This window comes from Bufo bufo, chromosome 1 (genome assembly GCF_905171765.1).
Source record: "Bufo bufo chromosome 1, aBufBuf1.1, whole genome shotgun sequence".
Classification (NCBI taxonomy): Eukaryota; Metazoa; Chordata; class Amphibia; order Anura; family Bufonidae; genus Bufo; species Bufo bufo.
This window is the reverse complement of record NC_053389.1, coordinates 39,727,523-39,871,701: the sequence shown is the minus strand read 5'-3', so window position 1 is coordinate 39,871,701 and position 144,179 is coordinate 39,727,523. Positions and strand designations below refer to the sequence as shown.

General features: G+C 42.3%; 1 protein-coding gene across 1 annotated transcript; it reads left to right on the top strand.

Annotated features, from left to right (window-relative positions):
- Window positions 1-60,650: 60,650 nt before the first annotated feature.
- Window positions 60,651-131,074, top strand: LOC120985646 (IgGFc-binding protein-like). The gene is made up of 39 exons (XM_040413740.1): window positions 60,651-60,756; window positions 61,659-62,255; window positions 72,535-72,588; window positions 83,934-85,157; window positions 87,214-87,551; window positions 88,165-88,434; window positions 89,788-90,085; window positions 90,172-90,770; window positions 91,102-91,669; window positions 92,555-93,159; window positions 93,900-94,470; window positions 95,977-96,176; window positions 96,865-97,006; window positions 98,161-98,489; window positions 98,967-99,537; window positions 101,294-101,886; window positions 102,699-103,263; window positions 104,444-105,024; window positions 105,379-105,949; window positions 108,044-108,243; window positions 109,990-110,131; window positions 112,000-112,328; window positions 112,798-113,368; window positions 113,840-114,435; window positions 115,166-115,730; window positions 115,893-116,473; window positions 116,591-117,161; window positions 118,642-118,841; window positions 118,971-119,112; window positions 119,300-119,628; window positions 121,023-121,593; window positions 122,949-123,547; window positions 123,660-124,233; window positions 124,337-124,917; window positions 125,034-125,604; window positions 126,187-126,386; window positions 128,214-128,585; window positions 129,616-129,905; window positions 130,804-131,074. The coding sequence occupies exons 1-39, from the start codon at window positions 60,651-60,653 to the stop codon at window positions 130,811-130,813; spliced, it is 16,776 nt and encodes a 5,591-aa protein (XP_040269674.1). The 3' UTR covers window positions 130,814-131,074.
- The last annotated feature ends 13,105 nt before the right edge of the window (window positions 131,075-144,179 follow it).

Genomic DNA, 144,179 nt, shown 5'->3' with positions numbered 1-144,179 from the left:
TTACCTTCCGTTCCTGTGAGCGCGCGCGCCTGTGTGCGCGCGTTCACAGGAAATCTCGCGTCTCGCGAGATGACGCGCCGGCGCGTCCAGGAGGAATAAATCAACCACCTCCAGGACGCGTCTGTGCGTACAGCGGTCCGGAGGTGGTTAATATCATTATCGTGGGAATATTTTTTATATCGCCCAACCCTAGTAGCAGTCAGTCAGTGCGGAGTGTTCTGGTAAAATCTCCTACTCGGCGGTGTGGCAGCTTTTTGTTAAGCCGCCGGGGGAGGTGAACATGGCCATTTTTCGAATCTGTGGTCAGAAGGTGAAGCATGGCCAGGGTGCCAATGTTGGCACCACGTTCCTGCGTCAACATATGCAGAGTCACCATAACGTAGCCTCGTAGAACCGTGGCTCCAATGTGGTGGTCAAGCATGCCGCAGCAACCGCTCCATTACGCAACTGATTTCAGGCAGTAAATGCTCGACCACCTCACCTGAAGGAAGGTGTCTGTCCTTCTCATTATCTGCTGGTCCTGATGCTCCTGCTCCACCTCCTCCTAGTCAGTCATTCCATCAGCAATCGATGGAGAGTCCCAAGCTGTCATTTCTTTGCCAAAAAGGCAGTACCAGCCCTGCACACCTATGTAGAACAAAAGGTGGGCCAGTCCTTTAGCCTGTCGGTGTCTGCCAAAGTGCACGGCATGGCCGACATGTGGAGCTTTAACCACCTCAGCCCCCAGTGCTTAAACACCCTGAAAGACCAGGCCACTTTTTACACTTCTGACCTACACTACTTTCACCGTTTATTGCTCGGTCATGCAACTTACCACCCAAATGAATTTTACCTCCTTTTCTTCTCACTAATAGAGCTTTCATTTGGTGGTATTTCATTGCTGCTGACATTTTTACTTTTTTTGTTATTATTCGAAATTTAACGATTTTTTTGCAAAAAAAAGACATTTTTCACTTTCAGTTGTAAAATTTTGCAAAAAAAACGAGATCCATATAGAAATTTTGCTCTAAATTTATAGTTCTACATGTCTTTGATAGAAAAAAATGTTTGGGTAAAAAAAAAATGGTTTGGGTAAAAGTTATAGCGTTTACAAACTATGGTACAAAAATGTGAATTTCCGCTTTTTGAAGCAGCTCTGACTTTCTGAGCACCTGTCATGTTTCCTGAGGTTCTACAATGGCCAGACAGTACAAACACCCCACAAATGACCCCATTTCGGAAAGTACACACCCTAAGGTATTCGCTGATGGGCATAGTGAGTTCATAGAACTTTTTATTTTTTGTCACAAGTTAGCGGAAAATGATGATTTATTTTTTTTTTTTTTTTTTTCTTACAAAGTCTCATATTCCACTAACTTGTGACAAAAAATAAAAACTTCTATGAACTCACTATGCCCATCACGAAATACCTTGGGGTCTCTTCTTTCCAAAATGGGGTCACTTGTGGGGTAGTTATACTGCCCTGGCATTCTAGGGGCCCAAATGTGTGGTAAGGAGTTTGAAATCAAATTCAGTAAAAAATGACCTGTGAAATCCGAAAGGTGCTCTTTGGAATATGGGCCCCTTTGCCCACCTAGGCTGCAAAAAAGTGTCACACATCTGGTATCTCTGTATTCAGGAGAAGTTGAGGAATGTGTTTTGGGGTGTCTTTTTACATATACCCATGCTGGGTGAGATAAATATCTTGGTCAAATGCCAACTTTGTATAAAAAAATTGGAAAAGTTGTCTTTTGCCAAGATATTTCTCTCACCCAGCATGGGTATATGTAAAAAGACACCCCAAAACACATTCCCCACCTTCTCCTGAGTACGGCAATACCAGATGTGTGACACTTTTTTGCAGCCTAGGTGGGCAAAGGGGCCCATATTCCAAAGAGTACCTTTCGGATTTCACTCGTCATTTTTTACAGAATTTGATTTCAAACTCCTTACCACACATTTGGGCCCCTAGAATGCCAGGGCAGTATAACTACCCCACAAGTGACCCCATTTTGGAAAGAAGACACCCCAAGGTATTTCGTGAGGGGCATGGCAAGTTCCTAGAATTTTTTATTTTTTGTCACAAGTTAGTGGAAAATGATGATTTTTTTTTTTTTTTTTTTTTTTTCATACAAAGTCTCATATTCCACTAACTTGTGACAAAAAATAAAACTTCCATGAACTCACTATGCCCATCAGCGAATACCTTGGGGTCTCTTATTTCCAAAATGGGGTCACTTGTGGGGTAGTTATACTGCCCTGGCATTCTAGGGGCCCAAATGTGTGGTAAGGAGTTTGAAATCAAATTCTGTAAAAAATGACGAGTGAAATCCGAAAGGTGCTCTTTGGAATATGGGCCCCTTTGCCCACCTAGGCTGCAAAAAAGTGTCACACATCTGGTATCTCCGTATTCAGTAGAAGTTGGGGAATGTGTTTTGGGGTGTCTTTTTACATATACCCATGCTGGGTGAGAGAAATATCTTGGTCAAATGCCAACTTTGTATAAAAAAATGGGAAAAGTTGTCTTTTGCCAAGATATTTCTCTCACCCAGCAGGGGTATATGTAAAATTACACCCCAAAACACATTCCCCACCTTCTCCTGAGTACGGAGATACCAGATGTGTGACACTTTTTTGCAGCCTAGGTGGGCAAAGGGGCCCATATTCCAAAGAGCACCTTTCGGATTTCACAGGTCATTTATTACAGAATTTGATTTCAAACTCCTTACCACACATTTGGGCCACTAGAATGCCAGGGCAGTATAACTACCCCACAAGTGACCCCATTTTGGAAAGAAGACACCCCAAGGTATTCGCTGATGGGCATAGTGAGTTCATGGAAGTTTTTATTTTTTGTCACAAGTTAGTGGAATATGAGACTTTGTATAAAAAAAAAAAAAAAAAAATCATCATTTTCCACTAACTTGTGACAAAAAATAAAAAATTCTAGGAACTTGCCATGCCCCTCACGGAATACCTTGGGGTGTCTTCTTTCCAAAATGGGGTCACTTGTGGGGTAGTTATACTGCCCTGGCATTTTCCAGGGGCCCTAATGTGTGGTAAGTAGGTAAATGACCTGTGAAATCCTAAAGGTGCTCTTTGGAATATGGGCCCCTTTGCCCACCTAGGCTGCAAAAAAGTGACACACATGTGGTATCGCCGTATTCAGGAGAAGTTGGGGAATGTGTTTTGGGGTGTCATTTTACATATACCCTTGCTGGGTGAGAGAAATATCTTGGCAAAAGACAACTTTTCCCATTTTTTTATACAAAGTTGGCATTTGACCAAGATATTTCTCTCACCCAGCATGGGTATATGTAAAATGACACCCCAAAACACATTCCCCAACTTCTCCTGAGTACGGCGATACCAGATGTGTGACACTTTTTTGCAGCCTAGATGCGCAAAGGTGCCCAAATTCCTTTTAGGAGGGCATTTTTAGACATTTGGATACCAGACTTCTTCTCACGCTTTGGGGCCCCTAGAATGCCAGGGCAGTATAAATACCCCACATGTGACCCCATTTTGGAAAGAAGACACCCCAAGGTATTCAATGAGGGGCATGGCGAGTTCATAGAAAAAAAAAATTTTTGGCACAAGTTAGCGGAAATTGATATTTTTAATTTTTTTCTCACAAAGTCTCCCGTTCCGCTAACTTGGGACAAAAATTTCAATCTTTCATGGACTCAATATGCCCCTCACGGAATACCTGGGGGTGTCTTCTTTCCGAAATGGGGTCACATGTGGGGTATTTATACTGCCCTGGCATTCTAGGGGCCCTAAAGCGTGAGAAGAAGTCTGGAATATAAATGTCTAAAAAATTTTACGCATTTGGATTCCGTGAGGGGTATGGTGAGTTCATGTGAGATTTTATTTTTTGACACAAGTTAGTGGAATATGAGACTTTGTAAGAAAAAAAAAAAAAAAATCCGCTAACTTGGGCCAAAAAAATGTCTGAATGGAGCCTGACAGGGGGGGTGATCAATGACAGGGGGAGTGATCAATGACAGGGGGGTGATCAATGACAGGGGGGGTGATCAATGACAGGGGGGGTGATCAATGACAGGGGGAGTGATCAATGACAGGGGGAGTGATCAATGACAGGGGGGGTGATCAATGACAGGGGGGTGATCAATGACAGGGGGGTGATCAGAGAGTCTATATGGGGTGATAACCACAGTCATTGATCACGCCCGTGTAAGGCTTCATTCAGACGTCCGTATGTGTTTTGCGGATCCGATCCATCTATCAGTGCATCCGTAAAAATCATGCGGACATCTGAATGGAGCTTTACAGGGGGTTGATCAATGACAGGGGGGTGATCAGGGAGTCTATATGGGGTGATCACCACAGTCATTGATCATGCCCCTGTAAGGCTTCATTCAGACGTCCGGATGCGTTTTGCGGATCCGATCCATCTATCAGTGGATCCGTAAAAATCATGCGGACGTCTGAATGGAGCTTTACAGGGGGGTAATTAATGACAGGGGGGTAATCAATGACAGGGGGGTGATCAGGGAGTCTATATGGGGTGATAACCACAGTCATTGATCACGCCCCTGTAAGGCTTCATTCAGACGTCCGGATGCGTTTTGCGGATCCGATCCATCTATCAGTGCATCCGTAAAAATCATGCGGACATCTGAATGGAGCGTTACAGGGGGTTGATCAATGACAGGGGTGTAATCAATGACAGGGGGGTGATCAGGGAGTCTATATGGGGTGATAACCACAGTCATTGATCATGCCCCTGTAAGGCTTCATTCAGACGTCCGTATGCGTTTTGCGGATCCGATCCATCTATCAGTGCATCCGTAAAAATCATGCGGACATCTGAATGGAGCTTTACAAGGGGGTGATCAGGGAGTCTATATGGGGTGATCACCACAGTCATTGATCATGCCCCTGTAAGGCTTCATTCAGACGTCCGGATGCGTTTTGCGGATCGGATCCATCTATCAGTGCATCCGTAAAAATCATGCGGACATCTGAATGGAGCTTTACAGGGGGGTGATCAGGGAGTCTATATGGGGTGATCACCACAGTCATTGATCATGCCCCTGTAAGGCTTCATTCAGACGTCCGGATGCGTTTTGCGGATCGGATCCATCTATCAGTGCATCCGTAAAAATCATGCGGACATCTGAATGGAGCTTTACAGGGGGGTGATCAGGGAGTCTATATGGGGTGATCACCACAGTCATTGATCATGCCCCTGTAAGGCTTCATTCAGACGTCCGGATGCGTTTTGCGGATCCGATCCATCTATCAGTGCATCCGTAAAAATCATGCGGACGTCTGAATGGAGCTTTACAGGGGGGTAATCAATGACAGGGGTGTAATCAATGACAGGGGGGTGATCAGGGAGTCTATATGGGGTGATAACCACAGTCATTGATCACCCCCCTGTAAGGCTTTATTCAGACGTCCGGATGCGTTTTGCGGATCCGATCCATCTATCAGTGGATCCGTAAAAATCATGCGGACGTCTGAATGGAGCTTTACAGGGGGTTGATCAATGACAGGGGGGTAATCAATGACAGGGGGGTGATCAGGGAGTCTATATGGGGTGATCAGGGGTGATCAGGGGCTAATAAGGGGTTAATAAGTGACGGGGGGGGGGTGTAGTGTAGTGTAGTGGTGCTTGGTGGGACTTTACTGAGCTACCTGTGTCCTCTGGTGGTCGATCCAAACAAAGGGGACCACCAGAGGACCAGGTAGCAGGTATATTAGACGCTGTTATCAAAACAGCGTCTAATATACCTGTTAGGGGTTAAAAAAAACACATCTCCAGCCTGCCAGCGAACGATCGCCGCTGGCAGGCTGGAGATCAACTCTCTTACCTTCCGTTCCTGTGAGCGCGCGCGCCTGTGTGCGCGCGTTCACAGGAAATCTCGGCTCGCGCGAGATGACGCATATATGCGTGACTCTGCGCAGGGCTGCCACCTCCGGAACGCGATCCTGCGTTAGGCGGTCCGGAGGTGGTTAACTATGGTCAAGGACAATATATGTCCTTTACGGCCCACTGGGTAAATGTGGTTCCTGCCCAGCCAAACCAACAACTTGGCCAGGTGACGCCGCTTCCGCCTCCACGTTCTCACGCTGTTGGTCCTGCGACAATGTCCGCCTCTGCCTCCTCATCCTCCACCTTGTCCTCAGCCTCTACTGCAGGGACAATTCACAGTGCCCCACCAGCATACCACATGTGCAGGGCACAGCGGTGTCACTCTGTTCTGCACCTCGTTTGCCTAGACGAACGGAGTTACACAGGGGAGGAACTGCTCCGCATCCATCATCAAGAAATCGAATCCTGGCTTTCTCTGAGACAACTCAGAGACACACAACAGATCCTGTTTGTGTAGCAGCTGTAAGGCCTGTATGGTTCCATCAGAATTCGCTTATGATTTGGTACCCAAAAGCAGGAGTGTGTACAAAACACAGAAGACATGCAAATATTCCATTCACATGTCATCTCTGTTTTGGATCCACTCCTGTTTTTATTGGCATTAGCAATACTGGATGGATAACTGACCAAATACTGACCGAGTGAAAGCGGATGTTTAACAGACAGGATCCGTTTTTTGGGGGTTATTGTTTTGACGGATCAGAGGAAGAGCAAAATAATCAGTCACGTCAACACAAACCTACTGCTGACACCCTCTCCACTCTGTCAGGTGGGCTCTACTTGTATAAGCGTTTAATTGAACAGGTTCTGTAGACATCTATGTGGAATCAGCTGACGACTGTGTAAAAGAAGTGCACTCTTTCAAACTATAGTAGGATCTTGGGCCTCTACACGTTTTTTTATACCGGACGCTAACATCGACCTGTAAGGCTGAGTTCACCCTTGAGTTATTTGGTCAGTTTTGGCCTCGTAACTGCCCAAAGAAGTGAAGCGTGCAGTAATTCTAAGAGCGACGCCTATCATTTGTCATACTGACTCACAGTATTGTTTCACTACCACAACAGACTCACTATGTGTGTTGCTACAAGGCACAGTGTTCTACACCACTATACCGGCTCTCTGCATCCAGGAAATAGCTGTTTTTTAATGCGCTTCTGCAATGAGCAGGACACTGGGTCAATGGGCATGCTATGCAGTGGGTCAGTATATGTGTATAAGAGTTTGTGACGCCAGTTGCAGCTTGCGCAGGTACTGTAGCAGGGCCCTTTAAGATGGTATGAGCACACGTACTAGGTGAGGAATGCCAGAGGGGGAGATTGTCTCTGTATTGTGTCAACGGTGTCTCCTACCTATAGTACGGCTGGACTCCTGTATCCTGGCTCACATGCAACAAAATTGAGTGTTGTCAATAGGAGTAACTGAGGAATGATGGAATTCCACAGAGAAAATAGGGTCCAACTTGTCTTTACTTGATGGTATTATATGCAGCTTTAGATCCATACAATTTACAACAATAGTCTAGGATCCCAGCAGGTATTGGCAATATGTGGCAGGAATTATATATATATTCTGCATCTGGTACATACGCCTTTAAGAATCTGGCAGGTATCTATCTTCTGCTCTGTCTATGGTCTGCTTGATTTGGGCCTGACTAGCTGTGGAGGTACTTATCTTCTCCTTGTTCTGGAATCTGTACTTACAGGACTGCTCGCAGGGAATGGTGGTTTCTTCCTGGAGATCTGATAGTTCTGAAGACGGCTGCTTCCTTGTCCACCAGCTGAGGTAAGGAACTCAGGCTGGGAAGGCTGATCTTGGGCCTCAGCAGAGGCTTGGATCCTTAGTATGGTTCCCTGTTTTTGGGAGCTCCTATTCACACAGCCTACCCCAACAGGGGGTGGCTGGTACACTGCCTAGAACTTTCTGTCCTCCTCCTGAAGTAGGATGTGGGAACATTCCACTCCTCCTCAGATAAGGGGAAGCTAGCCTGGAATGGTATATTCCAGTCTAGGTATACTAACTAACTAACTGTAGACTGCCTACATATTGCTGCCACCTGCTGGTGTACATAGAGAATTACAGCAAATATATAAAATACAGGCATAGAAATGGCAATGCACAGTTATATTACACAGGTTGACAATACATTAACACTTGACATTATTGTAGCAGGGTGAAAGAGTTTTAGTGACATACTTCAGGATGTTACACTTTGCCAAGAATTAATTCGGATCGAATCAAATCTTTTTGGAAAATTCGGCAAACTTATCCTCTGGATAAGTCATCAGCATCTGATCAACTGGTTTCTGGCACCCGGGAACCCTGTCGATCAGCTATTTAAGAAGGCCATGGTGCTCCAGAGCCTTCTCACAGCTAACCCTAGGCCAGTGATATCTCGTTCATCGGTCACATGGTCTAGACACAGCTCAGTCGCATTCAAGTGAATGGGGCTGAGGTGCGATACCATGCACAGCCACTATACGATGTACAGTACTGTGCTTGGTAAGCTGTGAGGAGGCACTGGCACTCACAGGAACGTCACGGTCTCCTCAAACAGCTGATTGGGGGGGATCCCGGGTGTTGGAACCCCACCAGTCAGATACTGATGACTTATCCTGATGATAGGTCATCAGTACAAAAATAGTCAGACAACCCTTTTAAGCCAGTTGTGCTGTCAGGAACACAACCTGCCAGTGCTCAGTTAGAGCGCAACTCCTGTCAAGGGACTATATTGGATATCGCAGCTGAGCCCCTTCACATGAGATGAGCTACAATACTCAATGCAGACTCAGCCAGTGGACAATGGTGGAACTGTTTCTGGTTCTATTCTTGAAAACCCATCCCCAAACCTAATTTCCCTTATGCTTTGGAATGTGGTCTTCATAAAGTTAAATATACACTCACCAGTTTCCCGCTGCTCTGTAGCACCAATGGTTTGCCAACCCTCCTTCTGCTTTACTGCATGTGAGGGCTGCAGTAAATGATTAATTTAGTAATCGAGTATTCTATCAATTATTTTTTACTATTAATCGAGTAATCTAATAAGAAAAAATGAATTAAAAGACTGTTTTCCTTTATAAAAACTCATAAGACCCCCTGACATTAGTCCCCAATACCCTTCGTTCCCCACTGTGCGATCAGCCTAAGTGCATCAGTTCCTCCCAGTGCCATCAGCTCTGTTCCCCCCAGTGCCATCAGCTCTGTTACCCCCAGTGCCATCAGCTCCACTATCCCCCAGTGCCATCAGCTTTCCCCTATGCCATCAGGTCCGTTCCCCCAGTGCCATCAGCTCTCCCCCACCCCAGTGCCATTAGCTCTTCCCCACCCCAGTGCCATCAGCTTCACTCCCCCAGTGCCATCAGCTCTCTCCCACCAAGTGCCATCAGCTCTCCCCCACCCCAGTGCCTTTAGCTCTCCCCACCCAGTGCCTTTAGTTCTCCCAACCCAGTGCCATCAGCTCTCCCCCAGCCCAGAGCCATCAGCTCTCCCCCACCCCAGTTCCATCAGCTCCACTCCCCCATTGCCATCAGCTCTCCCCAACCAGTGCCATAAGCTCTCCCTCAACCAATAGCCATCAGCTCTACTCCCACAGTGCCATCATCTCTGCTGCCCTGCTCCTCCTGACACCCGGAGTGCACAGCGTCATTGGTTGCTATGACACTGTGCACTCCGGGCACCCGGCCTTATTCGCACCCCCACCCCCTCGGTTTCACCAACTTACCTTTCCAGCAGGGGCGCTGCCGACACTCTATCGTTCCGCGATGCTCTGCGCCTGACATCACACAGCGTGTCAGGTCACGGCGTGCGTACATCAGGAGGTCAGTGCAGCGCGGAACCATAAACGTGCTGTGAAGTGTCCGGAGGCCCCCTGCTTGAAAGGTGAGCATTCCAAGCACAGCGGGAGACCACGGAGCGGGAGTATTAGCAATCGCTTCACTGCAGCTCCGTGGTCACATGACACAAGTGAATCTTCGATGCAAAAAATTTGCATCAAGGATTTTTTTGTGTCGAATTACTCGATTTAATCGAGTAATCGTTTCAGCCCTACTGCTTGTATACTTCTGGAATGGATGAAATGTGCTTTCACTGTGGCACATTGCTGCTGCATCACCTCAAACTTGGGGACACAAACGCTGAGGTCAGTGAATGGCTGCAGCGACCCCACCTAGAAGTTTACACACTGGGGGACTGGAGGGAGTGTGGAACAGACCCTCAGTGATGGAACGGAGTGGCAGAGAACAGATCAGTATATTTTTAATGTAGACAATATTCCAAGGGACAATGAAAATTGAGTTTTAGTTTGTAAAACTCCTTAAAGATATTTGGTCATCATAGAGTATAGTCTGCTACTCCAGCAGAGTGGAAGCTGCTGCAAAAAGCATAAATAATACATTTAATGAAGGGGGGGGGGTCTTCCAAAAGAATTGAGGTCTTCAATAGCACCGGAAAAGACCTTCATCTCTCTTTAAAGGGGTTCTCCAGGAATTAAGAAAATGAAAATACTTAAATATTACTTTATTATAAATATATTCTCAAATACCTTCCATTACTTATAATGGCTTGTTTTGTCTGGGGAGCAATCATTAAGAGAAATAAAATGGCCGCTGTCCTATTAGCACACACAAAGCCTTACTAATCACACAGGAAGACAAGTTACTTCAGAGCACTGAGCAATAGAGCTGCCTCACCCTCCTCTGTGCTTTGCTTGTCAGGGATGATAATCCTGAATACAGCTGATCTTTACCTAAATCTCTGTAGGAATGGAGTTCATGAGGAGACATAGAGGATGGACAGGACAGACTGTGGTAATGGAGGCTGCAATTGTGTGCTGCTGCTCATTACGCCCACCCTACTCTCTGTACTGTAAGTCTCCTCGTGAACTCCATTGCTACAGAGATTCATTTTATCAGCTGTATTTAGGATCATAATCCCTGACAAGCAGAGCACAGAGGAGGATTAGGCAGCTCTTTAGCTCAGTGCTCTGAAGTAATTTGTGCTCCTGTGTGATTAGTACAGGTTTTGTTTGTATTATTAGGACGGCAGCCATTTTATTTCTCCTAACGATTGCTCCCCAGACCAAACGAGCCATTATAACTAATGAAAGATATTTGGGAATATATTTATAATAAAGTAACATTTAAGTATTTTCATTTTCTTAATTCCCGGAGAACCCCTTTAATTTCATACAGACATCTTTATGTTACCCAAAACACCCAGACACTTGCACCATTAAGCAACAGAACGAGGAAGCCTTAAGCAACATTCTATTTATTTGGTTAGTAAGTAACCTTGCCATTGTGTATTATTGCATAACTTTTTTCATTTAAATTACTCAACTTTGATATCTGATGTTAATTATTATGAGAACTAGGTTTGAAGCTACACCAGTGAATGAAATCATGTGCTTTGCATTGTGGATGTGCTTACTTTGCCCGATTACACGGAGCAACAATGATTTTGCTACTGAGAGAAAAACATGTGATTTATACTAAAATGAGCACACTGATTCCAAATTTGAACTCAGAATTTGCCTGACAGGTCCAGATTTTAAGTACATGCAAAGCCTATTTAGTTATAATATTAATGCATTATATTGGAGATTCCAATGGACATGTCAAGACTTGTTCGGATGCACTCAGGCTGATGTTAGCAGTAAGTATATAAGGCAAGCTGGACAGATTTTGATAAAGTGATCTGTTATAGTGTTATCAGTTTTGAAACTTAAGATGGATGAACGCAAAAATGTTAATAGTCCAGACAATTTCTGCTACATACTGTATGTAGCAAATACACTACTTATGATCAGCGCAAGAATGTGACAAAGCAAGTGCGTCTTGCAGCTAGGGATGCATTTGTGTAGATAGTGCAAAACTTCCTTCGGAACAGACGAGCTGCAAACTATGCTGAATTAGTAGACAACATGCTTACAGCATATGAACAACTTGGCTGCCGAATGTTATTGAAAGTGCATTTCTTACATTCCCATCTTGACTTTTTCCCACCCAATTTGGGACACGAAGTGACAAACATGGAGAGCGGTTCCATAAAGATATTTCTACAATGGAGAACAGGCATCAAGGCCGCTGGAATCCCAACATGATGGGGGACTACTGCTGGTTTTTGCAAAATATGACCGTTCACAAACGCAAAAACAGATGCCTGAAGCACTTTGAACAGTACTGGGCCTAGTAAGACTTTTAAACGGAAAAACAAGACTTTTTGAAATTTTGTTATTCCATTCCATTTTCATACACTGTTTACTACGCAAACTTTGATGTAGATCAGGTAATTGTTGGAGTAAAACTCGTTCTGTTCAAAATTATTCAAGGCTTTCCAAGTGCTTAATTCATTTAGGCATATTTATGCATAGCAAAATTTCATGACGTTTTACAACAATTCTGACTTCGGATTTGTAATCCGCACACTCAATTTCGTATAGGACAAATGGTTTTTGCCCAGTAGCAGACAAAAAGTTATTTTTTGTTGCGTGGTGTTATATTTTAGCCCATTTATACATCTGAACATGCATTTTATTGCCATCTGGCTTCTAGGAAACATAACAATTTATGTTTTATTTAGGTCTATCATGTGATACCACCGTGTACAAAGTAAAGGTGCCAAAGTCCATAAGACAGTGTGCATAATCAATCCCACATCAATGTATAAAAAAAATGCCCTGTGAATAACAGTAGTAGAAAATCTCCTACTTTTTTTTTTTTACAAATGTCTTTCCATCTTCTGGACCACACAAACTGATTCTTCTTGAGTTTCTTCACCACCAGTCTCTACTTTTCTTCAAGAATGGCCGGAGCGTAGCACAGCAATCTGCATACTGTGTTTTACCAGATGGGTGTTCGGCATATTCTATCCTGTCATGATGGTGGACCAATCACAAGTGATCACAAACCAACCCACTCATTCCAAACAAGCTCAAATGGTGGGAGAGCAGAAGACGTTTGAAGACTACCAAACTATAATACTTGCGTAGTGGTCAAGTTGATTAAACCAATCTAAGATGGCATCATAGTCAGTGTTTAAACTTCTTGCCTGCAAGGTCTGTGCCAGAGCCACCAACCATTAAACTATATTTAATAGTATTGGTTCCCTCCTAAGGAACATTTTGGTCTCCCTTAAGTGCCATGTCTGACTGCAACCTGATCATACTAATCCTTGAGAACAAATTGTGAGGATAAAAATATGAACCTGACTTTGATGGTTGAATGTGTCATATCGGTGTAATCTGGAACCTGACAACAAACGAATGCTAGATTGCCACTGCAATTGTTAAAGTACTACATCTCTCCCATGAATGGCTGCTCTTTGGAGACAAGATGTTGATCATTACTGGTCACAGGTCTACCCATACTGATACACCATCTTTCATGCAGGTTTTCACTTGTGACATCAGTAATATGACATGCAAGACCTAGGTTATTTAGGTTATCTACATTTTAGCATTGTGTTGCTCTGTCTGGTCAGAGGAGCAGAGGTATCGCTGTGGGAATTGCTGTATTCTGTATGGCCGGACACCACTGGAGCCCACTGGCTCCTTATTCACTATAATGGGATCCTTCAGGTTTCCAACAAGAAAACTGGCTTTCTGCCAGAAATAAACAATGCATGCATTCTTGCCAACAATCTTGTTGGAAACCATATGGATCCCATTATAGTAAATTAACATTTGGTGTGCCCCATCAGCTATGCCGGTTACAGAAATTCTGGTACTCTGCTCCTCTGATGGGACAGAGTACCAGAATAAAAAAATATTGATGTGGACGTAGCCTTAGGGCTGTTTCACACCAGCGAGTCCATTGCGGGAATCACGCTCCGTGTGTGAGTGTGATCCTCTGCTCTGGACTTGCAGGAGCGCACGACATTATCATGATTTATAATGCTATGTGTCTCTGCATGGCCTTTTTTCCACAGAATTATAGTGACATAAAGCTGTCAGTATGATTCTGTAGAAATAAGGTCAAGCAGAGGCACATAGCATTATAAATCATGATAATGTCGTGCGCTCCTGCAAGTCCAGAGCAGAGGATCACACTAACACACGGAACGTGATTCCCACAATGGACTCGCTCGTGTGAAACAGCCCTTAGAGTTTTTGAGTGGATAATGAGCCTCTCATCTATCACCTAGAATTACACTGTAGAACCCCTTGGACAATTCTCGGTATGCAGGCACTAAATGGTCCAAGGGCAACATTCAAAGTTTGAGGCTATAAATATAACCATAAATGGTTAATATTAAAGGGGTTCTCAGGAATTAGGAAAATTAAAATACTTAAATATTACTTTATTATGAACATATTTTCAAATACCTTTAATTAGTTATAATGGATAGTTTTGTCTGGGAAACAATCATTAGGAGAAACAAAATGGCCGCCGTCCTATAAGTACAAACATAACCTGTCCTAATCACACAGGAGGACTTACACAAGTTACTTCACAACACTGACGTAAAGAGCTGCCTCATCCTCCTCTCCTGCTTGTCAGGGATTACGATCCTGATTACAGATGATAAGAACGTCAGCTGAATCTTTGTAGCAATGGAGGAGACATGAAGTATGGAGAGGACGGAAAGGACAGACTGTGGTAATGGAGATGCATACCAGTAGTGCTGCTCATTATCCATATCCCCACCATCCTCTCTGTACTTCATGTCAACCTATGAACCTAATTCCCACAGAGATTCAGATGAAGATCTTATCATCTGTATTCAGGATCATAATCCCTGACAAGCAGAGCACAGAGGAGGACGAGGCAGCTCTTTATCTCAGTGTTCTGAAGTAACTTGTCCTCCTGTGTGATTAGGACAGGTTCTATGTGTACTAATAGGACAGTTGCCATTTTGTTTCTCCTAAAGATTGCTCCCCAGGCAAAACGAGCCATTATAACTAACAAAAGGTATTTGGGAACATATTTATAATAAAGTAATATTTAAGTATTTTCATTTTCTTAATTCCCAGAGGATGCCTTTAAGTTTTGTTATACAGTACATTAGACCTATTGTTGGGCCATCAATGATGTATGGGGCCAGATAATTTGGTTATTCTAGTGAATTGGTTTATAGTTGGTTAGACTGATGTCACTGACCTGTAATCAACCATCTTGCTGCCAATCCTCTGTTTATATTTCTCATGGCAGAAAAGGTTTTGCAATCAGAGATTTTTAATTTTGCAACAAATAAAACAAGGTAAAGTGAATAATGGCTTGGAGCCACAAGTTAAGATATACAAGGAAAAACAGACTCAAGGTGGAGAACCATATAAGAGCTTTGTCAAAAAGTGGGTGTGGACCCACTGTGTCACTAAACAGATTTGGCTTGGAACTACTTCTAAGAGCATTATCTAACTAGCTCCCGCTGGTCTTTACCCTTTAACCCATCTACAGGGATTTGGACTCAGCTCAGGGGAACCACCAGGCTGCTAGCTCTTGAAGTAGTCAGTGACAGCTGACCTATGGGTGTCAAGAAACACAAGTGCCTGGAACCAAAAGGACAGGCTGTAGCACAGTCAATGGACAGGCCGAGGTGAGGGCAGGCAGAGTTTGTTCAATCTGGTATACAGGCAATAAGTCAGGTCAGGTAGCACAGGGTCAACACCGTTAACCAGGCAGTGGTTAAGTAGGGGAAATCAGAATGGATTCGTAGGACTAGATAAGCTAAGACCTATTGCTCAGGAACCCTCATATAGGGCAAGGAGCCTACAAAAACCCAGGGTATGCAGTCATTGGCTGGAGACAGATTTGGCCATGTGTATGCCTTAAGGAAACAGGAACTAACAGGCAGGAGGCAGCAGGGGACCAAAATGGACACATGCTGATGGTAAGCTCTGACAGCATTGAAGAGGCAAGTTAGGTGGTTAGGCCACCGAGAGAAGGGGAAGCCGACAGCTATGGACCGGCATTACAAGCTTCCAAATTATCCCTAGCTGAAGGTGGTAATACTTCAGTCATGGAGGCAGCCCATGGCAGTGTTATGATATTATGATAGTGTAGTTACCAAATTGTATCTAATGTCTGGCTTATTCTGTTTCTATTGTCTCTAGACATAACTCATCTTAAAAAAATCTATTCCCCATTCACTCTGCAGGAGGCAAATCTAATAGCTATATCTACAACTGTAGGTCTTTCATTACTCACATTCAACCATCACCAAATAAGCCTTCCTAGATCTATTTCCTCCATTTCTGAGATACACAGGACTCTACTCTCCATGTAGGCAACACCAGAGCAGAAGATCCTCCACAGACCCTAAGCAGACCCATGAAAGATAACAAGATTGAGACATTTGTTAACTCTTCCATCCAATAACCTCTGTGACACAGTGAGGCTGCTGGGCTAATTAACATCCAGGTGAGGTCAAATACCGGACTGGATTTTAAGTGCCAGTCCGGGTTTTGGCAGCACCTGGCTATCCTAAAATAGGTCACAGGGCAGCTGGGCTCAGAAGCCAAGTCTCTGTGTTGGGATCTGGGAGCCTTGTGTCTGGATAAAGGCTTGCTACCTGTTTGGTGTGAAAACAGGTTGGTGCTGCTATGGTCAAGGACTCTTTGAGGCAGAATTGCCGCATGGTGTGAATTACCACCAACACCGCAAGGTGACTTTTTGCTTGATTATGACTGCTTGTTTTGTCATTTGCCTAAAGTGTGAATAAAGCACTGAACTGTTTGATCCAAAGAACTTGTTGTTGCCTCTATACTGCGTCCGCTAATCCTGTCTACCAGAGCGAAACCCCACATTTGGTGGAGGATGCAGGCAAGAGCAGTGAGGCTGGCGTGAACGCAGATATTTTTGGTTACAGAATTTTTCAGGCACGGGTGTATGTCGTACATTAAACCAGCTGTATTACAACCAGTTCCCCACAACAAAATGGAGGATGTTGTGAAGGCCCTCATGGAGGCTATAAAGAAATAAATATATCACCAGTCCGCAATAATGCTATGCAGCAGGTCCGAAAAGTGATGTGGGTTCAATCACGTTATAAACAGGTACAATATATGGGGTTCGGACCGCGCTTCTGGTCCAGGTCAGTGTGCAAGTTCTTAGTCCTTCTTACTTCCTCGTTTGCAAAGAGAGCCTGAGGGCTGCAAATATCCCTCAAGTAGATATCCTGCAACCAATGGAATTATAATAGTGTGAGTCCGTATGTAACAGTAACCTGCATTGCACTGATTATACTCACACAATGCGTATCACACAAGGCGTAAATGTAATCCCTCCGTGGTAAGTTGTTCTTGTTCTATCGGAACAGCCACGTTTCCATACAATCTGGTTAGATCCCCACACGGACTCAAATGATGTATACCTCAGACAATTCTATATTTCTTTTCTTCAGATTCCTGAAAATTTTCTGTGGACAAGAATGGCTTCTGCAATAGTGAAGCTCCGTATTACTTGTTAAAAACTTTTTATTTGTCCATACTTACAAGACAACTTTCTTAAAACAACTTTTTAAAACACATAAAATTCCCAGCGTCTGCTGCTTCTGCCCGGGTGTATTTTGACTTGCCGGATGTTCAAGCGGCCGACTACCAGAAAGTCAAGGGTGAGATTCTGGCAAGACTGGTGAATGTGTTGGTTCGGGCCGAGCGGATGCATCAGTGGGGGTTCAACCCGGCTGAGCCTGCAAGACCGCAGTATTATAACTTACTTCACCTCTTGCAAAAATGGCTACAACCTGACGTGCTGAGTCCCACTGCTATGCTGGATCGTCTGTTAGCCGATATGTTCTGGAGGGCTTTGCCATACCCTCTTCAGCACTGGATCGGTCAGGTGTCTCCTGGCAATGCCCTTGAGATGGTGGACCTGGTGGAACACTATTAAGCTAACAGGAATCTAAAGGAGGGTTCTGTCGGGAGGGGGGTCGGCAAACCCCGGAAATCTCAACCCCAGGCCCGAAGATTTGAGCCAATAAAACCCACCCGGCATGTACCCACGGCAGACCGGGCTCCGATAGTCTGCTGGCGGTGTCAGGACCCTGGCCATGTAAGGGCTGACGGTCCCCATCGGGTTGAGCTCATGGACACTAACTATGGCTACCGTCAGTCGCTATATGCCAGGAGGATGTGTGCAACAGGTACCCCAGAGTCTCTAGATCACTTGTGCCAGGTGGAAGTGGTAGACACTCTGGCGGAGGCTCTTCTGGACTCAGGGAGTCTGGTGACCCTAGTAAGGGCTACCCTGGTGTGGTCCACTGAGTATACTGGCCGGAAAGTCGGGGTGATGTGCATCCACAGAGACTTAAAAGACTACCCCACTGCGCTGGTGTCTCTAACTACAGTGGCCGGTAGATGGTCTCACGAGGTGGCTGTCGCCACAAATCTACATTATGAACTCATAATTGTCACGGCCTTTGGTTTGCGCTGTGACACTGTTGCCACACTTGCGGTTGCCCATGGCAACGTCTTGCTGTGAGAGCATGCGGTGGCAGTGTCTCGGCCTTCTGGGTGATTGCCGTGACATGGTTGCCACGCATGCTGTTGCTGGTGGTAACGTGTGGTTTAGTATGCTTGTGTGTGCACTTCCCCTTTAAGTTATAGCCTCCCTCTGTCTGGTGCTGTAAGGGTTAACTCCCTGACTGGGTGTGGTCACTTGGCTTTTATGTTCTGTGGTTTCCTGGCTGGAGTCAGTTGTACTTTAGCTGTCGTTGGTGCTGGAGCTCTGCTCCAGTCCAGGGTGTTCCATCTGTCCAGTGAGGGCCACCCTTGTGGTCATCAATGTCATCCCGGTGTCTCCTTCCCTTCCTGTCCCTATTTGTATGGAGTGGGTTATGTTCAGGGTGTTTGTATGTCTAGTTTGGTGTTACATGTCTAGTGGTGTTTGGTGTCCAGCATGTTTGCTAGACATTCCCCTGTCTCATGTTTATTGCAGCTATGGATCTCCTGGGTTCCTGTGTGGTTTGTGGTGTGTGCTGTGTCCTTTAATGTTGGTGTGGTCAGCAGCACTAGTGCACGGGTTCCAGTCAGTGTGTCTGTGGCAGGTAAGTGTGTTATTGGTTTCGCTTACCTGCCATCTCCTTATGCTGTATGCCATCCCCTCTCCTTGCAGCTTGGCCTCAGATTGAGACTCCTGTTCGTCCATCACTGGGATGAACAGGTCGTCTCTTCCCTGCTCCTTGGTGAGGGATTACCAGGGCGACTTAGGGTCTCTAGGAATCCTGAGTCATCCTACCATTGGGGTCTGCTCATACGGTGAGGAGTCAGGGAGCGGATTAGGGACGCTGTAGGAGGTGACCTGCTCCCTTATTACTCCTTTTGGCCAGGCTGATCCCCTTTTACCCTTTGACACCGCACGGTGACAATAATAGAGAGAGACTTCCCGGAACTGTGGCCTGCTATGAGAGTGACTAATACCCATGAGACAGTGGTAACCCTAGCAGAGTGGCCCGGCTCAGGGGGGAGACTAGAACCCTGGGAACCTGAGACCAAAGGGCCAGTGGTAGGGGTGATCGCCGCTTCAGTGGAAGAGGGGGAGACAACCCCGCTAAGTGTGATGGCGGGAGACGTGAAGGACTTGCCGCCGGGTCCTGAATTGGCAGACTTCAATGTCTCCGGGGATAATTTTGGTACCGCCCAATGTCGGGACCCAACCCTATCCCGCGCCTGGGAAAATGTGTTAATAGATGGTCAGTGTTTCCCCGTTTTGTGGTTCATCGAACAGTTGGTGGTCCCCAAGGCTTATCACAAGCTTGTGTTAGATTTAGCCCACCAACACGTTCTCGGGGGTCACCTGGGGCTGCTTGAAACTCAGGATCGTATTCTACAGCGGTTTTAGTGGCCCAACATATTCAAAGAAGTGGAAGAGTTTTGTCAGTCTTGCCTGACCTGTCAGATAACTAGCCCCCAGCCACATTTCCGTAGTCCCCTAGAATTATCAAAGTACCGTTTGACCGAATAGCTATGGACCTCATAGGCCCAGTACCGAAGTCCGCCAGAGGGCTTCAACACATCTTAGATTCATCTTAGTCATTCTAGACTACGCCACTCGGTACCCCGGAGGCAGTGCCACTGCGACATACCTCGGCCAACCTCATAGCTAAGAAGTTAATGGAGATGTTTTCCCAAGTAGGACTACCTAATAAGGTTCTGACCGACCAAGGGACCCCTTTTATGTCCAAGGTGATGAGGGAACTCTGTAAGTTGCTGCACATAAAACAGCTACGGACTTCCGTTTACCATCCGCAAACGGACGGTCTGGTAGAAAGGTTTAACCAAACATTAAAAAATATGTTGAAAAGGGTGGTGGCTAAAGATGGGAAGGACTGGGACCTCCTTCTGCCCTATCTCATGTTCGCAGAGCGAGAGGTCCCCCAGGCCTCTACTGGATTCTTGCCCTTCGAACTGCTATATGGCAGACACCCTCTCGGTCTCCTGGACTTGGCCAAAGAGGCGTGGGAACAACAAACCACTCCACATAAAAGTGTCATTGAGCCCAGATGCAAGATCGGATAGAGACAGTGTTGCCTCTTGTTAGGGAGCATATGGAGGCAGCTCAGCGAGCCCAGAGTCGTGTCTATAATCGGCAGGCTCGGGTCCGGATCTTTAACCCCTGTGATCGGGTTTTGGTTCTGGTGCAGACCGTGGACAGTAAGTTCCTGGCTAGGTAGCAGAGGCCCTACGAGGTACTCGAGAAAATTGGAGATGTAAACTGCAAGGTACACCATCCAGGGCGGTGAAAGCCGGAGCAGGTTTACCATGGGAATTTACTCAAACCGTGAAAAGATATGAAAACCTGTACAGAAGACAGCCCGCAGCCAGGTTTTCTAGGAGAAGAGGTACCGGCCCCTCTGTCTGATGCAAAAATTGCTGACAGACTCTCCTCTAAACAGACTCAGGAGGCCAGGGAGTTCATTAGTCAGAACACGGATGTGTTCTCGGACCTCCCTGGACGCACTTCCCTAATCCAGCATGACATTGTCACTGAGCCTCAGGCAAAAGTCCAATTAAAACCATACCGGGTACCCGAGGCTGGGCAACAAGCCATATAGGAGGAGGTGCAGCTAATGTTACAGCTAGACGTCATTGAGGAGTCAAAAAGTGAGTGGGCCAGTCCTATAGTACCCAAGCCGGACGGGACATTGCGGTTTTGTTACGACCTTCGAAAACTTAACGAGGTTTCCAAATTCGATGTGTATACCATGCGAATCCCGTATTTTTCTATTTTGGACCTGACGAAAGGTCGCTGCCAAAGAGAAAACTGCCTTCATCACGCCTGAGGGGCTGTATCAATATAAGGTCTTACCCTTTGGTCTGCATGGCACCCCCGCCACTTTTCAGCGACTAATGGACATTGTGCTTCGTCCACATTGTCGGTATGCTTCGACTTACCTGGATGATATTGTCATCCACAGTACCGACTGGGAAAGTCACCTACCCAAAGTGCAGGCTGTAGTGGACTCCCTTCAGAAAGCTGGCCTAACTGCTAACCCAAAAAAATGTGCGATAGGGTTAGAAAAGACTAAGTACCTGGGGTATGTCATTGGGTGCGGAGTCATCAAACGCCAAGTGAACAAAATAGAGGCGATACGGAATTGGCCCCGACCTGTCACTACTAGGCAAATAAAGTCATTCCTGGGAATGGTGGGCTATTACATGAGGTTTGTTCCCCACTTTGCTACTTGACAGGACTCTTGAAGGGACTCAAGTCATTGATGGTTCGCTGGGATGATCGGGCGGAATAGGCTTTCTCCGCTTTGAAGTCAGCCCTGTGCGGGTCCCCGGTTTTGGTGACGCCCGACTTCAAAAGGGAGTTTATAGTACTGACCGATGCTTCCGAAGTAGGCCTCGGTGCTGTACTGTCTCAGGAAGTCAACGAGGAGGAGCATGCCGTTGTCTTCCTCAGCTGTAAACTAACCCCAGCTGAGACCCGGTATAGTGTAGTGGAGAGAGAGAGTGCCTGGCTATCAAGTGGGCACTAGAATCTCTCTGCTATTATTTATTGGGGAGAAAATTCTACCTGGTGACTGACCACTCCCCTCTCAAGTGGATGAGCCAGGCCGAGGACAGAAATGCCCGGGTCACCCGATGGTTTCTCTCCCTACAAAACTTTAAGTTTTCTGTCGAACACAGAGCAGGCCGGTTACAGGGAAACACGGATGCCCTGTCCCGGGTACACTATCTGGCGTGTGTTTACCCCCTCAGGGTTGAACAAAGGGGGAGGGGGGGTATGTGACACAGTGAGAGGTTTGGTCTGGAAAAACAGGTATTTTCCTCCCAGCATGTGCTGCTGGGCTGGTTTACAGCCAGGTGAGGTCAAATACCGGACTGGATTTTAAGTGCCAGTCCGGGTTTTGGGAGCACCTGGCTCTCCCTAAATAGGCAGCTGGGCTCAGAAGCCAGGTCTCTGTGTTGGGATCTGGGAGCCTTGTGTCTTGAAAAAGGCTTGCTACCTGTTTGGCGTGAAAACAGGTTGGTGCTGCTATGGTCAAGGACTCTTTGAGGCAGAATTGCTGCATGGTGTGAATTACCACCAATACCGCAAGGTGACTTTTTGCTTGATTATGACTGCTTGTTTTGTCACTTGCCTAAAGTGTGAATAAAACACCGAACTGTTTGATCCAAAGAACTTGTTGTTGCCTCTATACTGCGTCCGATAATCCTGTCTACCAGAAACCCCACACCTCCCATGACAATACTAAAGAAACTACATATGACTCTCTTTGTTCTTCCAACCATTGTGATCCTTCTACGAATACAAAGTGAAAGGAGAAGAATAATTTATTGATCTCTCCATGCTGGCGCCAAGATGTTTGATACAGGGAAATCCCAGATCGGAGAATGAGGAAATCATTCAGACAAAGACAAACAAATAGTCTACATTCTGGAGGAAGGCCAGTAATTGACCATATCAATTGCCTACAAAATACAATAAACCATTTTGACAATAATACATATTGTGCAAGTAAATCGTATGAGCAGCCAATGAGGTTTAATGAAACAGAAATAAATGTATTATTCATCTACACTGCTCAAAAAAATAAAGGGAACACAAAAATAACACATCCTAGATCTGAATTAATTAAATATTCTTCTGAAATACTTTGTTCTTTACATAGTTGAATGTGCTGACAACAAAATCACACAAAAATTAAAAATGGAAATCAAATTTTTCAACCCATGGAGGTCTGGATTTGGACTCAAAATTAAAGTGGAAAAACACACTACAGGCTGATCCAAGTTTGATGTAATGTCCTTAAAACAAGTCAAAATGAGGCTCAGTAGTGTGTGTGGCCTCCACGTGCCTGTATGACCTCCCTACAACGCCTGTGCATGCTCCTGATAAGGTGGCGGACGGCCTCCTGAGGAAACTCCTCCCAGACCTGGACTAAAGCATCTGCCAACTCCTGGACAGTCTGTGGTGCAACGTGACGTTGGTGGATAGAGCGAGACATGATGTCCCAGATGTGCTCAATTGGATTCAAGTCTGGGGAACGGGCGGGCCAGTCCATAGCATCAATGCCTTCGTCTTGCAGGAACTGCTGACACACTTCAGCCACATTAGGTCTAGCATTGTCTTGCATTAGGAGGAACCCAGGGCCAACCGCACCAGCATATGGTCTCACAAGGGGTCTGAGGATCTCATCTCAGTACCTAATGGCAGTCAGGCTACCTCTGGCGAGCACATGGAGGGCTGTGCGGCCCTCCAAAGAAATGCCACCCCACACCATTACTGACCCAATGCCAAACCGGTCATGCTGGAGGATGTTTCAGGCAGCAGAACGTTCTCCACGGCGTCTCCAGACTCTGTCACGTCTGTCACATGTGCTCAGTGTGAACCTGCTTTCATCTGTGAAGAGCACAGGGCGCCAGTAGCGAATTTGCCAATCTTGGTGTTCTCTGTCAAATGCCAAACGTCTTGCACGGTGTTGGGCTGTAAGCACAACCCCCACCTGTGGACGTCGGGCCCTCATATTACCCTTATGGAGTCTGTTTCTGACCGTTTGAGCAGACACATGCACATTTGTGGCCTGCTGGAGGTCATTTTGCAGGGCTCTGGCAGTGCTCCTCCTGTTTCTCCTTGCACAAAGGCGGAGGTAGTGGTCCTGCTGCTGGGTTGTTGCCCTCCTACGGCCTCCTCCACGTCTTCTGATGTACTGGCCTGTCTCCTGGTAGCGCCTTCATGCTCTGGACACTACGCTGACAGACACAGCAAACCTTCTTGCCACAGCTCGCATTGATGTGCCATCCTGGATAAGCTGCACTATCTGAGCCACTTGTGTGGGTTGTAGACTCCGTCTCATGCTACCACTAGAGTGAAAGCACCGCCAGCATTCAAAAGTGACCAAAACATCAGCCAGGAAGCATAGGAACTGAGAAGTGTTCTGTGGTCACCACCTACAGAACCACTCCTTTATTGGGGGTGTCTTGCTAATTGCCTATAATTTCCACCTGTTGTCTATCCCATTTGCACAACAGCATGTGAAATTGATTGTCACTCAGTGTTGCTTCCTAAGTGGACAGTTTGATTTCACAGAAGTGTGATTGACTTGGAGTTACATTGTGTTGTTTAAGTGTTCCCTTTATTTTTTTGAGCAGTGTATTATCTATAAATCCCCCAGTAGTAATAAGGCCAATCTATAAGGCACTTCAAGAGAGCCCACAGTTATAATAAAGCCCCCTACGGTGGCCCCAGTATTTATAATGCTCCCAGTAGTAGTCCCAGTACTTATAAAGCCCTGCTGCAGTGTCCCAAGTAGTTATAATGACCCCATCGAGTGCCATTACATATTATAATGTATAATATGCCTCTCCCCCCCCCCCCCCCACTGCAATGCCTATTAGTATAATGTCCAGGCCTGCTCTGTCCTTTACTGTATTGTCCCCTGTAGTTCTCTGGCCAGTATTAAAATGGACTCGGCGAGTAGTGCTAGTACGTATAATGTTCTCACCCCCCACCCCAACTCTGATGTTAATGACCCCCAATCAGACCTCAGAAAAGAGCCCCAATATAAATAAAACCCGCCATTCAGACCTCAGATCAGACCCCAATGCCTCAGATCAGACCCTTATGTCTCAGATCAAACCCCCATGTCTAAGATCAGACCCAGAGGCGTAGCTAAAGGCTCATCGGCCCTGGTGCAAGAGTTCAGCTTGGGCCCCCCTTCCAAGAGAGCTTTGTGGCCAGGGGCAGGGAAGCACATAGCCTTTGTGCTGCCTGAGGCAAAAATGGAAATAGCACCACCCCCTATGCCAAATTCTCAACCTTACACCTTCCCTCCAGCCAGAGGTGTAACTGGACCAGCATGCACTCTCTATAATACTGGTGTCTTTTTAATCACCACAAGGGTCTTTGGCCCCCCTCAGGCTCCTGGGCGTGGTTGCGACTGCTACCTCTGAACCCCCTTTAGCTATGCCCATGATCAGACCCCCATGCCACATATCATCCCCCATGCCTCAGATCAGACCCCCATGCCTCAGATCAGACCCTCCATGCCTCAGATCAGACCTCCATGCCTCAGATCATCCCTCCATGCCACAGATCATCCCCCATGCCTCAGATCATCCCACCATGCCACAGATCATCCCCCCATGCCTCAGATCAGACTCCTATGCCTCAGATCAGACCTCCATGCCTCAGATCAGACCTCCATGCCTCAGATCAGACCTCCATGCCACAGATCATCCCCCCATGCCTCAGATCATCCCTCCATGCCACAGATCATCCCCCCATGCCTCAGATCAGACTCCTATGCCTCAGATGAGACCCCCTTGCCACAGATCAAACCCCGATGCCTCAGATCAGACTTTCATGCCTCAGATTATCCCACCATGCCTCAGATCAGACCCCCATGTCTCAGATCAAACCCCCATGTCTAAGATCAGACCCAGAGGCGTAGCTAAAGGCTCATCAGCCCTGGTGCAAGAGTTCAGCTTGGGCCCCCCTTCCGTCAGAGATTTGTGGCCAGGGGCAGGGAAGCCCATAGCCTTTGTGCTGCCTGAGGCAAAAATGGAAATAGCACCCCCCCCCATGCCAAATTCTCAACTTAACACCTTCCCTCCAGCCAGAGGTGTAACTGGACCAGCATGCACTTCCTATAATACTGGTATCTTTCTATGCACCACAAGGGTCTTTGGCCCCCCCTCAGGCTCCTGGGCGTGGTTGCGACTGCTACCTCTGCACCCCCTATAACTATGCCCATGATCAGACCCCCATGCCACAGATCATCCCCCATGCCTCAGATCAGACCCCCATGCCTCAGATCAGACCCTCCATGCCTCAGATCAGACCCTCCATGAATCAGATCAGACCCTCCATGCCTCAGATCAGACCCTCCATGCCTCAGATCAGACCCTCCATGCCTCAGATCAGACCCCCATGCCTCAGATCAGACCTCCATGCCTCAGATCAGACCTCCATGCCACAGATCATCCCCCCATGCCTCAGATCATCCCCCATGCCACAGATCATCCCCCATGCCTCAGATCAGACTCCTATGCCTCAGATGAGACCCCCCTGCCACAGATCAAACCCCAATGCCTCAGATCAGACTCTCATGCCTCAGATCATCCCACCATGCCTCAGATCAGACCCCCATGTCTCAGATCAGACCCCCATGCCTCAGATTAGACCCCCGCTTGCCTCAGATCAGACCTCCATGCCTCAGATCAAACCCCCATGCCACAGATCATCCCCCCATGACTCAGATCAGACCCCCATGCCTCAGACCAGACCCCCATGCCTCAGATCAGATCCCCATGCCTCAGATCAGACCCCCATGCCACAGATCAGACCTCCATGCCACAGGTCAGCCCTTCATGCCACAGATCAGACCCCCATACCACAGTCACAGCAGAGCCAACAGCAGAGGACCAAGAAGCGGTGAGTACAGAGCCCAGAGAGCGCTGCATTCCAAAGTGGAATCCATCTGGTTTTGTCTTGCAAAACGGAAACCGGGTGGATCCGTTATGCTGCCCATTGACTTCTATTATGACAGAATGCCTCTTAAAGGTTTCTATGGTACAGTCCATCATAGCATTCCGTTTTATTCCGTGATAACAGAATATTCCTACAGAACTCGAACACTGAACCCGAACTTGAAAAATGCAAGTTCGCTCATCCCTTTTGATGACATATCCTCAGAATGTGAACACCATACTTATATTACACCTGCTCACCACTCCTCAAACAGCTCATTGGCGGGAGTGACGGGAGTCGACCCCCTCTGATCTGATATTAAGGACCTATCCTGAGAATGGGAGAGGGGGCGCCATTTCAGTTTTCGCCTAAGGCGCCACCCGGACGGTATTTTGTTCTAAATGCCGGGGCGGTATTTTTTTTTTTACTGACAATTATAATTGGCGGTATATTTTGTGGCATCCCCTGTCTCACACAGTACATGCGCTTCACACACAGGACACTACTGACCTCAATCACTACCTCATTGCTGCGCTCTGCAGTCTGTGTACAAGTCCGGCAGCATCTTCAGAACTAAAGGACCTGTGATGATGTCACCGTCATGTGACCCATGCAGGGGGCGGAGCTAAGCAGGACACAGAAGTCCTGCTGAAGCCCTGTCATGGCAGTCTGTGGAGAAAAGGGAAGACACATGGATTCAATGTAAGAGCAAGGGAAATGCTGGGAGTTGTAGTTATCTCCCCTTATGCCTCCTCCCTGTAATGTGCTCAGATATTGAATAATAATGGTCTAGACATGCTGGGAGTTGTAGTCCTCTTCTCTTATACCTCTTTCTGTAACGTGCTCTGATATTAAATAATAATGGCAAAGACATGCTGGGAGTTGTAGTCCTTTCCTTTTATACCTCATCCTGTAATGTGCTCTGATATGAAATAATAATGGCTAAGGGTACTGATCAGTTTTATCCTAATTCTAAATGGAGAGCATTCCGTTCAGGATGCATCAGTTCAGTCCCTCTTATGTTTTATTGGCCTTAGAAAATACCGCAGCATGCTGCATTTTTCTCTCCGGCCCAAAATCCTAAACACTTGCCGGAAAGCCGGATCCGGCATTAATTTCCATTGAAATGTATTAGTGCGCATGCGCAGACCTTTAAATCTGTGAAAAAAATAAATACCGGACTCGTTTTTCCGGATGACACCGGAGAGACAGATCCGGTATTTCAATGCATTTGTCAGACGGATCCACATCCTATTGCTATTACTGGGGGCACCAATGGGTGCATTAATATTACTAGGGGCACCAATTGGGACACTATTAATTCTAGGGGGCGCTAATTGGGGCATTAATATTATTGAGGGGCACTAATGGGGGAACTATTATTCTGGGGGTGCTAATGAGGTCATTACTATTTCTGGGCAGTCACTAATGGGGACACTATTAATTCTGGGGGCACTAATGGGGGCATTATTAATTCTGGGGGGCACTAATGGGGGCATTATTAATTCTGGGGGGGGCACTAATGGGGGCATTATTAATTCTGGGGGGGCACTAAAGGGGGCACTATTAATTCTGGGGGGCGCTAATGTGGACATTAATTACTGGGGGCACTAATAGAGGCAGTATTAATTCTGGATGTCGCTAATGGAGGCATTACTATTTCTGGGGGTATTATGAATATTTGGTGGCACTAATGGAGGCATTAATATTGCTGGGGGGCACCAATGGGGGCATTATTAATACTGGGAGCCACATTATGACATGGCGACTAAACACCCTGTGTTAAGTCACGCCCCCACAATCACACCCCCTGCCCCTTTGATATGTAGCTTAACTTGGCCAGTATTTTATGTTGGTAAAGGTGACAACCCTTGGGGGGGGGGCAGTCTGCCCCGGGTGCCAGCTGTCTTGGGGGGTGCCAGATTACTAGAGTGCAGGGGAGCTGGCAGTCCTTTTACTTACTGACCTCTCAGCTCTCCTCGCTCCTTCCCTCCTCCAGGCCAGCTACTTCACCATTTAGCACTGCCGACACAGATCACGCTATTTTATTAACACTGGGGGGCACAGAAAGGGCATTACTACTGTGAAGGGGGCACAGAGAGGGCATTTTTACTGTGATTGGGTGCAGTATAGGCCATAACTACTGTGAGGGGCACAATGTGGCCATAACTATTTTGAGGGGGGGGGAATTAAGGCATAACAACTGTGAAGGGCACAATGTTTTAAAGTATGGAGGGGGAGGGGGTTGTTAGAGAAAAGACCCGCCCTGGGTGCCAAACACTTTAGGCATGCCACTACTTCTTTCATTCAAATTTGACAGGTATCAAAGAATGCCCTCCCTGACCTGGCAATACAAAGACAAATAGTTTTTTTTGTAAAGGTTTTATTTTAAGTAAGGGGGGTAAAAAAATTGCTGTGGGGCCCAGTCAGCTCTAGCTACACCCCTGGTTGTCAGGTTGCAGCAGTGGCATGATGGCGACGGTGGCACGATGGAGGCGGCGGCAGCAGCCTTACAGGACATGATGGTTGGTAAGTGGCATGATGCAGGCCGCAGCAGCAGTGGTACAGAACTGGATGGTAGGCAGACAGACAATAACAGTGGCAAGATGGGGCCCCGCCAGCATGGCAAGGTCTATTCATGGGAATCAGCCTGAGGAGTGAGAAAATGTCTGTATTGATGCAGTAATCACGTAAATATGCTGCTTAATTAAATTGAACCCCGTCAAAAAAAAACATTTAAATTGCAACCGTGTGGAAACTGTATATACGTAAATGGGCGATTGAGGCTTGACGCTAAATTTCACCTCAATACACATAGATCATTTGCTGCCACACCTTGGGTATTGCTGCAGTAATCACGTATATATGCTGCTTAATTAAAATGAACCCCACAAAAAAAAATGAATTTATTTGCTTGCAGCATTTGAGGCTGCTTTTGAGGTCTGCAGTGCAGCACCCGCACTTCTCATAGCAGGCACAGCCAGCCACAGCTCCTGTCTTCTCTTTCCCTGTTTGCTATCTGCCCTGCTTGTCCCTTTTCTACACAACACACATAATTCTTCTTTAAAATCTTAGCCTTTCCTTTCATTCTTCCCTGCAATAAGCTTGATTGGTTTCTGACTGTCCCTGATTGATTTCTGACTCTCCCTGACTCTCTAAGATCATTTTCCCTGCAGAAACTGTAACACCCAACCACCCTCATTCACAGCCCAGCACAGAATGGCATTGTAATCGTTCTGCTAGGGCACCTCCCTGCCTGCAGCAGCATTGATTGGCTCATCCAGGCTGTCTGTCAACCTGGGAGCCAATGAGGGCGAGCCCTCCCCCCCACTTCCTCTCAGGATCATGTGAGAACCCTTCTTCTTCCTCCCTAGTGCTTTTTTCCCACCGACATGTGGACAAAAAGGCACTACGCGCCGTTTTAGTGGATTCGTCTGAAACGTCTGAAAATATTTGGGTTAGTCTACCTCCTGAAAAATACCAAAGTTTGGACCGAACGTGGTTCAGTTTGAACTGGTTTGCTCATTCTTAGGCCCATTGCAGACGAACGTGTCCGGATTAGGTCCGGATGCAATGCGTCTGCAATCAGGGAAAATCGTGCGAGTGCGTACGCAATTTCAGTCATTTTTTACTGTGATTTCGTTCCGATGTTCAGTTTTTATCACGCTGGTGCAATGCGCTTTGTACGCGCGTGATAAAAAACTGACTGTGGTACCCAGACCCGAACCCGGACTTCTTCACTGAAGTTCGGGTTTGGGTTAGGTGTTCCGTATATTTTATTATTTTCCCTTATAACATGGTTATAAGGGAAAATAATAGCATTCTTAATATAGAATGCTTAGTAAAATGTACTAATGTACCTGTTCCAATTGATCGCGCAACCGGCATTCTCTTCTTGCTTCTTCTTTCAGGACCTGCAAAAGGACCTTTGGTGACATAATCGCGCTCACCACATGGTGAGAGTGGTGACGCCAGCGCAGGTCCTACTGAATGAAGATAGCTGGATAACATCTGCTAGTAAACCACTGAGTTTCACAGTATCTACCAGCAATCTCCTGAGCTGGATAAAATCTGCCAGCAATTCCCAGAGCTGGATAACATCTACCAGCAATTTCCTGAGTTGGATAACATCTGCTGAGATAAAAAAAACTATTGCCGGCGATCTACTGACCTGGAAAAAATCTGCCAGTAATCTACCCAGCTGCAAAACATCGGCCAGCAATCTGCTGATCTTAAAAACATCTGCCAGTGATATGACATGAGAGACAGAGAAGAATAAATTGTGGACTGGATGGCTCACTTCGCCATTCAATTAAAGCAGGATGAGGTGGAGGTGACTTCTAAGTCGGACACCATGCCTTGGAGACAGGGGTCACAGAGTTCTTCCTGCTCCTCCTTGTTGCAGCCCCAATGAAGGCTTTCAGCGGTGTCTTGTCTGTCTTCACTGGCCCCACCTAGTGGGACACCTTCTTTTTTCCTCAGAAGAGGCAACAAAACCCACACTTGCACTATGGCAGATAATCAAAAGAGTCTCCCTGTTGGTAACTTGTGTGAGAGCAGTCAGTGTTTGGACTGCCATGAGGAGGTGGTTAAGGAGAAGTAGGGTGTCCTCATATATAGCTGTGTTTGTTGTGTTGGTGGTAGTGTTGATGGCACTTGTGGCCACAGTTGTGGTGGTAGGGGCAGTGATAGATAAAGTACTCGGGGAAAATAAAGAGCAGGGAATCGAGACGGGGGCCAAGGAACCCACCATGAAATACCACCGTCTGATAAAAGTGGCGGGAAGGGATAGGACTATGATGATTGTTGTACTTAGAACCTGGATTGGGGTGCTCAATAGGGGGTAATATCAGAGGAGGGTGGTGGCTGCAGCAGAATTAAAGAGCAGAGGCAACACACAGCCAGAAGCTCACAAAATAACTGCCAGATCTGCTTCTATTATGGTCAGCTTGGAAAATAGGGATGCCACTGATACTTTGGGTGTAGTCTGAATTGTGCCACAACTAAGCCAACCTTGGCTGCCACTAGCTCTGTATAAGTATCTCAAGTCTATCAGTTTTTTAGCACAGAGCTGGAAAACTAAAGCATTGCTGTGCAAAAGATCTGCAGGATTAAAATAAGCCATGGGCGTTCAAACACAAACATGGGCACCACAGCTCTATTGAACCACAACCGGCAGCATAACCAGTTACTGTGGGAAAATAGAAGTGGCCGCCAGCTAGCATAAAAAGAGTATCCTCTGACTTTCGTGGCAGCCAGGTTGCATTCACAGTACAGTGTCATTATTATCATGATCATTTATTGCTTCTTCTGCTCAGACTACTAATTCTATGAATGTGTAGCCAAGAAACATCTCTATATGTCCATTAATCCGCATATGTGCACATGTTTAACTCCCAGTGGGCCAATTGCTGGCATTGCAGTCACTGCCGTACTACTTGGTGGATTCTGATGTCTTTAGGGAGCTGCTGGAGTGCGCTCAGCCTCTCTGGAAGATACCTAGTCACAATTAGTTCCCTAAAAAACAATCTCTGCCTGTGATAGAGAATGTAGGCTGCTCCTTGCAATTCTTGCTATGCAGCAAGGTGCATACCACAGGATAGCCATGCTTTTAGACCCTCAATATCAAATCAAAATAGGCAAATGTTTTTCTGTTGCCGAAAGGGAGGCCAAATTACTTAATTGCCAGCTTGCCGCAGCTGTCTGAGGCCCATCTTTGCTTCCCGCAGAGTCACCAACCTCCCGTTGTCTCCACTACTGTAAGCAGGAGAAGCAGCAGCCGCCAGCTCAGTATAATCAATATGATGACACATTTCTTTCATCATATTCTTTCTTGCGCCAGGCGAAGGAAATGGAGACATTCCGCCTCAATACCCAGGTTCAGTCCTATACATAACAAACAAGTGTGAAACAACTGAAAATATGTCATATTCTAGGTTCTTCAAAGTAGCCACCTTTTGCTTTGATTACTGCTTTGCACACTCTTGGCATTCTCTTGATGAGCTTCAAGAGGTAGTCCCCTGAAATGGTTTTCACTTCACAGGTGTGCCCTGTCAGGTTTAATAAGTGGGATTTTTTGCCTTATAAATGGGGTTGGGACCATCAGTTGCGTTGAGGAGAAGTCAGGTGGATACACAGCTGATAGTCCTACTGAATAGACTGTTAGAATTGGTATTATGGCAAGAAAAAAGCAGCTAAGTAAAGAAAAACGAGTGGCCATCATTACTTTAAGAAATGAAGGTCAGTCAGCCGAAAAATTGGGAATACTTTGAAAGTAAGGGCTATTTGACCATGAAGAAGAGTGATGGGGTGCTGCGCCAGATGACCTGGCCTCCACAGTCACCGGACCTGAACCCAATCGAGATGGTTTGGGGTGACCTGGACCGCAGAGTGAAGGCAAAAGGGCCAACAAGTGCTAAGCATCTCTGGGAACTCCTTCAAGACTGTTGGAAGACCATTTCAGGGGACTACCTCTTGAAGCTCAACAAGAGAATGCCAAGAGTGTGCAAAGCAGTAATCAAAGCAAAAGGTGGCTACTTTGAAGAACCTAGAATATGACATATTTTCAGTTGTTTCACACTTGTTTGTTATGTATATAATTCCACATGTGTTAATTCATAGTTTTGATGCCTTCATAGTCATGAAAATAAAGAAAACTCTTTGAATGAGTAGGTGTGTCCAAACTTTTGGTCTGTACTGTAGCTTCAGATCCAGAGCCAGGGAATGAACTAAATAATCAGCAGCGAGTGAAGGAAAAGACCAGGATTGAATATCCCTCCACAGATGACCCCACACTGCTGAGGTCACACCCAATCTCCAACCTCAGACCAGTGAGGCACAGGTGAGGACTGAGAGTGTGAAGAGGAGGGAACCATCCACCACATATCTAAGTCAGGAGACATGACAACAGAAGTTCCCTGGCAACAGCTGACGCTAGGGGTTCCGGCATCCCGGGACCCCTGACCAGCGTCAGTACTGGGAATGACACCTGATAAAATGAGAGACACGTTTTTACGTGGTGACATGCTTCAGGTGAGACTGTGTTTGTCTCCCTGGCTGCCTGACACAACTACACCGGGACTATCCTAGGAGGTATCTGTATCTATCCTGTGATTTATGGCATTTCACTTTGGTTTAATTCATGACTTTTTACTACATTGCTTACATATATCACTAGAATTAACTTAATACTATGAAAAAAAGTTCTAAATTTCATTTTTCCTTTCCCACATGTTGCAGGAGAGCCATAACTGAAAGTTGACCCTATGCCCATACTCAGTAAACCAATTTTTTAACTGGGATAATCAACTTTGTCAGACTGCTTCTGTAGTTGAAGTAAAAGTAACTAAAGCTTTTTTCAGGCATTTTAGTCCATTTTGGGTTATAGAGAGGTCTTCCATCAAATCTAATGTTAGCGGTTGAAGAACTTTCTGTTATGTCTATCTATCTATCTATCTATCTATCTATCTATCTATCTATCTATCTATCCATTTTCAAGTTATTTTCAAGCAGTGAGGAGCTGATTTTGAGACACAGCTTTTCATAGACACCCCTTCTTTACAAGAGCACCCTCAAATTTGTCTATTCTGTTGGTAGAGTAAATGTTAGTCAGTAAATACACGTAAAACATGGTAGCTGCTTGGTAATTGTGGTGTATGTCCCACATGGACATCACAGTAAGAGATACCCCCTTCAGGTGAGCGGCATAGGCAATATTAGAATTTGCAATATTTTGTGAATTTTTGGCCGAATATTCGCCATAAATTAGCAAATTCGAGAATTCGTGATCTTCAGTCATTATTTTCTTGATTGCGAAAATCGGCAATGTAATATATTCGCGATAAAAATTTGTGATTAGAATATTCGCAATCAACACTATCCACGAATACGAATATAAAGCACTATATTCTAAATATTCGCGGATTCTCGAAGTGGCGATATAAGCGATAAAAATTTGCGATTCAAATATTTGCGCTTAACACTACTGTTGAGCAAGGACAAAGAGCTTAGTGACTCAGACCATCCATATATCATCTGGCCCTGATCTGATATCCATTAACTATAATGTACCAAGAGATGTCCCTACCTCTGTGTTTGGGAGTCTAGTGATTGCATTGACTTGAAGAACATTTAATAGATAAGGATATAATCAGACATAGACAAAGATGCAATGTGACTACACCTTAAATGTCTGTGGTGAGGTTGTCGCTCCCAGTGTGTTTACTGGGTCAGCAATATCAAGTGAGTGAGTCATTTTATAAACATCTCAAGAACTCCGACCTAAGCAAGACAGCTAGGATTTCTAGCACTACTACTCCTAGCATTAACATTTGAAAGACTTTCAAGCACAGATTTATTTTGGGTGAACTTTTGATTAAAGACTATAGTATAGTTTTATTAGCAATGCTCCTCATATACTCCTTTACCCATATCACACCCTAATGATTGAGGATGTTTCAAGCCATAGGTGAAGTCAACTTTGGGGAGATAGGTTTCCCCGCAGCTTCTTTGCCTGGCTCCATCAGCAGAGTACAGTAGGTCCGAGTGTTAGACTGGGACACTTTGGTTCAACCTTTGCTTTTTTACCTTATCAGCAATGCCCCTCATCTATTCCTGTTACCCATATCACGTCCTAATGTTTGAGCATGATTCAAGCCATAGGTATCCCTGCAGCTGCTCTTCCTGGATTCATCAGCAGACTATAGAAGAGGGTGAAGGCATAGTGTTGGACCAGGATAACTTTATATGGGATTGTCTTGAGCTGGAAATGATCACCCTATTGTGCCTATGATCCATTATTTTGTCAGAACCTGTACCCATCAGAGGATCCTGTGGTTCTCCAACCTTGGTCTAAATATGAAGGGCAGAGGGGCTTCGGTAAACCCCATAAGAACATAAATGATGATCATAGGACAGTTGAGACCACCTTCATTTTGACCAATTACTGTATGACCCCAAGATGCAAATCTTCTTAAACCCTCCCTCATATCCCATTAGCTGATGAAGTCCCATGAAAAACTTGACTCTTGGAAGGTAGGTTCAGCAGATAATTCAGGAAGAGCTGCTGCAGAAAATCCACTTTGCCCCTCATCTGACCAAGTAAAGGTGTATGGTAAACGTTAATTGGCTTTATATATTTTTTATTTTTTTACATTTATGTTGTAATTTTAATAGTTGAAGCCCCTCGTGCTACCATCTACATTATGATTTATGGGACCATCATTGGAGGTTAGGGTCCAGCTCGCTTTTCCTAGAGAACTAGTCTCCTCCAGGTACAAACCCCGAAATGTAATATAATTCTCCTTCATCTTAGGTATGTAGATAAGGATGCATCCACATACTTTTACATGGGGTGTGAATATTTTTGAAAACCCAGGGACACATAATCCTCTAGAGATGCTGCAGAAATATGAATTATCATAAGATGTTTTCCCTGTCACTTGCTATAAATCTTAATGTTGGTCCTCTGCCAGTCTTCTCATGCCGAGTTGAATGCTTCTTGCACAATTGTGATGGGCGGTTCACTGGACGTGACTATTTTTTTAAGATATGCAAATTGGCTTCAGTAGTGAGTGGCGATGATCCAGTAACCTATATAAACCCTGACCCGTGCCAAGGTAGTCACAATCCAGGGCACCAGAGGAGCAGGTAAGCATTTCAAGTATCCATAAAGTGGTAGAGCAGTTGTAAAACACTTATGGTACTAGACAGATAGGGATTTTACTTGGGAATTTAAAAAATAATATCTACAAAATTTTATTTTTTTTCTAAAAGAGGAAGTGAAAAAGATAACAAAAATAATGCATACTAACAAAAATTGCAAATTTGAAATTCCTATAGGTTAAAATAATCAAAGATGTCTAGGAAGGTAGTGCTGAAATTGTCACCTAACCTCCAAAACACTGTGTTTAAAGAGGGTGTCTGGTTTTGAAAACAAAGTTTCAGACTGGGTATTCCGAGACCCCCTCATCTATTGTGAGTGGCTAAGGAGCCCTGCTTTCTTTGGAGGATCCAACATATCCATGCATTACATGGATAGTCCTTTGATTTCCATGTTAACCTTGCAATCCCTCATTTCTCCTGTGGTGGCACTGCAGGGAAACTGAACATTTTCTGCTGGGTTCCTGCCTAAATACGGTGGTATAATGTATCTTTAGATACTTGTATCTGACTTAAAAAAACAAAAAACATTGCTGCGGATTATTAAAATCTTGGAACAAATGGAGTTGTAATGCCCTCTTTGTGCCCCTTCACAGTTAATAATCCCCATTGTGCCCCTTTCACAGTAATAATCCCCATTGTGCCCCCTTTATAGTAATAATCCTCATTGTGTCACCTTTATAGTAATAATGCCCACTGTGCCCCCTTCATAGTAATAATGCCCACTGAGCCCCCTTCATAATAATAATGCCCATTGTGCCTCATTCACAGTAATAATGCCCATTGTGCCCCCTTAATAGTGGTAATACCCACTGTGCTAGTAATGCCCTCTGTGCCCCCTCCATAGTAGAAATCCCCATTGTGCCCCTTCACAGTAATAATGCCCTCTGTGCCCCCTCCATTGTAGTAATGACCTCTGTCTCTGTGCCCCTTTCGTAGTAGAAATGCCCATTGTGCCCCCTTCACATTAGTAAGGCCCTCTGTGCCCCCTCCATAGTAGTAATACCCTCTGTGCCCCCTCCATAGTAATAAAGTCCTCTGTGCCACCTCCATAGTAATAAAGTCCTCTGTGCCTCCTCCATAGTAATAAAGTCCTCTTAGTCCCCTTCACAGTAATAAAGACCTCTGTGCCTTCTCCATAGTAATAAAGTCCTCTGTGCCACCTCCAAAGTAATAAAGTCCTCTGTGCCCCCTTCATAGTAATAAAGACCTCTGTGTCCCCTCCATAGTAATTAATTCCTCTGTGCCCCCTCCATAGTAATAAAGTCCTCTGTGCCCCCTCCATAGTAATAAAGTCCTCTGTGCCCCCTCCATAGTAATAAAGTCCTCTGTATTAAAAAAGAAAAACACAGTAACTACTCACCTTGTCCCGTTCCTTAAGCTCACATACTCCTCTTCCCTGCAGGCACAGATCACTCCGCAGCACTGTATGGGCAGAGCTTATGCAGATTTACGGGCTGCAGGCTCCACCCACACAGGCTGGCAGCGCGATCTGTGTCTGCAGGCTGAATGGTGGAGCTGGGAGAAGTCTTCCTGCTTCGCCATTCTGTGCGTTGCCGGCCTGAGGGAAGGGAGGAGCGCGGGGAGCTGAGCTGTGAGTGACAGGACCGCAGCTCCGGGGACTCCAGCAATAAGCGCTTCCATCTGCATTGATGGAAGCCCTCATTGCTTCTGGCACATCCCTGAGAGCCGACACCTGGGGTGGACCGCCCCCTGCGCCCCTTCCCCCCTTAGTATGCCACTGCTTCTACCTGCTCCTATCAAGAGTGGGCCCCAAGATGTATGAAGGGAAAATCTCTGTTCACTGCTATAGGACTTTCAAAAATAGCAGAGCATGCTCGGCTTGCTTTATGTTCACATTAGGGCCCCAAGTTACAGTAGAAGTGGGTCTCAGTGGAAGACCCACACCTTTAGGACATTTATGGTATATCCTAAATACATGCTTTGAAACTCGAGATCGGACAATACGTTCAAGCACTTTCCTACTTCTGTCATATTTAGTGTTCAATTTCAGGATAAATTAGATTCGCTGTAAAGCTGAATTTCCTTGTGCTTCGTGGTTGCCAATCGATTTAACCTGAAATAGCATAAAAAACTAAAGAAAAGCATACTTATCTTTCCATTTGCTCGCAACGGGCCGGCCACCGCTAACTTACTTGAAGATCTCGGCCGAAATCCCGTGCGGGGTGACGTATGATGTCACCACACTGGCCGGCGTTATGGCTACGTGAGATTTCGCGCCAGATCTTCAAGCAAGATGGCGATGATTTTTTTAATGTTACACTCTGTTTTTAATATCAGATGCCGTGATCATGTATGAATGCAGTATCTGTGGGGTACAATGAAGAGGAGCGGCATAATTACCGCTGCTTACAAAGAAATGCGCTTCGTGACAAAGTAATTTGTCACTAAGCAAATATTTTTTTAAATTTGGCGAAGCAGCTGAATTGAACTTTTCAATAACTCGCTCGTCATTAGTAATATTTTGCAGTTTGCAGAACCTTTGCAGTAATGCAGGTTTCACCAGAGATCAATGGAGAACTCTCTGCTTCCTTCATGTCAGCACAAGGATGGATAAAGACCCAGCAAACAGCAGCAGAAATCTCAGCTTCTTGCACCTTGCAGTTGTGATTTGAGGAAGGGGTGAGTTAAAGGGGTATTCCAGTTATAACAAGCTATCCCCTATCTACAGAATAGGGGCTAACTATCAAATTGGTGTCGGCTATCTCCGCACTCCTATAGAATTGAATGGAGCAGTGGCACGCTTTTCTGACCAGCCACTTTTTCTATTTCAGCGGAGCTCTACAGGGTATGGGATCGGTGTGGGTCCAAACAGTAGGACCCACTCCAATCTGATAGTTATCCTCTATCCACACTTATTATAACCGGTATACCTCTTTAAGCTTAACTGCACAGAAATCTTTTTGTTAAAGAGAGTTATCGCTCTCCTGTCATGTTTGTTTTAGTAACTACTTGCATTCCCCATGTAATAACAATTCTAGAGCATCTATTCTTAGGACTCTATGTTCTGTTTTTTTCCTCTATTATTCCTACTAAAAATTTATGAATAAATGCATAGATGGCACATGTAACAGAGGGTTACCAGTAGGGTATGTGTTCCTGCACAATCTGACACCAAATGTTGCAGAATAGTAGTTTTATGTAGAAAATAGAGTTGAGCGAACCCGAACTGTAAAGTTCGGGTTCGTACCGAACTTTAGGGTTTTAGGCACCCGGACCCGAACCCGAACATTTACGTAAAAGTTCAAGTTCGGGTTCGGTGTTCGGCGATTTTTATGGCGCTTTTTGAAAGGCTGCAAAGCAGCCAATCAACAAGCGTCATACTACTTGCTCCAAAAGGCCATCACAGCCATGCCTACTATTGGTATGGCTGTGATTGGCCAACTGCCTCATGTGACCCAGCCTCTATTTAAGCTGGAGTCAGTTAGCGCCGCCCGTCACTCTGCTCGGATTAGTGTAGGGAGAGACTGCAGCTGCTGTGAGGGAGAGATCAGGGAGAAATCAAGAACTGGTTTATGTACTCAGCGATCTACAGAATAAGTGTTTTGTGGGTGCAGTGCACAATTTTTTTAAGCCTGCCCTGAGCCAACTACTGCTAAAAATGAACTTTTTTTACTTCAGTTAGTCAATATCAATACATAATTGGCAGCCATTTTATGCAACAATAGTGCACTAGCATAGGCTATCTGCAAGTCCAAAAATACAGCTTTGGCATACAGGGGTTAAAAAACCCTCTAATATACTGCACATCTGGGATTAGACAAGCATAAGTGACTGTCACATTTAGGACAGAAATACAGCTTTTTGGTTAGGGTGAAAAAACCCTCTAATATACTGCACATCTGGGATTACACGTGCAGAAGTCACTGTCACATTTAGGACAGAAATACAGCTTTTTGGTTAGGGTGAAAAAAAAACTCTAATATACTGCACATCTGTGATTACACATGCATAAGTCACTGTCACATTTAGGACAGAAATACAGCATTTTGGTTACTGGGGTGAAAAAACCCTCTAATATACTGCACATCTGTGATTATACGTGCATAAGTCACTGTCACATTTAGGACAGAAATACAGCTTTTTGGTTACTGGGGTGGAAAAACCCTCTAATATACTGCATATCTGTGATTACACGTGTATAAGTCACTGTCACATTTAGGACAGGAATACAGCTTTATGGTTAGGGTGAAAAAACCCTGTAATATACTGCACATCTGTGATTTCACGTGCATAAGTCACTGTCACATTTAGGCCATAAATACAGCTTTTTGGTTACTGGGGTGAAAAAAACCTCTAATATACTGCCCATCTGTGATTACACGTGCATAAGTCACTGTCACATTTAGGACAGAAATACAGCTTTTTGGTTACTGGGGTGAAAAAACCCTCTAATATACTGCACATCTGGGATTACACGTGCAGAAGTCACTGTCACATTTTGGACAGAAATACAGCTTTTTGGTTAGGGTGAAAAACCCCTCTAATATAATGCACATCTGTGATTACACGTGCATAAGTCACTGTCACATTTAGGACAGAAATACAGCTTTTTGGTTACTGGGGTGGAAAAACCCTCTAATATACTGCATATCTGTGATTACACGTGTATAAGTCACTGTCACATTTAGGACAGGATTTCAGCTTTATGGTTAGGGTGAAAAAACCCTGTAATATACTGCACATCTGTGATTTCACGTGCATAAGTCACTGTCACATTTAGGCCGTAAATACAGCTTTTTGGTTACTGGGGTGAAAAAAACCTCTAATATACTGCACATCTGGGATTACACGTGCAGAAGTCACTGTCACATTTTGGACAGAAATACAGCTTTTTGGTTAGGGTGAAAAACCCCTCTAATATACTGCACATCTGGGATAAGACGTGCATAAGTGAGTGTCACATTTAGGCCACAAATACCTCTGTCATATAGAGTTTTAAAAAAATATATAGAGTGCAATACCCTACATCAGGGTTTATATTGGCGGTTAATTATTTTTAACATACTTAACCACTTTTTACTTTGCTTTGTGAACGCTAATTATGAGGCAAACATATAATAAGGGATGCGGTCATGGTGGAGTTGGTGGAGCCTCTGGTGCAGGGAGAGGACGTGCCTGTTCTGGCACAGCTACACGTCCTACTGAACCTGCTACCTCAGGTCCCAGTAGCCGCCAGAATCTACAGCGATATTTGGTCGGGCCTAATGCTGTTCTAAGGATGGTAAGGCCTGAGCAAGTACAGGCGCTAGTCAATTGGGTGGCCGACAGTGGATCCAGCACGTTCACATTATCTCCCACCCAGTCTTCTGCAGAAAGGGCACAGGTGGCGCCTGAAACCCATGCCCATCAGTCTGTCACATCACCCCCGTGCATATCGGGGAACCTGTCTGAGCCTCAAGTCATGCAGCAGTCTCTTATACTGTTTGAAGACTCTGCTGGCAGGGTTTCCCAAGGGCATCCACCTAGCCCTTCCCCAGGGGTGGAAGACAAAGAATGCACTGGCGCACAACCACTTATGTTTCCTGATGAGGACATGGGAATACCACCTCAGCAAGTCTCTGATGATGACGAAACACAGGTGCCAACTGCTGCGTCTTTCTGCAGTGCGCAGACCTAAAAAGAGGTCAGGGAGGAAGACTGGGTGGAAGATGATGCAGGGGATGATGAGGTCCTAGACTTCACATGGAATGAAGGTCGTGCCACTGACTTTCAGAGTTCGGAGGAAGAGGCAGTGGTGATACCGAGCCGACAGCGTAGCAAAAGCGGGAGCAGGGTGCAAAAGCAGAGCAGCCGTCGCCAAAACAGTTCGCCTGCTACTGGCCACCGTCAACAGGGACCGAGCACACCAAAGGCAGCTTCATGGAGTTCCCTGGCATGGCACTTCTTCACACAATGTGCTGACGACAAGACCCAAGTGGTTTGCACGCTGTGCCATCAGAGCCTGAAGCGAGGCATTAACGTTCTGAAACTTAGCACAACCTGCATGACCAGGCATCTGCATGCGAGACATGGGCTGCAGTGGAGTAAGCACCTTCAAAACCAAGAAAAGGCTCAGGCCCCTCCTGCTCCCTCTTCTGCTGCTGCCTCGGCCTCTTCCTCTGCCACCAACAACACCACCTCCTTCACCAAGCATATCCACCATGTCACACGGAAGCGTTCAGCTCTCCATCTCACAAACCTTTGAGAGAAAGAGTAAATTCCCACCTAGCCACCCTCGATCTCTTGCCCTGAATGCCAGCATTTCTAAACTGCTGACCTTTGAAATGCTGTCATTCAGGCTGGTGGAGATAGACAGCTTCAAACAGCTCATGTCGCTTGCTGTCCCACAGTACGTCGTTCCCAGCTGCCACTACTTCTCCAGGAGAGCCATGCCCTCCCTGCACAACCAAGTATCGGATAAAATCAAGTGTGCACTGCGCAACGCCATCTGTGGCAAGGTCCACCTAACCACAGATACGGGGACCAGTAAGCACGGCCAGGGACGCTATATCTCCCTAACTGCACACTGGGTAAATGTAGTGGCGGCTGGGCCCCAAGCGGAGAGCTCTTTGGCGCACATCCTTCCGCCGCCAAGGATCGCAGGGCATCATTATTTGCCTCCTGTTGCCTCCTCTTCCTACTCGGCTTCCTCCTCCTCTTCTACCACCTCCTCATCCGGTCAGACCTTCACCACCAACTTCAGCACAGCCAGGGGTAAACGTCAATAGGCCATTCTGAAACTAATGTGTTTGGGGGACAGGCCCCACACCGCGCAGGAGTTTTGGCGGGGTATAGAACAACAGACAGATGAGTGGTTGCTGCCAGTGGGCCTCAAGCCCGGCCTGGTGGTGTGCGATAATGGGCGAAATCTCGTTGCAGCTCTGGGACTAGCCGGTTTGACGCACATCCCTTGCCTGGTGCATGTGCTGAATTTGGTGGTGCAGAAATTCATTCACAACTACCCCGACATGTCTGAGCTGCTGCATAAAGTGCGGGCCGTCTGTGTGCGCTTCCGGCGTTCTCATCCTGCCGCCGCTCGGCTGTCTGCTCTACAGCGTAACTTCAGCCTTCCCGCTCACCGCCTCATATGCAACGTGCCAACCAGGTGGAACTCCACCTTGCACGTGCTGGAGAGACTGTGCGAGCAGCATTAGGCCATAGTGGAGTTTCAGCTGCAGCACGCACGTGTGAGTCGCACTGCGGAACAGCACCCCTTTACCACCAATGACTGGGCCTCCATGCTATACCTGTGTGCCCTGTTGCGCTGTGTCGAGTACTCCACCAACATGGCCAGTGGCGATGACGCCGTTATCAGCGTTACAATACCACTTCTATGTCTCCTTGAGAAAACACTTAGGGCGATGATGGAAGAGGATGTGGCCCAGGACGAGGAGGAGGAAGAGGGGTCATCTCTAACACTTTCAGGCAAGTCTTTAGAAGTGGCTCAGAAAGAAGATTGGCCAGCCAGGGCCCACTACTGGAGGACGAGGAGGAGGAGGATGAGGAGGAGGAGGAGGAGGATGGGGATGAAGCATGTTCACAGCGGGGTGGTATCCAATGCAGCTCGGGCCCATCACTGGTGCGTGGCTGGGGGGGATACGGAGGACGCAGACGATACGCCTCCCACAGAGGACAGCTTGTCCTTACCTCTGGGCAGCCTGGCACACATGAGCGACTACATGCTGCAGTGCCTGCGCAACGACTGCAGAGTTGCCCACATTTTAACTTGTGCTGACTACTGGGTGGCCACCCTGCTGGATCCCCGTTACAAAGACAATGTGCTGTCCTTAATTCCCTCACTGGAGCGTGATCGGAAGATGTGCGACTACAGGCGCACGCTGGTAGACGCGCTCCTGAGAGCATTCCCGACTGACGCCGGGGGACAAGTGGAAGCACAAGGCGAAGGCAGGTGAGGAGGAAGAGGTCGCCAACGCAGCTGTGTCAGCGCTAGCACCTCAGAAGGCAGGGTTAGCATGGCCGACATGTGGAAAAGCTTTGTCACCTCGCCGCAACAACCGGTCCCAACTGCTGATATGGAGCGTGTTAGCAGGAGGCAGCATTTTAACAACATGGTGGAACAGCACCTGTGCACACGCCTACATGTACTGACTGATGGTTCTGCCCCATTCAACTTCTGGGTCTCCAAATTGTCCACATAGCCAGAGCTTGCCCTGTATGCCTTGGAGGTGCTGGCCTGCGAGCCAGTGTACTCTCTGAAAGTGTATTTAGCACGGCAGGAGGCGTCATTACAGGCAGACGCAGCCGCCTGTCCACAGCCAACGTGGACAAGCTCACGTTCATTAAAATGAACCAGGCTTGGATCCCACAGGACTTGTCTGTACCTTGTGCAGAATAGACATTTATACCACCATCAAACATACATTCTTGTACTCAAGTCAAGTGCAATGATTCTTTGTTTTCTTTTTTTTTATTTGTCCCAATATTTTGGAGGCTACTTACCCAATAAAAAAAATAAAAAAACATTGTTGGCTACCTGTTACTCCTCCATTGCTGGCTCCACCTACAACACCACATTCACCGCCTCCTCAACCTTCGACTCCATATCCACCTCCTTCTCTGAGTTGCAGGTTAATAATTTGTAATTTTATGTTATTTTATTTCATTTTAAGTTATTTCCCTATCCACATTTGTTTGCAGAGCAATTGCCATGCTCTTAAGCACATTTTACTGCCTTTTACATCCCTCTAGCCTTTTCAAGGACTATTTTAGAGCCATTTCAATTCAAAAAAGTGCCTATTTTAGTGCCCTAAATTGAAAAAATTCTTATTTTCAATTGTCGGGTGACATTTTACAATTTTTGGCATATGCAAACCCCTGCTGTGCCTGGGTGACAGGGGCCTAAATCTCTCAAAATCCTTTGTTGTATTGCTGGGTGACATGAACCCCCTTTTGCCGTGAATGAACCCCTGCTGTGCCTGGGTGACAGGGGCCAAAATCTCTCAAAATCCTCAGTTGTATTGCTGGGTGACATGAACCCCCTTTTGCCATGAATGAACACCTGCTCTGCATTGCTGACAGGGGCCTAAATCTCTCAAAAACCTCTGTTAAGTTGCTGAGTGACATGAACCCCCTTTTGCCGTGAATGAACCCCTGCTCTGCATTGCTGACATGGGCCTAAATCTCTCAAAATCCTCTGTTGTATTGCTGGGTGACATGAACCCCCTTTTGCCGTGAATGAACCCCTGCTGTGCCTGGGTGACAGGGGCCTAAATCTCTCAAAATCCTCTGTTGTATTGCTGGGTGACATGAACCCCCTTTTGCCATGAATGAACCCCTGCTCTGCATTGCTGACAGGGGCCTAAATCTCTCATAATCCTCTGTTCTATTGCTGGATGACATGAACCCCCTGTTTGCCGTGAATGAACCCCTGCTCTGCATTGCTGACAGGGGCCTAAATCTCTCAAAATCCTCTGTTGTATTGCTGGGTTACATGATTCCCCTTTTGCCGTGAATGAACCCCTGCTGTGCTTGGGTGACAGGGGCCTAAATCTCTCAAAATCCTCTGTTCTATTGCTAGGTGACATGAACCCCCTTTTTGCCGTGAATGAACCCCTGCTCTGCATTGCTGACAGGGAACTAAATTTTGTTAAAACATCTGTTACTGATCGGAAGTTGCGTGACTACAAGCGCACGCTGATGATAGCATTTCCACCTGACAGCGGGGGCACAGTGGAAGCACAAGGCGAAGGCAGAGGAGGAGGAAGAGGTTGCATTATCACAGGCCGCAGCCAATGTGGACAAGCTTACGTTTATTAAAATGAACCAGGCATGGTTTCCACAGGACTTGTCCGTACCTTGTGCAGAATATACATTTATACCAGCCTCAACCATCCATTCTTGTACTCAAGTGCATTTATTCTTATTTTTTATTTTGTTATATGTCCCAATATTTTGGGGGATACCACAATTAAAAAAATAATAATAACACAAATCAGTGTTGGCTACCTATTCCTCCTTCACCGCCGCTTCCACCTACACCGCCACGTCAACCTACACCGCCACATACACCCATCCACCGCCTCCTCAACCTCCTACTCCTAGATCCAGATTGTTATTTTTAATTTTTCAGTATTTTATGTTATTTTAAGTCATTTCCCTATCCACATTTGTTTGCAGAACAGTTGTCATGCTGTTAAGCACATTTTGATGCCTTTTGCAGCCCTCTAGCCCTTTCCAGGACTATTTTAGAGCCATTTTAGTGTCAAAAAGTTCGGGTCCCCATTGACTTCAATGGGGTTCGGGTTCGGGGTCAAGTTCGGGTCCCGAACCCGAACTTTTTTTTCAAGTTCGGCCGAACCTGCCAAACCCGAACATCCAGGTGTCCGCTCAACTCTAGTAGAAAACAATTATTTACTAAAACAGATAGTGGAGTTGGGCATTAAGATTATGGGTCCAAGCATAATGTTTTGGTGTATTCATAGAGCCATAATGATGTCCATATTGGCTGCATATCTGCTTAAAGGGCAACTCCAGCCAAAGCCTGAAACCTTATTCTTGACTAACTCTCCAAGGAATGGCTCAAGAGACTGAGATCTAGAGTGCTGTTGTGTATGTTTCGCGTGGTTGAAACAGTTTGGCTCAGCCTATACCGGCAGAACTGACATGGCCAAAAAAGTAGTCACCTTGGCATTGCTTATTTTTTGACTGCATAGTTCCCGACTGCATCTCAGCTCCCATTTAAGTGAATGGAAGCTGAGATGTGATATACCAGCATGGCCACTACCCAGTTGTTTCTGGTGCTACTATGTTCTCCAACAAACAGCTGATTGGTAGAGAAGTGGTTGTCAGATCGTCACTAATCTGATGATTAATGACCTATATGGTCATTAATATCTAAAAGGTGGAAAACCCTTTTAGTTCTCCAAGAAAAGCACCCTAAGCTTCCTAAACCATTGGGTAACTTATCTCCAGGCAAATATATGTTTCAAAATGGACTTCTAGAAACCCCATCTACATAGAAGAAATGGTGAAACTGTGGAGACTTCCTTCACCACTTTGGTCTTCTCCATGTCTTCTTCCTTCGATGCTTTGGTCTTCTCCATGTCTTCTTCCTTCGATGCTTTGGTCTTCTCAATGTCTTCTTCCTTCAATGCTTTGGTCTTCTCAATGTTCTTTGCCCCAATATTACCCTGTATTCAAGTTTTTTTCCTCATATTACAGTCAATAGGTTGCACTATATTGACCTGAGACAACACACATGATAACAGGTTAGATTAAGAATAGACCACCAATGGTTAATGGAAGCCCAACCTCGAGGCTCGAGGTGCTATGTCTCTCAAATGATCCAGGCATTTTGTCCAGGCAAAACAGGGATAAACACAAATACATATTGTCCTACTATAGTTAATGATGGCCAGAGGGTAGAGAGAGGCTCTCATAGGGTGAGTATGTTCGATAAGTGGATGATCCACAATAAAAATTAGTTTGCTCACCTATTTGTGTTGCAACTAATTGGGTGAAACCACAATGAAGGTTAAATGTAGATGGTTCACAGTTGGTGCAGCCCGGGTTTGTCCAAACACCTTGGGCGGGAGCCACCCCACCACTCAGGTGAGACAGTAGGGATGAAAGGACGCTTGACTTTTTCAGTCGAACATATGGACAGTAGGAGGCGCACTTTCACAACTGGGTATTTAGCAATTTTCAGGTTTATTGGTAGACAATGTGTTACAGGGTACTCTGACCCCTTTATCAAGTCTAAAAAATACCAGAGATACATGTACAAAATATACGACAATATACGTGTGAAGGTCTAAGAAAAGAAAATACATAAAGGGAATCAACAAGGTAAAAGAGGAGAGAATATTTAAAAGATGAAAAACTGCTACAAGAGGACATAGTTTTAAATTAGAGGGGCAAAGGTTTAAAAGTAATATCAGGAAGTATTACTTTACTGAGAGAGTAGTGGATGCATGGAATAGCCTTCCTGCAGAAGTGGTAGCTGCAAATACAGTGGAGGAGTTTAAGCATGCATGGGATAGGCATAAGGCCATCCTTCATATAAGATAGGGCCAGGGGCTATTCAAAGTATTCAGTATATTGGGCAGACTAGATGGGCCAAATGGTTCTTATCTGCCGACACATTCTATGTTTCTAAGAAGAAAAATCATGATGATTATAAAAGAGAAATATCGTCCATACTAATAAATAGACATACATGAATATAAGGGTATATAGGTCGATAAAAACAGATACAAATGAATGCATAAATTTATATAAAAATACGCATAAATACATCAACGTAAAAATTGATAAAAACAGGAGAAAACCATTTATCTAGAGTGCTCAAAATGTACCTTATTTTATGTAAAATGTAAACACTGACCCAAAAAAAAAAAGTATAATTATAATTTCTGTGACACATAATATAAGGTATAGAAGATAGCTTGTACATACCATGGTTTTTTTGGGGATTGTTAATAAAAACCAATTTGATAAGAAAAATTATGAATTACTACAAGATGCTGTGTGGTTTAAAAATCAATGTTATGTGGTAATAAAATGTAATATATGTATACACAGAACTCTGGAAGGAGCCACATGTGCAGAGGTTTATAACAGAAGGAATTGCGCTCGTAGTGATTTGCCAAGACTAACATGAGAACATTAGATGAGTTCTATAACTAATGCTGGGGATAAAAGTAATGATGGATAGAAGGTATTATACCATGGCCAGTATTAGGGATAGAGAGGGGAGGGTTTGACACATGCTGCGCGCGCTCTCTGCAGCACACGATAAGGGCGAGTAAGGAGGAACGGCGGCGCTCCATTGGAGGAGAATCCGTGGGGGGGGGGCAGGGCTAGGGCGGCAGTTCGTGCGGCAGCGGAGAATAGGCAGGGGATTGTGTACCACTGGATACTGGCTGATTAGAGCATTGGAACCACTAGTGTGTATGAAAGGATGATGAGAGGATCAGGTGGATAATGATGGCAACATCTAAATGAATGATGGCACATATCTTCTGGTGGGGAGAGAAACGTTATGATTATATGAAGGGAAAAAATTGAACAGATGGTACCAGGGCGGAAGAGGGGTATTAAAGGAAGATGGGGAGGGTAAATTGAGGGATTGATTGGGATTGGAGACATTGGTAGGGGTGGTGGGAACATGGTGTAAAGTTAGCTGTGACTGAGGGGGGAAGATAAGCATGGAGAACCTTCGGAGGGGATCAGAAGCACTTGCTTTCTAGACTTTCGTTTAGTCCAGGGATGCTTAACCTGCGGCCCTTCAGCTGTTGCAAAACTACAACTCCCAGCATGCCCGGAAAGCCTACAGCTATCAGCCTACAGCCGAGCATAATGGGAGTTGTAGTTTTACAACAGCTGGAGGTTGAGCATCCCTGGTTTAGTCCGTATGGTTCCAGGGTTTGTAATTTGAAGATCCAGAACATTTCCCCCTTTTATAATATTTTGAATCTATCCGAAGCAGTTTCAGTGATGCATTCAATTGGTAAAATTGTCAATTTAGATGGGTCCTTGTTATGGCTGGAAAGAAAATGTCGGGAGACGCTATGCTTGAGATATCCCTGCATAATGTTCCAACGGTGCTTGTTCAATCTCTCCCTCAAAGACCGTATCGTACGGCCCACATATTGCAATCCACCTTCACATTCCATTAGGTACACTATATAGGAGGATGAACAGTTCAAAAAACTTTTTATGGTAAATTCTTCTCCTGTCAAATCGCTCCTGAACTTTTGCACGCGGTTTGTAATTCTGATGCAGCATCTGCATAGCTTGTGGTTGCATTAATAGCTGCCAGCGTGTTTGGGAAGACCCATCATATTGTTTGGGGCTATAGTGGTATTCTTCCTTTTCAGCTTGCTTGGTGCAAGTATGTTTTTTAACGTTCTTGATCTCCTAAAGGTGATCTGTGGTTTAGAGGGTATGATGTCTTTGAGGTGTGGATCATTTTTGAGTATATGCCAGTGTTTTATTAGAATGGTTCTTAGAGCCTCGTGGTTGGAATTATAAGTGGTGACAAATGAAGTTTTGTATTTTTTGGTACTTGTTATTTTAGCGGGTTTATACTTCCCTTTGACGTTCAAACATTCCTCCTGGCTCTGACTGTTTTCTCGTAGAAAGGCGTTTTCTATTATCCCCTTGGGATATTTCTTGTTTTTAAATCTGGACCGTAATAGCTCGCTCTGAGAGAGAAAGTCGCTGGTGTCCGTACAATTTCTTCTGATCCATTTGAACTGACTGTATGGGATGTTGTCTTTCCATTTTTTATAGTGGTCGCTCCTATAATCGAGATAACAATTACCATCTACTTTCTTAAAATATGTCTTAGACTTAATGGTGTTGCTATCTGAATATATTCTCAGATCTAAATATTCAGTATACAGAGATTGGAAGTGAAAGAGAGATTCCATGAGTTCGTATTGAGAACGTTAAAAAACATACTTGCACCAAGCAAGCTGAAAAGGAAGAATACCACTATAGCCCCAAACAATAAGATGGGTCTTCCCAAACACGCTGGCAGCTATAAGTGCAACCACAAGCTATGCAGATGCTGCATCAGTATTACAAACCGCGTGCAAAAGTTCAGGAGCGATTTGACAGGAGAAGAATTTACCATAAAAAGTTTATAGTGTATAGTGTACCTAATGGAATGTGAAGGTGGATTGCAAAATGTGGGCCGTACGATATAGTCTTTGAGGGAGAGATTGAACAAGCACCGTTGGAACATTAAGTAGGTATATCTCAAGCATAGCGTCTCCCGACATTTTCATTCCAACCATAACAAGGACCCATCTAAATTGACAATTTTACCAATTGAATGCATCACTGAAACCGCTTCGGATAGATTCAGAACATTATAAAAGGGGGAAATGTTCTGGATCTTCAAATTAAAAACCCCCCTTACCTGCTGCCCCAAGGCCGCCCCCCCCCCCCACGGATTCTCCTCCAATGGAGCGCCGCCGTTCCTCCTCACTCCCCTTTATTTTGTGCAGCTGAGAGCGCGCGCTGCGTGTGTCAGCGTTCTCCATGTGCTGCTGAAACACCGGCCGTGCCGCCGCACCGCTGACCCAGAAAAGGTAATTCAAACCCTCCCCTCTCTATCCCTAATACTGGCCATGGTATAATACCTTCTATCCATCATTACTTTTATCCCCAGCATTAGTAATAGAACTCATCTAATGTTCTCATGTTAGTCTTGGCAAATCACTACAAGCGCAATTCCTTCTGTTATAAACCTCTGCACATGTGGCTCCTTCCAGAGTTCTGTGTATACATATATATATACATATCACCACCAGTTCATGTCCCTTTTAGGTAACATTTCCTGGCTGCAGAGAGCCTTTATAGTGGTGTAGAACACTGTACCTTGCAGTAACACGCATAGGGAGTCTGCTGGGGTAGTGAAATAATACTGTGAGTCAGTATGACATGCAGATGACAGGCGTCGCTCTTAGAATCACTGCACACTTCTCTTATTAGGGCAGTCACGGGGCCGAAACTGACAAAATAACTCAAGTATGAACTCAGCCTTACAGGTCGATGTTAGCGCCAAGAAGAAGCGCACTCCTTTTACACCGTCGTCTGCTGATTCCACATAGATGTCTACAGAACCTGTTTTATTAAACCCTTATATAAGTAGAGCCCCCGACAGAGTGGAGAGGGTGTCAGCAGTAAGTTTGTGTTGACGTCACTGATTATTTTGCCCTTCCTCTGATCCGTCAGAACAATAACCCACAAAAAAATGAATCCCGTCTGTAGAGCATCCACCTTCACTCGGTCAGCATTTGCTCAATAATCCATCAGTATTGCTAATGTAAAAAAAAACAGGAGTGGATCCAAAACAGAGATGACATGTGAATGGAATATTTGCATGTCTTCTGTGTTTTGTACCCACTCCTGCTTTTGGCTACCAAATCACAAGCCAATTCTGATGGGACCATACAGGCCTTACAGCTGCTACACAGACAGGACCGTATTTACAGCTCCACATGTTGGTGCTGCCGTGCATTTTGGACAGACACCGTCAGGCAGAAGGACTGGCCCACCTTCTGTTCTACATATTTGTGCAGGGCTGGTACTGCCTTTTTGGCATATAAATGATGGCTTGGGACTCTCCACCTCGGCTCGGCACAAGCCATCAGTTCTCTGAAAGGTGCAGAGTCCACCACTTGGAAAGGGAGGGACTGCAGCACCAGCAACTTGGGCAGGAGCACATTACATTCAGCTTCTGCTCCGTTGAATGAGTGCACGCATACTGCTGTCTCTTGGCAATCGCTTCGGTGATCGATTTCTGACGGAATGGAAACGAGGAGGAGCAGGAGCATCAGGACCAGCAGATGATGGGAAGGACAGACAGTTCCCTTCGGCTGAGGTGGTGGAGCCTTGACTGCCTGAAACCTGGTGTGTGCCACTGGGTGATGCAGCATTTGCTGTGGCAGGCTGGACCACCACATGGGAGCCACGGTTTTCCCAGGCCACTTTATGGTGACACTTCATATGTTGACACAGGTCCGTGGTGCCAACATTGGCACCCTGGCCACGCTTTACCTTCTGCCCACAGATTCTACATATGGCCATGTTCACCTCCTCCGGTGGCTTAAGAAAAAACTGCCACACCGCCGAGTAGGTGATTTTACCCCCAACACTACGCACTGACTGACTGCTACCGCCACCGCCTCCGTGCACCCGTGCACCGCTACTTCCCGGGCAGGTAGGCTTCTGCGAAGTGGGTGGTCTACCCCCCGGTACGTTTGGCTCCCAACCTCCCACTGCTGCCATTCTGCTGACTCCCGGCCACGCTATCGACTTGCTGGCTCCATTGCTGCCTCATGGGCAAGCTGCCACCCTCTTCTCCCGATGATGATGAAGCTCCTTCATCATCTGGCTCCCAAGTGCAATAAGCTACATCATCGAGTACTGTCTGCACGTCACTGATGTCCTCCTCAACCATCTCTGGATCAGGAGCCTGACTGCTCGCAACACCAGCTCCCACGCCACTCTCCTCATCACTACTTGCCCGCCTACTGGAGGAAGCGGCGGATGTCTCCTCCACATTTTGGCTTGCCAGTAGCTGCTGACTGTCTTCTAGTAGCTCGTCCTCACTGAATAGTGCAGCTGAGCCCACAGCATACCCTACCATTCAATAACCGCTGGGTTGCTGGTCAAGACTTATGCTAAGCGCGAATATTAGAAAAACGAATATTAATTGCGAATATCGGCACTTCAAAAATGTGCGAATATTTTGAATATAGTGATATATATTCGTATTTTCGAATATTCTAGATTTTTTTTCATCTGAACCCATGATCCCTCCCTGCTTCTTGCTTGTGAGCCAATGAGAAGGCTGCAATGTCTTTGTCTGAGCTTAGCAACATCCCTAGCAACCAATAGGAAAGTTGCCTACCCCTTACTATATAAGAACCTCCCCAGCAGCCATTATCTACAGTTTTTTTAAAGTTCTGAGAGAGACAGCAGTGTTATTGCTGTGCTCTGTGCTTTCCACTCATTACGTTAGATAGATAGTAAGGTAGCTTATACATATAATACAGATAGTTAGTGGGAGATAGTCAGTGTAGGTTATATCCTGATATAGTGTAGCTGTTGCAGTGCAGTGTGTTAGGTAGCGTGATAGGTTCTGCTGTCCATACATACATGCTACAGACATTGTGCTGTGATGTCACAACAATACATAGTGCACCAATCAGTAATATGTAGTCAGACCTGCTAAAATGTGAAGTTTCACGTATTGCGCCAAAATATGTGCATCATTAATTGCCGATTAGCGCAATCGCAAATATATTGGAGCACTCTATCTGCATTTAATGTTCTGCCACGCCAACCATTTTCTCCAGTCTCAGGAAACTTCTAGCAGCTTGGAAATTGTAGCAGAAGTGACCCACGCCTGTATTCCACGCACTTTACACAAACATTACATTGCCGATTTTTGCAATCAAGAAAATAATAGCAAATTTGCGATTATATGACGAATATTTTTAAAAATATTCGCGAAATATCGTGAATTCGAATATTGCCCCTGCCGCTCATCATTAGTCAACACACGACCGCTAGCTGACACTGGGAGCTCAGGCCTCTCGAAGTGACCCCTGCTGCCACGGCCCCTTACTCTGCTGCGACCTCTACCTGCGCCAGAAACATTAAGGTCTCTGCCCCTCCCCTGTGCAGGGCCTGGCACTTCTCTTTCTGACATACTATTAGATTAAATAAATAAAAAGGAAATGAAAACATATATTTTGCTTTTGCCATTACTACACGGCAAAAAGGACTTTTGAACATATAACTGCACCCCTGAACGGCAAATAGGCCCTTATTTTTTTCCACTTATACACACCACACAAGGCTTTAAAACATATAACTGCACTGCTGAATGGCAAATATATTTTTCTTTTGCCACCAATACACGCCACAAAAGGCTTTAGAACATTTAACTGCACCGCTGAACGGCAAATATATTTCACTTTTTCCACTAATACATGCCACAAAAGGCTTTAGAACATATAACTGCACTGCACGAACGGCAAATATATTTTACTTTTGCCACTCGTAAACAACAAAAAGTGCTGCAATTTTAGCAGTTCACCACACAATGGCTAATAAGCCCTTTTTTCCCACTAATACAAGCCAAAAAAATGCTTTAGAACATATAACTGCACCGCACAAGGGCAAATAAGATGTAGAAATATTTTCTTGTAATAAACCCTGTTAATGGCTGTAACATCCCAATAACAAGAATGGTTTGCTGGAATTACAGAGCTGTATAATGACAATTTGGCTGCCCAGTCAGTGCAGCAAGGTGTAATAGGATTGTTCCTAATACCCAGGCTGTAACCTCCCCTACTGAACCCTGTTCTACATAAATGCTGTGGAATGATTCCTCCCTATCCTTTCCCTACACCTTGAATAATCTTTTCCTGCACTTGTAAACAGTTTTTTAGCACAATTAAGTTTTTCCTAGCACTGTCCCTAGCGCCTGCTGACGTCTCTCCCTGCACTAAGTACACTGGTGAATGGCAGAATCCAAGATGGATGAGGCTATTTATAGGGCTGTGGTGGCTGCTGATTGGCTGCATGCATGGCATTATGGGTGATCCCGCCTTCCCAGAGTTCCTTGCTCCATGTCCTCACACGTGCAGCAGCTATTTTAGGAAAAAATGCGATTCGTTACCACGAAGCGTGAGGAAATTCGGATTCGGCGCAAATCGCATTTTTCCTGAAATTCGGATCAAATTCCACTTCGTCAATTTCGATTCGCTCATCTCTACTCACTGCGTAAGGTGACAACCAGATAAAATGAGACTCTTGTAAGCTGACTCATGACTTCAGGGAATTGAATGCTCTGAATCATGGATCGTGAGTTCATGCCAAGAAAAGAAGGAAACAAGGAAGGGTGTTACTAAATCGAATTTTGGACAAACCTGCTAATTAATGTCTAAACATCAGATTGCTACATAGGCATAAAATGCACACAAGGAACAAAAAAAATAAATGATTAAACAACACTCTGCGCAAAACTGATATGGTGGCATGAGGGAGAGGGATACAAAGCCCAAAATAGAATACCTGTGTAATGCTCCACCCTCTCCGGACCTGAACTAGATATAACAACACTGACTATTCCCGATGCTTCACAATTCTGCCTCCAAATGTTTTAGACACACTTTTTGGGGGACATTTATCAAAACCGATGTAGAGGAAAACTGGCTTAGTTGCCGCTAGAAACCAATCAGATTCCACCTTTTATTTTCGAAAGGAGTGCTGAAAAATGAAAGGTCAAATCTGATCGGTCCCTATGCCCATTACAAAATAACTAAGCCCATTTTCCATTACACCAGCTTTGATATACAGTGGATATCAAAAGTCTACACACCCCTGTTAAAATGTCAGGTTGCTGTGATGTATAAAAAATGAGACAAAGATAAATCATTTCAGAACTTTTTCCACCTTTAATGTGATATAAACTGCACAACTCAATTGAAAAACAAACTGAAATCTTTTAGGTAGAAGGAAGAAAAAATATAAAAATAAAATAATATAGTTCACACCCTTATACTAATACTTTGTTGAAGCACCTTTTGATTTTATTACAGCACTCAGTCTTTTTGGGTATGAGTCTATCAGCATGGCACATTTTGTCTTGGCAAGATTTGCCCACTCTTCTTTGCAAAAACACTCCAAATCTGTCAGATTGCGAGGGCATCTCCTGTGCACAGCTTCTTCAGATCACCCACAGATTTTCAATCGGATTCAGGTCTGGAGTCTGGCTGGGCCATTCCAAAACTTTAATCTTCTTCTGGTGAAGCCATTCCTTGGTTGATTTGGATGTATGCTTTGGGTCGTTGTCATGCTGAAAGATGAAGTTCCTCTTTATGTTCAGCTTTCTAGCAGAAGCCTGAAGGTTTTGTGCCAATATTGACTGGTATTTGGAACTGTTCATAATTCCTTCTAGCTTAACTAAGGCCCCAGTTCCAGCTGAAGAAAAACAGCCCCTTGGCGTGATGCTGTCACCACCATGCTTCACTGTGGGTATGGTGTTCGTTTGCTGATGTGCAGTGTTGTTTTTGTGCCAAACATATCTTTTGGAATTATGGCCAAAAAGTTCAGCCTTGGCTTGGATGTTTTTCTTCGTAAGAAAAGGCTTTCGTCTTGCCACTCTACCCCATAGCCCAGACATATGAAGAATACGGGAGATTGTTGTCACATGTACCACACAGCCAGTACTTGCCAGATATTCCTGCAGCTCCTATAATGTTGCTGTAGGCCTCTTGGTAGCCTCCCAGACCAGTTTTCTTCTCACCTTTTCATAAATTTTGGAGGGACGTCCAGTTCTTGGTAATATCACTGTTGTGCCATATTTTCTCCACTTGATGATGACTGTCTTCACTGTGTTCCATGGTATATCTAATGCCTTTGAAATTCTTTTGTACCCTTCTCCTGACTGATACCTTTTAACAATGAGATCCCTCTGATGCTTTTGAAGCTCTCTGTGGACCATGGCTTTTGCTGTGGGATGATACTAAGAAAATTTCAGGAAAGACCAACTAGAGCAGCTGAACTTTATTTGGGGTTAATCAGAGGCACTTTAAATGATGGCAGGTGTATGCTGACTCCTATTTAACATGATTTTGAATGTGATTGCTTAATTCTGAACACAACTACATTCCCAGTTATAAGAGGGTGTGCACACTTATACAACCACAGATTTTAGTTTGTTTTTCAAATTGAGTTGTACAGTTTATAGGTCACATTAAAGGTGGAAAAAGTTCTGAAATGATTTATTTTTGTCTCATTTTTTTACAGCACAGAAACCTGACATTTTAACAGGGGTGTGTAGACTTTTTATATCCACTGTATCTCCCCCAAAGAATCATACTAAAACCATTCAAAAAGCTATTTATGTCTCAGATTTACATTACGTAGAGAGTTTCTTCAAGCTTCACCAAACTCTTTACTTCTGCTTGGTTGTTGGTACTTGATACATGCTACATACAGCACTTTATGAGCTGTGATATAATTGGATCGCTTAATGCAATCAAGTCTAATTGTATGTTCCTAAAAATATGACTAATTAACATGACATTGCAACATGATTAGTTTGCCTAGAAAGAAGGTAATGTATTTTAAAAAGATTTTCATGCAAGATTTTAATACTGATGAATAGGGTTGAGCGAACTTTGCGAGTTCGGGTACCTGGACTCGAACCCAGACTTTTTCACTGAAGTTCGGGTTCGATGTTCGGGTGATTTTATTATTTTCCGTTATAACATTGTTATAACGGAAAATAATAGCATTCTTAAGACAGAATGCTAAATAAAATGGCCATTTAGGGGTTAAAAATAATAAAAAAATACTCACTTCATCCACTTGATCGCGCAGCAGGTATCCTCTTCTTTCTTCAGGACCTGCAAAAGGAACTGCGATGACATCACCGTGCTCACCACGTGGTGAGCGCGGTGACGTCACCTCAGGTCCTTCTACTGTATCTTCATTCAGCAGGACGTGTGGTGACGTTATAGCAGGTCCTGAAGAAAGAAGAGGATATCGGCTGCGCGATCAAGTGGATGAGGTGAGTTGTTGTTTTTTTTAACCCCTCAATGGCCATTATATTTAGCATTCTGTCTTAAGAATGCTATTATTTTCCGTTATAACCATGTTACAACGGAAAATAATAAAGTGAAGTTCGGGTCCCTATTGACTTTAATGGGGTCCAGGTTCGGGGTCAGGTTTGGTTCCCGAACTTTTACACAACTTTTTGGTGTATTTATGTAGCATTTTTCCTGTTCATGCCACTTTTGCAAAGTGGTGGAAAAAGGGAACGTGGTGTGTGTGGGGAAGAGGGCAGACCCATCTCATTCATCATTTTCCACGCCAGTCTTTGGCGTGGAAAATTATCTTACGTAAGCAATTGAGCTGGCATAGATTAAAATATGTTGCACGGCTGGCGGCAGCAAGCGCCAAAGATATGTGGAGGCAGTGGCTCAACATAACTTTGGCGCCTCCACCAGCAGCACACAGCGATTAAGACCACCGTATCAATCACCAGTCATAATAAATGTCCCCCATAATGCATAATGTTTATAAACACAGACAAGGGGGCAAAGCAGGAATCTACTTATTTTGATATTATTATAGTACTTAAGCAGAAGAATATAACTATTACAATACCCGATATAAAGAAATATATACACTAAGAAACTGCAAGAATACTAAGGGGCACATTTATTAAGACTGGCGTTTTAGACGCCGGTCTTAATAAAGCCCTAAACTGGCGGTGGATCTGCCTGAGTTATGAAGAGGAGCCGGCCATCTCCATAACTTCCGCGCATCCAGCCCAATTCTAAATGTAAGACAGCTTCTTCTTACATTTATACCATATTTTATGCCTAAAACATGCGTAGAAAATGGTAAATGAGACGAGCCTTTCCCGCCCACGACACACCCACAATTTAAGACCTGGCATCAGTGGGGAGACGTCCAGATAGCAGCATAACTAACCGTTGCGCCGCTATCTGCTTGGTGTGGGATATGCAGCCATCTGAGGAGGACATAAAGGTGGACGGGGAGCAGGAAATTGTACAGAATTATGTGTGTAATTTCCCCCCCCCTTATCAAAATCCACACCGAGACAGTCCCATCTAGAGCAGACACTCAACCGAATACTCAGAGGAGTGAGCCTCTGTCAGGCCCCTATAGAGCAGACCCAAATACTGAGGGAAGTGAGCCCCTTCAGGGTCCTCTAGTGCAGACACGCACCACAATACACAGGGAAGTGAGCCCCCGTCAGGCCCCTCAAGAGAAGACACTCACCCCAATAATCAGGGAAGTGAGCCCCGTCAGGGTCCTTTCAAAAACGCCTGGAGCCAGGGCGCTCTATCCTTCACCTCCAGTGCAGGCTATACACGCTAGGCGTTTAAGAGGAGGAACATGGTGAGGCTTAAACACTGAGGCACCAAAGAAGACTTCACAGATAGAAGGTTTGTGTTGAGGGAACACCTGTGCCACCAGATGGGGTTTGCTCCAGCAGACATCCTGGCAGTGATAAATCTACCAGACAGGTAGGGCTATGATGTCATCTTTAAGCTCATGTCTAGTCTGGATAGGTTCTGGGTAAACTTTGGGAGGTTTAAGGACACCGAGGGTTGGAATAAATAAATTTTCATTCCAATTTTAAAGCCAGACACAGTTATTGTCAATTTCATCTTCTGGAATGAATCTGTTCCTCCCCAGGACATTGTGGTGTGGCTCCAGAGGCACTGTGACCTCGCGTCTGACCTCACCAAGAACAGGGACGATGATAATGTCTGGACTGGAGGGTGGAAGGTGCTGGTGAAGCTGCGCCAGCACAATAACATCACCTTACATCTCCCTAACTCCTTCATTGGTAGAGAAAAAGGCATCTGTTTCTATCCTGGGCAACCTAGTGCTTCAAATGTGGCAAGGTCGTTCATGTGGCAAATGTGTGCACAGTGGTCAAGTGCAACCTGTGCTGTGAGCTTGGCCATTTAAGTGCAACGTACAAAAATGTTAGATGCAATTTCTGCGGACAGATAGGCCACTCTCATAAGGATTGCCCAGATGCCTGGCATAACGTATGCAGGGAGCTTCCAGATGAGGAATTAGTCAAGGCCGCAGACGCTGTAGAAAAGGAGGCTTTGATGTCAGGGACCATACTGACAAGGCAAGAGGTACAACAGGGGTCAGGTGAGACAACACCCCAACCTCAGCCTTCAGAGAACACACAGGGCATCATGGAGGTGGTCACTCAGGACCAGTTTCAGGCAGCCGCCTCTGTACCACCATCATTGTATGAAGAGGCCAACAGGAACAAAAGGAGGAAGAAAGATAAGTCTTCCCGTAAGTCTGAGGAAGAACATAACTGGGCCAAAACACCAGGAAAAAAGTCAGTAAGGCTACTTTCACACTAGCGTTTTAGTTTTTCGGTATTGAGATCCGTCATAGGGGCTCAATACCGGAAAAAAAAAAAACGCTTCAGTTTTGTCCCCATTCATTGTCAATGGGGACAAAACTGAACTGAACAGAATGATCCAGAATGCATTCCGTTCCATTTAGTTGCACTCCTATACCGGAGAGCAAACCGCAGCATGTTGTAGTTTGCTTTCTGTCCTGGGATGCGGAGCAAGACGGATCCAGCATGACCCCCAATGCAAGTCAATGGGGGCGGATCCGTTTTCTCTGCCACAATAGAAAACGGATCCGTCCTCCATTGTCTTTCAATGGAGTTCATGACGGATCTGTCTTGGCAATGTTAAAGATATGTTAATGAAAATACAACCGTATCTGTTCATAACGGATGCAGATGGTTGTATTATCAGTAACGGAAGCGTTTTTGCTGAACCCTGCGGTATCCAGTAAAAAACGCTAGTGTGAAAGTAGCCTAACGGTGCAGGAGTCACCATATGAAGCTTTATCAGAGTCTGATGGTGATTATGAGCAATAGCTGCAAAGAATAGATATGAATGTGAAGCAGACACAGGGGAACCCCCAACAAAGAAAAAGCCCCCTCTTGTAGAAGCTCCTATAAAGTCAGATATGGAGACTGGTGGTAGGCAGGGAGGCTCTGATTCTGACCTATGATGATGGGTATCACTTATCTGCTATTTTTCTGTTGTCTTCTGATAGCTGGGTTTTCTATAAAAGTTGCTTCAAGCAATCTGAACAGCATCAAAGTAAGAAGGACGAGACACGCGGTATACGATCACCTCAGATATCTAGATGCTGATGTCATCTTTTTACAGAGACGTGTTTGACCACCTTGAGGCATCTACATGAGGCTGAGAGTGAATGGCGGTCTGGTCCTTCTTACTGGTCACTGACTGTGGAGCCTTATGCTGGGGAGGACATATTGCTTAACACCAATGACGTGACTGTGCACAGGTTAACAGAGGTAGCTATGGGAAGGTACCTGGTGCTTGAAGTGACCATCCATTGTAGACGGCTCAGCTTCATTAACATCTACCGCCCACAGACAGTAGCTAAGAGAATTCAGCTATTTAATGACATGAAGCAGTACCTTTTTACCTCTATACCTGTGGTAATGGCAGGGGACTTTAATGTTACTTTGTCACCAGGTGATAGGTCCTGGAGCAGAGCGGTGGCCAGAGACTCCAGAGTCTTACATATCATAATACTGCAGACTGGCCTAAGTGATGTTTTCACACAGGATTGTAGGAAGCCAAACTTCACATATTCTTGTGCAGACAGGAGCAGTAGAATAGACATGGCGTTTATGAATCCTACAGAGACTGTTAGCTGGATGAGTGAGAAGGTCGTCCCCTACTCTGACCACCTGGCTTTGGTTTTCTGCTTGGGAGCCACTAAACACTCTGATATTGGTAAGGGGTTATGAAGGCTTAATTCCAGCATCCTGGATGATGTCTATGTCCAGGATTGTATCCACTCCCTTTTTCAGGTTCAGCTACAGAGAGTGGACTTTTATAACAACATGGTTGACTGGTCTGAGGACGCCAAGGAGGAGATCAGATCCCTCTTAAAGAGACTGTCAGTTAAAAGAGGGAAGAATAAGTACAGCCAGTATCCCAGGCTGCGGAAAGAATTGGAGTCACTCTATTTGGCAGGTGTGGATGACAAATAAAAGATTGACCGACTGAAATCTAAGATAATATGTTCTTGGCCTTGACCAGGCTAAAGCCTTTGACAGAGTATACCATAAGTATCTATGGGCCACTCTGTCAAAGTACTGTATTCCGGGACAATTTATTGATTGGCTAAAAACTTTATATTGTGAGGTGAAGAGCTTTCCTCTGATCAATTGTTGGCAAGGGGACACTTTTGAAGTAGAGGCAGGGGTGAGACAGGGTTGCCCGTTGAGTCCACTGCTGTAAGTGTTTGCATTAGACCCCTTCCTGAGGTCACTCCAGGAGAGTGATTTTCAGTGGGTGCCGGTTCCTCGCTGCTTGCATTTGAAAGTAGTTGCCTATGTGGATGATGTGACTGTGGTGATATCTGAGCCTCGTGACGTGCAGATTTTGTCTGCAGCCATCAGAAGCTATTCAGAGGCCTCTGGGTCTCTGGTCAACCTTGAGAAGTAACCTCTCTGGACTTTACTGATCCTGTCTATGATCTGCCACAATTTGCAAAGGGCTCCACCTACCGTATATTAAAATCCTTGGGGTCAAATTTGGGAGGGAAGATAATGCCAAACTAAATTGAGAAGAAAAGTTGCAATCTGGAAATGCAAAGGTTCAGTGATGGAAGAACTGGAGGCTGACCTATAGAGAAAGGGTTACTATGTTGAAGACTTACCTGGTCCCTGTCTTCTTGTATGTCTCTGTTGTCTTTCCTTTGCCAGAATCTTTCTCGGCTAGGCTCTTTAGCCTGTTCTTCCAACTTTTGTGGGGAAACAGGTTGACCCCAATAAAAAGAGGGATCACCTACCTACAAGAAAGAGGGTGGTTTGGATATGTTAAATCCAAGGGTTTTCTTTGTCTCCGTGTTACTAAAAGTTAATTTTGGTAGCCTGGACTCAAACAACAGTCGCCTGTGGGTGAATAGTGTCAGGAACTGGATATTGCCTTTTGCAGAGTCTTGGGTGCGAGGCAGCAGTCCCAAGAGGGGTCGATTTACTTGTGTCTACCTCCCCCATTACATGGAATATGGTCTAAAGTGTCTGAAAAAATGGGGAATAGACAAGGTTTATCTGGAGACTAAGACCAGGAAGTATCTTTTTATCAGGATCTGTAGGACTTTCTATAATGCACAGCCAGCACTGAGAGACTGCACAACGGCCACCTTGCAGGAAAATCTAAAGGTCCTCAATGAACCAAGGCTTCCTGCAAAGTTTTTTGACAAAGCCTGGCTGTCATTGCATGAGAAGCTTTTTGTCAGAGGAAATTTCTGAGTGTCTCAGATTGCATGTGCCCCTTGGGCTGTCAGCAGGAGGAGACTATGGCACATTTTATAACCGTATAACCATCAAATACTACCACTGGCATACAAGAACAAGAGTGTGCATCCACAGTGAGCCCTTTAATCACATGAAAGTCGTAAACCTCATCCTGTCAGAACTAAGGTGGATCCGATCTATAGAGGTTAGGAAAAAGGGCGAGAATGAAAAATTATGGAGGAATGTATATTTGGAGTAATTTTGGCTTAAGTATCCTGAAATTATGTTTATTTCTTAACTTTTTTCCCCATTTATTTGTGATGGACTATTAAGTTAAAGTTTACATACTGGTACATTTATTCTTTAGACAATATGTATGATTTCAGTAAAATAAATGTTTGTTCATTCTGTTTCTGAAATGTAGTACTGTATTTTTGCTTGTTTTAACTAATAAAAATTGCCTCCAGTGTACATGAATATAACTACTATAATACGGCATCCTATGTACAAGAATATAACTACTATAATACTGCTCCTATGTAGAAGAATATAACTACTGTAATACTGCTCCTATGTACAAGAATATAACTACTATAATACTGCCCCCTATGTAGAAGAATATAACTACTATAATACTGCTCCTATGTACAAGAATATAACTACTATAATACTGCTCCTATGTACAAGAATATAACTACTATAATACTGCTCCTATGTACAAGAATATAACTACTATAATACTTCCTCTATGTACAAGAATATAACTACTATAATACTACTCCTATGTACAAGAATATAACTACTATAATACTGCTCCTATGTACAAGAATATAACTACTATAATATTGCTCCCTATGTACAAGAATATAACTACAATAATACTACTCCTATGTACAAGAATATAACTACTATAATACTGCTCCCTATGTACAAGAATATAACTACTATAATACTGCTCTTATGTACAAGCATATAACTACTATAATACTACTCCTATGTACAAGAATATAACTACTATACAGGGAGTGCAGAATTATTAGGCAAATGAGTATTTTGACCACATCATCCTCTTTATGCATGTTGTCTTACTCCAAGCTGTATAGGCTCGAAAGCCTACTACCAATTAAGCATATTAGGTGATGTGCATCTCTGTAATGAGAAGGGGTGTGGTCTAATGACATCAACACCCTATATCAGGTGTGCATAATTATTAGGCAACTTCCTTTCCTTTGGCAAAATGGGTCAAAAGAAGGACTTGACAGGCTCAGAAAAGTCAAAAATAGTGAGATATCTTGCAGAAGGATGCAGCACTCTTAAAATTGCAAAGCTTCTGAAGCGTGATCATAGAACAATCAAGCGTTTCATTCAAAATAGTCAACAGGGTCGCAAGAAGCGTGTGGAAAAACCAAGGCGCAAAATAACTGCCCATGAACTGAGAAAAGTCAAACGTGCAGCTGCCAAGATGCCACTTGCCACCAGTTTGGCCATATTTCAGAGCTGCAACATCACTGGAGTGCCCAAAAGCACAAGGTGTGCAATGCTCAGAGACATGGCCAAGGTAAGAAAGGCTGAAAGACGACCACCACTGAACAAGACACACAAGCTGAAACGTCAAGACTGGGCCAAGAAATATCTCAAGACTGATTTTTCTAAGGTTTTATGGACTGATGAAATGAGAGTGAGTCTTGATGGGCCAGATGGATGGGCCCGTGGCTGGATTGGTAAAGGGCAGAGAGCTCCAGTCCGACTCAGACGCCAGCAAGGTGGGTGGAGGTGGAGTACTGGTTTGGGCTGGTATCATCAAAGATGAGCTTGTGGGGCCTTTTCGGGTTGAGGATGGAGTCAAGCTCAACTCCCAGTCCTACTGCCAGTTTCTGGAAGACACCTTCTTCAAGCAGTGGTACAGGAAGAAGTCTGCATCCTTCAAGAAAAATAGGATTTTCATGCAGGACAATGCTCCATCACAAGCGTTCAAGTACTCCACAGCGTGGCTGGCAAGAAAGGGTATAAAAGAAGAAAATCTAATGACATGGCCTCCTTGTTCACCTGATCTGAACCCCATTGAGAACCTGTGGTCCATCATCAAATGTGAGATTTACAAGGAGGGAAAACAGTACACCTCTCTGAACAGTGTCTGGGAGGCTGTGGTTGCTGCTGCACGCAATGTTAATGGTGAACAGATCAAAACACAGACAGAATCCATGGATGGCAGGCTTTTGAGTGTCCTTGCAAAGAAAGGTGGCTATATTGGTCACTGATTTGTTTTTGTTTTGTTTTTGAATGTCAGAAATGTATATTTGTGAATGTTGAGATGTTATATTGGTTTCACTGGTAAAAATAAATAATTGAAATGGGTATATATTTGTTTTTTGTTAAGTTGCCTAATAATTATGCACAGTAATAGTCACCTGTACACACAGATATCCCCCTAAAATAGCTAAAACTAAAAACAAACTAAAAACTACTTCCAAAAATATTCAGCTTTGATATTAATGAGTTTTTTGGGTTCATTGAGAACATGGTTGTTGTTCAATAATAAAATTAATCCTCAAAAATACAACTTGCCTAATAATTCTGCACTCCCTTTAATAGTGCTCCCTATGTACAAGAATATAACTACAATAATACTACTCATATGTAAAAGAATATAACTACTATAATACTACCTCTTATGTACAAGAATATAACTACTATAATACTGCTCCTATGTATAAGAATATAACTACTATAATACTGCTCCTATGTACAAGAATATAACTACTATAAAACTGCTCCTATGTACAAGAATATAACTACTATAATACTGCTCTTATGTACAGGAATATAACTACTATAATACTGCTCCTATGTACAAGAATATAACTACTATAATACTGCTCCTATGTACAAGAATATAACTACTAAAATACTGCTCCTATGTACAAGAATATACCTACTATAATACTGCTTCTATGTACATGAATATAACTACTATAATACTGCTCCTATGTACAAGAATATGACTACTATAATACTGCTCCTATGTACAAGAATATAACTACTATAATACTGCTCCTATGTACATGAATATAACTACTAAAATATTGCTCCTATGTACAAGAATATCACTACTATAATACTGCCTCCTATGTACAAGAATATAACTACTATAATACTGCTCCTATGTACAAGAATATAACTACTATAATACTGCTCCTATGTACAGGAATATAACTACTATAATCCTGCTCCTACGTACAGGAATATAACTACTATAATACTGCTCCTATGTACAGGAATATAACTACTATAATACTGCTCCTATGTACAAGAATATAACTACTATAATACTGTTCCTATGTACAAGAATATAACTACTATAATACTGCTCCTATGCACAAGAATATAACTACTATAATACTGCTCCTATGTACAATAATATAACTACTATAATACTACTCCTATGTACAAGAATATAACTACTATAACACTGCTCCTATGTACAAGAATATAACTACTATAATACTGCCTCCTATGTACAAGAATATAACTACTATAATACTGCTCGTATGTACAAGAATATAACTGCTATAATACTGCCTCCTATGTACAAGAATATAACTACTATAATACTGCTCCTATGCACAAGAATATAACTACTATAATACTGCCTATGTACAAGAATATAACTACTATAATACTGCTCCTATGTACAATAATATAACTACTATAATACTGCTTCTATTTACAATAATATAACTACTATAATACTACTCCTATGTACAAGAATATAACTACTATAATACTGCCCCTATGTACAAGAATATAACTACTGTAATACTACTCCTATGTATAAGAATATAACTACTATAATACTGCTCGTATGTACAAGAATATGACTACTATAATACTGCCTCCTATGTACAAGAATATAACTACTATAACACTGCTCCTATGTACAAGAATATAACTACTATAATACTGCTCGTATGTACAAGAATATAACTGCTATAATACTGCCTCCTATGTACAAGAATATAACTACTATAATACTGCCTCCTATGTACAAGAATATAACTACTATAATACTGCTCGTATGTACAAGAATATAACTGCTATAATACTGCCTCCTATGTACAAGAATATAACTACTATAATACTGCTCCTATGCACAAGAATATAACTACTATAATACTGCCTATGTACAAGAATATAACTACTATAATACTGCTCCTATGTACAGGAATATAACTACTATAATACTGCTCCTATGTACAAGAATATAACTACTATAATACTGCTCCTATGTACAAGAATATAACTACTATAATACTGCCCCTATGTACAAGAATATAACTACTATAATACTGCTCCTATGTACAAGAATATAACTACTATAATACTGCTCCTATGTACAAGAATATAACTACTATAATACTGCTCCTATGTACAAGAATATAACTACTATAATACTGCTCCTATGTACAAGAATATAACTACTATAATACTGCCTCCTATGTACAAGAATATAACTACTATAATACTGCCTCCTATGTACAAGAATATAACTACTATAATACTGCTCCTATGTACAAGGATATAACTACTATAATACTGCTCCTATGTACAAGAATATAACTACTATAATACTGCTCCTATGTACAAGAATATAACTACTATAATACTGCCCCTATGTACAAGAATATAACTACTATAATACTGCTCCTATGTACAAGAATATAACTACTATAATACTGCTCCTATGTACAAGAATATAACTACTATAATACTGCTCCTATGTACAAGAATATAACTACTATAATACTGCTCCTATGTACAAGAATATAACTACTATAATACTGCCTCCTATGTACAAGAATATAACTACTATAATACTGCCTCCTATGTACAAGAATATAACTACTATAATACTGCTCCTATGTACAAGGATATAACTACTATAATACTGCTCCTATGTACAAGAATATAACTACTATAATACTGCTCCTATGTACAAGAATATAACTACTATAATATCCCCCTTATATTTGCTTGAGAAAGCAATGTTACAGGATTCTGTCGTCTAAAAATACTTATTTTTCTTCTTCCAACCTTTTTTTGTCCGTTCCAATTCATTAATATTCATGATTTAATCACCTAAGTTTGACCTCGTGGTCCCACTAGCAGGATTAGTGTTTAGTGACAGCAGATAAGCCTCATCATGTTGGGAAACAAATTACCTGTCAGTTGTATTAATTATTTGGCTGCCGGGTTATTATGTCTCATTACAGCGCGTTCCGCCTAGCAATGGTTGGACTGGTTTGTAAATAACAAGTGTTCTCTCTGGTGGCAGCAGTCCAGACTGCAGGCAGGGCCTCGCCGCCTTCTTGTCAGATTACTTACACCTTGTCCCTCCTGATCGGGAGAATATATGTAGCGTTTGTGTCACCTATAATTGGGAAATTATAGATTCCAGCAGAGATGCAGGAAGCAAAGGACGCAAAATGACACACTGACATTATAGGAGAGGAGCCAATAACAGACTGTCACTTAGGGTGACTGGGCAATGACACACTGACATTAGAGTTGACATAGCTAGGACAGTCTGATGACTGGGATACAGTATAATGGAACCGTGACACGTGGGTGCGTATTAATGACACTGGGGTGCACAGCAATGATACACCAATACAGGATTTGGGACCGAAAAATTGCACACTAACACTTGTGGTAGGGGACAATGACACTATGATGCTTGGAGACACAAGACAATGACACGGGTGCAACAAACTTTAACCTGACAATGTAAGAATAACACAACTCAGCTATCATTGCAACCGTACTCTATTGAGATACAAAACAGGACAATGACACGCTGACACTTGGGGTACAGGATAATGACACTGACACTTGGGGTAGAGGATAACGACACACTGACACTTGGGGTGCAGGATAATGACACTGACATTTGGGGTACAGGACAATGACACTGACACTTGGGGTAGAGGATAACGACACTGACACATGGGGTACAGGATAATGACACACTGACACTTGGGGTGCAGGATAATGACACACTGACACTTGGGGTGCAGGATAATGACACTGACACTTGGGGTGCAGGATAATGACACACTGACACTTGGGGTACAGGATAATGACACTGACACTTGGGGTATAGGACAATGACACTGACACTTAGGGTAGATGATAACGACACACTGACACTTGGGGTACAGGATAATGACACTGACACTTAGGGTACAGGATAATGACACTTATGGTACAGGATAATGACACTTGGGGTAGAGGATAATGACACGCTGACACTTGGGGTACAGGATAATGACACTGAAACTTGGGGTACAGGATAATGACACTGACACTTGGGGTACAGGATAATGACACTGACACTTGGGGTGCAGGATAATGACACACTGACACTTGGGGTACAGGATAATGACACTGACACATGGGGTGCAGGATAATGACACTGACACTTGGGGTAGATGATAACGACACACTGACACTTGGGGTACAGGATAATGACACTGACACTTAGGGTACAGGATAATGACACTTATGGTACAGGATAATGACACTTGGGGTAGAGGATAATGACACGCTGACACTTGGGGTACAGGATAATGACACTGACACTTGGGGTACAGGATAATGACACTGACACTTGGGGTACAGGATAATGACACTGACACTTTGGGTACAGGATAATGACACACTGACACTTGGGGTACAGGACAATGACACTGACACTTGGGGTACAGGATAATGACACACTGACACTTGGGGTGCAGGATAATGACACTGACGCTTGGGGTGCAGGATAATGACACGCTGACACTTGGGGTACAGGATAATGACACTGACACTTGGGGTATAGGACAATGACACTGACACTTAGGGTAGATGATAACGACACACTGACACTTGGGGTACAGGATAATGACACTGACACTTAGGGTACAGGATAATGACACTTATGGTACAGGATAATGACACTTGGGGTAGAGGATAATGACACGCTGACACTTGGGGTACAGGATAATGACACTGAAACTTGGGGTACAGGATAATGACACTGGCACTTGGGGTACAGGATAATGACACTGACACTTGGGGTGCAGGATAATGACACACTGACACTTGGGGTACAGGATAATGACACTGACACATGGGGTACAGGATAATGACACTGACACTTGGGGTATAGGACAATGACACTGACACTTAGGGTAGATGATAACGACACACTGACACTTGGGGTACAGGATAATGACACTGACACTTAGGGTACAGGATAATGACACTTATGGTACAGGATAATGACACTTGGGGTAGAGGATAATGACACGCTGACACTTGGGGTACAGGATAATGACACTGACACTTGGGGTATAGGACAATGACACTGACACTTAGGGTAGATGATAACGACACACTGACACTTGGGGTACAGGATAATGACACTGACACTTAGGGTACAGGATAATGACACTTATGGTACAGGATAATGACACTTGGGGTAGAGGATAATGACACGCTGACACTTGGGGTACAGGATAATGACACTGACACTTGGGGTACAGGATAATGACACTGACACTTGGGGTACAGGATAATGACACTGACACTTTGGGTACAGGATAATGACACACTGACACTTGGGGTACAGGACAATGACACTGACACTTGGGGTACAGGACAATGACACTGACACTTGGGGTACAGGATAATGACACTGACACTTGGGGTGCAGGATAATGACACTGACACTTGGGGTATAGGACAATGACACTGACACTTAGGGTAGATGATAACGACACACTGACACTTGGGGTACAGGATAATGACACTGACACTTAGGGTACAGGATAATGACACTTATGGTACAGGATAATGACACTTGGGGTAGAGGATAATGACACGCTGACACTTGGGGTACAGGATAATGACACTGACACTTGGGGTACAGGATAATGACACTGGCACTTGGGGTACAGGATAATGACACTGACACTTTGGGTACAGGATAATGACACTGACACTTTGGGTACAGGATAATGACACTGACACTTGGGGTACAGGACAATGACACTGACACTTGGGGTACAGGACAATGACACTGACACTTGGGGTACAGGATAATGACACTGACACTTGGGGTACAGGACAATGACACTGACACTTGGGGTAGAGGATAACGACACCCTGACACTTGGGGTGCAGGATAATGACACTGACACTTGGGGTACAGGATAATGACACACTGACACTTGGGGTGCAGGATAATGACACTGACGCTTGGGGTGCAGGATAATGACACGCTGACACTTGGGGTATAGGACAATGACACTGACACTTAGGGTAGATGATAATGACACTGACACTTGGGGTACAGGATAATGACACTGACACTTGGGGTACAGGATAATGACACTGACACTTGGGGTAGAGGATAATGACACTGACACTTTGGGTGCAGGATAATGACACACTGACACTTGGGGGACAGGATTATGACACACTGACACTTGGGGTACAGGATAATGACACTTGGGGTACAGGATAATGACACGGACACTTGGGGTATAGGATAATGACACTGACACTTGGGGGACAGGATTATGACACTGACACTTGGGGTACAGGACAATGACAGGATAATGTCACTTACACTGGGTGACTGGACAGGTCCACAGTTAATATTATATACTTCTTTTTGTCCTATAATGTACAGTAACGCCGCTTTTTTTTCTATTGTTTTTCAGAAATGGGGGCCCTCTGGATTGTGCTGTTTTGCCTGTGGGGTGCATTATTTTGTGGTAAGATCTAAAATATGTAGACAACACAATTATTCAGCAGTGATATTATACATATTCACTATCTCATATTCGTATTCACACATTCACTAATATCTATTAACTTGACTCATCTAAAGTAATGACTGTCTACCACTATTTGGCACTTAAAAAAAAGGTGTGGTATTACAGGTACCGATATGGTAATTACTTGGACAATGTTATAATGTCGGTGAGAGGTAACACATTACTGGACATGTCTTTCTCTATTACCCAAAAAGACTTATTGCATTCTTTTTGGCTGTTCGCTGTGCTTTTATGAAATTCAATCAGAAGAATGTATTATAGTTCACATTCTACAATATGTATAACCTGTCATTCATTAATCTCACTCATAAATATCAAGTTTCATCATAAGAAACCATGACTCAACTTTGTGTCTAGTCTTTCAGGACTTCCAACAATCCTCTGGCTCCTCATATTTGGGAACTTCTATTCAGTGATGAACCTCTCCATCTGATCCATTTTCTCCTTCAGATATGTGTTTTACACTTGATCAGACCAACACATCATAAATGGTACCTGTACTCTGTCAGTGTAGAGAGGGGCAGCCACAAATAAGAACCCTTCTCCTCAGCGTTGGACTGAAGTCCCTTGGTCACACTGGATGAGATGACTGTGAGAACCGTCAATTGTCTATACAGAATACATATACATCTACTTGAATTCTATGTCATCTTTGCTGTGAATCATTCCATAAGAAATACTGTCGATAGACCCATATGAAATGGTCTTTTATTGGACATTTGGGATAACTGTGTCAGAGACTGGGCCTAACAGAAGATCCTCTTGTATTCCAGTTGGCCAGTCCGACCTTGACTCTCCTCTTTCCGTTCTTCTGAGACACCCAAAGTAACACCATGACTAAGGGTGGTATTACACTGTCCGATAATCAGGCATCTTTCATCCTGATAAAAGATGTGGCATTGCCTCATCATATGGAGCATATTGGCACCCTCATTCCCACATCTAGGACATAATAACCCAAAGGTGTTTAAAGGGATTGTCCTATATGGGACATTTATAGCGTATCACTAAGATATGCCATTAATGTCAGATTGATGTGGGTCCCATCTCTGGAACGATATCCAGATCGGATACCAAAGTGAAGGGTAAGCATGGCCACCATTTATTTACCACTACAGGAGTTTAAAAAATAGCCAGCAATGAACGGAGAGGTGGTCAAAACACGTGCCAAATCTAAGGTCCTCATTTATCAAAACCAGCGTGTGCTATGCTGGTCTTGATATCCCCTGCACCACTGGAGAATGTATTTAATTTATGACAAGGTGCAGGCCTCATCATAAATTCAATGCATCGTGTGGCAGGCAGCTTGCCGGATTGAAATCGACACCAGGTCGTAGCTGGTGCAGATCTCAATTCTCATATTTCTCTGGTACCTGCACCTAACTCAAGAAGAGGGACCTGAAGTTAATGGAGAGCACGCTGTGCCTGGTCAGCCCCCCTCAATTCAATGCTACTGTATGAAACTTCCAAAAATAGGGCCTCTTAATTACACCTAACATGTGCTTAATGTTCCAAAGTTACATGAAATGGCAGGGATCTCAAGTCTCCCGGACGTTAAGGGAGTCTCCATCTATTAGATAGCGGCTCCCTGACACCCGCATGAGAAACAATATATCCCGGAAAGGTTTACTGATAGCAGAGCAGAGAGATAAGAGAAGTGACAGGACACAGAGTTTAGATTACAGGTTGAATTAACCCTTTAGGGTCAAATTGGCTTCTCAAGGAGATCTATATGTTAAAGGCATCCCTTCTTCTGTCTCATTCAGTAGCTATAGAACTATTGAGAGAGATTTTTTTTTTAAAATACATTTACACATTTAACCCTCCATTTTAATTATATTATTTACCCCAGTGTTAAATTCACCCCCCCCCCCCCGATGCTTGTTTTTTTCCTTCAGTGGGGTAGATAATTACACACAGGGTTTTAAAGAATAAACTTCCTGACTCAGACCAAGAGCCGACTCAGCGAGTCAGCAAGTGAATCGAAGCATCCGCGCATGCGCATTGCGCAACCTAAGCTTTGGTTCACTTGCTTCTTTTTATCTCAGCGAATGAACCGAAGATTTGATTCATGAATCGGTTCATTTGAATGAACTGATTCAAATGAACCGATTCATGTGAAAGATCCAAACTTCCCATCTCTAGTTTACTCGCAGTAAACCTTTCCGGCAACCTGTAGCAGTGTCCCCTTCTCGGCGCGTGCGCACAGTGCAAGAAGAAGCCGATGCCAGCAGTCCGCAACGGCGCATCAGGCTGAGCCTGTGCGCACGGGATCTCAAAGCGGGAGGAGGGGGAGGGAGGGAGAGGCGGCACTGAGGAGTAGAAGGCGGTGCTGAGCATGAACGGCGTTGCGTGCGGCCGGGCACCATGCATCCACAGACCTCCCCTGCTTGGGCACCTTAATTCAATGATTGACAGGTTAGTAAAACCTGTTTTTCCGCAGAATAAAGCCACAAATAGCTTTATAAGGCCACCTTACAAATCAGAATGCTCCCCTGGACATGAGCATATGTTTAGCTCACAGGGCTTATAGGTGGTGACAGAATCCCTTTAATCATATACATAAATATGATAATTTGGGGCAGGGTAATGAGCCCAGTCCTCCACACCATAGAGCAAAGTGTGCAGATACTGCATATGTTTGGAAAATGTAATAAAAAGTTTGTGAAAGAAAAAAAAAGGAATCCTCCCTGAAATGAGAAGTGCACCTCCCTGAAATGAGTTTTTGCAGGTTGGGATGTCTGAAATGGCCTCTTAGAAATTCAGTCCTCTTCTAATAAATCCTGCTTCTACTGATGTCATGTCCTTTTCCAGGTTTTGGGCCTGGTATATGGATGTGGACATGACTCGCATTGTGCATGGGGCCAGAACTATTCCTCTTCCTGGTGCATGTGCAAACTCCTGAATCCACTTCATCTGCACATGTACCAGGGAGAAAAATAGTTCTCGCCACATCCACAGTGGAACTAAAGTGCTGTCCATTGACCAGGCTTGTAGCACCACCTTTGGCAATTATCACAGCTTAAATATGTAAATGCTTTTTGTAGCCAGCCAAGAGTCTTTCAATTCTTGTTTGAGGAATTTCATCCATTCTTCTTTGCAAAAGTTTTCTAGTTCTATGAAATTCCTAGGCCGTCTTGCATGCACTTCTCTTTTGAGGTCTATCCACAGATTTTTAATAATGTTCAGATCAGGGACTGAAGGCCATGGTAAAACCTTCAGCTTGCACCTTTTGAGGTAGTCTATTGTGGATTTTGAGGATTATTATACATTTGTAGAATCCATCCTCTTTTCAACTTCAGCTTTTTTACAGTTGGTGTTAAGTTTGATTCCAGAATTTGCTAGAATTTTATTAAATCCTTCCCCCCCCACCCATGAAATGATCCCCGTACCATTGGCTGCAACACAAGTTCAAAGCATGATTGATCCACCCCCATGCTTAATGGTTCGAGAAGTGTCCTTTTCATCAACTTCTGAGCCCTTTTTTCTCCAAACATACCTTTGCTCGTTGTGGCCAAAGAGTTCTATTTTAACCTCATCAGTCCACATGATTTGTTTCCAAAATGCATCAGACTTGTTTACATGTTTATTTACAAACTTCTGACTCTGAATTTTGTGGTCAGGACACAGGAAAGTTTTTCTTCTGATAACTCCTCCATGAAAGCTATATTTGCGCAGGTGTCGCTCAACAGTAGATGTACCACAACTCCAGAGTCTGCTACATTTTCCTGAAGGTCTTTTGCAGTCAAGCAGGGGTTCTGATTTGCCTTTCTAGCAATCCTATGAGCAGGTCTTTCAGATTTTCTCTTGACCTCCACTATTCCTATTAACTGCCTTTTCTTTATTAATCAATATTTTAAAGAGAGGAAATAGTAAAGCTTTTTCAAGTTGCCATCTTCTTATAGCCTTCTTTTGCTTTGTGGGCATCAACCATTTTAATTTTCACAGTGTTTGGCAGCTGCTTTGAAGAACCCATGGCTGCTGTTTTTTGGGACAAGATTAGAGGAGTCTGGATATTTATAAAGCTTTGAAATATGCATCACTTGCTCTTTCCTAGCGATGATTGTGAACAAGCTTTAAATGAAACAGGCTATTTAAGATCTGAGACCTCAGTCAAAGTGATCTGAGTGCTCAAATCTCCTTGGGTTCCCATACTTTTGCAAGGTACTCCTTTCCTTTTTTCATTAATACACTGATATTGCTTAAAATATTGACAATTGTGTTTAATCTTTAACTTTATACCTTTTGGAGATCTTTTCATCTTCAGCTTGCTTAACTGTTCATAGTAGCAGGGGTGCCCATAGTTTTGTATACCAATGAATACATTCTGAGGGAATAATAACAGCTTACGAAGCCCAACTCTTGTACGAGGTGAGGTTGGGAGGTGCCTCCATACCGAGGGTTTATTCCTAGTAATTTTTTTAATCATAGATAGTACAGTCAACTCAAAATATTGTGTGATATTTCTGAATATTGTTATATCTAGATATTTCAATATTTCAGGCACATTCTACACCCCATATATGACCATTGGGTCATGCGATTCATGTGGGCAAGAGATCATTTCTGTCAATACTTTCAGTACTTATCAAACTGGGCCTGTTTTGCTATTACCCTTAAATTAGGAAAAGAGACATATCCTAAAAACACAAGCATATCATCTGCATACAGTAGAACTTTTTCCTCCCTGGAACCATAGCCAAATCAAACAATGTCAAATCTAGAATGTTTGTAACCTGTCAAAGGCTCCATCATGAGAGCAAATAATAATTGGAGAGAGCAGACATCTCTGCCTAGCTCCTCTACACAGACAAAAAGTCAAAGCATCCCCATTTACTTAATCTCGTCCTTAAAATATTCAAACTCATTTGATAAATCCAGCCGGATTTCATATTTAATCATGGCTACCTGCACAAAGTTCCACTTGATGTGGTAAAATGCTTTGACTGAGTTAACGGATAATAGCATTTTCATGGTACCCCTTCAAATTCTAGAATACCCTATATGTGTTATCAGCTGTTGATTTACCAGACATGAATCCAATGTGGTCAAGGTGGATCAAATGGGGACACACCACTGCCAACCCATATCTAAAGGGGCATTATCCTTCTTTAATCCCCTTAAGGGTCAGGCCAAATGTTTACTTTTACCTTTCTACCTTCCAAAAACAATAACTTTTTGATCACCTTTTGTTCAATTTTTTTGGGGAGGACAAGGTGAACAAAAAATGGCAAGTTGTGCATTTTTTCTGTTAAAATATTTTCATATATTTACAGTGCAGACATTTTTGGATGTGGCAAAGCCTGTTATGTTTTTTATTCTTTATTTTTATATTTACAATTAGAAAAGGGGGTGACTTCAATTTTTTATATTTTTGTGTTTTTAATTTTTAATTTTTTTATTTTATTTTTGCTTGTCTCATAGATTTCAATAGAATACTGTTGCAGTCTATGTGATTTTCATTGGCTGCCTGTCAGGCTGTGTCTCAGCCAGGGCTTTTGAGGCAGTTAGCCATGACAGGCCTGGCAACTGCAATTTTGTTGCAGGGGCTCCGATCAGAGGACAGAGATAGCCCACTCCCTCTATCTAACCCCACAGATTCAGCAGTCACTATTGCTAGCAGAATCTGAGGAGTTCAATGACCCCGATCCCAGTCACTGCCCAGCATCACAATGTGTGGCCTACTGGGGAGCGTCGGCAGCTAAGCTGAATGGTAAAGCAGGGAGCAAATGGCTCCCTGCTTCATCTTCATAATCAACTACTCAAGCACTACCTCAGCACCCAGGGCCCATGCTCTGCTTGCCCCCCCTCGCTGCACCCCTGGGTATGTATAGAGGATAGCTATGATGGTCCTCCCTGAGTCTCTATTTATAGATAATAGCAATTTTCTCAAGTGACCAAAGTCCTCAATGTTTCTCTGCAATACCCAACTGCAGAGTGCAGTCCTAGACCGGATGGCCAGTCCGTCTCAATAGTGTGGCGGCACCAGAAGCAATATAACCCAAACCATGTGCAGTAAAGTTCTAAAGCCATCGGCATGCATTACCATTACTGTCTTAGTCCAAGCATGGCCCTTAAATTGTCCTCAAACTTCTGCAAAAATACAATGCTTCTTTTCCTCAGAAGTTACAGTAGTTCCTGGCATAGTTGCTTTTCTACAAGAAAATTTAGACTAGCACATTCATAATCGCAGATGCATATCCATAAAGCTAACATGCAGGAAGCAAACAAAAATGGTATGGCAGCACAACATTACACATACAAACAATAAAACTGAAAAATAAGGATCATTCTAACTTAAAGTGGTATTATATAAATAAATTGGACTGGCACTCTGTATGTGTGGTAAATATGGAATAAATACAATAGGTAATATAATAAAAGTGATCACAATTTAATTCAAATGAAAAATACAATAAAATACACAATAAAATTGAAAGCGTGTATAAACGCTAAGAACAATATAGCAGCACTGGTAAGTAGTAATTCAATTATAGTTCATAATAATGACCAAACTTGGTGGGGTAGGGTAGTTGTCCTTTCCAATCACGGAGTTGTATATAAAGTGCAAGGAGACATACACAAGCGTAAGGTCTGATGGTTGTACAGCTTGTCCAAACAAATCAGCACACGCATGCCATCTCCCGAGCAGCGGTGAATTGCAGTCAATATAATATAATACTCCAAGATAGGGAGATTGTATCAGATATTACCTTATGCCGACTGGATTAAAGCAGAGTCACTCACATGTGTAGTGCAGATGGTCCCGCACTTGGGGTAAACGCCAGAGCCGTGCGGTCTAGGTATGCTGCAGGCTTGGCCGTCTGTGTCGCAGTGTATGCTGCGTGCCCACGTGATCCGTGACGTATCTCCGATCTGGGACTTTGACCAGGTATCGCGAGATCTGATGTGCGGCGGTCGAAATAGCAGCAGCTATGTTCAGCAGATCCTGGATGGAGTTTTTCACTGGAGCGCTCCAGTCATTGATGAAATTATTCACAGATTATTTCCTCATCTGTGTATAGGAAGAAGGCCTTAGTTGCAATGGGAGTGTATCAGCTGGTTACGCCAGACGCGTTTCGGGGACCTCTTCCCCTTCCTCAGTGACAGCTGCCACTGAGGAAGGGGAAGAGGTCCCCGAAACGCGTCTGGCGTAACCAGCTGATACACTCCCATTGCAACTAAGGCCTTCTTCCTATACACAGATGAGGAAATAATCTGTGAATAATTTCATCAATGACTGGAGCGCTCCAGTGAAAAACTCCATCCAGGATCTGCTGAACATAGCTGCTGCTATTTCGACCGCCGCACATCAGATCTCGCGATACCTGGTCAAAGTCCCAGATCGGAGATACGTCACGGATCACGTGGGCACGCAGCATACACTGATACACAGACGGCCAAGCCTGCAGCATACCTAGACCGCACGGCTCTGGCGTTTACCCCAAGTGCGGGACCATCTGCACTACACATGTGAGTGACTCTGCTTTAATCCAGTCGGCATAAGGTAATATCTGATACAATCTCCCTATCTTGGAGTATTATATTATATTGACTGCAATTCACCGCTGCTCGGGAGATGGCATGCGTGTGCTGATTTGTTTGGACAAGCTGTACAACCATCAGACCTTACGCTTGTGTATGTCTCCTTGCACTTTATATTCAATGCCGTGATTGGAAAGGACAACTACCCTACCCCACCAAGTTTGGTCATTATTATGAACTATAATTGAATTACTACTTACCAGTGCTGCTATATTGTTCTTAGCGTTTATACACGCTTTCAATTTTATTGTGTATTTTATTGTATTTTTCATTTGAATTAAATTGTGATCATTTTTATTATATTACCTATTGTATTTATTCCATATTTACCACACATACAGAGTGCCAGTCCAATTTATTTATTTACTTTTGAACATTTGTCTGTAAGGGTGATACAGTTTACCTGGCCTAGAGCACTTGGTCCTTATCTGCACAAGAGTGAGCTATTCCTTTAATTATCTTTCTTAAAGTGGTATTATACCTACTGTAAATGAAAAAAATAGAAGCTCTTTATGAACATTTTTGATCAAAAGTGTCGGGCCCGTCTACCAGCCGTCAAGGTGGCTTCTGCAGATGGGTCCCTAACATTAACAGAACAGCCTCTCCTCTAATTGCTTTTCTGGCAGCCTGGAGAAGTGTTCTGTCTTGGCTGATTTGTCAGCAGCATACACAGAGCAAGTCTTCTCTCTGGCTTGCTTACCAGAAGACTTTCTAAACAGTAGTCTGTACAGGTCTGGATGGCCATTGAGAACGTTCCTGGTACATGCAAAAAATGTGGACAAACTAAGTGTAAACACAAGTCATGTATGGGAACCACAAATGACCTGGGTGCGACTGCCAAGGGTTGATCTATTTCACGTACTCAATCTCTCATGCCCCTTGACACAGGCCACAGATTTAACATAGATCACACCCGACACAGCCTTTCATGCACCCCAACACTCTGCCACCACCTATGATATTAAAATTAATATACCAATTAATTAGGGACTCATAGAAAACCCCACAGCGTCCCACTACCAAGCAGTTGCACAGTAGCACTAGCCACACTAATAGAAGACACACGGTAACACAGACCGCACTCATGCATTTATTATGGAGGTTAATGGGCTTGTTCAGGCCACAGGGCAAACCATTAAAGGTGTGCTTTAATGTAATAAAAATGTAAAGTACTTAAGTTACAAAAATTATAAGAAATAACATACAGAGACATGCAATAACAGTTATAAATATAAAAGAGTTAAAACGTAAAGGTTATTTTTTGTTAGTGAATTGCTTTTGTTAGTGAATTGCTTGATAGATCAGATCTCCAAATTGTGTCAAAGAAAGATACAAATAATTTTTTTTTTATCCACATTCGGATAAAATGGACTGAAATGGACCCACCTCAAATTCTTGGCCCATCCTTCCGGGAAGGCATTCATTACATGTGCTTACTTCACCTTTCTCACTCAGCTGGCAAATATGAAATATCAATAAAGCATGTCTTCCCATCCACTCTAATGTACAGGGTAAACATGTTTTAATAATGCATGTTTCATCATGCCGATCATTTTAATACCAAATATCACGGATATAGGGGTTCCAGAATGTGAGATGCTGATTATGTGGGAATGGTGGCTGTCCGGGGTGAGATGTTTAGACTACCTGTGATGACCACATTATACTGAACGCAAATATTACAGTTGCATGACTTGAGATCCAATTCAATTCCAAACCAATATGACAGGAAGATGCGCATTAAGGAATTCAATGTATGGCTTGGTGAATGGTGTCTGAACCAAGGGTTTGGCTTTGTGTCTCATGTTAGCTCTTGATGGAATGGAAAAGAACTGTACAAGAAAGATGGTTTGCATCTTTCTCTCAAGGGAATGAATGTCCTCGGTGAACAGTTCCAAGTATTTGCTAAGGAGCATTTAAACTAGGAAAGGAGGGCAAAAGAGTGATAATCCAGCAGTCCAACTGCCCCCCGGAACATTGCCAGAAGATGCCAGTAGCACAAAGGTTTAGAAATGACAAGCTCAGAGTCTTGTCTACAAATCCTCGCAGTTTAGGGAATAAGATCAATGAACTTGAGGCTATAATGGCATCTGAGAATATAGATTTAGAAGCTGTTACTGAGACGTGGTTCAATGGGAGTAATGGCTGGGATATAACAATACCAGGTTTCTCTCTATACAGGAAAGACAGAGAAGGCAAGAAGGGGGAGGGGTGGTCCTGTATGTGAAAGATAGCATAAAATCGAATTTGGTACAAGTTAGCGAGAACAATTTAGAGTCAGTTTGGGTTACCTTGCAGCTTGATAATCATAAGGTAACTCGTGTAGGTGTGATATATAGACCACCTAGCCAAGTCAAAGAATTAGATGATCTACTAGTTGAGGAAATAACTTCCCCCTTCAAAGTCATTTTAGCTATCATTATGGGAGACTTCAATCTTCCTGATGTAAACAGGAAAACCAAAATAGCTAGTTCTGCCAGGAGTACAGATATTCTAAATTCCCTACTAGGATTATCTCTACAGCAAGTAGTTGAGGAGCCAACCCGGAAGGAGGCCATTTTAGATTTAGTATTCACAAATGGGAATTTGGTATCTGATATTACTGCAGGGGAAAGCTTGGAATCTAGTGATCACCAGTCAGTGTGGTTTACTATAAGTACAGTGACTGAGTGACACCACACAAAAACAAAAGTTTTAGATTTTAGAAAAACAGACTTTTCTAAAATTAGATTAGTGGTATACGAGTCCCTATAAGATTGGAACAGTTTCATTGGAGTCCAGGAGAAATGGGACTACTTAAAAGTGGCACTATTGAAGGCAACAGAAAATTGCATTAGGCTTGTCGGTAAAAGCAAAAAAAGGAAGAGACCACTGTGGTACTCATCAGAAGTGGCCAAAATCATTAAAAACAAAAAGATAGCATTTAGGAATTATAAAAATAAAAAAAACGAGGATGACAGGCAAATTTATAAGATTAGGCAGAGAGAGGCCAAACAAGTTATAAGAGCTTCTAAAGCACAGGCAGAGAGAAATTAGCTCAGGGGAAAAAAGGCGATAAGGCATTCTTCAGATACATAAATGAAAAAAGGAAACTAAAACAAGGAATTACAAAATAAAAAAGAAAAGAAGGAAGGTATATGGAAGAAGATAAAGAACTAGCTGACTGCCTCAATAAATACTTCTGTTCAGTTTTTACAAAGGAAAATGAAGGAAAAGTTCCTCAGTTAGGAAGGAAGACTAATGAATCTTTTGATGCATGTGTCTTTAAAACTTACCAGGAAAGATTAAAGGACCTTAACATGTATAGCTTGGAAGAAAGACGAGACAGAGGGGATATGATAGAAACTTCTAAATACATAAAGGGAATCAACAAGGTAAAAGAGGAGAGAATATTTAAAAGAGGAAAAACTGCTACAAGAGGACATAGTTTTAAATTAGAGGGGCAAAGGTTTAAAAGTAATATCAGGAAGTATTACTTTACTGAGAGAGTAGTGGATGCATGGAATAGCCTTCCTGCAGAAGTGGTAGCTGCAAATACAGTGAAGGAGTTTAAGCATGCATGGGATAGGCATAAGGCCATCCTTCATATAAGATAGGGCCAGGGGCTATCCATAGTATTCAGTATATTGGGCAGACTAGATGGGCCAAATGGTTCTTATCTGCCGACACATTCTATGTTTCTATGTTTCTAATATGTTTCTAATATGTTTTTATTTTTTTATTTTTTTACTTTCCAGATATTGGGACAGCAAGTCTGGTTGGAACACAATTCATCACAACCTTTCCGCAGTGTGGGATACCAAACTTCAGTAGTCCAAAGAAGGAGATTCGAATAAGTGGCACTCAAGACAATACAAATGTTACTATTGAAGTCATTGGAGGATCTTACTTGAAAACCATACCTGTTGGAAGTAAAATAACTATCTCTGTGGTTCTACCGGAGTCTGCTGAAATTAGAGGGAATGTGAAATTCACAAACACAGTCAATATAACCTCTAACTATCCCATTACTGTTCTTGCATTCAATTCAAGATATAGAAGTGCAGAGACATCACTTGTATATCCAAACTCCGAACTAGGAACAGAGCATTTTTTAGTAACACCTAAAACTGGTCCTCCAGGCTCTTTTAAAATATTTTCAGTCACTGCATCGACTGAGGAAACTTCCGTTGAAATTCACACCAAAGGTTCGGTCGAAGTCGATGGTCAAAGAAAGGCAGCAAACAGTGTCTTCACTGTAATTCTTCCACCCTTCCATGGAATCCAGATGTTGAGTTCTGATGATCTGTCAGGTTCCCAGGTGATTTCTAAACATCCTGTGGTTGTATTGAGTGGACACACCTGTGCCCAGAAGAACACCCGCTGTAACTATGTCTATGAACAGCTTTCTCCCGTTTCAAGCTGGGGGGCTAACTTTCTTGTTGTCCCACTATCTTTTCAACAGAACGCAGACTTGGTCTATGTTATTGCAGCAGGTAAAACTGAAGTCAACTACTTTTTCAATACAACTCAGAAAAAAGAAACCATGGTGGCTGGCCAGGTGCTGGAAATAGAATTGTCAAATATACCATTAAAAATTGAAGCAAGTGATGGTGTACAAGTCACCTTCTTCAACACAGGTGGAAGAGCCTGGAGGTTTGAATATGGCCCATTCTTGATGAATATTGTAGACCTTGACAGTTATTGCAACTCATACTACCTTTATGGTCAGCGAGGCACTGACAACTATGCAATCTTCATAGCTGAAAGTTCTTCAACGGCTGACATTAGATTTGATGGAAGACCCCTCTATAACCCACAATGGACTGAAATACCTGGAACAAGCTTCAGTTACTTTGAATTCAAATATGGAAACAGTCTGACATCTCACAAAGTTAATCATCCCAGTAAAAAATTTGGTTTACTAAGTGTGGGCATTGGGTCAACCTTTAGTTATGGCTCTCCTGCTACATGTGTGAAAGGTAAAATTAACTAATTATATATAGATAATAGATTAATATATATATAGATAAGGGGTCTCAAACTCGGCTGGATATATGGGCTGCCCATAAATAATTCTAGTTGATGGGCTGTGTTAATTTCAAATACGATACAATAACAGATTAATGTTAACAGAATATAGTACCACATGCCCATTACATCTGGTGAGGTCTCCTCTGATGCAGACGTTTTCTTCTTCCTCTTCTCCATTCGGACTAGACCACCTTGACAACTTCTTTCAGTCACATCTTGTCTCAGAGAAGTGGCAGAACTGCCAAATGTAAGGTTTTGCACATGCGAAGGAATAATACATGTCACCAGTACATACTAAATGGTAAAACACTGGGTAACACTGACATGGAAAAGGACTTAGGAATTTTAGTGGATAGCAAACATAACTGTAGAAACCAGTGTCAGGCAGCTGCTGCCAAGGCTAATAAGATAATGGGTTGCATCAAAAGGGGAATAGATGCCCGTGATGAGAACATAGTCCTACCACTTTACACATCACTAGTTAGACCACACATGGAGTACTGTGTACAGTTCTGGGCTCCTGTGAACAAGACAGGCATATCAGAGCTGGAGAGGGTTCAGAGGAGAGCAACTAAAGTAATAACTGGAATGGGTGGACTACAGTACCCAGACAGATTGTCAAAATTAGGGTTATTCAGTTTAGAAAAAATACGAGTGTATAAATATATCACGGGTTAGTACAGAGATCTCTCCCATCATCTATTTATACCCAGGACTGTGACCTGTGACACCCCTATGATGAGGGGACATCCTCTATGTCTGGAGGAAAGAAGTTTTCTACAGAAAGATAGAAAATGATTCTTTACTGTAAGAGCAGTAAGACTATAGAACTCTCTGCCTCAGAAGGTGGTGATGGTGAATTCCCTTAAAGAGCTCAAGAGGGACCTGGAGTGTAATAACATTACAGGTTTTAGTTACTAGAATTCTGGAGAAGGGTCGTTGATCCAGGGAGTCATTCTGTTCTTGTTGTCTTCCTCTGGATCAACTTTCAGGATAACAGCCTGGATGGACAGATGTCTTTTTTCAGCCTTATGAACTATGCTACTATGTTGTCTCACCAGAGTTTGGCACACAGACATCTAATTTCCTCACTTTTCCATCATCCTCACCCTTTTGGTCCCCCAACATTGTCATCCTGCTGCCCACCCAATACTGTGCTTACTGTCCTCCCCAAACACAATACTGCAAAAACAACAGTGCCATACAGATAGCCCTCCCCATAATAATAGTGCTCCTAGAGTTCCCTCAATAGTAATAGTGCCTCCTACTGTGCTCCCAATAATGATAATGCACCCCAAGAGTGCCCCCATTAGTAACAATATCCATATTGTGTCCAATAATAATGCTCCCATGGTACCTTCAGTAGTAATTATGCCACCATGGTGCTCCCTTCAGTGCCCCAGTAGTAATAAGGCCTATCTATAAGGAAGTAATAATAAAGCTCCCTATACTGTTGCCAGTAGTTATAATAACCCTTATATTAGTCCCAGTATTTATTATGTCCCTTGTAGTAGACCCATATTTATGAAGCCCCTCTGTAGTGCCCTCAGTATTTATAATACCCCCCTGCAGTGCCCCATGTAGTTATAATGCCCCCTGCGTGTGCACCTGTAGTTATAATGCCCTCCTGCAGGTATAATCCACATGTAGTTCCCACTGTATTTAAATTCTCCCTTTAGTGCCCCCTTTGTAGTGCTTCAGCCTGTAGTAATGCCCAAATTAGTACCCCTGTATTATAATGATGCCCCCACATCATAGTGCTCCTGCCTGCATTAATGCCCCCCAGTAGTTCCCCATGAATTATAATACACCCTAGTGTACTGGCCTGTATTAAAGTCTCCAGTAGAGCTCTATGAATATAATCCCCCACCCATAGTGCTCTGGTCTGTAATGTCTCCAGTAGAGGCCCCATAAATTATAATGTTGTCACCCTCCCCCCCACTTCCTTCCCAGTGCTTTGACCTGTATTAATATTCTTCTAAAAAAATGTATTGTTCATTTTAGATCCAGGTCCATCCTGCAAAAATACTCTGTGTCCTCCTCGGCAAGTTTGTGTCATGGAGAGGGGAAAGCCAAAATGTGTCAAACCACAGGTGGATTTGTGCTGGGCATCAGGAGATCCACATTTTCGTACATGGGATAATGCATACTTTGACTTCATGGGCACATGCACGTACACGTTTGCCACAGTGTGTGGAGATGTCGGAGACCTTCCAAGGTTTACTGTTCAAATAAAGAATGATAACAGGGGCAATTTGCGGGTTTCCTATGTGGGTCAGGTCACTGTCCTAACAGGACCCCACACGATCGTAGCCAAGAAAGGAGAATTTGGATACATTAGGGTGAGTTGTGATTACTTTTTAACCCAAAGTGCACTCATAAAATATCTTCTGAAGGAGCTTTGGTTGAATTGTAACCCATAGCACTGCTCCTTCTACCAGGAAACTAAATAATGAATATGAGGCTGTTCCTCCCAGAGTGCTCGTTTGTGAGCTCACTCAAGACTTATCCTACTCATTCTGGAATAAATTGGCTACCAGGACCTGGTGACCCTTACATACAGTAGCTCTACTAAGCATTTAGAGCATTTCAGACAACCAGGCCTTCAGACATAACTACCTTTACCCCAAGTGCAAAGGAGTAACTTAAAGCATTCTAGGTCCCAATGCCAAATCTTTAACAGTTCCCCCACATCCTATGTGCTTTATATAATACTGGTGGTAAAGGAGATTTTAAGTCCAACTCATGCACCAATGCCAACAGCTACCTGTGCACTCAGTATAGCCTACACCTTCTCTCATACAGCCAGAATTATTTAGTCACTTTGCCTCCCTCCTCCCTTATTCAAAATCCCAATCTGTCTTATGTTTGAAGATGCGAAAAGACATAAGACGAGAGTAAGGATAAATCAGAACAATAATCTGTTTTCCAAAAACTGTACCTATTTTTTCCCAGGTGGATAATGCTCATAAACAACTCCCTATTTCTCTGTTGAATGGGACACTGAAGCTTTTCCAGAGTGGGAACGCAGTAATAATGCAGCTCGGTAATGACATGCAGCTCTTATATGATTGGAATCATTTACTAATGGTGGAGATTACTAGGCGTTATGCTGGAAAAATGTGTGGTATGTGTGGAAACTATAACCAAGATCCAAATGATGACTTCCAGACACCCCAGGGAACTTCAGCTCCAAACACTATTACCTTTGGTGCTAGTTGGATGGTAAGATGCAAATGGTATTCTAAACATAACATTTTTTCTTTTTTTTTTCTTCCTAAAACATAGTCTCCTACCTGTGGATCTACATCTGTTGCAGAACTATAACTCCTATCATGCTTTCATATTTGGGATCCTGTATTAAAGGACCTTTAGTTTTTGTTAAGAACCCCCTAAATTTCCTGAGATTTTCATATTGATAACCTATCCAACTCCTGGAACCCCGACTTATCAGTTGTTTGAAGAGGCCTCAGAATTCACCGGAGCTCTATGGCCTCTTCCAAGGCCAGTGACATCACGCTTATCGGTCATGTGGCCTAGGCCGACCCCTCATTGAACCCCTCATATGCCACTGATCACAGCATCTGAGATGAACATTGAGGGCTTTCAGGTGTTAATCCAGTGGGGGGGGAATGCTCACCTTATCCATTTGATCACGTAGAGGCCTCCGCGGCCATCTTGATTGAAGATCCCGTGAAAAATCTTGCCTAGTGACTTGATGACATCATCACAGCGGCTGGCATGATGATGTCATATGTCAACGCGTGCGAGATTTCTTGTGGGCTCTTCAATAAAGATTGCCACCACGGCCTCTTCATGTGCAAATGGATGAGGTAAGTATCATTTTTCCACCCCCCCCATTTCAGGGAAAATTGATTCATTACCACAATGCACAAGGAAATTCGGCTTCACAGCTAATAAAATTTTCCCTGATATTTGGATCGAAGTCCACTTTGGATACTTTGCTTTGCTCAACCCTAATGGTAACCAATATGGCTGCCTTTACATTCACATGGAACTACATAGTCAACTTTCTAGATTTCTTCATGGCAAGTATAGTATGACCAGTAATTCTTTTATAAATGACGGGATGCACAGATTTAGCACAGCTGAGTCTGTGTATGTAGGCTAGCTGTTGGTATTGATCACCTGAGTCATTATTGAGGTAAGATTGCAAATCATTTTTTAACCTTCTTCAAGACCAACACAGAAGACTTATAGAATCGGACATAATTGACTTTCTTCCTAAACAAGCAGATATAGCCAGGATATCCTCTTGACCAGCCTCTTGACCTTGTAGCAATGGTGTCCCTTCCTTGAAGAACCTCCAAACTTAGCTGTTGATGGTGGCTAAGCACCTTCACAGACATGAGTGAAATCCAGATTAGAGTCTCCACATGGCTCTAGGTCAAGGATATTATTAAAAGATAGCTTGCAGAACACAAAATCTTCTTTCCTATATCCTTTCCTGCATGTATCATAATCTAATTCAGATACAATTAATTATAATAACTTGTTAATTAGCCATAAAGCTTAATTAATGAGTATATATAGAACATGTTTTTTTTGTACTTGTAGGTAGAAGACAACACTGTTTGTTGGCATGACTGCCGTGGGCCTTGCTTGAGTTGTCCTTCAGAATCTGCCAAAAAGTACTCAACTATTGACTACTGTGGACTTATCAATGAAAACAATGGTCCTTTCAGTGAGTGCCATGCCATTGTAGACCCCAAGATGTACACTGAAAGTTGTATATTTGATGTATGTATCAATGACGGCTTCAAAAAGATTTCCTGTGAGGCAGTCCAATCCTATGCTGAAACCTGTCAACGTGTGGGAGTGGCTATTAAGGACTGGAGAACGGCTGCTGGATGTCGTAAGTGCAGACCACGTAGACATAGACATCGTTTAGCAATGTAAGAATTAATTTACTAAGATGGAATTTTTTCTCTTTGTTTTCAGCCATGCAGTGTCCTAAAGACAGTTCCTATGAGCTATGTGGCCGGGCATGTCCAGCCACATGTGAAAACCCTGAAGGTCCACCTCTCTGCACAGAGCCCTGTGTTGAGACTTGTCAATGTAACTCAGGGTTTGTTTTAAGTGAAGGGAAATGTATACCTAAAGCAAGCTGTGGATGTTCTTATAATGGATTCAACTATGCCCCCAATCAGGCATTTTGGAATGATACTGTATGCCAACAAAGATGTGTGTGCAATAAGCAAACTCAGAGAGTCGAATGCGTAAACAGCCCTTGCAGGGCCCAAGAAGAATGTGCAGTTAGGAATGGAATCCTAAATTGCTATCCCCGATCTTATGGTGTGTGCTATTCCTTTGGTGACCCACATTACATTAGCTTTGATGGAACCAAGTTTGAATTTCAAGGTACCTGTGTCTATCAGCTCACCGGCGTGTGTAACAAGAATAGTGGACTAATAAATTTTGAGGTCTGGGTTCAAAATCAAAATCGAGGTAACATCAGAGTCTCTGACACAACAGTGGTCTACATCAAAGTCTATGACCTGGAGATTGAGGCCAGTAGGCAGTATCCAAATAAAGTTATGGTAAGCATAGCTATGTCACATGAAAAATGTCATCAAAAATATCTACAATGTGAATGAAAGGTCAAAAACCACTGTTTTGGATACCCATTTTAAGTTACCAAATATGTTCTGAGATTATCTGTTATGGTGCTTTCAGAACTGAATACTTTATTAAAAAGGTTTTCTGTATGCATAAATATGTAATATGTAAAAATATTCAGAGACTTTCCATAACAATGACTCATTGAAACTTGACCAAAATCACTTTATATTAAAATTTAAGTTTACAGGTTTGATTAATGATCCACAAGCTTTGCCTAATTTCTTACTTTTCTAATTTTTCTTTTTTCAGATTAACAAAACTCTCATAAATCTGCCATTTAGATCCAATGATGGACGTTTTTCCTTCTATCGCAACCCTCATTCAGTCGAATTCATTTTTGACTTTGAACTTAAGGTCACATTTGACTTTAACAATATTGTCATGGTCAAGGTTCCTGGGATTTATGCCAATGCTTTGTGTGGCCTTTGTGGCAATTTTAATGGAGTCCCCAGTGATGATCTGACACCCAAAGAGGGAACAAGGCCTACTGACCCCACTACATTTGGAAAGAGCTGGAAGATTCAGGAAGTATACAGATGTAGAGATGATGGGAATGCTGTCTGTCCCGAATTATTGTCTGAAGAGAAAAGACAAAAAGATGGAGCCAGTGAATGTGGTGTCTTGCTGAGTCCGAAGGGGCCCTTCCGTGATTGTCACTCACTAGTAGATCCAGAACCTTACTTCAAGGGCTGTGTTTATGATTACTGCATTCTACAGAAGCGCCAAGCCATCTTCTGCTCAGTGATGACATCATATGTTATGGCATGCCAAGAAGCGGGGGGAATTGTACATCCCTGGCGGAGTCAAAACCTCTGTCGTAAGTTACTTTTTTATGAAGTTTGAATGAGATATAATGGGCCTACCCTGACACTACATGCAATTATCCCCTCTTTTATTGCACTATACACTCTGCTGGTTTCATATCAGTAGTAATAAGTCAAAACAGCTGGACTTGTATTTTCTCTTTAAGAAGTTTTCTCTAACCTGACTGGCTCCCTCAATTAGATTAACTTTTACAAAGTATCTCTTGCTATAAATACTGGTGACTCATGCTTCAGTCAGTATAATATGTTTATCAAAATCAATACAAGGTCAAAGACACCATGGAGGTAAGATGTTGATTGCATTTGCATTACTGATTACTGAAGCTGTGGCATGTTTAAACTGCCTTGGCAGAACATTTATATCTGGCAGACATCTTACCTCCATGAGATCCTTAACCTGGTCTTGTTTATGATAAAGAGATTATTCTGACTGGACCATGAGTCACCCACATTTAATGCTAGAGATTCTTTGTGCATGTTTTTCTAATTGCAAAAGCCAGTCTGAAGATTAGCAAAATGCCCTCAAGGAAATTATGACAAGTCCAGTTATTTAGATTTATTATTGATTTATTATGAACATGATCCTCCAGACAAGAGACCAAGCTGGTATGATAGTGCACACATAGCTCACAACATCAACAGGCAATTCTCAAATAACCCAAAGTAAGTGAACCCAGCAGTAAGTGGCTCCTCCATAGTCACCTTCAAGGTAGGGTAAGTTCCTGGACCTTATGGGTTTCATAATGTGACAGCTTGGGCATATTAGAGGATCTATTGGTGGTGGGTTGGTCCAATAGAGCTTGCAAGTGGACAGGATTTCATGCGATGGCAAACTTTTTGATTAACAATGACATTTATTTCATGCATATGTTTTGCAGCATTCTCCTGTCCTGCTCATAGCAGTTACGAGGTCTGTACTAATGCTTGTCCTGTCACCTGCAATGGTCTCTCCACCCCAGAAGGATGTTATGGAAATTGCACAGAAGGTTGTGTGTGTAATAATGGATTCCTTCTCAGTGGGGGGCTGTGTGCCCCTATATCTGAATGTGGGTGCAATTACAACGGGGTTTACTATTCTGTTGGCGAGAACGTTTATGTTGACGATAAGTGTTTGGAGAAATGTTCCTGTACTGAAGGTGGGATCATGACATGCTCCCCATCACAATGCTCCACCTATGAAGAATGCCGGATACAAAATGGAGTTCTTGGCTGCTTCTCAAGTGGCTCTGCCACTTGCTCAACTACAGGGTATTCCCATTACAGGACATTTGACAATCAAACATATGACTTTGATGGAAATTGCTCCTACGTGCTTGCTCAGAGCTGCGGAGAAACAACAGCAAGAAGAAATCTAACAACTTTCCGGGTGACTGTAAAACGTGAGAAGCAAGATTCCAGTCCGGGATCAATCAGAAGCGTCACTATAGAAGTATATCAAATGAACCTGACCATGCTGAACCACCATGAAAAAGGTGTCATACAGGTAAATGATACATTCACATGGATCCAGCAAGATACTTATGCTTTGTCTATCTTATACGGGTGCTCCCATCTGAACATTAACTTTTTGTTGCAATGGTCCACTGTTGATAAGCGGGTTGGCATGTGTCCCATTGCTGTGACCTCCAGTAATTTGCTGTAATCTGTGAGGAAGCCTCACAGCAAGTGAGGAATTCTCCTGTAGTGCCTTCGCAGGTCAAAGGAAGCATTACACCAGTGCCTTTGAAATAAGTGGGTTATCTCTGTAGTATAATGATAATAATAAATCCTCCAGAGTAAGAGAAACCTTTTGTAGAAGCTCTCCAGTCTAACTAATAGATGAGGGTCCTGAATGAGGGTTTATTGCAAAATATTCACAGTCATTGCTGATTGCTTCAACATTTTCTTCTTCTACCTGTCAAGACCAGTCATATGTGTTGAATAAGAGTCTACATAAAATTATGGAGTTATTTTGCATATACTTTTCTTGTAATGCCCCTATGTTACATCATGTATCTCACAGTATTTCAGAGCTGCATTCATAGTTCTGCGAGTAGCACGGGTCATATAGAAGATGGCAGCAGTTGACTTCTAGTAGCAACCAGCAGAATGCTGCTTGCAGCTCTTGAGTATAATAAGAACTACTATTAAATATAAATGAAGGATAAACAGACATTTACATTGGTTGTTGGTTTTTCATTGGTTGCATTTAGTGTTTCATTGAAATTTTTGTATTATTTATAGGTTAATGGAGTGAACGTCAGACTTCCCGTTACACTGTTGTCTGGTTATATACGAGCTGAGAGTCAAGGTCAACGTATTACTATTAATACAAATTTTGGGTTTTCTGTGAGATCTGACCTCCGCTCCTTTCTTTGCATCACTGTGCCTAGTAACTACAAGGATGGCACATGTGGTCTGTGTGGCAACTACAATGGACTTGCTGAAGATGATGTAGGCACAACACCAGTGGAAATCAATGCCGTTGGAAACAAGTGGAAAGTGCATATAGATCCAGGAGAAAAATGTGATGGATGTGGCAGCAGTGACATCCCTTGCCCATCATGCCAAGAAGAAAAGAAGAAAATATTTTTACAAAAAATTAATTGTGGCATCATTAGTGATCCTTCTGGTCCATTTGCAAAGTGTCACTCCAAGGTGAACCCTGAATCTTATGTAAAGGACTGTGTTTCTGATCTCTGCCAGTCCAATGGAGAAGACAGCAGTGTTTTGTGCAACAGTGTCGCTGTTTATGCCTATGCTTGCAAGTATGAAGGGGTTAAAGATATAACTTGGAGGACAGAAGATTTTTGTCGTAAGTAGTATGTTCATCAAAGTATTTAGCTAAAAAGCTTAAAGGGGTTGGCCGATCTCAGACTCTGATGCCATATCACCAGGATAGGGGTGTCAGATAGGGGTGGGTTCCACCTCTAAGACCCACTCCTATCTCCAGAACAGGGCCTCCAAAGTGAATGAGAGCATACCGTGCATTTTTGGCATGTTCTCGGTTCATTACTTCGGGAGTTTTTAAGCAGCCAAGCGAGCATGCTCAGCTATTTTTGGAAGTCCCATAGCAGAGAATGAAGAATGCACAGCGTGTGTAAGGCCACCCCTCCATTCACCACTATACGACTGTCGGAAATAGCCAAGCCAGTGCTCAGCTCTGCCATAGCAAGGGTGGCTGTGTGATGCACTCTCCTTCACTTCGCAGGGTCCAGTCTGGAGATAGTCCTAGAGGTGAGACCTGCTCCTATCTGATATTGATGGCATATTTTAGTGATATGCTATCAATGTCATTGATAGGGATGCCCCTTTAAAGGTGTCTATATGCTACTAGTAGATACAATTTAAAGGGTGGACATAAATATCAGAGGACCCCTGTACAAGAAAATCTATGGGCCTCTTGCTCTTTAATAGAACATCATAGCGTACTACCATATCTCTCCAAAAGCCCACCAGCAACAAGGAGCTATGACATTAATAAACTCAGTCCCTTACATACAGTAGGAACTGCTTTGATAGTGATAGTGAGCCCCTCTTACCATCTGGGCCCCTGTGCAACTAGACAGGTTGCACATATGGTTTGTTCACCCCTGATTAAGTTCAAACTCATAGTGAGTAAGAAAGTTAACCCCAATATCCCTATCCCTTTCTGTCAGGAGTCTAGAAAGCTAAGATATAGAATGCTGTTTGTATGGAAACTGCTCAGTGTTCTGCAAAGACAGACAAAGTGTGATTCTGAAGACCACAATTATCTATGACTTATCCCATAAGAAATAGACCTTATGGCACGTGATTGGCTCCAAAGTCATCTCTAAAGGAGTTGTCTTCTCCAGGACCTTTGTGGCCAATTATTGTGTCAGAGCCTGAGCTCACCAGAGAATCCTCTGATACTGTAGTGAGGAAGTCCAATCCTGGTCACCAGCTCCCAACCTTTTTCATAACTGTCTACCACAGATGTAAAAGTTGGCCTTGATAGATCTCCAAGCATGACACCAGGGGTGTAACTACCATAATGGCAGACCATGCGACTGCTATGGGGCCGAGGGCAAGAAGGGACCAGTCTTAGTTGTGATTATCTCTTCTTCTGCTGGAGGCGAACTTTTAGCAAATGAGGCAGTAGAAAAATGGCCCGAGGGTCATTGAAAAGGGTTTAGACAGAAACCCGTCTGTCCTGTGTGGGGGGCCTGGTTTGATCCTTGCTATGGGGCCCTTACTTCTCTGTGTACGTCACTGAATGTAACTATATTAATTTGTTATACAACTGAAAAGTGCAACTTCTCATTGACTTTCCATATCTCTTGTTTTCAACTTTCAATAGCTATAATATGTGGACCTCACAGTCATTTCTCAACTTGTGCCGATATGTCTTCTACCACCTGCGCTTCAATCTACGATACTTATGAGTTTCCAGACCTGTGTGATGAAGGCTGTGAATGCAATGAGGGCTATCTATTGGATGGGAAAAACTGCATACCCTTAGACCAATGTGGATGTTTTGACAATGGTCGTTATTACAAGGTATGGAGCAGGAGAGATTGCATTTAGGGTGGAGAAAATACTGAAGGTAAACCAGTTACTTCACAAATTACAAAAATAAAATAAATAAAAAATCTGGATAAATTCACACCGTTATTTTAAGTATATCATGTGAAAGACTTTTCTCATCTTTTTCTGTGGGAGGGCAGCAGCTCATCAAGAACCTACAACCCCAGAAGTCCATTGCATTGAGCTCTTGTTAACTCCCTACTCCCCTGCATAGAAAATAGTCCCCCAGACATAGCACCAGAGGTTCCACTAATAAATAGCACCATGGTATATGATACAATTTTCTCCTCCACTGTCTAGAGAGAGATATAGCTATATACAGTACTTCCATGTATTTATAATGTAGGTATGAATAAATGAAAGGTGGATGGGCCTACTCCCGAATTGAGAGGAGGAAAGGAGAAAGGAAGCTATTGAGCATGTTTTTTCACCTCTGAATACAGGAGAAGGTGGACCAAAATTTCAGCCACATGAGAAACAGCAGGAGGCACTACCAGAAAGGAAAATGCAATGTACATAAAAAACCTTATTGTATTTTTATTGCATCCATGTTGCAATTGTGACTTATTTGAGATGGTCAATTCATTGCATATTGAGACCTTTGATGGGATAATCCCCTTCAAGGAACAAAATGTCAAAGTATTTTAATTTGCTTTCAAAGGCTAATGAAATCGTGCTGAATGATGACTGCAGTCTAGAATGTACCTGCAACCCACTCATAGGGCTGAGCTGTCGTAACGCAAGCTGTGCTGCAGGAGACCAGTGCAAAATTGTGGATGGAGTGAGGTCTTGTGTCAACTCTGGTGAGTTTATCTCTGTACAGAACAGGATGAGTCCTAGGAAGATGGTGCATGGCTCAGGGTTTATCAGTTGATTGTCCTAATGGTTATCTAGGTTTTTTGGCAAAATACTCAAGCTGACTACATAAAGTGGTTGTGCGGGCTACAGATATTGAATATCTATCCTCAGAATAGGTAATCAGTATCAAATTGGTGGGGGAGCGAGACCTTGCACCCCCACCAATTATTATCAGATAGGTTGGGGTCACTCCCACCTTTCAGGTGCTTCAGGCAGCTTCTGTACCAGAGACCATCCAGCGTATAGAGCGAAAGCAGAAGTTTCCATACACTGTAGTTTCTGGCGCTGGCATACTTCAGCTCAGCTCCCATTCACTTGAATAGGACCTGTGTATGGCAGTGTATGGAGATGTCAGCTTCCAGCTCCGTATACTCTATAGTATCCAGAAACACTAGCTGCATGAAACAGCCGATTGCTGGGGGTGATGGACACCCTTCAATCTGACATTGTTGACCCATCCTGAGGGTAGGTCATCAATATCTGTAGTCTGAACAACCGCTTTAAATTATCAACATTAACTGGATTCTCTCACTTCAGCAATTGGCATTTATCATGTAGAGAAAGTTAATACAAGGCACTTACTAATGTATTGTGATTCTCCATATTGCCTCCTTTGCTGGTTTGATTCATTTTTTCATCACATTATACACTTCTCATTTCCAGGGGTTACGACAAACCTGCAATCCAGAAGCGGTGGTGGCCGTAGCCTTTTTCCTATAGTGTGCAAACACAGCCACCACTGCTGGATTACAGGGTGGTCTTAACCCCTGGATACGAGCAGTGTATAATGTAATGGAAAAATAAATCCAGCCAGAAAAGGAGGCAATATGGACAATGACAATACATTAGTAAGTGCCTTGCATTATCTCTGTCTACATTATAAATAATAAATTTGCTGAAGTGAGAAAACCACTTTAAGGTCAACTAGTTGGATAACCAGAGGCTTCCTAAAGAAAGAAGCCATCACGTTAACCTGGCCCTTGGTTATTACAAAGTCCAGATTTAAGGTCCCAGTTCACCAAATAGTGTATTCACTTTTAAGTCCATATTTCCATTGCACTTAATTTTATAACATGTTCTTATATTTGTTGCATTTCAGACCCTTGCAAGTCCAAAAGGTGTCGCACAAAGGAGAGCTGCCAGCTTCAAGATGGCCTAGTACATTGCATACCTGATTACACAGGCACGTGTTGGGCCTGGGGAGATCCCCATTTAAGTACCTTTGATGGACATACATTTGACTTTCAAGGACCCTCCAGCTATGTTCTCTCTCAGTACAGTGGTAAAGATCCGACCCTGGAGCCATTCAAGGTGGTTATAACGAATGACAACAGTAGAAGCCGATCCGTGTCATATGTCAAGAGGGTAGAAATCACTGTGTATGAAAACACAATTTCAACAACAGTGGGAGAATTTCCACGGATAAGAGTAAGTTTTTATTTTTATTTGTTTTATTTATTTTTATTGAAATCAAACAGTTGACATTGTCAACTTGTCAGAATATTGTGGCTACATCTGACTTGATGTTTCATGCTTCATCTTGCATTTTGTAAGAATGCAGAAGCACTGCACATAGGTTACAAGCAGTATGACCAAGATATTGTTAAAATCAATGACTATCCTACCCAGGCTTAGTCTTAGGTTGCTTAATGCCCTGTGCAGTACTTTCTGCTGCTGATCCCACCCTCATGTTCCATACAAATCCAAAATAAAATATATGGTATGGTAGCGCCCAGTACCCAAGATACTGTACCAAGGCCAGTGATGCCATCTTCAGTAGTTACAGGTGATGCACGCTGTGTTACTCACACCCCTAAGACCAGCTCTTGTCTGGAATATCACATAATTGTAATTATAACAGTTAAAATAACTTTCAGCTTCATTTATATTTATGTCTTTTTATAGGTCAATGAGGAATTAACCAATCTGCCTGCCAGTTTAGCTGATGGAAAGTTGAAAGTGAGTCTTAGCGGGTTCACTGCCTCCGTGGAAGCTGATTTTGGTCTGGTAGCTACTTTTGATTGGAAATGGTACTGCACAATAATACTTCCCAGTAGCTACTATAATTCTGTGTCTGGTTTGTGTGGGAACTTCAACCAAGATCCAAAGGATGATCAAGAATCTCCTAACGGAACCTTGGTCACGCCAATTGTAGACTGGACAGTTTCATGGGAAGTCAATGATCAACATCCATTCATTGTTGACCATTGTCCAGGCGAATGTGCAACCTGTGATGAAGCAAAAAAACAACAGTACGGCAGTGACGACAACTGCGGGCTCATTTTGAGAGAGAATGGACCTTTCCGAGATTGTGTCTCCAAAGTCAATCCAACCAAGTTCTTTGATGCTTGCCTCTTTGACGTTTGTAAGACTGGTGGGGCTAAGAACATCCTTTGCCAATCATTAGAGATTTATGCAGCTGCTTGCCTGAACCAAGGAGTCAAGCTTTTTGACTGGCGAATGATTTCCAATTGCCGTGAGTTGAAAGTATTTATATACCATACATTCCTAATTTTTTTATATAATAAGAAACATAGAGGATCTTAAAGATTTTTCTAAGTTGAAAATAAACATAGAATATGAATTATGAGCACTAGAAGCTTAAAAGGGAATTCTGGTTTCATGAAATTGATGACCTATAGTCAGCATAGGTCATCAATTCTAGATTAGTTAAGTTCAGACCCTAGGAAACCCTGTCGATCAACTGTTTGAAGGAGCTGCAGTGTTAGTGCCAGAGGTGCATTCTCTTCAATATATACCACCACATCGTCTCCATTGTAATGGTGTTCCTAAAGATAGGTCATTAATATTATGAAACCAGATTACTACTTTAAAGAAGCACTCCATTTTTTTATTCAGTGCAAGTAAAACATAGGACATGGTAGAGAAAAAAAAATTTGCTTACTGGTTACGGTATCATAAACTTGTTGGCTCCCTGCCGCACCGTTTTTGCACCACATCACCTCTGTTTTGACTATCCGATTCACAGAGCATCTTTAGTGTTGACTATAAGTCAGGCTCTCTATTCAACCCTATTAGAGCCTCATTAGAGCCTGACTCGTTAGAGCCTGGCTTCCGATCCACAGTAAAGAGTCTACTCAGAGTGGGGATCATGTGGGGCAATGGTGGCGCTGGAGTAGATCCTATAATTCTAAGACACAGCGGTCAGTAAGCTAAATCAGTACTCTACCACATCTGAAGTGGGATTCAAATGGGCCAGTGGTAATAATAATAATAATAGGTGAGTCTTTAATTATTTATATTCGTACAAGAATTTATTTTCTGAAAATTCATGCTCTTCTAGAAGGAAGAAGACTGTTTCTCTAAAACGTCCAATTGGTAGTTATCCTGTAAGTCAATGTTCTACCCATTAAAGAGCCTTGAAACATGACTATGGCTTTCAGCCAAACCAAACCAAGCTAGAGACTAGTGATGAGCGGCAGGGGTCATATTCGAATTTGCGATATTTCGCGAATATTTTGTAGAATATTCATCAAAAATTTGCAAATTCGAAAATTCACGATTCTTTTTTTACTCAAAAAATCAGGAAGGTAATGATTGTGTAATATGGAATTTGGAATTCGAATTTTTGGATTCAAATTTTTTTATTGAGAATTTTTCAACTTACAACTATTAGACAAAGAAGATTATAGCACTATATTAGCTAAATTGCTCTATATTCTATTTTTTTGGAATATTCTCTATATTGCTATAACTTAGTTTTTTCGAATATTCGTAATATTCTAAAACAAGAATATTTAGCAATATAGCGAATATTCAAAAAAACGAATATAGAGCAAAATTCGCAAACACTACTACTCCTAAAGTCAAGTATATTGCAGCCTCCTTATTGGCCCACAAGCTAGAAGCAGTGAGGGATCATGTGTACTGATAAAAAAAAAAAAAAAAAAATTATAATAATAAAATCGAAAAAATAAATTCGAATATTCGAAATTACGAATATATATAACTATATTCGAAATATTCACAAATTTTCAAAGTACCTATATTCGCAATAAAAATTCGAATATTCGTGATCAACACTACTAGAGACACCCATGATCTGATATCCCTAGCATGTCGAAAGTCTTTATTGGGTAGAACTTTGACTTATCGTACAATGATTTCTCATGGAGCATTATCTGTCAGACTAGTTGGATCTCGGTAAGGAGAACCATATTCCTCGAAAAAAGATCTCATCAAGTATTTTTTTTTCCTTTTATCCATTCCAGCCAAAACATGTCAGGATAAGAATAGTCATTATAATGCTTGTGGAAATGCCTGTCCAGCTAGCTGTTTTAACAAAACTGCGCCAGAGAAATGCACAAAACCTTGTGTAGAAACCTGTGATTGTAACAACGGCATGATCTTCAGTGGTGACAAATGTGTGCCCATCTCCAGCTGTGGATGCCGATATGACGGACGATATTATGACCCTGGCCAGTCCTGGTACAATAAAAAATGCAGCATCCAGTGTAAGTGTGACTCGGTTCTTGGAATTGTGGTCTGTGAAGAAGCTAAATGCAAAGACAGTGAGACTTGCATGATGACCAATGGCATACGTGGCTGTTTTCCCAAGGAGTACTCCACCTGCATAGCTTCTGGGGAATATACAACCTTTGATAAAAAGAAAATAGATTTTATGGGCACATGTAGCTACCAGCTGGTCGGTGTAACATCACAGGAGCCGTCGCTGACCCATTTCACAATCAAGATTCAGAATGACCACCGTGGAAACAAAGCTGTGTCCTTCCCCAAAGAAGTCACATTGGAGGTGTACAACACAAATATAACTATGAGTAAAGACCATCCACAACAAATAAAGGTACGAAATTCTAATTTGCTCAGGGGATGAGGAGATATCATCAAACTAGAGTCAAAATTTCATATCAGATCAGAAGCCATGATGCTGTGATAGATCATATGATGATGAATACATATGGTGACCTGTGACAAGGTCAGTTGTGGTTCTGTAAAGGCTTCTGTTGTCTTTATGGCAAGAATAGCTGCATGCTGCCATATTCTTCCCCTTTAGGGAACATGCACACGTTCAGGATTCACTGAAATCCGCAGGTGTTCTCAGGCAGATCCGTGTGGTCAATCCACATCAAATGGTGCAGATTTGCATGCAGATTTGGTGTGGATTTTCCACATGCGGATTTTACTAAGTAAATGAAGAAAATCCAGTCAGGAAAAATAAAATAAATCGCAGGTCAAAATCTGAGCGGAAAAAATCAGCATCGTGTACATTGAGAATTTCAAATTCTCATAGAATACAATGTACATGACCTACGGTGCAGACTTTCTGCATGCAAATTTGCACGGAAAATTTGCACGCAATCCTGATCGTGTGCATTTAGCCTTAAACTGCTGTAAATCCTGATAGTACCCTTAATGGTTATAGGACCTCAAGCACATGCTCTTTGGATCAATATAAATTTATGGCCCCTGCTTCTAGGCAAGAATGCAGTGCCTTATAGAGGTACAATGCAGCAACACATCAAGTGCCTTCAGCTACATAATACAGACCCTTAGGGACTTTAATTGTCACAGAACATACCCTATTGCTTTTGGCTAATAGTTATAACAAAAATTTATTTTTTATCTTGTTTATAATGATGCAACATCTTTTCACAGGTCAATGGCCGCATTGTGGACCTCCCCTACAATTCTGAGTCTTCAAATATCATAGCCTACATATCGGGATCTAATGTAATGATCAAGACAAAGTTTGCCTTGACTCTGACTTTTGATGGAATGAGCTATGTACGTGTTATACTACCAAGCACCTACAAGGCAGCTGTAAATGGCCTATGTGGAAATAACAATGGAGACCCTAATGATGACTTCACCATAAAAGATGGTGCAGAAGCCAAAAGTCCAGAAGAATTTGGAAAGCACTGGAAGGTGGAAGATGTAGAAGGCTGTGAAGAAATATGTTCAGATTGTCCCAAGTACAATGAGAGAGATAAGGAACCTTTTAAGAGTGATCAGTACTGTGGACTTCTCATTAAGTCTGATGGGCCCTTCAGTCAATGCCATGAGTCTATTGATCCAACTCCTTTCTTTGATGACTGTGTATTTTATGCTTGTGCGCACAAGGGTTATCAATCCATTATCTGTGCCAAAATTGCATCTTATGTTTCTGAATGTCAAAGAAATGGTTCTATGATCAAGGAATGGAGGACACCATCTTTCTGTAGTGAGTATAGTCCCTCTTTTTTACAATAATGGAACATTCTCGGCTTAACTTTTTCCTTGTACTAAAAAGGCCTTTGATACATTGCCCACCTAGAATATATGGACTTGGTTAGATATAATTTGAATAATATAAGTTCTTAGGGGAATCAGAAGTATTGAAGTGCGGTTAACAGCACTTTGTGGTTGACTGGCTGCTAGAGTAGGGTACTACATTATAATTTATAGTCAAATCAAGAGCTCCACTTTCCAGTATGGTTACATTCATAAAATGCTTTTATTGTGTAGGCAAACCATGTGGTGCTGTGTAAGAACTTAGTTTTTATGGGAAGACATGTGGTTTTCATTGGTAGCTTATTTGGGGCATTTTTTTTAATCACTTTTTATTGCATTTTCATGAGGTGGAACTACCAGAAAACAGAAATGTTGGCATTTAATTTATTTTTTAATGATATGCACTGTATAGGATAAATAATGTGACCATTTTATCATATGGGTCATTAGGAGCACATTTAAACCTATCATGTATCCTTTCTTTTTATTTATTTATATTTTTACCAAAATAAAGTCATTTATTAGTGAAAAAATAGGCAACTTTTTTTACTTTATTATTTTTTTTTTACCTTTTTCATAATAGGGGACTTGAACCTGCTGTCCTCTGATCATCCACATAATACACTACAATACTTCTGTATTGCAGTGTGTGATGTCAGTTACTGCAAAACTAACAGAATGCCAATTAGGTCCTGCCAGAAGAAGGGCCTAATAGGCATCCATACATGGCAGGCTTATAGAACACTTTTAGGCCCCCTGGATGTCAATGCAACTCCTCGGCACCCCAATATTGTGTTGTGAAGGGTGGTTGAGCGATTAGGTAAGATAGTTATCTCTGATCCTGGCAGCTAGAGCAGGGCACCAGCTGTATAAAGTCGGCACAAGTGAAGGTGCCACACAGCTCCTGAGCCTGCATCACTGTGCCATAGTCAGCAAGCTTAAGCTACCTCCCCTCCCTGACATACTATTACAGCAATGAGCTTGAAGTGTTCGATTCTTCTTGGATTCTCCTTATGTTCAGTGGCGAAAGGACTGAAATGTTACTTATCAGTAAATCACATACAAAAATTTGCCTTAATATTTTTTTATGTATTTGCTATATTTATAAGAGTCTGCTTTTATTTTTGCAGATCACACCTGTCCCCCTAATAGTCATTACAAACTCCTCGGAGATGGATGTCCTGTGACATGTTTAGGTCTTATGCCTCCACCAACCTGTGTTAAGTCTTTCACTGAAGGCTGTTACTGTGATGATGGCTTTGTAAGGAGTGGAGACGACTGTGTGCCTATTTCAGAGTGCGGATGTACTTTTGAGAATGTGTATTATAAGTTGGGTCAAGAATTCTTCCCAGATAATCAGTGCAAGAAGAAATGTACATGTGGGAACAATGGCATAACCACCTGCCAGAACCATACCTGTGGCACCAATGAAGAATGCAAAGTGGTGGACGGCATCCTGGGCTGTCATGCTCAAGAACTTGGTCAATGCATAGCATGGGGAGATCCCCACTATATTACCTTTGATAATGTCTACTATGCTATGCAGGGCGCTTGTCATTACACCCTTGTCAGGGTGATAACAGAGCAGGTTAACTTTGTGGTGACAGTGGAAAATGAGCCATATGGAAATGTAGCTGTGACCAAATCACTCACAGTGACCATAGGAAATCACGTCATACACCTGGAGAGAGAAAGACCCTGGAGCATTGAGGTTAGTAGTACATTTAGGGCTTCACCCTTATAGTCGGTCAAATCAACTTGAGTTTTAGTGACAAGTGTGGATATTTGTGATTTTAACTACGGAGTTTGGTAGCATGCTGAGTTACCATTATGCACTAACAAAACTGTTAACTGACAACTTTAGCTACGCTACATGTAAATTTTCACTTTTGCCCTGGTTGACCACATTATTTTAGGCACTGATTGGATACGTGGTTGTTTCTCAACTCCATGATAGGCATTCAGAACCAGTTAATGATGCCACCATAAATCAAACTACAATAAATGTTTCAGAAACTGAAAGTTTTATTTTATTTTTTTAACTATTTCTGCTTGGTTCTTAAAGGTCAACAATGAAACATACAACCTCCCAAGCCAATACAAAAAACATCAATTCTGGATCAACAAAGAAGGCAATAATATAATTATTTACACCAGATATGGAATTACGCTTCTGTACGACCAACAGTACTTTATTTCAATCTGGGTACCCAGCTCCTATGCTGGACTCACTGAAGGCCTCTGTGGAAATTACAACAAAAACACTAAAGATGAGTTCCGCCTTCCAAATGGCACCATTGTCTCTGACCTGGCAGGGTTTGCAGAGTCCTGGACAGTGGGTGGACAGACATCGAACTGTCGTGGTTGCACAGGAGATCTTTGTTTTACGTGTGATAAAGTGGCAACATACGAGGCTGAGTCACCCACCAAATGTGGCTTGATAGTAGACCCTCAAGGTCCCTTTAAGGGCTGCCATGCCTTGGTGCCTCCAGAAATGTACGTCAAGAGCTGCGTGTTTGATGTTTGTGCCAGTGGGTTTCAGCAGGATGCACTGTGTGCCAGCCTACAAACATATGCATCGCTGTGCCAAGAAAAAGGAGTCAAAATAGGAACCTGGAGAGATATTGCTGGATGCTGTAAGTGACCTCTTCTTTATACATATTGTAGAGAGATTTATGGTTTCAGCAAATAATTTTTTTTATACCAGGTCAAGAAAATTTCTGCAAGAGTTCTGCTTACTCTTAGTGAATGTTTATCTTCACTGTTTACATTCAGAGTGGGGAAATTAATCCTAGGGATGTGATGATTAGCATTATGTCCGTTCACCTTAAAGGGGTTGTGCATGAGGGGGCGAGGTGTTATACCTGCAATGGGAAAAATTCTTTGGGACCTGCAATTGGAAGATGACTTACCTGCTTCCCAGCGTAAGCTCCCAATCCTTTTCCTGTAGGCCTGCAATGCTCTGCTGGGCTCCAGCGATGTCAACATCCAGATTGACATCATTACAGCCGATCTCAGGCTGTGGCGGTGTCTGGCCCTAGCAATCATGGGACCATTTGTCATGACACAAGGGGAGCCAAGCACCACCGTAGCCTGTGATTGGTTGTGGCAATGTCAAACTGGGTGTTGACATCTCTGAAGCCTAGAGGCGCATTACAGGCCTTCAGGAGAAGCAGAGGGGAGTTGGCATTAGGAAGCCATCATCTTCCCTTTGCAGGTCCTTAAGAATGGGGGGGTTGGTAACCCCTCCCCCATTCTTGCACAACCCCTTTAAACTGGCTATACACATGAGATAACTATTGGCTAAATGCTTATTTGACTGACAACTATGTCACCCAACCTCCCATACACATGCACGCGTGGCAGCTGGTAGTAGAACAAAAAGATTAGGCATGTTGAAATCTGACTGACTGATCCTTACAGCAGATGTTGGGGAGAGTCAAGAGGTCTACATACACATTAGATGGTCGGCTGGTTTCTCCAAAGTTGGCATCTTCTGCCAACATAAAGTACATCTAATGTGTATTACTTTCTTTACTTATTGTGCTGCCTACATTTTAGAAGTCTAAACATTCTCCTATCAACCTGCCCTGAGACATGATCCATCAGCACCATGTTCAAAGGCCACTTGGGAGTCTACCTATATAATAGCTTTTGACAATAAGACTTTTGAAGATAAACTTGGTTAAATATTGGATTACTGGTGGAGAAATCAATTGCAAATATTTACAGCTATCCTATCGGACACTTAGTGGTTATTGTCCACATTCGTATAGCCAACAATCTAATGTGTATGGTGGCCTTCCAGTTTTCCAGCAATGTCGGAGGAAAGGCAGATTGGGCAGTTGAATCTCAATATGCCCGATCATTTGTTTACCATCTGTCTAGCACCCTACCCATGCCTTACCTTCAGCCACTTGCTTATGAATAAAATACACCGTAATCCAAACCTCTCGCTCCCGTCTCCAAGACTTCTCTCGAGCTGCACCAGCTCTCTGGAATGCCCTACCCCAAGCAATTAGGTTAATTCACAACATCTACGGTTTTAGGTGCTCTCCAAAAACAAAAAATCTTTTTAGGTTAGCCTATCTCATCCCCTGATCAAACCCTCCTCCATTCACCCCAACCCCTTCAGAATTACTCCTCTGAACCTGATTTTCAGAATCCACCACACCCCATGCACTACATATATCGGCTGGTGACTGGCTCATGTAGTCTTATATCTACTCTCCTATTGTGTTAAGATGGCCGGACCACTGTACAAAACATTCACTTTTTACGTTTAGTGTCACCCCCTATCTCCTCATAGATTGTAAGCTCTTGTGAGCAGGACCCTCATTCCTTTTGTTTTAATTGTTTGCTGTGATGTTATTTATGACTCTGTTTGTACATGAACCCCCTGATTGTAAAGTGCTGCGGAATATGTTGGCGCTATATAAATAAATATTATTATAAAGAATTATTATTTGTTCTAGGGGTAGATAAGCCAGCTGCTTTTTATCATTTCCCCAATCAGAATGCATGCGAACTTGCCAGAGCATATGTGAGTTATGGTGGGGTTGGTAGAAAAAGTTGTTGATACAGCTATCTAATGTATATGGCCAAATTTATACTACATAGATCAATAGGTCCATAGATTTATAGAAGATAGATATGAGATAGATCTGTCTTGTTCCATGATTCTGATAGATAATGTTATCCATAATTTGTGTTTTTTCAATTCCCCGTAGCACTTACATGTCCAGCCAACAGTCATTATGTGTTGTGTACCCGGACCTGTGACTTCACCTGTAACAGTCTTCTGGCTCCAAGCACTTGTAGTGATAAATGCTATGACGGTTGTGAGTGTGACGCAGGATATTTGTTCGATGGAGAGAACTGTGTGACACTGGATACTTGTGGGTGTAACCTTAATGGACGGTATCTACAAGTAAGAAAACTAAATTTTACTTACATAACTTTACATAATTTTTGGAGCTTTTATATGTACAGGGTGGGCCATTTATATGGATACACCTTAATAAAATGGGAATGGTTGGTGATATTAACTTCCTGTTTGTGGCACATTAGTATATGTGATGTGGGAAACTTTTCAAGATGGGTGGTGACCATGGCGGCCATTTTAAAGTCGGACATTTTGAATCCAACTTTAGTTTTTTCAATAGGAAGAGGGTCAACTTATTGGGAATTTCACAAGAAAAACAATGGTGTTTGGTTTTAACGTAACTTTATTCTTTCATGAGTAATTTACAAGTTTCTGACCACTTATAAAATGTGTTCAATGTGCTGCCCATTGTGTTGGATTGTCAATGCAACCCTCTTCTCCCACTCTTCACACACTGATAGCAACACCGCAGGAGAAATGCTAGCACAGGCTTCCAGTATCCGTCGTTTCAGGTGCTGCACATCTCGTATCTTCACAGCATAGACAATTGCCTTCAGATGACCCCAAAGATAAAAGTCTAAGGGGGTCAGATCGGGAGACCTTGGGGGCCATTCAACTGGCCCACGACGACCAATCCACTTTCCAGGAAACTGTTCATCTAGGAATGCTCTGACCTGACACCCATAATGTGGTGGTGCACCATCTTGCTGGAAAAACTCAGGGAAAATGCCAGCTTCAGTAAATAAAGAGGGAAACACATCATCATGTAGCAATTTCGCATATCCAGTGGCCTTGAGGTTTCCATTGATGAAGAATGGCCCCACTATCTTTGTACCCCATATACCACACCATACCACCAATTTTTTTGTTCCAACAGTCTTGGAGGGATCTTTCCAATGTGGGTTAGTGTCAGACCAATAGTGGTGGCTTTGTTTGTTAACTTCACCATTCACATAAAAGTTTGCCTCATCACTGAACAAAATCTTCTGCGTAAACTGAGGGTCCTGTTCCAATTTTAGTTTTAACCATTCTGCAAATTCAGTGCGCCGATCTGGGTCATCCTCGTTGAGATGCTGCAGTAGCTGGAGTTTGTAAGGGTGCCATTTGTGAGTAGCTAATTTCCGCCGAAGGGATGTTCGACTAATGCCACTCTCCAGTGACATGCGGCGAGTGCTACGCTGTGGGCTCTTGCTGAATGAATCTAGTACAGCCACTGATGTTTCTTCATTAGAGACAGATTTCATGCGTCCACATTTTGGCAAATCCAACACTGAACCAGTTTCACGAAACTTAGCAAGCAGTTTGCTAACTGTAGCATGGGAGAAATCTGCTGCAATGACCCGGTTACTGCGTTCACCAGACATCAACACAATTTCTATCCGCTCCTCACGTGTTAACCTCGGCGACATGTCAATGGCTGTAAACAAAGAGAAACTTGTAAATAACTCATGAAAGAATAAAGTTATGTTAAAACCAAGCACACCATTGTTTTTCTTGTGAAATTCCCAATAAGTTTGATGTGTCACATAACCCTCTTCCTATTGAGAAAACAAAAGTTGGATTCAAAATGGCCGACTTCAAAATGGCCGCCATGGTCACCACCCATCTTGAAACGTTTCCCCCCTCACATATACTAATGTGCCACAAACAGGAAGTTTATATCACCAACCATTCCCATTTTATTAAGGTGTATCCATATAAATGGTCCACCGTGTATTATTGTAACAATTATAATACTAGATAGATAGCTTCATTGATTTTGTTCATCCATATATTTATTTTCTTTTGCAGGCCAATGAAAGTGTGGTAAGTGATGACTGCAGTCAGGAATGTACATGTAATCCTGGTGTTGGAGTCAGATGCCGTTCTATGAGCTGCGCTGAGGATGAGAGTTGTGATGTTCTCGAAGGTGTTAAGACTTGTGTAAAGAAAGGTAAGTTTAACAATAATAAAATTGAATCCGGGATAAATGAGTTTCACAATATACATATCAGGGACTCAATCAATGAAATTTACACAAATTGACTAAATACTGTACATGTATTTTAGAAAACTACTGTCCTTCCCCTTTATCAATGAAATTTACACAAATTGACTAAATACTGTACATGTATTTTAGAAAACTACTGTCCTTCCCCTTTATCTTCTGCTTGTCTTAAAGCATACCTGAGTTTTCAAAAAAAGGTTTGCATAATGGCTGTTCTTCTTTGTACAATCATAACTCTGAAGGAGCAGTTATGTTTGGGCTTCCCTAATTTTTTTTCAGCCACATTATTCCCTGTTTCAGCTGCACAGATAGATGCTTGTCTCTCACAAGCAGAGGGTATCTCCTTTTTATGAAATCTACTAGTACTGTACTGCTGTGAAGTCATTTCCCTTACTTCCCACTTCGTTTTAAGCTCCAGAGCCCACAGATATGAAGGGGTAAATCGTACTTACAGATACAGAGGAGGCTCCTGTGACGTTCAGATGCCATGTGGAAGCAGTTCTCTTATCAGGCTCACAATCTCATCTAGCTCTGACATGACCCACTTCCTTTCTGCTGTCTTCTGAGTCTTTTTTTAATTTTTTTACCAGGGACGGATCCTGACTGACAACAGGCAGTGGACTGCAAATTAGTATGCAGCCATATTTTTGTTTTTATGAAGTGGTTTCAAAATCTGCTTGTTACACAATTCTCATACACAATTAAATGAAATGAAATTGTCTGAAAGAACAGTGACTCTTTAAAGGAATTGTCTTATTCGGCCATTTTTGACATATACATAAGATATACCAGAAATAGGTGCAAGTCCAATATGTATGAGTTGCACCTCTGGAATGGGGGCAGTTTTTTTTTATAAACAGATCCCAGAGTTGGAACCTACAACTATTGGATATTTGTGACATATCTTGTTGATATTCCAAAAATGTCCAGACAGGACAACACTTTTAAACCACACCTTGTGGTGCTCTTTAAACCTGAATAGTGGTAGATGCAGTGTGAAGCCATGCCTATATTTTAAAAAAAACATGTTCTTGTTGGCCTTAGTGGCAGCTGATTGCCTATGCAGGTTTTCTTTGTCCATTTGTTTCTCCTGATATCTTATAAAACACGTCACAAACTTACCTGTCTGGGCTCCAGTAGCGAGATCTCCAGCTTCAGAGCAACGCCAGGAGAGACACGCTGCTAAGCCACACACCCTGGTGGCACGACAGCATCCTTAGCAACAGGATGCAATGCTCTTTCTTCCCATACTGGGCGTGTTCTGGAGGAGATTAGCAGTGGGATGATTGCTCAGCTGCTCTGTTCCTGTGTGCTAGAGTTCTGACTAATGGAGCACTGAGTTATGACCTATCTGGTTCCAATCCTGGGACTCCGTGTTCTATTTAAACCCCTTCCTGGCCATATACCAGTGCCAGTGATAGTCTTGTTTGGGCTCACTAGCTACATTCCTAGTTCTTGGATTAATTTGGATTTCTTTGTGCTTTTGACCTCGGTTTGTCTTTTGATCACTCTCTGTCTCACGTGATTTGTGCTGTGCATCCCATTTGGTATTTGATCTCTGCTTGTCTTTTGACTACTCTCTGTTTATAGCTTTTGTACTACATTGTCTGCCTCTTTCTGACCCATTTTTGTGAGATTATCCGTTTATGTTGCTTTTGTCTCTTGCCGTTTGTCTGTTTCTGCACCTTATTAGGGCTTTAACTGCAAGTAGGTAGGGAAAGTTGGGTTCCAGGTCAAAGCTCTCTGTGTCTGTCCTTATTACATTACAACACACTCATTAGTGTGCACTAAATCTATTTCTTGAAAAATTTTAGACCTTTGCAAGATGAAAGCATGTAATTTAAAGGAGACCTGCCAAGTCAAAGATGAGAAGGCAGTGTGTGTACCAGATTTTACTGGCCTGTGCTGGGCATGGGGGGATCCTCATTTCCGCACCTTTGACAAGAAAGAATTCAGATTCCAAGGCACCTGCAGCTACATACTCTCAAAATACAATGGTAACGACCCTACTCTGGAACCATACCAGATCATCATAAAGAATGATAACAGGGGAACACAAGCTGGCTCTTTTGTCAGGAAGATGGATATCACTATGTATGACACTGAAATCAGCATTGAAGTTGGAGAATTCGGAAATATACGAGTAAGTTATGTGAAGGTAGAAATTAAAAGTTTTTTTTTTTTTTATCTGATAGTTGGGATTTGGCTTCTTCGGTAACTTTCATATGGTATAATGGAGAGAACAAGATCTCTCTGAGATGTCCTTCTTTTAGTGGATGATTTCTAATGCAGCATGGGGTTGTTGGACCAACGTCCTCCAGATAGCTGGAAAAAGGATAAGCCAGAATGAGCTTAGTTGGCATACCCCTGTACATAGGAGAATGGGCATACAGTAGGATGTTCAACATCTTGAAGGAACAAGAGTTCCAATACAAGGAGGCCAACAGCAAGGAGAACCTAATGACTCACATTTACAGATCCACCTCCTCCCTGCTCATCATAAAAGAGGTTTCCCAATGGGAAGGAATAAGTCACAGTCAATAAATTTTTGAAATGTTGCTTTAGATAAATAAATGAGACTTACAGCATTTATTGCTCAATTTTTGTTGCAGGTTAATAAAGAACTTACAAACTTGCCTGCAAGTCTAGCTAAAGGAAAAATCACCATAAGTCGCAGTGGACTGACGGCAATTGTGGTGACTGAAAGTGGTGTGACCGCAAGTTTTGACTGGAATTGGCATGCCACAGTCGCCGTTCCCAGTAGCTACTATAATGCTGTGTCTGGTCTTTGTGGAAACTTCAACAAAGATCCAAATGATGATCAACAATCCCCCAATGGAACCCTAATAGACTCCACTGTAGACTGGGCAGCTTCATGGAAAATCTATGACCGAGATCCATTCTGCTTTGACTCTTGTCCAGGTGAATGTCCAACCTGTGAAGAAAACAAGAAGAAACTTTATAATGGAGATGAAAATTGTGGCATTCTGTTCAAAAGTGATGGACCTTTCCGAGAGTGCATCCCAAAAGTCAGTCCAAATAATTTCTTTGATGGTTGTCTCTATGATGCCTGTATGAATGATGGAGCTAAAGTCATTGTTTGTGAAGCTCTGGAGTCATATGCAAGCACATGTATGAGTCAAGGAATAAAGATATATGACTGGAGAACACCTTCTGATTGCCGTAAGTACAATAAGCTTATTTAAAGGAGTAGCTTTAGATAAGTCTGGATATATTCAGGTTTGGAGTTTCATGAAAAGAAAAATTATGATGTATAAATGCTTATAGATGCCATAGAAGGGGACATCTTACATGGTTACCCATGATGCTGTTCACCAGTCTCCACATAGAACTGAGTGGCTGCTTGCAGGTTACCCCAGAGATAACAGCTGGGAGCTGGAGTTAGAGCAGCCAGGCCCATGGTGATCAGCTAACTATTGAGGTGGTTTCCAGTTTGCAGCTCTTATTTTTTCAAGGCAGGGTATATGGAAAGGCTTTAAAAATGGCATGGATAGACTACACAGATTTAGCAGGGATTAATATGTCATTGAGCCAGTTAAGTGAATAGTTATGGGATGAAGAAAGCATTTTACAGACTTCTTTATTTGATTTTAGCCCATGATGATTCCACCATTTTTATTTTGTCTATTTTAGCAAAAATATGTGAAGATCTAAACAGTCACTATAACGCCTGTGGAAATGCTTGCCCTGCCACTTGTACCGACATAGATGCTCCAGAAAAATGCACAATACCCTGTATAGAAACATGTGAATGCAAAAGGAACATGGTTCTCAGTGGTAATACATGTGTTCCAGTCACAAGCTGTGGATGTCAATATAATGGCAGATATTATGATCCTCACCAGACTTGGTACAATGAGAAATGCAATGTGCAGTGCAAATGTGACCCAGATCTAGCCCAGGTGGTCTGCCAGTCAGCCAGGTGTCAGGAGGGTGAGACATGCCAGACTGTCAATGGGATACAAGGCTGTTATCCTACTGATTATTCCACCTGCATAGCCAGTCATCCTCATTATACCACATTTGATAAAAATAAAGTATACTTTACCGGTACCTGTATTTATCAGCTGGTCAGTGTAACATCAGAGAACCCATCACTGACCAATTTCACTATCAAAGTTCATAATGACCATCGTGGTAACAAAGCTGTGACTTTCACCAAAGATGTCATATTGGACGTTTACAATACCACTATAACCATGAGTAAAGACCACCCGCAACAGATCAAGGTAAAATATATAATTTTTAATGACATTGTGAGTCAAAATGTTGAGTTTTTCATACTAAAATAAAAATGCAATTACTATGGCCCAAAGGGGCATTCTATGTAGCACTGGACATGGTTGTTTGCTACAGCATTGACTGCAAGCCGCCACTGCTCCACTAATGCCGTCCCTAGCCTTGACCCACCTCCTGCAGTCCTCTTTCAGGAGGTCTCAGATCCAGGATCCACGGTCTTGCTTGCCAACTTGGCCCCTCCTCAAATGCACATAGCATGAGCGCTCCCTCAAGCCCTTAAATGGCTTGAGGGAGCGCCCGTAGGATAAGCCTAAAGCCAAACCTGTTGGTTAACACAGTTTCCACACCCACTACCGTAACAGTGGAATAGTGGATCCTTTAGTTCTGATCAGTACAGTTGGCTTATTTGCCCTAATATCACAATAGAAATTAGTGTCAAAGGTTAATGTATTCCATTCATAGTTGACACTGTTGTTGATCAATGGCCCAGAAAATACAATGACCCGGTAGCTACTGTATGAAAAATTGCTGAAATATGGAATCTTTAACAATCTGGATTTTTCAAATTAACTTTGGTTTTAATGGATAAAGCATAATTGGTGCTACGGGGGGAGAAGTAATTGAAGGTTCACATGTGAGGGATGTTATTTAATATGATACTTATGGGAATGGCAAGGACATGTAGTTGGTGGCGTGTAACCTTTTACCTATATTCAATAGGTTGATGGCTGCTTTATGAACTTACCCTACTATTATGATTCGAGAAAGCTCATTTTCTATATTTCCGGAGCCCATACAGTACTCAAGACAGATTTCGGCATGACCTTAAGTTATGATGGCTCGAGTTCTGTAATTGTACAGCTGCCAGAAACTTACAAATGGGCTGTCAATGGTCTGTGTGGAAACAACAATGGAGACCCTGAAGATGACTTCCTCCTACAAAAAGGAACAGAAGCCAGAAGTCCAGAAGAATTTGGAACACACTGGAAGGTGGCAGAAGTAGAAGCATGTGAAGACTCATGTCTAGATTGCCCCAAGTGCGGTGAGGCTGATAAGGAAGTTTACAAGAGTGACCAGTATTGTGGACTTCTCATCAAACCTGATGGACCCTTCAGTCAATGCCATGAATCTATTGATCCGACTACTTTCTTTGATGACTGTGTATTTGATGCATGTGCATACAAAGGACTTCAATCTTTTATCTGTGCCAGCATTGCATCTTATGTTTCTGAATGTCAAAGAAATGGTTCCTTGATCAAGAAATGGAGGACACCATCTTTCTGTGGTAAGTGTTCTTGGAAAGTGGATAATCAGCAGTACATATTTCATTCAGGGTTTCAACATAGATAACCCTCTGAAGGTGTGCCATAATCATTAATTGCCTAATGCATAGCCTAACTTCTAGAACAGATTTGTGTATTTATACCAATTTTTTTTTTTTTGACAGAATTCACCTGCCCCCCTAATAGTCATTACAAACTCCTCGGAGATGGATGTCCTGTCACCTGTTTAGGTCTTATGCCTCCACCAACCTGTGTTAAGTCCTTCACTGAAGGCTGTTACTGTAATGATGGCTTTGTAAGGAGTGGAGACAAATGTGTGCCTATTGCAGATTGCGGATGTACTTTTGAGAGTGTGTATTATAAGTTGGGTCAAGAATTCTTCCCAGATAATCAGTGCAAGAAGAAATGTACATGTGGGAACAATGGCATAACCACCTGCCAGAACCATACCTGTGGCACCAATGAAGAATGCAAAGTGGTGGACGGCATCCTGGGCTGCCATTCTAAAGAGCTTGGTCAATGCATAGCATGGGGAGATCCTCACTATATCACTTTTGATAATGTCTACTATGCTATGCAGGGCACCTGTCACTACACCCTTCTCAGTGTGAAAAGAGAACAAGTCAACTTTGTGGTGACAGTGGAAAATCAGTCATATGGAACTGGAGCCATCACCAAATTTGTAACAGTAACCATAGGAGATCATGTTATAAACTTGGGGAGAGACAGATCCTGGAGCATTGAGGTTAGTACAACCATTAGACTGCCACTATAACAAACTCTTGAATTGTCTCATCAACTGCGAAAATGTACATTTTAAAAACATTTTGAAATACAGTTTTGTCTTTCTTTTAAATCTTAGATCAATAAAGAGAAGTTTAATGTCCCTTACCAATCACAAAAACAGGATTACTGGATAAACCAAGAAGGAACTAATATTATCATTCAGACAATATATGGCTTTAAGGTGCTATTAGACCAGCAATACTATGTTTTAGTCTGGGCACCAAGCTCATACGCCGGACTTACTGAAGGCCTCTGTGGCAATTATAATAAGAACTCTACAGATGAATTCCGCCTTCCAAATGGCACCATTGTCACTGATTTGCCTTTATTTGCTGAATCCTGGATGGTAGGCAGAGATGGAGCAATCTGCAGAGGATGCTCTGGTAGTCAATGTCCTACTTGTTGGGGATCTGCAGCCATTGAAGCTAATTCTTCCACCAAATGTGGAATGATTGCAGACCCCCAAGGTCCATTTAAAGACTGTCATGCCTTTATACCTCCAGAAAGATTTGCAGAGAGCTGTGTATTTGATATTTGTGCTGGACGAGGTGGTCAAGATGCTCTGTGTGCCAGTCTAAAAGCCTACACAGCCCTGTGCCAAGAAAAAGGAGCCAGAGTTCAATCTTGGAGAAATGTTGTTGGCTGTTGTAAGTCCTGTTTCATGTTTTTTTCTGAGTTTAAACTATCTCTAATTTCTTAATGCATTATTCGTGTATTTGGGCCCTGGGACTATGAGTAAAAGATGAGCAAATGTCTTGATATTCATTTTGGCCTAAATTAATTCTACATCTATGTGAGAGATATCCTTTGGATCAGCCCCCCTTCCAAGAGGAGGAAAAACTAAATTTCTCCACATAATAAAAACCCAGGCAAGAGACCTGCAAACCATTCATATTTCTAATAGGAAAAGAAGTGTCTCATACCAACAAACTGCTCTTTTAAAAAAAAAATCAAATCAGCAAAGTAAATTAGCTTAGCTGCCTGAGAGGTATTGGTTGGAGTCCAGGGGGGTACTCTTTCTCCTTATGGAGTGCACATGGGTTCACATGAGGAATATTGTAGGCTAGAGAATGATCCTCTGGGTTTCTGGGAAAAAATATACACAAATTATCATGTCTTACATCTTCTGGCATCATAGAAAGAAAGATATTCAAATGATCTTTTCTTCCAAAAGAAAGCTAAGCCTTTTTGATGCCATCAGGATATGGTAATTTGCATATATTTCCCCAGAAACCCAGAGCAGCATCACTCAGTCTCCATAAGAAAAAATAGTACCCTCCCCCCTGGACCCTGACCAAGGCCTCTCAGGCAGCTAAGCTAATTATGTCTGCTCAGCTGTGATAAACAGTGCTCAGTTTTCTTCTCCCTTTTGAATAAAGACTGGTCTATATGTCTCCTTTCTCAAAGAGAACCTGAGTAAGTTTGAGATCAATTGCAAATCAATAGATGTTGTGAGATACTGTATTTACATAGTTTTATTGAAAGCAAATAAATATATGGAGGCCAAAAGTTTCTGTCTCTCCCTCAGAGATATTAAACTTGTTATTATTAATAATAATAATAATAATAATAATAGTAACAATCTTTTAATATGGGCATCCATACAATAAATGGTGAAAGGGGTCTGTAACATGTTTTGTAAAGACCAAAAGATTTCATCTCGGTCCATATGTGTTTGTAGCCAGTCCATGGAAGATATATAAGTACAAAACCTCTGGTTTCACTATACTTTTGAAGGAACATCCTCACACCTTATAATGCAGTTTGAATTTTCCAGCTCCTCAACGTTCATGGTTTGGGGTCTTGCATGTTTGGTCCACAATATTGAAAATTTTACTTCAGTTATTTGATCAGTTATTTCCATCAGTTATTGTGAGCTAAAACCTGTAATGAAGCCTACTCAAAGATAAGGTATAATTGAAAGATATGCACCTGTTATGTGTTTTTGACCTGCACCTAGTTTTGGCTCACAACAATAACTGATGGAAATAACTGACCAAATAACTGAAGTGTTAACTTGGCCTTTCTTGATAATCTTCAAGAGTGTATACAAAATATAGACACCAAGAGGATACATGTGTACTATGTTCCTCCTGCAGTTTTTTTTATCTTGTCTTCTCCTATCAGCATTCACATGCCCAGCCAACAGCCACTATTCTCCATGTATGAAGACCTGTGGCATCACCTGCTATGGCCTCCTAGCTCCAAGCACCTGCACTAACCAATGTTATGAAGGTTGTGAGTGTGACCCAGGATATGTATTTGATGGAAACAGCTGTGTAACAATAGACCAATGTGGATGTTTGCATGATGGACGGTATCTGAAGGTGAGATAAAGAGTTATGCCATTATACTTAAGAATATGGTTGGTGAACCAAGAAGATAACATGAGATGCTCAGTTTATGGAATAGGATATTGTATATAGTATAAAATCTTAAATTGTGTTATTTTCTAGGTAAATGAAAGTGTGCACAATGAGGAATGCAGTCAGAAATGTACTTGTGATCCCAAACTGGGTCTTACCTGTTATAACTGGACTTGTGCCAGTGATGAGAAATGTCAACTCCTGGATGGTGTAAGATCTTGTGTCAGCACAGGTAAGGGTCATAAGAAACTATATAGGTTATTTTCTTTTAAAGAAAGTCATATATATATATATTTTTTAATCACTGTATTTTGAATAAGGATGAATTTTTCCATAATAGTACAATTGGCACTTTAAGACGATCATTTGAAATGGTGGTGGAGTCTATTGTTTGACCCAAAAATTTTGTTTAATTCTAGACCCTTGCAAGAAAAAGATGTGTCGTTTGAAGGAGACCTGTAAAGTTCAAGATGACAAAGCAGTCTGTGAACCAGATTACACTGGACTGTGCTGGGCATGGGGAGATCCTCATTTCCACACCTTTGATGGGAAAGACTTCAACTTTGAGGGCACCTGCAGCTACATCCTTGCTAAATACTCTGGTGATGATCCCACCCTGGAACCATTCCAGGTCATCATAAAGAACGACAACAGGGGAAGTCAAGCAGCTTCTTTTGTCAGGAAGACAGATATCACTATGTATTGCACAAAAATCAGTGTTCAAGTGGGCGAATTCCCTAAAATTCAAGTAAGATATTTAAAATTATTTACTCTGTATGCATCTCTATGATTACAAAGTCAAACAGTTAAACTAGGTCTTTAGGTTCATGTTGTACCCATAAGTGCATATAATTCTATCTATACTAATGCATATACCCTTGATTAAAAATCTTCTACCATTTTGTGTCTACAGCTCCTATATAAACTTATGTGTCTTTCTGTAGACTTTCAATATCTCCACTTCTTGATACCTTACATATATTAGAAGAGGGGACCAATGATCATTAAGCTTGACTACAAATTATTATTATTATTATTATTATTTATGTAACCAGGAAGACCCAAAGAAAGTGGCATGAGAATTTTAGCCAATAATATTTGCAAAATATGTTTATTATATATGCATTGGAGCAATCCAAATAGGTTTCAAAAGTGTTCAAACCCTCTTAGAAACAGTTCAGTGCTAAGAGTTAGTGTTCAAAGCGGAATTCAGTCCGAAGTTTAGGAAGAATTTGATTTGCAATGAATCCGAGTTTCCTCATGTTTCATGGTAATGAATCATGTTTTCCTAAAATGGCGGCTGCACGTGTTGGAAAGCAAAACTAAGTGTAGAAGATATTTGCAATGAATCCGAGTTTCCTCATGTTTCGTGGTAATGAATCAGGTTTTCCTAAAATGGCGGCTGCACATTTTGGAAAGCGAAACTAAGTGTAGAAGAGACAAGCCCAGGAATGCAAGATCACCCATAATGCCTTGCAGCCAGCCAGTCCACAGATCCCCTGTGATGTCACAGCCATATAAAACCCTCATCCCATGCAGTCTCCACCATTGTCCTGTAGCCTGAGCATAGAGAGAGATTTGGCAGTTGTTCAAGCGCTAGGGACAGTGCTGCTGAAAATGATTAATAGAAGAATTTTGGAGAGGCAGAGTGCAGGCAGACTGCAGGGACAGTGCAGGGAGACTTATTCTGTGTCAGTTTATTTATTTATTTCTACATTTACTTATTTCTACATCAGCCATAAACTAAGATATGTAATTCAATACCAATAGGATGGAAGGCTTTATTATTCCAGTGCCAGCATGCCAACCAATACCATCCAATCTGCACCCCTTAGGGGAGTCAGGTTTTGATGATGACCATCCTCATCTTTTGCTGGCTTCGGTGAAGCTGATGAATCAAATTTTTCAAAACTTCACTCCTCTCTACTAAGAGTATTTATACCTTGATGGGATCAGTGTCCATTTGTAACTAAAGCATTGATGATAGAAATATGATATATCCGCCTATTATATTTTTACCGTTGAATCTGAAATCTCTAGAGCAATGGTCTTTAATCTGTGGTTCTGAATTTATTGAGATATCATATGTGATATTAGGTGCTTAATCTCTGTTATCATCTGTTACTTAACTTCTTCACACAGGTGGAAGAAGAGTTAACAAACTTGCCTGTAAGTCTATGCGGTGGGAAAATGAATGTCAGTCGTAGTGGATTGACGGCTGTTATTAAGACAAAATCTGGCGTGGTTATAACTTTTGACTGGAATTGGCATGCAACAGTAACTATTCCTAGTAGCTACCATAATGCTGTTTCTGGTCTTTGTGGAAATTTCAACCAAGATCCAAATGATGATCAACAATCCCCTGATCATACACTAGTCAACTCCACCATAGACTGGGCATCTTCATGGAAAGTCTACGATCGAGATCCATTCTGTTTTGACTCTTGTACTGGCCAATGTCCAACCTGTGAACAAAGAAAAAAGATCATTTATGGTGGAGATGATAATTGTGGCATCTTGTTCAAAAGAGATGGACCTTTCCGAGAATGTATTCCCGAAGTCAGTCCAAATAAGTTTTTTGATGCTTGTCTTTTTGATGCCTGTATGAATGATGGAGCTAAAACTTTCCTTTGTCAAACTCTGGAGTCATATGCAAGCAGATGTATGAGTCAAGGAATAAAGATCTATGACTGGAGAACACTTTCGAGCTGTCGTAAGTAACCAGTAGATAATATTCTCCAGAGTATCCATTTTTCAAATCAGCATGCATATTTGTTAAGAAAACTAGATAGGATTTATATTGCAAATATAACTATATAAATATTTATAGTCAGAATCATTAGATGACTGGGTCAGCAGAGTCATCTCATTATCATTGGGGGGTAGATTTAGCAGAGTTATCTGATTATCATTGTAGGGCTGTGTCAGCAGAGTCATCTCATTGTCACTAGAAGGCAGGGTCAGCAGTCATCTCATTTTCATTAGAGGACTGGGTCAGCAGAGTCATATTTTTATAATTATCATTTTAGGGCAGGGTAAGAAGAGTTGTCTTAGGGCTGTATTACACCAACAGATTATCTGACAGATTTTCTGACCAATCATTGGTCAGATGGCCGTTTACACACAGATCTTTTATTATACACACCAACTATAGGCCTGATTGGACAGAAATTAGCCAGATAATCTGTTGGTGAAATGTTTTTATTATAGGGCTGGGTCAGTAGAGTCATCTCGTTATCAGTGTAGGACAGGATGCGTAAAGTTGTCTTAAGCTGCCTGTACCCAATCAATAGCTGTCAGCTGACAACTATCTCTCCTGACTCCGCTGTACACACACATGTTCCGCTTGGCCGAACGTATATGTGTATTCTATGGGGAGGCGGAGAAAGTTACTGCCAGACACTTCTGAGGGTGGCTTATCTCCAAGGAGAACAAAAGAATTGGGTTAAAATATTCATTTCGCCCAGTACTTGTCTCCCCCCGGCATCATGTGTTGGAGAGAGTAGGGAGCTATCCGCACACATTAGTGTGTTGGCCAAACCTGCTGTTCTGAGTGGGTTCAGCCAACAAAAGACTAATGTGTATGGCCAGTACCTTTAGAGAAATTTCATTAACATAGAGAATTGGGGATCATTGCCTTACCATTACAGGGCTGAGTTAGCAGAGTAATCTCATTTTCATTCAATAATAATTATTAATTACTGGCAGCTCTATTGTATTGCTGGAGGACAAGCTAAAGCAGGATAGACTATTCTCCAACGCTGTCATAAAGCACACACCCTGCTGCACAGTCTCTACGGATGGAGTAGATAGGATGTGCGTGTCTCCAATCTGGTCTCCACAGGGAAGTTTTGAAAAGTGAATCACCACAAAATACATAAACTATTACAAATTATAAACTGTGTTCTATCTAGTGCGGAGCCTGAGATGGTGGGACATGACAGATGGATTCTATTTTTATTTTTGTTTCAAACCCTGTGTCATGCCATGCCTTCTCAGACCAGAGTGTTCCTTAAATTCTTTTTATACTTTATGCACATTAATGAAATGTTCTTTATTTTATTTCAGCTAAGGTGTGTGAGGATAAGAACAGCCATTATAACGCTTGTGGCAATGCTTGTCCCGCCAGTTGTTCTGACAGAAATGCCCCAGCAAAGTGCACAAATCCCTGTATAGAAACATGTGAATGCAACAAAAACATGGTCTTCAGTGGGAACACATGCGTCTCCATCTCCAGCTGTGGATGTCAATACAATGGCAGATATTTTGAGCCTTATGAGTCCTGGCTTAATGAGAAATGCAGTGTTCTATGCAAATGTGACCCAATACTTGGAATCATGAATTGTCAAGAGACAAGCTGTAAAGATAGTGAGACATGCAAGGTGGTCAATGGGATACGTGGCTGCTATCCTACTGGTTATACAACTTGTGTTGCCTCTGGGGATCCCCATTATCAGACATTTGACGGGAGAAGAATTCCATACATGGGGAGCTGCATTTATCAGCTGGTAAAGGTGACATCCAACGACTCTTCCCTGGCTAAATTCACAATCAACGTAGAGAACGATCACCGAGGTAACAAAGCTGTGTCCTTCACCAAGAGCGTAATACTAGAGGTTCACAACAAGACAGTGACTATGAGCAAAGACCACCCACAACAGATCGAGGTACGGAATCTATGTAAATGTACAAAAAAAATTGAGATTTATAGTATTCAACATCACAATAATAGCTATATAAAAAAGTATATAAGTGCCTTTTTTATTTTTTTTGCTTTAGGTTGATGGACACCTAACAGAGTTACCTTACTATCACTTCAAAGAGTCAAGAGCTCAGATTACTGCCCACAGTACTGGATCCGCGGTAATTCTGAAAACTGATTTTGAACTCATGGTTATGTACGATGGTTGGAACTACCTTCGTGTGGTTATGCCCAGCACCTACAAAGGGGCTGTTAATGGCTTGTGTGGTAATAACAATGGCGACCCCTCCGATGACTTGACAACTGGTGATGGTAAAATATTGAAAAGTCCAGAAGAGTTTGGAAAACACTGGAAGGTGGGAGATGTGGATGGATGTACAGGTGAATGCCTTGACTGTCCCAAGTGCAGTGAAGCTGACAAAGAATTCTTCAAGGGAGGCCAGTATTGCGGACTTCTCATGAAACCAGATGGACCATTCGGTCAATGCCATGAGTCTATCGATCCAACTCCTTTCTTTGAAGACTGTGTATTTGATGCATGTGCTTACAAAGGTCATCAGTCTGTTGTTTGTGCCAGTATTTCAACTTACATCTCTGAATGTCAAAGAAATGGTTCTCTGATCAAGGAATGGAGGACACAATCATTCTGCAGTGAGTGTTATTGTACTTTGTGCTCATCCCAAATGTTAGTTGGGATCTCTTGAACAAATTTGAAAAGTGAATAATAATTCCTATTGTCCTTTTGTTTCTACAGAGTTGATATGCCCCAGTAACAGTCATTATGAGCTCTCAGGAAATGGATGTCCATCCACCTGCTATGGACTCATGTCTCCATTAATCTGTGAAAAATCTCCTACAGAAGGATGCTACTGTGATGATGGCTTCATACGGAGTGGACAAGACTGTGTGCCTGTTGCAGAATGTGGCTGTGTTGTTGACAATACATATTATAAATTGGGTCAAGAATTCTTCAGAGATGGCCTGTGCCAGAAGAAATGTATATGTGAGACCCATGGAATTACCACTTGCCACAATCATACATGTGGTGCTAATGAAGAATGTAAAACAAAGGATGGCATCTTGGGTTGTCATGCTAAAGAGCTTGGCCAATGCATAGTTTGGGGAGATCACCATTATATCACCTTTGATAATCTCTACTATGCTATGCAGGGCACTTGTCTCTATACCCTTATCCGAATGAATAACAGTCAAGTTATCTTTGAAGTCACAGTGGAAAATGAGCCATATAGAAATTTCACCGTCACCAAATCCGTCGCAGTGACTGTAGGAAATCATGTCATACGTCTGGATAGGGGAAGAATATGGAGCATTGAGGTAAGTACTGTAGTAAATTCTACAAGCTTTCATAGATGACTTATATCCCAAGGATGGGACGGTCAGTTCTCTTACTTATTCGAATAAGTCCCATTTATTTTTGCTTTTGATCTTAGGTCAACAGAGAGAAGTATAATATTCCATGTAAGTCACAAAAAAAGGAATATTGGATAAACCAAGAAGGAAATAATGTTATTATTCAGACCATAAATGGCTTTAGAGTCTTGTTCGACCAGCAATACTATGTTTCAGTCTTGGTTCCCAGCTCATACGCCGGACTCACTGAAGGCCTCTGTGGCAATTACAATAAAGACTCAAAAGATGACTTTCGTCTTCCAAATGGCACTATCGCCACAGATTTGTCTTTATTTGCTGAATCCTGGACAGTGGCCAGAGACGGATCAACCTGCAGAGGATGTTCTGGAAGTCAATGTCCTACTTGTGGTGGAGCTGCAAAAACTGAAGCAAATTCTCCCACCAAATGTGGAATGATTGCAAACCCTCAAGGCCCATTTAAGCACTGTCATGACTTGGTAGCTCCAGCAAGATATGTTCAGAGCTGTGTATTAGATGTTTGTGCTGGACAAGGTGGTCAGGATGCTCTGTGTGCCAGTCTACAAACCTACACAGCACTGTGCCAAGAAAAAGGAGCTAACGTTGAACCCTGGAGAACTAATATCAGCTGTTGTAAGTCATTCTTCCTAGCAAGTAATGTTTTGATTATGTTTTTTGGGATTGTGATTTCACTGGCTCTCAAACATTTTTCCTTTTTTGTCCCTAGCTTTAAATAACTTTTTTGGGGGGTTGAAATCAATGTTCTGTGATATGTATGCTCTAGAAAACAACAAAATATAACGTTTTATGAAATTTAGAAATGAGAGCACATTTACAAAGGAGAGCACATTTTATTTGCTTTGAAAATTACTGTGAAAACCACAAAGTGAGCTTTCAGTCTGGTCTGATTAGGTTTCATAGCCATCACTTCAGATTGCATCATACTTTCCATAAAATCCATGGACGCCATAACAGCATCAAATGGGCCTCAGTAGAAGGCATTAGTGTCCATCAGGATACCTTAAAATACAATGAAAACACAAGTGTGAACATAGCTAAACCTTAACATAATACACTATTATTTACATCACTGTCAACCAACTTAGTGCAATATTTGATATAGGATATCCTCCAGAACATTTCAGCAGTGCATGCAGAAGTATTTGCTTGATCCATCATGGCTCTGTGATAATATATTTATAAAATTTTCGGTAGCCCTTTCATGTCAAGCCAACAGTCATTATGAAATGTGTACTCGGACCTGCGACTTTACCTGCAACAGTCTCTTGGCTCCAAGCACTTGTAGTGACAAATGCTATGAAGGTTGTCAGTGTGACTCCGGATATATGTTTGATGGGGAGAAATGTGTTACAGTGGACAACTGTGGATGTAACTATAATGGGAGATATGTGAAGGTAAGCCAAAATCATTAAGAAATTTATATTACAATGACCAAATACTGCTATTCAGAGTTTAATGGAGGATACAGTATATCTAGCTCCGGAAAGAAATGGGTTGGAGTGCACACACTGAGATAATATATGTGAAGTCGGCAAATAACATTCAAAGGGATTATTCTGTGAAAATGATTTATCCGATTAATAAGAAATAATGAATGGTGGGGTTCTCAAACCACTAGAATTCCCAAACAATATCAAGAATGAGGGGTCCCCTATTTCCCACTACAAATGGAATGGTAGTGCGCATGTCAAACCACTGTCTCCGTCATCCCCATAAAAGTGAATTACTGTGCACTAAACCACCATGCACACTACTACTTTATTAAGAGAAAGGACTTGGTGATTCCTATTTCTCAGGATCTACAGGGTTCCAGCAGTTGGACCTTCACAATCCAATATTTATCACCCATACTTTGGATATCCCTGAGAATAGGTGACAAAACATATTTGTAGGATAATCCCTTTAAAGGGGTTTGCTAGCTGTGCAAGGAACTACACCACTTCCTGAAATGTTTGAAGTTCATTGCACATTGGTTGTCCTATGTTTCTTCATTTTTTATGATTGGTTGAGGCCATAAGGCTGTACCCTGTACCTTAACCAATAATAAAGTTATGCCATATCCTAATTTGTTTTCAGAACAGATCATCAGCCTGAGATACATTCAGATACAGTAGCATAAGTTACATTGACTAATAACCACTTTAAATAGGAAATGTCCCTAGTCATAAGCTGAGGGTCTTGGACCACAGTGAAAATATTACTGGTGTTTTTCTTATAGCTTTAGACTACCTATAGATTGACCTCTTTTCCTATCAATCAGTCTTTCTCAGATCTACTAAGGCAGAATTGGCACTGAACCAAAAACAGGAAAGGTCGACGCAGCACCTAAACTATACTTTTTTTAGATCTTACCATCAAGTTATCTGTGCTTTTGTAAAATAAATTGGTGTTTCTTTCTCTCTTTAAAGTGTAGCTGTCATATTTTTTTTTATTTGCTAGTTTATTATAGCTAGTCATGTATCCCTAAGTTAGTCAATGATTGTCAAAAGATTTGTACTTACCTTGTAATAACAGCTTTCACAAATGCCCCCTGTCCCTTTCCACTGGTCCGTTTCTAGGGCTTATCTGTCTTCCCTTTAGTGTAAACAGAAGACAAAGGGGCATTGCATGCCTGCATTAGGCTTCAGAGTGAGGAGGCGTGTCTCTCAGTAATCTAAACTGATTGGCTGTCAGGAAGCTGCTGGCAGCAAGTGTGTATGGGAAGTGAGGGAAGGCAGTTTTGGCCTCAGAGAACTGGCAGAGGAGCCATCTTGAGAAGATCCTCATATTGTAGAGTTTAAAAAAGCCATAACTAAGGCAAAAACTCAAGGAAAACAGGTGAAGAAACTAAAAATTGCTTTAAGCATAATGCTGCAGCAGCAGTAACATATGCTAAAATAGATTTTTTGATGACAACATGACAGTTACACTTTAAATCTGAGCTTGCAATACCATGCCTGAACACAAGAAATGCACTTTCATTCCGCCATAAGTATTAACAGACCACTATAATGGTCCATCTAGTCCTATGGCAAACATCTTACTTACAGGATCATTATAACATTTGTATTTTTGGGATTTTATACATATAGCAAAGATATTTAAGTTTTTAATGGACATTATGGATTATAGATTAAATAAAAATATTTTTGAGTGTTTTCAAAAATTTTAATTATCAAGTTAAAATTACGTTTTATAGTTTTTATTTTACTATTATTATTGTAATTATTATCACATTTCAGGCAGGTGACTCTGTGGTTACAGAAGATTGCGGACAGCGCTGCACCTGCCAGTCAGGAGTTTTTTCCTGTGTAAACTTAACTTGTTCAGAAAATGAGATATGCCAACTGAGAGAAGGAGTGCGCGGTTGTCAGCCATTGGAATCTCAGTGCACCTTAAGATCAAACCATAACTTCATTACTTTTGATGGGGTCTCTGGACAATTCCCACTGGATGGATCATATGTGATGTCATCGTCTTGTGGCAAAGATGAAAAAAACCAGTTTATGGTGGTGGTCGAGATGAAGCAGTGTGGCAGTTCAAGAGAGGGAAAAGCTCTGCAAATCTTCACATCCCAAGGGCTTTTATCTGTCAATGGACATCTAGACATCTGGGTGAGATTTTCATGTCTTCTGTATGTTAAGATTCAGAATATGCTTTAGTAATTTTACTTTTCAATTAATATTTGTACTGTATCTGATCAAACTTCATGGTTCAAGTAAAGGAGCTTTCCTACTATTTAAAAAATTGTAAAATCATCAGCTCTTGCTACAATTATTATGCATGTCATTTTATCCTAATTCTATAAATTCATCTTCCTAAAGTTATTGACTTAGCTGTGCCGCATGCCACTAGCCTATTCGTAAAATGTGTTGCCAGTGGTAATGTCCACCAATGGTACTTGCATTAGACGGTCATTTCTCTGTCCCTGTCCATGTCAAGCTATCAAAGTTTCTGATCTTGTCAGATATTGTCCTTTCCCTGCACATGTGCTCTGGTCTCTCACGAAGCTTTGAGCAGGGGAATGGTGGGAGCCATAATTTCACAGCTCAGGGACACTAAAAGTGGAAAAAAGTAAGAATTTTGACAAATAAATCTAATTATTTGAAGAGATAAGTAAATCACCGAATTTTTTTTTCAATTCAATTCGACCGAATTGGGCATTTCGGTCCCAAATTTATTCTACCTGAATTGTAAGTGGTCCAATTAGGCAGAGACTTTGTGTAGGACACTCTAAGGTCTCCCAGAATAATTTTTTCTCTCTAGTCTCTCACTTTTTTAAATTTGTTTTCTCTCTTCTCCCTCAGTCCCACTAAAATTTTTGAATTTTTACAAAATTCATGTCAAACTTGATTAATTTACAACCAGTTTGCTAATCTGTAATCATTTGCATTTACATCTATCTATCTGGTATGAAGTTTCAGTAAAATCACGCTAACTTTTAATAATGCGAAAGCCCCTTAAAGATTTGATGTGGGGTAGAGGGGGCTAATAGGGAAACAACAATTTCCTTCTCAGAGCTGGAATAATGAATTTTTATTTTATTTTCATAGACTTTATTTTTTATAGACTGAAGGAGTTAACCTTCATGTACATTTTTACTATGTAAATTTTTTTATTTTTACTTACTCCATTTTTCTGTAGTTGAATGGCTGGGAGCTTGAAGCCCCAAGAGATCTTGGAAATGGTTCCGTGAAGATCCAGAAATCTGAGTCTGAAACAACCATACAGCTATACAGTCAGATAACAGTGATATTTAAGCGAAATGGAGAAATACAGATAACTGCTAAGGAGCAGGTGTCTGGAAAGATATGTGGACCTTGTGGAAACTTTAACAGAGATGCCAATGATGATCTCATTCTTAAGAGCGGTGAAGCCTCAGCAGACATCTCGTTTACAGCCCGCTCTTGGATTGCGAAACACTTGAGCCCATGGTAAGATAAGATTTAGCAAAAGAAGATTCTTAATTTTGAAACCATAATAGTTTATGATTAAACTTAAAGCGCACCCTACTAAAGCAGCCACACTCATGAGTAGGGTTGAGTCTGCTGATTACAATGATACCTGTCTTGTGAAAATCATTTGTGGTGTTCCAGAGAAAAAAGACTTGCATTGATTATGCAGATAAGAGCTTCAGTGCACCAAGGGCCAGGGCCCGCGGAAACGGAGCTACGGATGCGGCCAGCACATGGAGTTCTGTCCGCATCTTTTGCAGCCCCATTGAAGTGAATGGATCCGCTTCGACGCTGCAAAAACCGCGGCTCAGATGTGGACCCAAACCACGATCATGTGCATGAAGCCTTACGAGGGCTTATTTTTTGTGGGACAAGTTGTATTTTTTAATGTCGACATTTAATTTACCATATTGTGTACTGAAAAATAGGAAACAAAAATTATAAGTGGAGTGATATCGGAACAAAAGTAATTCTGCTATTTTTGGGGGGTTTTGTTTTTATCCACTTCAATGTTTGCTAAAAGTCACATGACGACCTCGTTGTGCATGTTGGCTCGCTTTTATGTAGTTTAACAACTTTTTTAAAAACAATAACCTTTGCAAAAATACAAAAATTAATTGCATCGCCATATTTGTACACCCATTTCCCATGCCTTTTTTATGTGGGGGTGTAGAGGTAGTAGATGAATCTTGATGCTCGTCACTGAGAAGGCCAAAGACACCAGTAGTAAAATGACACTTAGTAAGCACTAAAGTAGATAAAGGTATAAAATGATCTAGTACATGAATCTGGCCTTTTCAGTAACCAGCTCACTGTTCAGTCCTAATGTATGACAGTTCAAAAATTATTTTTCTATTCTCTTTTTTTTCCCCTTTAGTTCGGTGTGAGTGATTCCATTTGATCTTCAAAAAGAACCTGCTTTGCCTTCATATTGCATAACAGCAACAAGAACCCATCTTTAGAATCCAAAAAATTCAGATCCAGCGATTGTATATAACAGTAGATGTGCAATGGTTAGCGTGTGAAAAAAAAATCAGACCATAGAATTGAGTCTTTTATATTGCCAAATGTGTAATAGATTACGCCAAGAATTTACCACATAGATGCTTATTATACACATCTGTCCTTCCTAATAAAAGCTCCTTGAAAATTTGCTGAATATTTGCTGAACTTTTTGCTGCTGTCTCGTTACTTTTGGAAATAGATAGAACCAATAAGAAGCATTTATGCTGGTAATAATGTGGGGATATAATCCTAGGTAACACCAACTGTTCAAAAATCTGTGATTTTTGTTACCAATAAATATTTTCAAAAAATAAATGTGTAAAATTCATGCATCTGAATGGTCAGTTTTTTTTGTACTGCAGCTCCTTAAAGGGGTTGTCCTGTTTCAGTATAGAACGTTATTTACCTGATAGAATCTGCACTATTCTTTCACAACATGTGACCACTGCAGCCTATCGATGACCTGTTTAGTGCACTGCTGAGGCCAATGATAGGCTGCCGTGGTCAAATGTTGTTGACGTGATGTCACCGCTGTAGCCAGGTAAACAGAGCCCTGCTGCGAGAACTGGAGTAGGGTAGAAGCTGTCCGGTAAGTAATAATCTTTTTATTTTTATTTTAGTTGTATCACATGTGCTGTTCAGTTTCTCCTGAAACTGGACAATTCCTTTAATAGAAATCTTTATCTACAAATCAATTAACTAGATCCAGAAAAATATAAAAGGCCCTGCTGATAAGTCACTGTTTTTAAAGGGGCTTTCCAGAATTTTAATCTATCTATCATCTGGATAGGCCGCCAATAACAGATCATTGGGGGTCCGACACCTAAATCCCCCGCCGAACTGCTATTTCCTTGTAGCTCCAGCTCCAGAATTACTCAGCTCTTTCAATGTTTAGTGGACAAAGCTGGTAACTGCACCACTGCTCCCATTCTCTTCAAAGGGAGCAACGCTATAGTAACCAGCTCCGTCCAGTAGACAATGAACAGAGCTGTGCAGTTCCAGCACCAACTTCCAGTCCCGGAGCTATTCTAAAGTAGCTGATTGGTGAGGGTGAAAGTGGTTGGACCCCAGCCATTCAGGAATTGATGGGCTATCCAGAGGATAGTCCATCAATATTAAAATCCTGGAAAACACCCTTAAAGGGCCACCCACTGGTCACTGCTGTCTATTGTCATTGGAGACAAGTATGGGTCACGTTTGATATTTGAGCATTTACAATTTCTATGTCATCATTGGAGATACAGATATAGCATCGCTAGCGCTCCCTTCAGAATCGCGGCAGTGCAAAGCGATTTCCAATTCAATTAGCAAACCCGAATCGCGTAAATAGCCATTGAGAAAATTCAGGGTGCAAGGTTGGTTTGTGAACACCAGATGGCGCATGGAACTACAGTCAGTAGTGCAGGTAAAGTGCAGGTTATTTTCCTGCTGGAGACCCTTTCACTGCTGGTGCCTTTCACTGCGCTTCTGGTGGAGTACGTGTTTATTAACTAAAATCAGGACAATAGCTATCTTATTTAATCTGTTTTGTCCATAGTGATAGTGCCAACTGTCCTTGTGCACATTTTTTATTCCCCTAACAGTGATTTGTTAATAACAGGGTAGGCTGAGACGCCCTATAAATAAATACCATACACTACTGACCCTATATGGAACACTAGATATACAGTATATAGCTATATACCTGATATCTAATATCATCATCCCCAGTAGTGATATTTCTATCTATGCCCCCTTTTGCCTAAATGCCAGTATCGCTATATCAGGATAATACACACATCTCCTGCAGCCTGGTCCTTATAAATAAGCCGAACATACTGTACTGTACTGTACACATGGCAAGGCACACCTTACCCTTCCATCTCCTAACAGATCCTCCTCCCCACACAGAGTTACAGTAATGGTAGGCACAGTACTTTCTTATTTAATGTGTTTTGTCCATAGCGATAGGCGCCAACATTAGAATAAAAAATAGACACTTTACTTTCAGTGAGTACTCGATCCCAAGATATGTATGGGGTTTTATAGGGTTTTTCTGTGTTGGCTCCACTGCTTGTCTGTATTAGATCCTATTGTAGCCATACTGAGGGTGTAAAGTAACACCATATAGTGTTAAACAGACTCCCTCACTTGTTCACAAATAGCCATGTGATAATGAAGGGCGACATTAGCATATGAATCGCGATTTGCATCTAAATACCTTCAGTGTTTAGGGAATAAGAAAGTTATTGGAGAATGTCCCAATTTCAAGTAATAAGATAGTTTTCTTCAAGTATGTCAGATACACAATCTAGATTATTGCATTCATCTGTTTTTTTATCCTTTAAGTGTATAATGCTATTCTTAATGTTGGATCTCTTTCTCCACAATTGTGCAATGGAAACCTAATATGAATTATGATGCTAACACTGACACCATTAAAACAAATAATATTGTTACATGAAAAACAAAAATAAATCAATACAGCTGCAGCGCTGGGTAAAAGTTTACAGGCAAAAATAGACCAATATATACAGCGTTGCTGCTATATTGATTTATTATATATAAATATATTTATATATATTTTATATATTTATATTATATATAAATTTACATATAGTATAATTAGTGTGATATTGTATCATTATGTAATAATACAGAGGTTATCTATCTATATCTCTATATGTCCATTATACTGTACAATACACTATATCTAAATCACCATACCTCATATGGATCATGGAATAAATAATTATACAATATTATACTAATTATACTATATGTAAATTTATATGTAATATAAATATAGATAAATATAGTTATATATGATAAATCAATATAGCAGCAACGCTGTATATATTGGTCTATTTTTGCCTGTTAACTTTTGGTGTATTTTAAAACTTACCCAGCGCTGCAGCCATATTGATTTATTAATATACTACTGCCACTATGATCCTGCGATGATACTGCCTTAATTAGGTAGACAGATAGATTGATATGTAGAAAGATAGATATGAGATAGATAGATTATTACAGCACAATAGTGATTGCTATTACCGCATTAACCCAGTCTAAAAAGGCACAGTTTAGGCTATAATATGGAGTAGTATTTATTTATTTATTTTTGTTTTTCATGTAACAATATTATTTGTTTTAATGGTGTCAGTGTTAAAATCATAATTCATATTAGGTTTCCATTGCACAATTGTGGAGAAAGAGATCCAACATTAAGAATAGCAAGAATAGGTGTGGGAATTGTCCTGGCAGAAGGGGGGGGGGCTGCCGTCAAGGAGGAAATGATCAAAAGGCTTTGCTAAATGCAAATGTATCCATACTGTACATGTTGTTTTTCGATACTGTATTAACATTCAGCCACTATAGGAACATAGCTAATAAATACACCCTGTATCCACTACATTATATATCTGTATACTGTACACTGCTCCATTACATATCTGTATACAACACTACATTATATATCTGTACACTGTACACTGCTCCATTAGATATCTGTATACAACACTACATTATATATCTGTATACTGTACACTGCTCCATTATATATCTGTATACAACACTACATTATATATCTGTATACTGTACACTGCTCCATTACATATATGTATACAACACTACATTATATATCTGTATACTGTACACTGCTCCATTACATATCTGTACACAACACTTCATTATATATCTGTACACACCGCTCCATTATATATCTGTATGCAGTAGGCCGCAAAAATCCGGTACAATGTATCACCAGGTGTTATCCAAATCTAATCCACTTGTATCACAGATGTAAAGACATAATGGAGCGGTGTATACAGATATATTATAGAGCTGCATATGCAAATATATAGTCTAATATTCTAGATGTACTGAATCATAATTGTGATCGATACATAAATATATGAATGTACAGTTAGTCCATTGTACAGTAGTTAGTCCTGTAACTGTGCTTAGCATGAGCACAGCTACAGCTCCTAACAAAAAGAAAGAGTGCTTCAAACCATTGGACTCACAACTGCTGTGACTAATCCCAACCCCCACAATTATCATCTATTGTTCTCAAAGAAAAAAAACCCGCAGTGCATATAGTACTTTCTTTAGCTGGGGGAGGGGAGGGTAACACACCAAACCATAAATAGAGGTGGGAAGGGGAAACTCTGTTTTATTCTTTTTATTTTATTTATCCATGGTATCTTTCTGAGTGTATATAGTATGTATACTAACCTAACCCTGCACCCTCAGAAATGATGAAGTGCCTGCCCTTCAAGTACAAATGACACTGGAGCGCTGCACTTTTATTAATGATGTATGCTGGCACTTGTAGTTCCACCACAATAGACCACTCCCTCATAGTGATAACAGACAACCTGTAGCTTTGGATGTGCTAAATATATATTGATGTATACAGAGAAAAACAAATAATAAATATAAATAGCTTGCTAGAATCAACTAAGATAGAGAATATAGCGCTATATTTTCTATTTTCGTTCATAAGAAGATATAATGCATATTATTATTTGTTTTTCTCTATATACATAAACAGAGAGCTCGGTGACATAATCTGTACCCAGTATGAATGACTATTTATTTAAATACTGTAGTAAGGTAGAAGGTAAAAAAAAAAAAAAATACAGTAATAAGGAGTACTAGAACTCCCCCTCATGTACTTGGCACCAGAGCATGACCCTTTTTAGCACAATACGTTCAACCTGTATCACTGTTCATCCTGCACCTCCTGGTTCATGAATAGAATGCCAGGTCTCTTGAGCTCTGCTAATCCTGATCTGCCTGTTTCATTAACCAGTATGATAACCACTGCAGGATGTTCTCTCAGTGAAGACTGGGATTTATTTGCATAATAAATCTGTATAATATATCTGTATACACCGCTCTATTATATACAGTACTGTATCTGTATCCACCATTCTATTGGAGATCTGTATACACCGCTCAATTTGTGCACAGTATGTCTTTAGATCTGTGACTGTACAAGTGGATTGGATTTTGATAACACCAGGTGTTAACTTGGGATCGCGGACTCATAAGAAAGTACTGTGCCTACCCTTTTGCATATATTTAAATATAGGATCAATGGTCGGCTCTGTATAAAAAATATTAATCTATTTATTTTTTTAAATAATTTACTGTGCATAAAATCACAAAAATCCCTGTATCCTTCTTTTAAAAAAAACATAGAAAAAGATAACAAAAAAACAGAAAAATACAATTGCACATTTTATGGCCACCAATGCTTTTAATACTGGGGAGAGAGGGGGGGTCTTGCCCCTGCTGCCTGGCAGCACCCAATCAGGGGGCTGAGATCCGCACAATTAACCCCTCAGGTGCGGCAACTGAGGGGTAAATTGTGCGGATCACAGCCCCCTGTAAGATATCGGGTGCTGCCAGGCAGCAGGGGGCAGTCATGTACACAGTTCTTAGTATATTCTAACTTGAAGCGTCCCCATCACTATGGGAACGCCTCTGTGTTAGAATATACTGTCTGATCTGTTTTCACGATCTAACTCAAATCCGATGGTATATTCTAATATAGAGGCGTTCCCATGGTGATGGGGACGCTTCAAGTTAAAATATACCATCGGACTGGAGAAAACTCAGATCCTATGGTATATTAATAGGGACTCCTGACTTTACATTGAAAGTCAATGGGGGACGGATCCGTTTACAATTGCACCAATATTGTGTCAACGTCAAACGGATCCGTCCCCATTGACTTAACACCATATACAGTTGAGGTGCCATCGCCCGGCTCCTGTATAGTGTCGGGATGACTACGGGCTGTATCAGGAGCCGGATAGCGATATTAACTTTAACTCAACACCGCCATCTACTGGCATTGGTGTGTATTGATAGACTGGAGGAGATAAAATCGCGTTTAGTTAGTAACGAATTGCGAAATAAGGGAGCGGTAGCGATGACACATGTGTATAAAGTTTCTTCATTTTACATTTAGGAAAAAATGTATATGTTAATGGATGCCTCAGACGGATACCATGCAGTGGCATCTGTTCACCATAGAGTTCCATTGTAAACTTGTGACTTTGCAGGATAGAAAAGCGTGGTGTGCTACAATTTTGTATCCTTTTTTTCCCCAACGTATACGTGAAATGGATGGCAAAACTTTTAATATATAAGTATTTTAAATGGTATATGTTAAAAAAAGTTTTGAAATATTGGACAAAAGATACAATGTGTGCTGGCCCTGACTTCTACTGTAAAAAAAAAATATATATATCACTTTCTGAAATAGGGCTTAATTTGCTATATAGTTGGATAAATATCTCATTTGTGCTGCAGTGGTTCATTCTCTCTATATCAAAGGCGGTCAGAATGATCATTGCTTATCTTGGAACTGAAGCAAAAGAATTAATCATTTATCACAGCGGTCATGTTACTCTTATCTGGATGGACGAAAACAAATTACTAAAGTTAATCTACTGTACCTACTAAGTAAATAATGCAGCCTCAGGGCTTAAATAATTTCTGGCTCAATTTGATTGTGAGTAAAGAGACTTGTTTGACGCAGAAGAGATCTGAGGACAAGGCACGAGTCTCGAAAGACCTCAGTTTTGTTTCAGAATTATTTCTTGAACCTGACTCCATTGCTTTATATACCCAATAAGTCCTTTGAATGTTGTGAATATTATGTTTGAAATCTCTTTTTATTGATCAAATAAACAAAGATCATCACATAGTATAAGCGTAATATAGCGTGCATCACATCACAGTCACATTTAGATATACAGCATCAAAGGCAATGCCTAACAATACAAGCTAGGATGTGACCACCGCTTGTCTAGGGCTAAATGGCCCTTAAAGCGATCGATCTTACAGTGCAAATATACACAACATAACAACAGTTACATATCAATAATGGGAGGGGAAGAACAAGGCCCAAACATTGTGTCAACCCTAAGTATTATGTAAATCGCTCATTTCAGTAATGGATGCAAGACTGTTCATATTATCTATGATATGGTACAAACATATATTGACTGTGTGTCATTAGAGTAGATCTCTATAATAGGCCGGACAGAGAAACGGGCAGAAGAGGAAAAAAGGGAAAGGCCATCTACCACAAATCTCATTCAGAGTCCCATTGCTGGGAGTTGAGAAGATCTGATCTATATTTTAACCAAGGTTGCCATAACTGCAAAAATCTGTCTCTGCTGTGATATGTCCAACCTATCAATTCCTCCATTTGGCACATCTGGTGGACCCTATCACGCCACATCCCTAGTGATGGTGGATCAGTTGATCTCCACTTTACTGGGATCAAAAGTTTTGCGGCCATGAGCAACTGTGTGGCTAAGTTGTTTTTCCCCGGACGAAAGTCTGGAGTAGGTAACCAGAGCAAGATCAGCTGGGCTTAGAGTTTCAGGGTCATTGTGCAAATTACATTAATAGCAGACTCAATTCCTTCCCAGTAGGGTCTGATGACCGGGCAGGACCACCAGATGTGTGACAGGGAGCCAGTGGCGGTAGAACACCTCCAGCAGAGATCCGTGGAAAGTATCCTGATTTTAAAAAGGTACTCGGGCGTTCTATACCACCGCAGTGCAGTCTTAACTGAATTCTCCTGAATTTTTATACACTTAGAGAAACCATGCGAAGATTTTTGAATCCACTTAATATCAGCTTCATCAAACTTAAGTTGGAGCTCTTTTTCCCACTCAGCTACCCATGGTGACACATTAGAGTCTCTTGCGCATAGAATCTGTCTGTAAATGAGCGTGGTACATTTATGGGGTAAACTAGGTAATAAAACATAATTCTCCAACCACGACGGATCAGGGATTGGGATGAACTTAGAAGCCAAAAACTGTCTACAAATACTCTCAAAATCATTTCTCTGGATGAAATCCTTGCTAGGGGCTGGGTCACCTGAGAGGGCAGTGTAGAATTCAGATGAGGTTTGAAACTTTTTCATGTCTCCTATTCTATGATGTGAAAGTGCTAGCCATATATCTGATGGAGACTTAATTTGTGGGAACATGAGTGTAGGGATAACTGAAATAGGAGCAAGTGGAGATATCTTACCCTGAGCAGAGGCTAAAGCCATAGCCTTATGACATATATGGAGCATTCCCTTGGTTAGCTCACTCTCTACCTTGGGTCCCTCCCCTGTCCTCCCAGGTGTCCATAATCTGTGAAAAGATTCCTTACCCAACAGAGCCAATTCTAAATCAATATACATACAGTTCGTCTCTTGTCTGGTCAATTTAAGCCACCTCTCCAAACTGATAGCCTGTATATAGGTCGGTAGATCAGGCAATGAGATACCCCCATTTTTCCTTCTACGAGAAAGAAGGCGAAAGGACATTCTAGGGCGGCCCTTATCCCATAAGTATTTGCTCATGGTAGATTGCAATTTATTAATGAAGCTAGCTGGGATTGAGATGGGAAGGGCTCTTAAGGTGTACATAATCAACGGCAGAATATAAGTGGTGAGAACATTTTTCCTGCCTAGCCAGGTCAGGAAAGGAGAGCTGCTCTTAGTGAGAACAGAGGTGACTTTGGAAAGCAGTGGAGGAAAGTTAAGTCTAAACAACAGCTTGGGATCCATCGGTATCATTACCCCTAAATATTTTATTGCTTGTGTAGGCCATTTGAATGGCGTGAGGTCTTTGACTTTATTACGCAAAGCAGTCGAAAGGGAAACTCCAAGGGCCTCCGACTTATCAAGAATAATCTTAAAATTTGATATAACCCCAAAGGAATCGAAAATCTGCATAACCTCCGGTAGAGCCTCTTCAGGATTAGTCATCAGAAGCAGCAAGTCATCCGCGAAGGCGGCCATCTTGTGGGTGTAATTGCTTATTTTCACTCCTTTAATCAGGGGGGATTGTCGGAACTTAAGAAGAAGCGTCTCTAGGGTGAGTACAAATAAAGTAGGGGACAAAGGGCATCCTTGTCGCATGCCATTTCTAATTTGGAAGGCGCTCGATAGGGTGCCGTTAACCAGTACTCTCGCAGATGGTGCAGAGTATAAAGTATAGATAGCCCTAATGAAGTTTTCCGGAAAACCAAAGGCATTTAGTACCTTACTCATATAGGCCCAGCTGACCCTATCGAACGCCTTCTCCGCTGTTGTGAATATTATGAAGATGCCTAAATACTGTATATCACTACATGTTGTGTTGGGCAGAAGTATCTTTAGGCCCACCAGGGAAAATGATTTGAGGGCTCACATTCCAGAAGACTTATTTTAATAATTGAATTGTGAACCTGTACAGTAGGCTATCAGTAACCCAAGTAGACTACATCATCTACTCTAGTAGCTTCAGATATGGTTGTCTTCTGCAGCACCTCATGGGCTCAGTTATGGCATGGTTAAAGCTGGGAAAGCTTGCTCTGCTAGAGGATCATCTGGTGGCCTAGTCCATCTAATCCATCTTTAGCACAGCCTACAAATTATTATGTTTTCGGGATTGCCTACTGCTGAACATTGTGAGTGAGTCTTGGCATTTGGTGAAAGAATGTGGGCCCATGAGGGAATCTTTTTTTTTTTTTAAATTGTATTTCCTTTTTGCATGTATAATCATGACAAAAAATTTGAAGACAGAGATACATAAGTGATGATGCACACATTTCATATGTACCAAGTATCAATTTTAGAGCAATGATATCACCTATTCCAATTTTACGATAGCTTGGACAGTGAAAATGACAAAATAAGAAGAATTGAGTCTGTAAAATGAATAATGAATAAACCAACAACCCCTTTCCCTCCTCCCACCCCATACCGTCTGGATGTAACTCCTCCCTTATACTATTGTTACCTTGCCCATATAAAGAGCAACTAGAAAAGGCATACTATAAAAAAATATACCCCCTTTACCTATTTCTCCACATTTATGAAACTTTCAATTTTCCTAGAGTTCCTCTAATATCTTTCTGTAAGTACCATTCAGTGTGCTTAAAATTACTCATGAGAGCTTGTACTTCTTCTGTTGATAAATGTTTGGCAATAAATTTCGACCATTTATTCAAAAAAGGTGCTGAACCCCTGTTTTTATTGGACTCCGCATCCAATTGGTCCATTAACAGGAAATGCCTCATTAGACTGAGAAATTCTGTACCTGTGGGTATCTGTGGCTCTAGCCATTTTTGCAATAAGCATTTCAATGCTACCAGCAACACCCCGTCTATCAGTTTGGGTACTTGGATTGTGTCCGGAAACACGTGAAATAGTACCGCCTCTGGCTCACATGGCAAGTCAATATGCCATGTGTCTTTAATCCATGACAGCAGCCATTCCCAATACTGTCGTGTTTTGGGGCATAACCACATCCCATGGTCCAAATCCGCCTTTAAGAGATCACATTTTGGACATTTATTTATCCTGGACTCTGTATTACGTGTACTGTTCCTGTTGAAAGCGTATATTGCTCTGTGCATTAGCTTCAGTTGAGTTTCCCTCCATTTCTCACATATTACTGCTTTCCTTGTCCTAATCCACCCCGTCATTATCCTTTCTCTCCAGTCTTGGCTTACCAATAGTTTACCCCACCCTCCACTAATTGTAGCAGCCGTTTTATCATTGTCCCTATCTCTAAGTTGCTTATAGATATCTGAAAGTGACCATTTATTTCCTATCTGTTTGAGTAATGTATCAAACCCATTTACTTTACATTCCGAGGAAACCCCTTTTAGCCTGGACTTACAAAAGTGCATTATTTGATAATACTGCATTTCATGCCTGCCGTAGAGACCATACTTATCACCTCGTTCTGGTAACGTTAGGTATCTTTGTTCTTGAACATGTAATAAATGCTGCACAGTATCAATTCCCTTCTGCCTCCAGTGCTGGAACATTTTATTAGTGTTTCCTACTTCGAATTCTGGATGTGACCATAGAGACATATATTTAGAAGTCTTAAAGGATAAGTTGCATAATTTTCTCACTTCCTTCCATGCTATAATGGTCTCTCTTAATATTATTGAACTCTTAATATCTTTTGGCATCGAGGCTAGGTGTGTATGTAGAAAACCACAGAAATAAGATAATAATGCACTTAGTAAAGTAGATGCAAGCATTATAAATGGACAAAGTCCTCACTCTGATATGATAATATCTGAGACACTTAGTCAATATATTTTGATCAAAACACATCTAAGCCCGCCTACCAAGCGCCAAGGTGGTCTCAGGTCAGGCGGGTCCTACGCTAAACCTACCTACGCCGTTGGGCTTCTATATTCAGGAGCGCAGACGCCGCACATATGGTGTGCTGCTCCTAGTCACCTCCATGTGCATCAAGCAACCAATGGGAGGAGGAGCAAGGACACCTATATGTACCACCTAATCAAGGTGGTCTATGAGATAGGAAGGGCAAAAGTGCAAAGAAATGCTACTCCCAAGATAAAATATCTTATTTCTGTGGTTTTCTTCAATAATATGGCCAGAGACATCCGCACATTTGTATATCATACCGTGCAGGATGTTTTTATCTTCGTTTTTTCAGTGATTTTTTTTTGTCTATGTAGGTGTGTATGTAACAGCGCACCCAAGTCCCATCCCTGGGCTAGCTCTTTTTCCAAGATCAGGTTTGAGTAGTAAGATGTCTTAGCTAACCAATCCCTACAATGACGGAAAAGACTGGCCAAGTTATATCTTCTAAGGTCAGGGAAGCGTACCCCCCCCTTTTCTACCGGCAAATATAGCTTCCGTAGGGCTATCCTAGCTTGAGGGAATCTTTTAGTCTATTTGAAAGTATGGGGCATTTTTCTGTTCGTAAAGAGGTAGTATAAGGTGTTTTAATTGGTATTAGCAGGATGACCCAGATTCGCACAGCTATACACTCACCTAAAGAATTATTAGGAACACCATACTAATACGGTGTTGGACCCCCTTTTGCCTTCAGAACTGCCTTAATTCTACGTGGCATTGATTCAACAAGGTGCTGATAGCATTCTTTAGAAATGTTGGGCCATATTGATAGGATAGCATCTTGCAGTTGATGGAGATTTGAGGGATGCACATCCAGGGCACGAAGCTCCCATTCCACCACATCCCAAAGATGCTCTATTGGGTTGAGATCTGGTGACTGTGGGGGCCATTTTAGTACAGTGAACTCATTGTCATGTTCAAGAAACCAATTTGAAATGATTCGAGCTTTGTGACATGGTGCATTATCCTGCTGGAAGTAGCCATCAGAGGATGGATACATGTTCTCATTCTGTTTACGCCAAATTCGGACTCTACCATTTGAATGTCTCAGCAGAAATCGAGACTCATCAGACCAGGCAACATTTTTCCAGTCTTCAACAGTCAAATTTTGGTGAGCTCGTGCAAATTCTAGCCTCTTTTTCCTATTTGTAGTGGAGACAAGTGGTACCCGGTGGGGTCTTCTGCTGTTGTAGCCCATCCGCCTCAAGGTTGTGCGTGTTGTGGCTTCACAAATGCTTTGCTGCATAACTCGGTTGTAACTAGTTGTTATTTCAGTCAACGTTGCTCTTCTATCAGCTTGAATCAGTCGGCCCATTCTGCTCTGACCTCTAGTATCCACAAGGCATTTTTGCCCACAGGACTGCCGCATACTGGATGTTTTTCCCTTTTCACACCATTCTTTGTAAACCCTAGAAATGGTTGTGCGTGAAAATCCCAGTAACTGAGCAGATTGTGAAATACTCAGACCGGCCCGTCTGGCACCAACAACCATGCCACGCTCAAAATTGCTTAAATCACCTTTTTTTTCCCATTCTGACATCCACAGTATTCCCCATAACAGTCACCTCCAGAAATCCCCGTCCCCATAAAAGTGACCCCCACAGTAACCCGCTCCCTTAACAGTGACCTCCACAGTACCACACTCCCATAACAGTGACCTCCACAGTACCCCATTCCTATAACAGTGACCTCCACAGTACTCTGCTCCCTTAACAGTGACCTCCACAGTACCCCACTCCCATAACAGTGACCTCCACAGTACCCCAATCCTATAACAGAGAACTCCACAATACCGCACCCCCTTAACAGTGATTTCCACAGCCTCCCACCACCTTAACAGTGTCCTTCACAGCAGCCAGCTCCCTTAACAGTGATTTCCAAAGTACCCTGCCTCTTAACAGTGACTTCAACAGCATTCTGCCTGTGTAACAGTAACCTCACCATAGCAGCAAATCCCTTTAAAATGTGACCTCCACAGCACCCCGCCCCTTTAACAGTGACCTCCGCAGCACCCTGCCCCCTTATCATTGAGATCTAGAGTGGCCTGCTCCCTTAACAGTGTCCTC

Bases quoted from the DNA above. Each gene is read 5' to 3' on its own strand.
- LOC120985646 (XM_040413740.1), top strand. From the start codon at position 60,651: ATGGAGGTGGTCACTCAGGACCAGTTTCAGGCAGCCGCCTCTGTACCA. The intron at 98,490-98,966 runs GTAAGTTTTTAT...GTCTTTTTATAG, and splicing joins GAGAATTTCCACGGATAAGA to GTCAATGAGGAATTAACCAA. The intron at 114,436-115,165 runs GTAAAATATATA...TATATTCAATAG, and splicing joins ACCACCCGCAACAGATCAAG to GTTGATGGCTGCTTTATGAA.